We start from the raw sequence: 106,601 nt of genomic DNA on the forward strand, positions 1-106,601 counted from the left end.
ATTAATACTTTTTCTTCATCCATCAGATGCTTTGCTACCAGCATGCCTGGAAGACTGGAAATGTGTGAGTTCTGTGAGATCCATGAAATCTGTTTGTAGGGCAGGTAGAACCGAGGGGACAGCGGAAAAGTCAGAGGCTGTGATTGAAAGAGACATGCAATGAAGGTCTTTTGGTTTCAAAGCGATCACTGCAGTACCTGGAGGTTTTGCAGAGAGTAGCCTTCTGAAGGTGTCCCTCATGACTTCTGGCTTTTTGCATGAGAACAAGTTTCAGCTGGTTTTGTGATCATGGCTCTCCCAGCTCTCTCCTTCCATCCTGTGCTCTCACCAAGAGAAAAGAGAAAGAGTTTTTGTTCAAGAAAACAAGATCTTAAGTAGAAGACAATAGCCAGAACGCTACAGAAATCCTTTCCCTTTTACGTCAGCATCAAATGCACATACTCCAGAGTTTCTCGGACAGGAATTGAAGGCCCTATGTTGACAACGAAGGTCACAATGAGTGGATTTACAGGCCAGGTCATTAGGTAGGGCAAGACTGCAAAACATCTAGTGATCTGCCTCAGCTCGGCCCTTGTACCACCCCTCTGCATGGCAACTAGTAGTGAATAGCTGGGGAACACAGGCATTCTGCACCCTGTCTGAACGTCTGCATAGATATGGATTGTTAAACACACTTCATCACCAAAAATTTGAGGGATGATAAGGGTAATTCTGAAACATTTTCTATTTTTAAAAAATGGGAGCTTTTGGTGGTGGGGAGGTGATGGATATGTGTCTTGTCCACACCCTTATGATTTCCTTTGCATCATGTATCCATTTTCATCTTGAGCCAACTACTCTCCATTTAGCCTTGAACATATCCTGAATTGCAATAGCATTTTTTTTTCTGTCTCCAGTCCTAACTGGTGTAGTAATGCAGTCATGGGAATAGGCGGTTTCTGGATTCCAGATGCCTCAAGCTATCCTTTTTTTAACTCTTAGTGACTGGATGTTCATGATGTAAAGTCGTCGCTGATCACCAAGAGTCCTGCATTTGCCAGCTTGAAGTTTTTCCTTGATGTATTTGCTGTACAGCACTTTGCCGCATATCATCATAGGCCCAACTGAATGGGATATGCTACCAGGATTTGTGTTTGCTAGCATCCACAAATTACTTTGGTGTTAAAGACTGTGCTACACTTCATGTGCTTCCATCTTCTCTTCCTGAAAGCACACTGTAACAAGAATATAATGCCACTTTGGGGGCAGGGAGAATCAAGTGGCAAACAGCAAATGCTCGTTCTGGCAGCAGGTCGGTATATTTTCTAGGCTAGGGACTGTACTTGAAGACAGAAGACTGCTTCTGGAACCACACAGAAATGCCCTTGCACCATGATAGCTTTGGCAGCCCATTATACACTGGGAGAGATTAGTGGTGGGCAGGACCCAGTGGAAGCTGGAGATCAGTTTCTCCTCCCCAGCTGCATGGATTGGCAAAGATAATGTATACTCTGGCTATCTTTACAAATATAAAGACATGCAGTTGGATATATGTACACTTACCAGGAAATATTTGCAATGCTAGGTGTTCTGGTAATATGCCTGCCATCCAAAACATACAGCTATGTGTCAGGGATATGCGTATGCAGAGAGCAAAGCCCTTTTCCTATTTTGGTTTTTCTTCCCCAGGGGAATAGTAACATGATGAGCTAACTAGGTGAAAGTTTGAGCGATTGCACTCAAGATCTCAGGCAGCACCATGTTTTAATACTCCCATTTGAGCGGGGAAAAAAAGTGCAAACAGAAATTATCAAATTCAAAAGCTGTTTGCAGGTCTGTAGCTCAAAGTAAGATAGGCTCACATTTGTATGAGCCTTAGTCTACCTTTTACCCAGTAGGATTGCACCGCATGTCAGAGAGCTTTGAGCTTACAGCTTTTAAAGGCCTTATTGACCTATTGACTAAAGGCCTTATTGACTTATTGACCTATAGCGGAGCTGTTTATTCCTATAATTTTGAATATATCTATTTTTCTTTTATTCCACTGTGTTCTTTTTTTTTCTTATCCTTTGGAGACATTTAAAGGACATGCAGACTATTTGTCTCTCCTCCAGACAAAATCCTCTCTTGGTATAAAAAGTAGTCGTCTCTCCCCCTGGGAGTTCCTATTGCTGTCGTCTCTCTTATTTAATCCTTTTTCTTTTCTTTCTACTTAATTATGTTAAGCTTCAAAACAAATAAGGCTTGCTCTGACCTCAGAGTTGAGAGGTCACAGCACCGAAGTGTTAAAAGAATATCTTTTCTAGAGCCGGGCATTCAGGTCTTCAGTAAAGCACTAGAAAGGCATGTCTAGTGCAGCAGTGAGAGAAAAAACAAAGTAAGGTGATTTGTTACTGCCTACACAAAAGCCTTAGCATTTTGCGCTACTGCATCATCCTTTTTTTTAACGTCCCAAGTCCTTCCATTATCCCCCATGTGTCTTAGCACATACAAGAAAAGGTTGTTGAAAGAGCTGTTGGCCATACAGCGCCCATTGCAGGCATGGCATATGGCATACCAATGGCTCTTTTGTAAGCAGGCCCAGGACCACAGAGGAATGAAACATTGCTGACTTTAACTGAATAGTGGTCTTGGCTAATGAGAAGAAATCCAGTGTAATTTATGCCCTCTTCCCTGCGGGGAGGTGAACAAACCCCCAAACCAAAGAACTATTACATATGCTTTTTTAACCACTTGTAAAACGAGACAGAAAAATTACTTGTCTGATGCTAATAATATAACATAAAGAGGAATAATTCTCTAGAGTTTTTAGGCATACTGGTAGAACTAATTTAAATTCTGGTTCTTTTTCATACAGTAAGAAAGACTAAGTGTCAGCTGAATTAGCATTTAAACTAACAGATATAGTCAACGTGGCAGGATTAACTAAAAATTACAATCTTCAGTTCACTTCTTCATTGTGATTGACCCATTGTGATATTTTGCCCAATTCAGTAGATGTTTTAATACAAACAAGATCCTTTTAATCTAGAGCAGAGCTAAATTCCACTGTAAGAGACGTGGCTAGCTGATGTAGAGTTGTTATAGCAAAATCCATGCTTGAACGTACATAACAGAGTCTTAAACACATAGGAATGTAATTTTCATTTGGAATAACTAGACTTGATTCTAACAAAGTCATTTTCACACACATCGTTAGTACTGCTTTAGTCTTTTAAAGCATTGTGTTTCATTTTGTGATGTATTTGGAAGACATCAGCAACAGTGTCCCATGAAATATTCTTGGATGCACATATGTGCCCTCCTAAATACAATTAAGAACAACAAGAGAGGAAGAATGACAGTTATTGAATACTGCATGTGGATAATTTTTTCAAAGAAAGTAAAATAGTCTTTGGTAAAGGACTGAGAAACTATTCTAAAACGTATGAATGCCGCTGCTCTTTCCCATCACTAGGTAGAGCTATTGCCTCAAAATGAGAAATCGTCTCACTTGGCGTTTGCAGCTATCAAATATGGGTGGAGAACAAATACAACAAAGAGCTGCAATGAAATAATTAGACTGGCAAATGTAACACTTTGCAGTGTGGAAAATAAACAACTGCAACAGCACATACACTGAGCCAATTATTTTCTTAAAGAAAAAAAAAGTTCCAGTTTTCTCACCAAAGTACATACTAAAATATAGCTTGCTGCACAGCCAGTGTATAGCGCCTTTTTACTAACCCGTTAAATCAAACAGTATTGAACCCTTCAGATGATTGCCTTGCTTCTTTATTATAGCTATTTAGTCTGCTTTTTTTCCTAGGAATTAATTCTGAATTCTGTAGAGGAGTAAACTTTTATTGCTGCTATTTCTATTATATAAACAGTAAAATGGAATGGCTCTCCTCCTTATTCTTCCCTAGCTAGAAACTCTAACAACAGACTTTGTAAAAATAGCTTTGTCTCCCTACATATAAAAAGAAGGTAAAAGAGAAGAAAAATAATTTTCTAACTAGAAAAAGAGAAGAAAACCAAAAAGAGATGAAAACCTAAAGAGATGAAAACCAATTCTAATGAAACTCAAAATGCAGTAACAGTTCAAAAGGGTTAAAAGAACTGAACAATTGAAGGATTGGAAAGTAGGAGAAAACTTTGTTCTGTGTGCTGATTTGTACTGAACAATACCTCATTTCTCGTCATAGATGTCAGATAACAATGTGGATATTTCTACTAATTTAAAAGGTTAATTTCCAATATTAATTCCAACATTTTTATTAAGCTTTTTGTGTTCTTTTTTTTTTTCAAAGTAAAATAAGAGCCAACTAAAATTTTCTATTGACTTTCACAGAAATACAAATATACAATATTGATGCTCGAATTTCATTTTAGCTCACAACGATCCATTAAACCATTTTGCTTTTGCCAGAAACAAGTCCAAGATAGGCAAACAAAAGAACGTATCCACAAGTGTTGGCTACTCTTCAAGCCATTCTGAAATGTACTTCTTTTGGTTGGGACCTTTGATGTGTCATTTTCGTAGGCTTTGACAGAGAAAGTATTTGCTCTTGCCCTGGCTACCTCCTAAATTGCTTGTAGCTGTAGAATAAATGGAAATTTAGTTATCTGTATAGAAATATATCAGTAAGAATAAAAAGAGGTACATTTTTCTTAGGTGCTTAGATCATTTTTTCAATGCTATTTCTATAAATAAAGCAGGGCCAGCAAGTACATTTTAGTACAGTAGGCTGAGTAATTATTACCACACTTGTCAGTGTGATTTATGCCCATGCCAAGCAGCATTCCTTGAGAAAATCCCTGGGCATGGTTTACAGAATAACACCCACCAAGAGCTAGTTCTAACGAGTGCTATGGGCAGGACCGAGGTTTCCCCCCGTCCACAGTGCAGTCTGCCAGGGAAATCCAGCAGACTTCATGACCCTTCAGTACCCCTGCATGCCTTCCCTCCACATTCCCCAGTATGGAAACTGTGCACTGCTTTCTCAGTTTTGTGATACAAAAATATCATTCTGGTGGGCTGCACAACAGCCCTCAACTTAGTTTGAACTGAAAAATCATAACATAATTATGCCAAATAATGGTCCCTAGCTCTGTCTTACTTAGAAATATGTGTGTAGCCAAAGCATTTTTAAGTGCTCTTTGGGGCAGGTGTGTAAGCTGGACAGAAACACTGTGGGATGTGCTCTTCTTGCAGAATTTCCAGGACAATCTCATATTGCATTTTGTCCAATATTTCTAATAAAAATACAAAGACATTTCACATTCTTTAATTTTGGTAATGAACAAAATTCCTTCACTTCACACTCTCTTAAAGTGCTCTTTAAATAACGCATGTTCAGCGAGATCCAGTGATTAATTTTTTATTCTGCCACTCGAGGTGTACCATTTAAGTTTTTGGCACGCACCGAACACTAATCTATAAATTCACAGTGGATTGTTTTAAGTCAATTATTTGTTGCAAGCAGATCTAATTCACATGAATAGCAATGCAGAGTTTGTACGTAGTTTAAATGCAGACAGTACTTCTAACTTTACAGATCAGTGGTGTGTATTATCGCATGGCAGTTCCATTGTTGTTTGTGCAAGCAATGCAGGGAGTGAAGTTCCCTACCATAATAGGTGGTCAGACTGTGAGGCGGCTGGTGTTCCTATGAGTAAAGGGAAAGTGGGGTGACACACGTCAGCACAGAGAACCCTCTTCTTTGTTATATTAAAATCCCCTTTTCTCAAATAGATGACAGTAAATAAATTAGTTTTACAGCTTTGTATATGTTTCTAATTGTCCCAAGACACCCAAAGGAAAGACCTTGCACCAAACTAGTGTGTCCGTTCCCAAGAGGGCAAAGGAGTGGTGGTAAGTTGAAACTCTGCTTGCTTTCCTAAAGGCCTTTGTTTTGCTCTAGCAGTTAGTGTAGGCATGAATTGTACTTGTACTTCATCTAGGCCAGTGTGCTTTCAGCTACAGTTTGTGGGTTCACAAGCTGACACAGAATAGGCTCTTTAGAGAACAGTCTCCCTCAGTCTGAAAGGCCAAGATAATGGGATTTTTTTTAATAAATACTATACAGCAAATAAAATATAACATTTAATCTTGTCATCAATTTGACCAAAAATGAGTGAGAATGGAGAACACAGAAGCAGCTTTCAGTTAAAACCAATGGAAATTACTCATTAATATATTTTTTCATGGTATTTGATGATTATTCATAAAAGTAATGTTGTAAATGAAGTCAAGATAAAGTCAAGATAAGACCATTCATAATTGAATAAATTGTTGAGAAAGCAAACCAGCTATCCATAGGAGTATGTAGAATTTGACCTAGTAAAGCTGGTTTCTTGCCGGCCATCAGCATGTAGAAAGCAACTTGCAGAAGGAAATCAGTTTCACCTTGGATATCTAATTAAATATTTAAATGTATTATGACTTGCCAGATGTCATTATGACACCAATGACTTGCCAAATGACAACAGCACTTCCTCTTCCACCTTAGCTTTATGTCCTTTCTCTTATTTAGAAACCTGCATTCTCAGCCTCCTGTACATGGCAATGAGCAGGGTTAAGTAGCCGCCTGTAGCTGTTAGGGTAGATGTGTACTCTGGAGTGCTCCCCAGAGGGCCTAGGGGTGAAGATGCCCAGCCAGGCAGCTCATGAAGGCGTGTAAAGTGGCTGAGGGCCTCTTACCCTGCCTTTGCCCTGTCGCCTTTTGAAAGCTTGCATTAAACAGTCCGTATGTTGACTATGGCTAGCCTGTCTACGAAGGGAAAGATCTGTCTTTCCTTCCTTTCTTATATACTTCCATGAAGACCAAAGTGACTAATTTCCTTGTAAATGAAATGACTTCCCTCTCAGTATAAATAATTAATATTACAAATAAATATATTTCTAAATATATATCTCATTATAAATAAATAATTTCCCTCTCATTCATTCCCAGCCACACATACCCAAGAAGGTAAGTGACATGAGCAGAGGACAAAGTCTCCCACAGAAGTAGCACATTTCTGAGAACGACTGTGGTCAAGCAGATCTGCAGGCCCTGCAAGCAAGAGAGAGCACCAGGCTGCTCCTCTTTCCTACCCAGAACAAGGGGACAGCTTTTCCTTCTGCAGAGCCACCCAGCGGCATGCTCTGTGGTGCAGAGCACACCAGCACTACAGGTTTGCAGAAGTGTTTGCTACCGCAGCTCATGCAGGGCAGCCTCTTAGAGGAAGTCCAGCTCTGCATGCTCCTTCGCTCTGAATCCGCAGACTGCTCATCCATCCCCGAGTGGAAAAAAAAAAAAACCCAAAAAAAAAACCAGCTTGTATGTTTGCTATGCAAGTTTCTCCATAAAATGTGAAACAGCCATTACACTGTGGCCAAACCAGTCACATTTGTTAAAGCAAACACTGTGTGTACACCAATATTGGCAGACCATAATTGACCTTCGTTAAATTACGGTACATTCCACCTTCTCTTTGAAATTTTCCTTTCAAATTAAGCTAACAAAGAATAAGATGGCTCAGTAAACATGTCAATATGAAAACGTGTAGCATATGTATATACGTGGGCCATGATCCTTGACAGTACCACTCCCATAACACAGGTGCCAAGTAAAATGAAGTTTTACATTCAACTAAATCCTATTACATCATCCATAAGATGAGACATTTTGAAAACTTCACTTACTCTATTTCAGAATTTTAAGGCATGCCCTGGGCGTGGGTGGACAGAACTCCAATCAGAATTAGCCGGGGAAAAAAAGGAGGAAATGAGTAAAGACAACTCTCTCTCTTTTGCAGCCTTTGCAATTTCCATTGCCTTTTAATAGTTTATAGTCAGATTTATTAATGCCAAACACACAAACTTTTCCTCTACAACAACGACTGTATTCACCTCACTTTTGACAGAACTAGCTCATGGAGATACCATTTCCTAAGTTGCTTTTAGTTATTATTTTGAGAGTGCAGCAAACCATGAGATGGGACAGGAATGGAAACAGTGACCTGAAGCCACATGAGAGTTTATTTGACCCATACAAAAGCCAGAATCTTGTGTACCTATCCGGAATGCCTCATCTTCCAGAGAAAAAGAACTGAAAACAGAGGAAGGGACACACGCCACAGTGGACCAGTTGTTTCGGAAGGAGGGGAGACAAAGAACAAGGAGGCATCTCTTGCCATGAGGGGTAAAGCTATAGTGTGAACTGAACCTGGAGGGAGAACCAAGAGCCATGGGGAGGGAGATATGGCAAGACACCAAGAGCAGTGCGCACAGTGGACTCCGCTGACAGGAACTGGCGGCCCTCCCCAAGGACCAGCTGTTGTCCGCACTTCTTTGCACCCCAGTCCTCTTACAAAGACACGTCCCAGTGGTGGAGTCACTGTTCCTGGGGGTGTTTAAGGTTGGACGTGGTGCTTAGGGACACGGTTTAGTGGGTGATCGTGGTGGTAGGGGGATGGTTGGACCAGATGGTCTTGGAGGGCTTTTCCAACTTCAATGATTCTGTGTTCTCTATCTGGGAACTGCAAAACCTCATTAACTTCCTGCTGCTTGCAGGATGCTACAGTAACAGATTTACAGTAAAGCAAACCGCCTTTTAAATCTACAATCCCTCTGCGTGCTTAATGTATTTCCCTAAGGAAATACACCCCAGGGCACGCTGCCCACCGGCGCTCCGAGGCAGGCCGCGCTCGCCCAGGGCGATCGGGCGCCATTTCCGCGGCCGTTCCCCAGCAACCGCCCCGAGCACGGCACGGCGGGGGCTGCGGGCCGCCAAGGGCCCGGCCTGAGGGCCGCTGCCGGGGGCAAGCGGGCTGCAGAGGGGCCGGTAGGGCGGCCGGGCCCGCAGCCGGCGGGCGGCGGGGCGGAGCGGAGCGGAGCGGGGCCTCCCTCGGCGGGCAGGGCCGGGGCGGGCCGGGTGACGCGCGGGGCAGTGCCATGGGGGCGGCGGCGGAGCGCGGCGGCTTGCGGGGGCCAGCGGCGGAGGGCGAGCCGGGCCCCCGCCGGTGAGGTGAGGGGACGGGAGCGGGGCCGGGGGGCGGCGGGGGGGGGGGGGGGGGAATGAAGCGGGGCTGGCGGCCCCACGGCCGGCCCTCGGCCCCGCTGCCGGGCACTTCCTGGAGCGGTGCGGCTTGGGCCGGCGGCGCCCCCGGTGCGGTGGCTCCTAGCGGGGTCCTCCCGCCGCGGTGCCGCTGGGCTGTGCCCGGACGGGGCAGCCGAGGGGTTTGCGCCGGGGAAAGTGGCTCTCGGGGGAAGGCTGGAGCCCTTAGGTGTCTTAAAAATGTACAGCTTCGGGAGGGAAAAATGCTGGGTTGGCAGGAAGCTGCTGCTGTTCGCAGCGAGCCTCGGTGCGGGCGGGCAGGGAGCGTACAGCTGCTTTGAGTAGAGCTTCATCTGACAAACCCGGGTATTTACACGTAAAGCTTCTAGAAAGAGCTTTCTTGGGCACTGTGCAGCTAGCTGTGCCTTCGGGGGTTTGACTCGGGTTGTTCTGGTGCCTGGCGTGGCTGCTGAGGGCACGGTGGCAGGGATCGAGCTCGCTGCTGACTGCAGCCCTCAGGACACAGCTGCTGTGTGCTGGGCCCCAGCACTCGCTCCCAAGTCAAGGATACAAGGAAGAGCCAGCCGTGTGTGTCTGCTAGTCGTATTTTTCATGGTTAATATAGGAATCTTAGTCTAAAGTGATAGTGGAATGGTACTGGGATTAAGCAGGTGCAGAAGTATCTGCATTTTGTGCTGCATGCTGTGAATTGCAAAACCCCAGATTCATTTTCTCTGTTGAATGTGTTTCCTCTGAAACGACTCCAGAAGGTTTTATGGTCTGAGTTTGCTTAAAAATATTAAAGGTGGTTTTGGGGAGCAAGCTCTGGTATCATATATTCCTATTGCTTGCGGATCCTCCTAAGGAAGGACCCTAACTCTTCTCAGCACAGCCAGCAGAGTGAGAACAGTATTTTAGATGATGGGATAAAAGCCTCATCTCCAGGAACACAAAGGAGCAGAGGCACAATGGCAAAGGGGGGAAGAACCAGTAACGCCATATGGGGAGGAGGCCCCCTGCCCTGTCACAGGAGAACCAGCACCCCGTTGTCCAGGTGTGAGACGTCAAGAGAAGTCAGCAGAAAGGGTCTTTAGATCATCTTACAGGGTTTAGAGGGGTTACTGCGTACAAGGTATAGGGTCATGTTATGGGAGCCAGGAGAAGAGCATCTTGTGATTGTATAGAGCTTATGGGATGCGTAGGGGGGGACCAAAGGAAGGTGACCAGGTGGCTTGGAGGGGAGCAAGTATGGGAAAATAGATGGCTAAGGGGATAAAAGGGCCCAGCCACCGGCTGGTCAGCGTGCTTGTCTGGCTGTGGTCTGTGCCATATTACCACAGGCCTTTGCGTTCTCTCATTAAGCTCCATTTCTGACCGCTTTCCTGGATGAGAGGACTTTTTATTCTGTGTTCACCTGTGCACAGTGAGGTTGAAGCTCCAGCAACGGGGGCGGTTCCGTAAGCTATAGGGACTTCTGTGGCTGGAGACAGAGGGTCTAAATGCCCGTGGTGGACTGGGAGCACAAGTCTGCAGTGGTGGTAGCAGAGGGCCGGGAGTGCGCGCACATGGTGTGGGTGAGCATGTTGCGGCCGTGGCTGGAGAACATCAGGCTGGGCTGGTGCACGGCGAGCGGGGTGAGAGGCTGGGGAGCCAGGGACCGAGCTGTGAGTGTGGGCACGGCACTGGTGAGATCAGAGGGTCCTTGAGCGGGCAATGGGAGAGATCAGGGCGTCCAGGCCAGCTTCTGGAGAGACCGTGAGATCTGGCAGCCGCTTCGGAGACTGTACTTGGTTGGGTGGCACGAGGCCAGACCGCTGGTGCCGTCTGTGTTTGCACGAGCTCTCACTTCAGCTGGGGCGGTCTCTGTGTGCAGGTGTGTGTGTGGCTAGGGAGTAGCTGGTGGCAGCATGAGGCAGGTGTAGCCCCTGGCTGCACCTCGGGCCGTGCCACTCGGCTGCCAGGTCCACCAGCACCTAACGTGTAAGCAGTACCTCTTCTGTAAGTTGAGGATGCCGAAGTCTTTGACTCTCAAAACTGGAGATTGGAGCCAAATCTAAAACGACCGTTAAGCTGTGATAGAGTTGTAAAACGTTTGTCATTCTGGCTAATGCAAATAAAGCTACTTACACGAATATGTAAATAGAGAGATTTGTTTAAGCTGCCGTGGTGTAGTAATGGAGCACAGATTAAACGCAAATTTAGGCTTTTGTTGTAGGTGGTTTTTTTTTTTCTTTTTAAATACGATCTGGTTTTGAAGTCAATAGAAGTAAAGATAGAAATAGGAATAAAAATGTGGAACTTTTAGTGCCGTGGTACGTTTTGCACTTTCCTTTTCCCTCCCCATATTTCTCAATCTCGAGTAAATCTGGTTGTGGAGAAGAATGGTAACGCAGGGCCTGAATGGGGGTGCTTATCATCGTAAGAACTGACCTTCCTTTTAGACACTTCCTGGTTTTAGTCTAATGCTATAACTTTCAGTTATCGTTGCTGGCAAATTAAAGGACTCTGCTTGTATCAAATATCAACATACTATTAAAAAAGCAAAACCAAAAGTTACTGTCCTGCTTGCTGTTGGAGTTTGTGAAGATGTGGATATGCACGCGTGGGTGTAATGGTCCAGTCTGGTGACATGAAATCGATAGACTGAGGAGCAGATTGTTTTAGATTGGAAACTGTAACTGGAGGCATTTCCTAAGAAATGTGAAGGGCTGCTTCAGCACCTGTCCCTTCTTGCCCCAGAAGTCCTGCTTGCTTGTGGAATACCACAAGTAAGCTTCAGGTTGCCGGATGGGCTGCACGTACTTTTTTCTGCTTTAACATTTTCCATACACTTAGGGTTTTTTTTTTTTAATTGTTGATGTTTAAGAATATAATGCAGTTTTAATTTAACATAATGCCATCATTTAATAAGCGGCAGTTATTTCCAGTGACTTTATTTTGCTTTCTCCAAGCAAGAGCAATTTTAACAGCTGTTAGGGCAGATAACCGAAAGTGCATGGCAGAGAGACACAGCATTGCAAAGTGGAACAACGGGGACGTCCAGAAAGTGCTGTAGGTACGCTGTGTGCGTGCATGGGTGTTTTTTTTTCCCTTTAAAATATGCTGAAGAAGGCATTGTTTTATCCTGATGCTCTCCCTTTCTGTATTGCTAATTTTAAGGGGATCTTTGTGATGATAGGTGGGACAAATAACAACAACAAAATGTATTTTTAGTACAGTGGATGCTTTTTGGCGTCATAGGCTGCTTCTGCATACAGGCTTTTCCTTAAATTGTGGCTGGGGCAGGGTTGGAGTGTACATGATGTAAGTAGTCCTTGTGTTTTCTTTCCAAGTTAGTGACATGTAAGAGCAGAAATAAAGCTAGACATGTGATATATGACAATATATGATTAAAAATTGTATACTGTGCAATTTCATATTAAAGAACTGGAGTTCCTTAACACCTATAGTTGTAATTATGTGAATTTGGTACAGCCTTTAAGTTTCCTAATTTTTCTTTTGTGCTTCAAGTTGTGTTTCCAGTTTTGTTTCATTTTTGTGGCAGCGTGGTAGGGAAGCCCTGTCATGTGTTACAGCTTCTCCCCTCTCAGATGAGCTAGGTGCATACGTGTGCAGTCAACCCGATGATCTCCGAAAGTGCCAGCCTAGCGGTAGGCACACCTGCTCTCTGCCCGCTCTGCTTTCTGATCAGGAGAGAGGTGGGAGGGATGAGAGCGGGTGTTTGGAGCAGGTTCTTGCTGCGGAGCTGGCTCGGGGGCAGTCTTTTTGCCAGGTGCTCTTCGTAGCCAGCAGGAGAAGTGGGTGCGGGCTACGTGAGTTGTGCTGGTGGCTGCAGCTCGTCTCTGACCAGGGGTTTTCAGAAGGAGAGCGGCGTTTGGCAAAGGCTGATACCTTGCTTGGAGTCGGCTGCCTGCGTGGGGCCTTTGCTTCTGCTCAGATGTAAGACTTGGCAGCACCAGGACCGTGTAAGGTTTAGAGTTTGGGGTCATCCCAGTGCTTGGCTCTGCTCGTTTGTCTTCAGCGGTAGTAATGAGATGCACTTCTGCAGATCGAATGTATTGCAGACAGCAGGATATCAACTTCAAATACAATCGCTGCTCTAGAATTAACAAGTAGGCGGTGCAACAACTTTTTTAGCAGGGTGTCCCACCTTTAACATGTACAGTACTTTAATATGTGCTCATTTTGGGTCTGAGCTACTGTATTAGGAAACTTGGAGATGAGTTCAGAACAACCTAAATTGCACAGGTTAAGAGATGTTAGGAGATGACGCTCTTTTAGCCAGGTTCGCTACATGTGTCACGGAGCACTGTAACATTCCTGTTCCCTAAATAGTTTCTCCCTTTTATGTCTGTGTGTCTCAGACATACCTTTGCAGTCTGGACCCTGTTCCGAGATCCCCTTCCCTCGTTCTTGTGTAGGAGGGCCCCATTCTTCTCCCACACTAGGAATTCTCATTCCTTGCAGTTGTTTTTCCTGCAGCGCTGTCAGTGTCACCGCAGAGCTGAAGGATATTGTCGCGGAATGTCTGAACACTTGCTCCTGCCTGCCCTGCTGATCTGCAGAGAGCAGCAGATTGTGCAGACAGCACAAGTTCTTTTTAAAGCTAATCCGGATGGTCTGTGTAATCCCGAACTTTTTTTGGCCCGCTACCTAATGCAGTTGAGTTCAACACCGGTGATGCTAAGGGTGATGCTAGCGGAGGGAACGCCATCAACTCGTTTGTAAGGTTCTGGCTTGGCTCCAGCGTGGATTTCACTGGCTGTGGTTTTGTAGCTTAGTCATGGACTATTACAAAATATCTCAGCCCTTTCCAAAGATGAAAAGGCCTTAGGCCTTAATGGCCTGAAATTGGCCTGCAAGTGCTTAATATGTTATAAATTCAGGATTGATTTGAATGTGTAAAGCTCACTTTACATAGGCATAGATGTTGGCTGCAATTAATTTTATAAAAATGCTAAGCCAGGTCCTTTTGGTTTTGAGAAACAAGGGTGTGGCTGAAGTGGAGGTTTTACATGACTGGAATACACATTTTTTTTTGATGTGTAGAAGAGGCTTTAAGGCTGATATGTCTTACTCGCCTTTTCTGCCAAGTGCCTTTCAAAAGAGAGTGTTTCCTTATGAAAATTCAGATGTTGTCCTACTCTTTCTTCTGAACATCTATCCTTAGCACTTTTAAAAGTGGAAGGAAAGGTTCCCTGCTTTGAGATTAGAGTAGATTTGCTTTATAAGTCTTCAATGTCTGCTCGTATTTGACATCTGTGAAAGAATTCCTGTCATAAACTGACTCCTCGGGTTTAAGTCCATCTCGTGACTACATGGGATCTTGACCTGTAGATGGCCTTTGATTGTCATCTTTCAGTTTTGTAAGATTTAGCTATTACTTTTTTTAAGCACAATTTTCTGAAGACCAAGAGAATAAAGAAGTGAACATAAATCACCTCTTTATAATTAAGATCTAGCACTTTAAACATATACATTCCTGTATTAATTTTGTATCAGTATAATTAAGTAAATGAATGTTTTCCGTTTTGTATTCTGACTGTCCTTTATAGTTTTAAGCTAAATAGTACACAGCTGGCCTTTTGCACTAGATATATGTCTGTACAGTTTTATGTAAATATTTGCATTGCTCTTGTACTTAAACTTTCGTGCAAGTCCCGGGGAGCTGGATCTGAGGTAGCATTAAGATTTCTGCTTTTAAAGATTTGGTCTTGATTTCTTCCTGTATTTTTTGATTCAAGTTCTGTGTTGAACTGTTTCAGGCTTAATATATTTTTCATTTGTTTTGGACAGTGCATTATCTTCAGGAAATGGCCTCTTCTAAGTCCTTGATGAACGTTCTAACCTTCAGTTTTGGGTCTGCAATAGGATTTTTCCTATGCTATCTTCTGTTTAGCATGATACTGGAAGAAAAGGTTGAAATCCAACCTCATATTCTTCACAATGATCCACACGGCCAACACTCAGCAGATACGGATAACGATCAGTTGCAAGGACAAATGAATTTCAATGCAGATTCTGGACAGCACAAAGGTATCTTGTTACACCTAACTGATTATATTGGGTGTTCCCTTTTCATGTATTGCAAAATGTTGTTTTCTTCACTGCCAAAATTTTGTATGAGTCATTTTCTTTCACTTTGCCAGCGTTCAGGTTACATCTAAATAACTTTGATCTCCCAAGGTCTGCTGAATGGTGGTTTTCTTCAATTACATCACAGCAGTGATTCTTCCCTTTCCCCTTGGAGCCTAACTGTTTGTCCAAGTACTGGATCCAGACTTGGCAGTTTCTTTAGGAAGTTTGGAATTTCTCTGTAGGAACTTCTCAGACGAACCATTGACATCAAATGTGATCTGTTAAGCAGATATATTTGTTAGTGTTGTAGATGTGTTCAAATAGCTTTTTAGCTTTTAGAAGGTAATTTTGGACCATTTCTAACATCTCATCTAACCTCTCAGATGAAGCTAAAAAGAGGAAAAAAAAAAAAAAGGAAGAAAAGCAGCAGTGTGTCACTGGGCCCTGTTTACTAGGCTGATTATGTGGTAATCCAAAGACAAATTGCTGTTCTCAGTCAAAAACAGAGAAATTGGGTTACACTTTTTTCTTTCTTTATCCTTTTTTTTTTTTTTGTTTAAAGAAGGTATACTTTTATATTTGACACATCTCATTATGAGTTCATTCTAAATCCTACGTGCAGGTAGTATCTGAACTGGGGCAGTTTAGATTAGAAAAAACGCATGCACTACAATGCATTTGCTGAACAAGACATTAATAGGTAATTTGTTATTTCAAGTTATTTAAATTGCAAACTCTGTAAGACAAATTTGTGAGTGCCTTGCATATAATCACAGAAAACTGTTGCAAAGAAAGCCTTGAAAAGGTTATACAGGAATATTTTAGGACCAGTGGTGCAGATCTCACTCTCCATGGAACGTTCTTTTATATGAGTTAACATCACTCTGTATGTGTCAAGTGAAAGGTTTCTTTGAGGAAAATGAACACTTTGGCACCTTGGATAACATTATATTACATACGTCTTGTTCAGCACAGCAACAGTAGGTGCATACTATGCTATTTTACTTCTTCTGACATTTTATAAATAAGATTTAACTTGATATTATGATAAGTTCTTTTGTTCTGGCTTACCATCTGCTTTTCCCTTCAAAACCACATTGCTTTTTTAGAAATATTTATTAGATTCTGTTGGTTAGCATAAAATTACATAACAAAACTGAGAAGCTTTTTGACCTTTTTGTTGCAGTCGTGTTCACTGGGAATGGTAAAAATACTCAGTTTTTAAATTGTCATTCATTTTCCAGTGCCATAAAAAGGATGGCTTCTGATAGTTTGTATGTACAAATCAAGACGTTCTAAAGTCACACTTTCCCAAACAGATTCCCATTTTGATGTGGCTCTTATGCTTTCCCTTATCTTTTGAAGTTAAAGTAGCCTGAAGAATTTTAATTTCTTGGTTTGGGGAGTTTTGTTTTTCTTCCTAAATGTAATGTTAATTTCATTTGGAATAAAAGACCTCCTCTCTGTCTCTTCTGATTTAGAAATGGAACGTTTGGGGAGAGGTTGTTCTTGGATTTATTTTACTGCTCAGTCAAGTCTAATGCTTTCAAATTTTCCTCTTTTTTTTTAGATGAGAATAAAAATGTTGCAGACGGACTGTATCAGAAGGTGAAAATACTTTGTTGGGTCATGACTGGACCTCAAAATCTAGAAAAGAAAGCCAGGCACGTTAAGGCCACTTGGGCCCAACGTTGTAATAAAATACTTTTTATGAGCTCTGAGGAAAATAAAGACTTCCCAGCTGTGGGCCTAGAAACCAAAGAAGGCAGGGACCAACTGTACTGGAAGACTATTAAAGCTTTTCAATACGTGTATGACCATTATTTTGATGCTGCTGATTGGTTCATGAAAGCAGATGATGATACATATGTTATATTGGACAACCTGAGATGGCTTCTTTCAAAATACAGTCCTGAGCAACCGATATACTTTGGAAGAAGGTTTAAGCCTTACGTGAAACAGGGCTACATGAGTGGAGGAGCAGGGTATGTTCTAAGCAAAGAAGCTCTGAAGAGATTTGTTACTGCATTTAAAACAAACAAATGCTCTCACAGTTCCTCTATTGAAGACCTAGCACTAGGAAAGTGCATGGAGATCATTAATGTACAAGCAGGAGATTCTAGGGATACAAATGGCAGGGAAACCTTTCATCCCTTCGTTCCAGAACATCTCCTAATCAGAGGATACCTACCAAAAACATTCTGGTACTGGAATTACAATTATTACCCTGCTGTAGAGGTAAGTCTTTAGGAACCTGACAACCGTTTTATGAAATACATCTTATGATGGTACGATGTATGTATTGGCATATTAATGGCAGCTAAATGTATTTTAGAAAAGAAGATTTTCTTGTGACTTCCTGAGAAATACCTCTGTGCAGACTTGTTAAACACAGTAGTCATCAACTTAAACTTGATGCTAAGAACTTATTGTCCTGGAAGAGCTAGTGAATCTGGAATTATTATTGCTGTCTTCCTATGTTCTGTGGACAGCAAGAAATGATGAAATCTTTCTAATAGGTTTGTCTGGTGTCTTCACTACTACCTTCCTTGCAAAGTTATTCCTCTGTTTTGTACCTCCATATCCCATGGACAGCGTCCCTAGCTTCTCTTCCAGCCACCCACCTACCAGAGAGCAATGAGAAGGGAGGCTAGTGTGGTTTATTACAAGCTGTGTGTTAAAACTAATATTTGTTTCTTATGTTTTTATATGCTTCCTCATCCTTCAAGGTGTTTTTCTTCATTTTATCTTACAGCTTTAATTTCGGCTGGCTTTGCTTAAATTAAGTTTCCAACTTGAGTATTTGTTCAGCTCAGCCTTTTGAACTTTCACTTTCAACTGTTTTCCTGGAAAAAAATAGTCGTTTTTCATTTAGGTTTTTGCATATCTTTGTATGCCATATGCTCAGTTACAGGATTTTTTGCCCTAAGATTAACGTTGATAAGAAATTTCCAAGTGTAAAAAATACCTGAATCAAAGACATTGCCACTCGAAGCTGAATCAGAGCTAGTCAAAAACAATTTGTAAACAATGTGTTAACAGCTATCTTTTAGCTCTTCAAAATGCTTAGTAATGTCAACGAAATTAATAAATTTAAATAAATAAATAAAAATAATACTTCCAAACTGATTCATTACAGCAGCTTTCTCTATGTAGAAAGTTAGATACTGGCAAACCATGCCATGCTTGAGCACACACACAGGTGCACGTGAGCACGTTTGGCCTTTGTATTCTGGGTGATTGAGAGCATGATAACAAGCACGTATTGTGTCACATATAAATGCAAATGTATTGCTTCTTATATAAATACAATATACTTTTGCCTGCTTGATGCTGCTTCGTTTTGTTTAAACCTGGACATAAAAAGTGAAATATGGAAAAGAAAGAACACGCTCTGGCATTAAGGAGGGCAGCTGGTTTCTCCATTGGCTTGGCTACAGAGGCAAAAGATTTTGTCCAGCTGTGCTTTTGGAAAGGTGCTTTGGCAAATGTGTGTGATTAATCCATTTTGCTTGCCTAATATTAAGCTTTCAAATGCACGAATGATGATAGTGAATTTCTTCCCATGAAGTCAAGTGTGTATTTGAATTCTTCCTACAGTATCTGTAATGCAGGGCATGCTCTGGAATTCTTCCTGATTATTTTGACTTGTTTTGTATTTTAGGGTCCCGGATGCTGCTCCGACCTAGCCGTTTCATTCCACTATGTTGACTCCATGACTATGTATCATTTGGAATATTTGATTTATCATCTCCGTCCATATGGGTATTTGTATCGGTACAATCCTGATTCGGCAAAGAATCTAGAAGAGCAGAACAAAAATGAAGCACTAGAGGATAATCAAAAGCTAAAGCAAACAATTTCTGAGAATTAAATGGACTTTGAAGGAAACTGAAGGAAGCCAGTACAGAGAAAAAGGGCCTTCCCCATCTCCTGCATGAAGCTTGTGGACTAGAATTATTCGTGGTGATTCTTATTTCAAAAATCACGTTGGCAGTACTTCCAGCCAGTGTCTGTGCACAACAGAGTCCAGTGAGGGCTCTGACTGTTTGGGATAGTCTGATCTTGCAGCCCTACTCATGAAGTTTTGGGGCCCTAAAGCTGTGAAATAGGAGGTTGTTCTGGTACATTAATCTCTGGAAGAACTTGTATTAAAAACATAGTGAACAAGTTCAAAGATAATCATACAGTATTTCTTTTCTTTGTTTGTTTCTTTGTTTCCTTCCAAATGTTCTGTTAGGTGAGGTCTAATACTAGAAATCTGATATCGCACAGTCAAATATTTCATGATGGAAATATTTCTCTTGTGTTCTCAATATTTAGAAATTACTTCGTGTATTTTGCCCTACAAGGAAGGGAGAGGGGTAAAAGTACAGCCTCAAATCTGCTTTGCCTTAACAACAGACCGGTTGATATGAATAGACAGAGATACACCTCAGTGACTCACTTCTGAATTATTTCAGAAATGAAATTCCCTGCTGTGAATTATTTATTTTTTTTTTTGCTGTAAGTCTCTATTCTATAAAACAATATGAAGTTGGATTACTGCTAGTAGCTAGGAATAGTTACTATTCAGATTGCTGAGGTGATGTGAGGAGCTTGCATACTTGGCCGTAGCTTTTCTTTTTTTTTTTTTTTTTTTTTAAGTCAAGTTACCACTTGGTAGAATGGATGACTCATCTGAGAACTTCATAAGATAAGGTAGATGCTTTGCCTTACAAAAGTCTCTCTTCCTTCACACCTTCGCTATAAATCAGAAAAGTTAGTATCTTAACAAAGCTACAATGGCATATAATAATTTGGTTTCAGCCTGTGTTAGAATTACTTCATCTCTCTCTGATTCTCACATTACTCTACTTTGTGAAGTTACCTTATTCATTAAAATTTTGCAGATACAAACAAGTCCTGTTCTAAAACTGCAGCAAAGCTGATTTGACTGCTTGGCTGAAGTACTTAATTTCACTTTTCCGAACTTTTTTCATCCATTCTTAACGTTTCTTCTGTATTTGTTTCTTGTATTTTTCAAAACGCAGTGTTACATGATCCCTGCTTCACTCTTGTGAAGCTGAAGTATGTAGTTGTTCGGGTGCACCAGCCTGAATGCAGGAATCTTTCAAAGTGCATTAACTCTCTCCACTAGTTTATGAGTATCTCTGCCTCTTAACTGCCTCTTAACTGGAAACACTTTCTTGGTGTGGGACAAAATTGTGTTAATAACTGAAGAATTTTCAAAGGCCAAGCCTGTGTTTTACGTACCTAACATAGAACTTTCTGGTTTTCTCTTCATCAGATTCAACTGATAGCAAAGTTCAGGGGACAGGGTTAAGCTTGACATGCCTTTATTCCACACATCGGCAAAATTTCTTTATCTTTTTTATCATTTTTCACCTTCATCATATTGATGAATTTGGACATAACCTGATTACCTCCAGTCATTGCTTTGGAGAGGGCACATACTGGTAGCAGACAGCCGTACGGACTGCTGCTGTCCTTCAGGGTGTTCCTTGAAGAGGACGTTACCATAAAGTACTGGAATTTTTTTTTCCAAAGATGGTTCTCGCACACGGATTGGGGTTCTATCTGTGGTCCAGCAGTAAAGTTCATGACTTCCTTTCTGGTCATTACTCTGCAGTAAAATGGCAATTACTGAAATATTTTAAGGAATCGAAATGCTAATGTACAGCTTCTCTGCCTGAATACAGGTTGGGTTTATATATAAAGTATTAGTTAAATGAATAGTTCCTGTTGCGTTAAATCTGTTGATCCTGAGAAAGGTTCTCTCTGAAATACTGAAAGAGACAAGAGCTTTAATTTAAGTTAACTGACTTAAGTAGAAAATTATAAATATATTTGTTTAGAAAAAGGAAAAAGTCTCCAGTTAGCTGTAGTCAGAGGGACACTTGTCCAGAGGAGAATGTATGATACTTTATTTCAGATAGATGCTTCCGTCTGTGAGTTAAATGTTTATCCCATGTGCAACACAAAACAACAATATTGTGAAATCCATATGCTATTGATAAATCCAGTGGCATTGTTCAAAGCTGCAATTAAAAGATTCTGGAATACATAAGGAAACTATAAAACGAAATCAATATCCCAACTTTAATCTCTTTGCCTTTCCTCAGCAGCAGTTGTAATACTTGTCTGCTACCCAACTGTCTCGTGGGTTTAGAGGGCAGGGCAGCAATGTCCCTCCAGGAAACATGCAGGACGCTAGAGGGAACGGAGAAATAAAGGAACAAGCAAGCAGCATGTAGGTGCAAGTTGCATTTCTTTAGGAACGAGGCAAAGAACATCCTACCTTGTGATAAACCAGCACCCTATCTGGAGAAGTGAGAGTCGCCTGCTCTTCAAATGTTTGTTCTTGCTTTGTTTTAAAGTGTCCTCGCTCTTGGGCCTCTGAAATGATTTCCTTTGCCTTTTTGACAGCACTGCACAGTAATTTTTCCTTTCAATATCCAGGCAGGCTGGAAAAAAGTATTGATTTTTCATTCTGTGATTCTCATAGAGGGCTCTTTGTTTAATTGTATGGTTGTAATCATGAGCTGATACCTCCCAGAACAATTGGTTTGCATCTCACTCTTCAAAAGCTTAGGGAGGGAAGATTGGAATGTGAGCAGTTTAATTTTCACATATAATATTACACAACTATTAGTAGTTTATTATTTCACTCTCAGGGCTTCATGCTTTGACAAAATATTTATTGAGTTTGAGTATTTCAGCAGCCTAAGGAGGCTACATTACAGGTGGGGTCCCCATTCTGAAGCACAGAAGCAGACTTTCAGGCTATTCAGATCGTTGCGCTCGCTTTCTCTGAGATTGCTTCACTTTATAAAACAAAAAAGCTTCCATTGCCATAGTAGTGCTTTAAAATGGCACATCTCAAAATTTTGAATGAGTTGTCTTGAAGTTACAAAGCAGCAGCGTTTTCTTAAGCAGCTGCTTGCGCTTGGATGTGGGATGTCACTTAGTGTAACAGAGCACCATTTTAACCTTGTGTTAAGTGGGTTTTAGTTCAGAAGGAACGAGAACGCCAAGTGGCTGCCTTCCGATAAAAGTCCCTAGCTGAAGGACAGAAGTAATCGTGGCTTGCAGAAGACTAATTTTAATCTTCACTCCTAGTTCATTTTTGCAATCTTTATCGTTCTTAAGAGGTTAGACACTGGTGATGTTAGCACAGTCTCTTGTTTTGTGGAAGCTCTTTGCCAATGCCTTTTGCCTTTTAGAACACTTTGGTTTGCTCTGGTGGGGGTAGATACTAAAATCACTTTTTGTTCACATGTTGCCATTTGCTCTGTTACCTTTCCAGAAGTGTGCCTTTCAGTAAGTAGCTGATAGACCCGTTACACGCAGTTTGCTGTCTGAGAAGGGTTTTTTATCTTTGTACAACAGAGAAAAGTGGGTTATTTCTATGATGTACCTGCTGCTGATGCAAACAGTGCACACATGGATGAAAACAGACCCCTCAATATGGGTCTGCTTGGGAAGGCTGTTTTGTCCTTTTTCTGTCAAGAAAAACGTCTGTGGAACTCCAAAGGTGTAATTTGCTTTGTTTTACCATACTGTATTTAAAATACTCCAGAAATGTTGTTAATCCTCTAAAAAAAAAAAAAGAATATTGCTGCTGGACAGTATGTTCCACTTAAAACCTGTGAATGTTTCCTTTTGCAGTTCTAGGTAGTTGTGTCCCTAATGACAGGTATAGGTGACTTGTTTGGACTGATCACCATAAGATTGGTTTCTTAAATACCTTCTTTAAAGTGCCTTTGACCAAATTTTAGCATCAAAGTTAAGTTGAGAATTGAATAAATAAAATAAGTTATCTGATACACAGTGCATGTCTGTCTTCATTTACCCATCCTATACACTAGTAGTGTAGCAGCACAGTTTCGATGAATAAAAATGTTCTTTTTTTGGTGGGTACAGGAAAGTTGAAAAGCTTCTTGCACTTACTAAGTTTTCTGTTATCATATTTACATTACTAACAGGTAGCGAGCTGTGTAGAAAACAGTTTTGCTTTAAATATTAAATTAATTGTTAGTGGTAGAGTCACATAAATGGACTGTTGTTACTGTGTTTTGCTCATTTTCAGTGTCTCCATGTTGTTACAGCATCCTGAGTGAGCTTGACTGTAGCCGATACCTCAAAGACAAAGCAACGCTGTTCAAAATTGACCACATTTGACAGGGAACGCAGCCTTTTTTAAAGGATTTATTCTTTCAGTGAACCTCTTCCGCAAGAAAGCTGTTAAGATGTAAATGTGCTTTCTAACCTAACTTTCTGCTATCTATGCCAAGTAAGGTTCAGCAGTAAGGAAAGTTCCTTGTATGCAGATAGGAAGCATCTTTATGTGCGTGCTTGCTAAGTACAGGAAGTGAAACAACCAATTTGACTGTGCTCAATAGCTGGCACGTTTTAGCTCAGAAACAGCAGCCAGTTGAAGAGAGGATAAAAACTCCCCTCTGGAGTTCCAGGTACCTGTTAAGCTCTTATTGCTGCTACCATAACTTTCACCTGTCAGGATGAAACTAGATCCAGCAAATTGCAAGATGCTATTGCTGGGGCAGAACAAAAACTGCTCTAGTGAAAAACTGTTTCGTAACTGGGTTTGCTTTGCCTGCTTTTTTTTTTCCCTTTTGTTGTTGTTGTTTTTCTATATATAACAGACACTGCAGATTTGATTACCAGAAGTTACCAGAAGTTGCAAAGATACAAGTGAGAGAACATTAAACGAAGGTAAGTTCTCAAAACCTGTCCACGTACAGAAAGCTTCACTGGCTCAAGGGAGTTTTCTGGCATTCTTTTCTCTGTGCTAGTGTGAGTTAAAAAGAAATTTAAGTAAATATCCAAGGACTGTGAAGGTTGCTGTAAGCTGCATGGAAAATAGGCCTGCACATTCCAGCACTCACTGCAAAATGGTCTTCCTCCTTTTTGCTAGTTTTTCACCTTAATGAGGCTCACCTTAATGAAGACCTCCTATAGGTTCTAGAGATTTTGTAGTGAGTGACTTATTTTGACAGCTATGTAAGAAAATCAGAGCTCTCCAGTGAACATTTTCATTGATCCACGTATGAAGTAATTTGGCATAGATTTGGGATCATGGGATCTTACTTCTAGGCATTAGGGTGGTATTTGGCATTTATAAAGGAAAAGTGATTATTTAATTCAGAAATGCAGTGTCAGCACTGCGTTTTTCCAGATTTCTAATACATATATGTCTGTTCCTGGAAGACTGCCTCGAATGCCAACAGAAACAAATTGTATAGAGGTACTCAACACTGGTTAGTCAACAGTATGTGGCAGGGAGTACTTCTAATTATGCTGTTGTTAACACTGGAATTCAGATGTGGTTTTGCACTATGACCCATGCACTTTCATTTTAACTCTTCTTCCCAGTTGACCTCAGCCCTGTCCCATTTGTTTGTAACACTTCACTCTTGTGGTGAAACTACAAGCCACGAGGTATGTGCCCTTCCTTCCTTTCCGCCAGATGCCTTTCTATAAGCTTTATTTTCTTCAGGTTGCAGCCTCGGGTGCTGGAGCACGCAGTGGTACTGGCCCAAACTTCATATTCCAGCCTCCCACTTCTACTTAGATGTGTGAGGCAGCTTTTGGGATGAGAAAGCGACAGTTCTTTTACATGCTCAAGGTGTTACCTTCGTTGGAGTTGTGATTTGTCTCTTAAAAAGATTCACCTCTTTTTTTTTTTTTTCTCTTTCCCCATGAACAGCTTCAGCTCCTGCTCTGCGAAGTGCCGTTTGAGGAGCACATGCTGGCGGATGGGTTGTTGTCATTTTCACACTTCAGGTGTCTGCAGTTCACTTCAGGTCTGTATGTAAAATGTTACGCTGTCATCAGTGAAGTTAGTAATTTACCAAATGTTTTGAAATCGCCCTGTCTAAATGAGTCACTACTGCAGCAAGAGTCAAATTAAGAGTTACAGATTAAGAAGATCTGAAGAGATGGAGTTTTGAGTTTCTCAGGAATGTTTGTTAAATAACAAGTTGTGAACAGCTTGCATATTTTCTGTCATTTAAACTAAGGTTTTGCTTGAGTAGGTAGATAAGTTTGCAGGATATAGCTCTTCAGTTTTACAAAACCAAACTGCAGCCTGTGTGAACCCATCACTTTGACATCTCGAAGTCAAAAAGACTGGTTTGTTTTTCTGAATTTCTATTCTGGCTGCCAGCAACACCTTGCCCTCTTTTGATTTCTTTCCACTTCTAGGATAAAATCCTCATGCGCTGAAAGGGGAGAAGCTTTGTCAGTAACTTCACTCACCTGAAGAACCGGATCAGTCTGCTGCTTTTGTCCTGTTCCACCCTGCGTTTTCAGTGCTCCTCAACAGCTTTGGGTCCTGCATGCTCCTAGGTAGTCAAGGTCTCGACTCTTCCTCCTCTCTGAATTGATCAGAAGGACTTAGAAATTGATGTGTGTTAGTACCCTGCACCTTTAAGAATTTAGACAATTATTATTTTTTTCCTTTCATTGTCACACTTGAATTCTTATCTAGCAATCACGGCAACGTTAGGCTGTTAAGGGCTGTAATGTAAGATTAAAGATAAAAATTAACTTGGGGTCAAATGCTGAGTACTTGGTAGAAATCAAAACAAATAGATGTCTGTTTTTTTTTTATTTTTATGTATTTTTTTTTCTCCAAACTCCCAGTTCTACTAAATTTGGGAGTACAACACCATTTGTTGAACTTCTGTTCTCTGGCTCATCTGTCCAAAGTGGTGGAGGTGCCTGTAAACTCGAGTCCATATCCTTCCTAGATTTGTAGCCCAGGTGAACAGCCTGCAGGGATTAAGCATACATCATAGGAAGATCACACCCGAGGCTCTGAAATCTTCCCAGCACAGAACAGTACTTAACCAGCAGCTCAAGCGTTTGCCATTGAAAACAGCAAGTTTCACAAACTCCGCTGTAGACTGTTGGAACTGAATCTACTGGTGTTTCAAGGACAGGAAGGGTAATCATATTTGAAATCAAGTTTCAAATATTTAGAAAGGTACACCTCTCCTGTTTAGCAGCTGGCAGAGGTTCAATGTGAACAATGAAGTCATTGTTCCTATTGGTCAGTGTTACCTCATTTTTAGCAGAGAATAAGTAGAGTCTGTTTACACAGATTAGAACATCGGTTGTCGAACTAATTGAGAGCGTCCTGCTTTTAAAGCAATTCCCTACCAGCTAGCTTGGGTTTTATGCGCTTTATCAGCTTCCAAAACTGCATTTCAAGCATTGTGTTCAGATTACTTCAAGTAACTATTATTAAAATGCACTGGCCGTATTTCGTTCCAGGTAAGTTTCACAGTCTTTAAATGTAGAAGTTGCCGTACCATACTTAGATATGAATGTTCACAAATTCAAGCCAATTCCAGTGGGAGAAAGGCTCATGAATCAGCTGTACCTTCGTGTTTTAAAGCCATCATTACCAAGATAGCATTTCAGTCTTATTAGTGCATTGTACAATTAGGAGTACTTTCTCCAGGAGATTGTGCTGAAAAACTGGCAGAGCTTTTCTTATTTCATCTTCAGAAAAACCCTGTTGTAAACGCAGTTACGCCAGTCCACAGTTTGGCCAGTGCTTGTTCGAAGAGCTTTCAGCAATGACGACTGAAAAACTGGTGGCTTTCTGGTTTGTGCTGGTCTTTGCCGTACTGATCAGTCCTCTGGTAAAGATTTTCACTATGGTTATTGCTGAATGTTTTTCCAGGGAGTCTGGGTCTGGATTTCATGTGTATTTTCAGCAATGCTTTTTAGAAGATCCATGTGTACTGGTGGCAAGCAGCTGTGCTGGATGCTCAGTGTGAGTCCATAAGACACTCATCAGTCTTAAAAAAATCGGAGAGGGCATGAGCTACTCTCATAGCACCTAGGAATTTTACTCCTGACATCATTGTAAAATAAGGAAACTGTTACAAATGTTTAGCAGCATGGGGAAAAAAAGAAGGTGTGGTCCTTTTAGCTAAATATGTTCGTGTGCTAAGTCTGGTCCCAAGAGAGTGAGAAAGATCTTGCAACACATAAATGAACCAAAAACGTTGGCTACTCCTGTGGGATTTTGCAGTTAAGCAAAAGTTAATTACATGCTTTCAGCTGGACCACCTAGCATCTTTATTTCTAAATGCGTAATTGTGTACTGTAAAGGTATCATCTCCAAGATGGGCATGAGGAAAGAAAACACTAGTACAAGTAAAGTGGATGTCCCGTGCTAATATATCAGTCAGTAGTAGCAGCAGAGAGATTCTACCAGGACTGAAGAGAGGACAGAAACTTTTGATTTTGCACTTTTCGTATTATGCCTGACTGCCTGGGTCTCTGAATTCCCACATCTGTTTCAGTTGGAGCATTTCCTCAGGGGAACGCCTTAATGATGGGGTTTCCATGTATGGCTGGAAAGCCTTGTACTCCCTGCTGTCTGGCAGCACATTCTCTATTTAATAACAGCCCAGGCTTTTCCACCCAAAATGCCCTGACTCTCCTGAAGAGCTTTGAGCTGTTCAAGATGGTCAGGTTTTGGGGGATGAGGCTCACTTTTATGGGGTATTTGCCTGTCTGCTGGAGTGTAGAGGCTTGAATAACCTGGTTCATGCGTGCAGCTGACTCGTTTGAGTGGGACTTCTGGACGGACCAGATGACTTCTGTGGTCTCTTCCTACCTGAGTTATCTCCTACAACCCTAAAATGTTTTGTCAGCTTTGCGGGGACATGTTTTGGCAGCTGCATGTTTTCCCCTGAACTCCTCTGGGTCCTGCTGGTCCCAGCTTTGTAGTCAGCTCCTTCCACAGCCTGCAGAAACCCTGCTGGACCTCAGGTGGGCTGCGTCCTGGCCACCTCATCATTCCTGTGTTCCCATCCTGCTTTTCACTTACCCCCTTTCCTTCCAGAGGAAAGGAGGTACCAAGGCAGGAGTTCTGTACATCCTTTTGACTAACACTACATGAAATCTGGCTTTTATGACCCATTTCACAGAAGGGTAGTTAGATGGCTGTTTTGTCTCAAAGTTCATGTGTATTATTTCCATCAGGTGGGGAGGGGACTGTTCCCTTCCCTTCCGTGTCGTTTGTGACATTTAAAGTGTAATGTAAGTGACTAACTGTAGGTTGTTTGCCTTCCTCCTTTCGGTGTTGTATCCTGGTTAACACACAGTTACTTTTACGGGTTTAAGATCCTTTCTCTGTGTTCCTGTTCAGTAATTGTGCATATTGACTGTTGAACTGAGATCACATTTCCTTGGTATACAGAGCTAACAGGTTAACCCTGGTAATGACACAGGTCCTTTGTGTAACAAAGGCTGCTAATACCTGATAATCAGCAGGCAGCTGCTATTAAAATCCCCATAAAAACAATTATGGGCAAGGTGAGAACATAATCCAAGCCATTTTTTTCATGCATGGACGCAATGAAGTGTCTTTACACAGGCTTGCTCCCTGCAGCACCTGTGCCAAACTTTAAGAATTACTTTTTGTAATTCTTAAAAAGTGAGTACATAAAGAGCAGGAAACAAATGCAACAAGGTAGAAAATGCATTCCCTTGATGTTCAGCTCAGCCATCATGCTGATATTTAGCATGTCATTACTGTTTCAGAAATACATCTGTTCCTTGTTAGAGGGACGAAGCAAACTGGTTAAAGAAAGCACAGTTCAAGAAACACAGGCAGTATCCAAACACTTTACTCAAAGACCCACGGAGGAAAATGTCCAAACTAGGGCTTGCCACACCATGGGGTAACCTGTTGTGAGAGGAGCACCTGAGAACACGTGGGGATGGAGACCACGGTATGCTGCTGCCATGTAAGGGGACAGCGAAAGCTCCATGTGCACCTACGGGCAAGAATGACCCTGATACGATGGTTGGGCTGATTTTTATACCACAAATAACTTCTAGATCTGATGTTAACGCTGCCCCCTCCCATTGCTGCTGCTTGATTAATAGCCAGTGCTCCACTGAAAGCAGAAAAGGGATCTCATTACAGAAAAAGAAGGTACAAAAAAAACAGTGTAAGATGCATAAAAGTAAAAAAGGATGGGGGAGGACTTTAATGAAAGGACGTTCCTGGTGTGAAGATTCTGTCCCAGGTTGTATCCAGGAAGGGGTCATGCTTGGCACACTGACGTGCAATCCAAAAGCAGAGATCAAAATCTTTAATCCTGCTGTTGTCCTCCATCACCTCTCTGCACACTTCCTCCTGAGCTCCTTAAGCTCCTGAGCTCCTTAAGGGCTCCTGAGCCCTTAGCCTTGGACCACCCCGGTGAGTAACCCAGCACAGCGAAAAGCTGCTCCTGTACAATGGCTTCATTTCCTGCACGGCAGGTTCTCCACCCAGCTTTGTGCCGGAGGTAGCCTGGGACCGGGGACTCTCATTCACTGCTGCTGCTGTTTTGCTGAGCCCAGGTTTCCCTGGTGCTTGGGTTTCCAGAAGGTGCTCCTCGGCTTGACCTTAATTGCCAGAAATGTGCTAGATGCAGCACTACTGGTCATGGCATGGTCACAGACAAAGCCGGGTGCTGCAAGGAGAAATTAATATCTGCAGTTAATCATTTCTCTCTCTTTCATTGTGTGATTATGGGAAGTGTTGCTCCTTGGCTTTATAACCACGGTACGGTGCTTAAACACCCTTTTTATAGCTGCTTCCTGCTTCAGCATAAATACCAATACCAAAAGAGAACATTTGTCCCTGCAGTGTTCAGTAGCTGGCTTCGCCTCCTACCTACACGATATCCAGTTTAAACATCAGTCATAAGACAATTTATAAATTTGTAAAGCTATAAATTAGACTGAGGAGTATGAAGTAGCCACAGTGGTGAGAAGTGACTGTAATTTTGTGGGATGAATTAGGAGGCGAATTAGAAATCCTCAACCAGCTACTGCTGCTGAGCCAGTTGTTCTGGGAGTTGTTACTCCAATCTGATTTGCAAAAACCTCTTGAGATGTTGCTGTGATCGCTTTATGGAGGCATTTTGTTGTTTTCCTCCTGGTGGCACTGTAGGATAAAGCTGTGGTTGTTGGGGCCCCGGGCTGCATCACTTAAGATGCTGGGACTTCTTTTCCTTGATGCGACAGATTCTGTAATGCTCAGGTTGGGAACCAGTACAGCCTCCTACTTCGTGTCACCCTGAGTTACCAAAGTGAGCTTTAACTTACTTAAGGGAACTTTTGCTGGATAATTTAAAAGTTGTTCTTGTGTGCAAATGGTTTTCATTCTGCCTGTGAGCCAGAGCCCAGGGGCAATAAAGTTAATGGAAAAGCAGCTTTTCCTCCCCTTCGCTGAGATTTGGATGAGAGATTATTAGCTGTGTTTGCAGCAATTTTAAAGCTATTCCAAAACTCTTCCTGCGGGTTTACTCACCTATTTATTCTTGTCAAAACTCGCATCTCCTGTTATTTTTACACTAACAGATGGTTTCGTTTGTGTCCCAGGGTCAAATATGCCAGATGCTGGAGAAATCCCTTTGGCCATGCCAATAAAACGTAAACGTGGCCCTTCTCCCTCTCCCTGTCCGCACATAGGAAGGTTACAGTTGCTGAAAGCAGAGACTGTGAGACAATGGGTCAGTGTTCTTCCTTTATTCTTAGAAATTGCTCTAAAATAGGCATTGCATGCTGTTAGGAAGCCAAAAAGAAAGTCTTTATGGATCACATTTTAATGCCTTACCCATTTGGCTGAATTTCTACATATTCCTTGTTAGGAAGAAAAAACAACAACGACAATAACAACAACACAAACAAACAAAAACCACAAACCAGGTTTAAACAGAACTTGGCTCAAAATTTCAGTTTCATGTATCCATGAAGCTTAGACCTGATTCCCTCCCTCCTAAAAGAATGATAAAACTCCTGGAAGTTTATTATTTATAAATAATAAATTTATATTTAAGGCATTTATATTTAAGGGTACCTCAAGTAATAACCTAGTATCATTAATATAATTTATATTTCTTCAGGGTTTTTGCCGTTTAATCTCAGAGTCACCTCTTGATCATTTGGGGACAAATTTTATTCCTCTATTTAAACCTTATGAAAAAATGCTATGATCTATAAATGATAACAGCTACACATGATTATGGAACTCAATGAAATGATTCTTGCTCAAGAATACAGATTGGGTCTTTGACAAATTTTGGGGTTATTCTGAGTGATTTGACTTGTTGGGTTTATGTTTATTATCTAAGCATTTTTTTTTTCAAACTGAAACTATTTCCCAGCACTCATTACTTCTCTGCGAACACACATTTTTTAAAGGTAGTTTTTTCTGAGAATTCATTGTGTAGCTATAGGCTAATGGCCTTTTCAGGAGCTTAAAGCAAGCAAGTATTATATCTTCCTATTGTAGATGCCATTTTTTATTCCTTTGCTGTTCTCTATAAGAATTAAAAGACAAATTTTCTGTTTAGCTTTTTTTTGGCCAGATCACCTGTCTGCTTTATCCATGTTGCTTTAGAGATGTTAATAAATAATTAAATAGAAAGCCTTCTTTTAAGACTGACGTGCGTCTCGTCATGTCACTTCTCTATGCTTTGTATTAAAAAAGGAAATCAGAGATTGATCATTGCAAATCATTGCGTGCTGCTGCTCGTGCAACGCTCGCTTCTCCCAATGCTCCTTCCTCCTTTGATTTGCACATGAAAAGCATATCTGAACATAAACTGAACCAGATAATCTAATTTTTTGTTGTTTCTATGGTTTCAAGACTTTTGACTGTTCTAGGTGGTTCCATGTTAGTGATGGAAATGCTTAGCAAATAATTGTATCAAGTGATGGACCAAGTTTTCCAGCACTTTGCTGGTAGCTCTGTTTATAATTTGCCATCCAAATATATCAAGTAAAGGAAAATCTAGGTCTGATCATTTTACCTTTATATATATATATAATTGCCTATTCTTCTGCAAATGGCTACACACAGTGTCCAAGGAATCATCCTATGAAAGCAAACAGCAGCAGGTAATGCAAGAAACAACAAACTAAATTTAGTCCATAGCTCTTACTATTTTTACTTTTTTGGGGCAGAAGTTTCTGAGAAGATAGTGAGGTCCTCGTGATCTTTATTTTAGCATGTGCTTTGTTGAAAAGAACCATGTTCGTGTGTTCATTTTTAGTCCGTGTGCCTGTCAGTGCTAAACCTAATTACAGCTCCCTGTGCAGACAGGTTAGTCGAGGGACAGAAGGGAAAATTATAATTCTGCCACAACCGCGATGGTTTGGGGCAGTCTATAAAAAAGGAGCTGGTTATATTTTGTATGCAGAACTGAAAAAACAGTCAATGCAGTTTTAGGATGTGTTTACTAAATGGAGCCATGAGCGACTTTTCTGAGCGTGGTTGTGCTTGTTAACTGAGGGAACTTGCTATGAACTGTATGCCGCGAGCTGCACGCCTTTGTAAGCTTTGAGGAGGGTGTGCTGCTTGTACAGCTGGCACCAAGACAGCTAAGAAAGATGAAGGAAAGGAGGAAAAGTGCAGGAATGCTGCCCTAAATCTATACTGTCCATAAAAGCTTCCTGCCAGAAACAAAGGAAAAAACACCAAAAAGTGGGTGCTTGGGGCTTCTTTTACAGCCACTTCCAAACGAGGAAACGTGGTAATCATTTTCCTGGGGATGTTCGAAACTGCAGTCCAGGGAACGCTGCATATCTTCGGTCAATTTAGAGTAACACAGAGGAAATTTGAAGATGTAGGAGAAACTAAGGAGTGCAGCAGGACACTCGTTGAACAGACAAGGTTATTAACCACTTTGAATGGGCCCTGGGGACAGGCAGCAACTAAACTGGACTAAGGCGCAGAGACGAATTCAATTTGATGGTGGTTAGCAAGAGAATTGCAGAGTTGCTCAGAGTAAAAAGCTGCTGCTGGTCTACTATGAGTAGATAGGGTGCTATTTTCTTTTTAATGAATTTTCTTTTCTGAGCCTTTTTCCATGGTTACAAGCTCAGATGTCTGAAATAGAATTCAGATTATAATGATCAGTTATACAGGGGGGGAAAAAAAAGTGTTATTCTCAACCATTTTTAGCTGTTAGGGCTTATAGCATTGGGCATGGTCTTTAACAAGATATAAGGATTTCATGATTAAACTCTTCTTGCTTTAAAATTTACCTGTAATGTTAATAAACTTTTTGTTTGTTTCCCAGTGAAAAAAGTAATGCTTTCAATTAGTAATGATGTTCTAGAGTTTTCTACAACTCGGGAATAATCAGTGGGCATTTGGCAAAGAGTGCCCTCTCCTGGTTTATTAACCGCAAACAACCTGGAGGATGTGCAGCTGGGTGAAGAGGCGGGTAAAGGACATTTATTTCAGGATAATCTGATTTAAGCAGCATACTTTTTTTTTTTTTTTTTTTTAAATTTATAACCTTTGTTTCTGCTTTTTTACCTCAGAAGTCGAGGCTTGCAGAGGAAGAAACAATCCTTCTTTCAGATCATCGCTCCTCAGTGTGCATAGTTCTGGGGTGTGACATGGAGAAAAAGTCTGCTGGGTGAAGTTCAGTGGAGCCATGGGGACTCTCTTTAGTGGCTTGAAGGAATTAATGGTTGGGGAGGGGCTTCATCTGAAAAATTATGTGGTGTTTTTTTATTTTTTATTTTTATTTTTTTCCTAGTAAGCAGTGACAGCTTACTGCATTTAAACAAACAAACAAAAACCACCCTAAAAATATCCTCCTGTTAAAAGAGGACAAATATGGTCTTTGTCCAAATAATGATGAGACAGCTTCTTGCTCATTTTTGGATAGTCTTGGACCACACAACAGGAGGTCCAGTTATCACTATCAGTATTTAAGCACGGAGTTTTTCAGCTGAGCTGAGGCTAATGGGATGAAGTTCAACAAAACTTCATTGTGTTCAACAATAGCCTCATTGTGGCTTTTCAGTACTTAAGGGGGGCTTATAAGAAAGACGGAGAGTGACTCTTTGCTCAATCAGATAATGACTAGACAAGGGGGAATGGTTTTAAACCAAAAGAGGAGAGATTTAGGTTAGAGGTTAGGAGGAATTCCTTCACTCAGGGTGGTGAGGCACTGGCACAGGCTGCCCAGAGAGGTTGTGGATGCCCCATCCCTGGAGGTGCTCAAGGCCGAGTTGGATGAGGCCCTGGGCAACTTGATCTAGTGAGCGGTATCCCTGCACATGGCAAGGGGTTGGAAAAAATGATCTTTGAGGTCCCTTCCAACCCGAGCCATTCTATGATTCTATGAAAACCAAGTGCCTTGTCCTGCACTTTGGTCACAACAACCCCATGCAGTGCTACAGGCTTGGGGAAGAGTGGCTGGAAAGCTGTGCAGAGGAAAAGGATCTGGGGGTGCTGGTTGATGTTCACCTGAACATGAGCCGGCAGTGTGCCCAGGTGGCCAAGAAGGCCAACAGCATCCTGGTTTGTACCAGGAAGCAGTGCAGCCAGCAGGACCAGGGAGGTGTTCGTGCCCCTGTACTCAGCTCTGGTGAGGCTGCATCTCGAGTACTGTGTTCGGCTTTGGGCCCCTCACTACAAGAAGGACATCGAGGCCCTGGAACGTGTCCAGAGAAGGGCTATGAAGCTGGTGAAGGGCCTGGAGCACAAGTCCTGTGAGGGGCGGCTGAGGGAACTGGGGTTGTTTAGTCTGGAGAAGAGGAGGCTCAGGGGAGACCTCATTGATCTCTACAGCTACCTCAAAAGGAAGGTGTGGGGAGCTGGGGGTTGGCCTCTTCTCACAGGTAACTACTGATAGGACTAGAGGGAATGGCCTCCAGTTGCACCAGGGGAGGTTTAGGTTGGAAATAAGAAGACATTTCTTCTCAGCAGAAGAATGCCAGAGCAGTCGGGCATTGGGACGGGTTGCCCAGGGAGGTGGTGGAGTCACCGTCCCTGGGGGTGTTCAAGGAAAGGTTGGACGTGGTGCTTAGGGACATGGTTTAGTGGGTGACAATGGTGGTAGGGGGATGGTTGGACCAGACAATGTTGAAGGTCTTTTCCTACCTTAATCACAGTGTGATTCTATAAATTCCAGTGGACTCTGCCACTGTGGGTTTCCAGGAGCAGCTAATCCTAAAATATTTCTGGGAGGTGTGAAATGAAATGGGTCTTGACACCTGTTGCACTCAGATTTTACTGCCATCCACATGGTAAGCTACAGAAGAATTTAACTACACAAAATTTTCATCTTTTCTGGATGGGAAGTTCTTTTCTCTGTATACTCATCTGGTAACATATCTCAATCCCTATATATACATATATAGAGACCAATCTATCTCTCTGGTTATCTAAATCTATCTCCGTCTCCAACTTCAATAACTTGCTTGCCTATATCAATACAACAAGTTATTCCTGATGAAGTGTAGGATATTACACTGACTTCCTGATTCCAGGCTACTTTGGGGTGAGGGTCCTTTTGTGATGGGGAGATGTTTTTTTTTTTTTTTCCCTTCAGATGACTTTTTTTTTTCTCATGAGGGTCATATTCTGTGCTAATCTTGTTCTTAAAAAGATTGTCAGTGCCTTTGTTTTAGGATTTCTTACATTGTCTTCGTGATCTAACTGAAATGAATGCCAAATACTGGATTTGAGACATAGCCTAGAAAAAAAGTCTCTCAATACATCTTCAAAGTTCAACAGTATATTAATATTACGTTTTAGTATTTTTTAAGTTTTGAATCTACCATTTCCAGCAAATCTGAAAACAATACTGTGATCTGTTCCTCTTGCTCTTCTGTTCCACTAGACTTTGTGTTTATTCCTCTCTTGCTGACTATATTTGCACATCTGTTCACTATTAAAGGTCTCCAGTGCATAGATATTTCTGTATGATAGCATGGGCTTTTTTACTGAGCGGTAGCTTGATTCTTCCCAGGATCTTTTTGCACCACGAGTAGGCAGTTTATTTGCTTGAAACCTTTTATTTGACCCACTGGTTATTTCCAGCTCTATATGTAGCTGATATTATTTATCACAAGAGAAGATCCATATCATTTATAACATACTTTGAAGTTATTTATTCTTCTGATGTTAAAAAAAAAAAAAAGGAAAAAAAAAAAGCAACTCAAAACAGGTTTATTTAAAGTTGTGTCAAATTTTAGTTCAGATTTCTTTCTGTGAAAGGAAAATAATTCTTGATTTCAACAGTTTTTTGTTCAGCTTTTGTTCTACGCCACTGAATCCCTTCATTTTCAAGGTCCTGTCCTTGTGTTGTGTCGTTCCTTGGCAAACCAAAATTAATTGTGCCCTCAGGGCTGTTTGTTGTTGTTGTTGTTTGCTTGTTTTGTTTTGTTTTATTTTTGGAGTGATCATTATATTAGTTCTGAGTATAAAAATAGCATGATTTCTTGTTTTGGGCTGCTGTCACTTTTTTATTTTCTAATTTGAAACTAACAAAGCCAGATTTTTGGGAAAAAAAAGCTGTAAAATTTTAAACTGTACTTCATGCACTTCCTTCTCTGGAATAATGTTTGTATCCTACCTGCTGTAAACAAGTTCATTTTGCATGGCATATGCCATCTTTTGGTTACCTGGGGAGGGGTAGCAGTTGTACAAGCATTGTTTAAACATATCAAGAACTGTCCAGAATGCCTATGTAGATACTAAGGTTTGTTGGTGTTTTTTTTTTTTTTCTGTCTGCAAAAAGAGTATGAATGTCAGACTTTATCAGATGTTGCTTTCTATTTTAATCACATGATGATATTTTTCAGTTTTAATAATAGGGTTATTAGGGTTATGGTTAAAAGTAGAAAGGATATTAGCAAATATTTATATACATCTTTCAGTGCTTTTCTTAATAGCATATATTAAAAACTTAACAGCATATATTAAAGTGTAAAATCACTTTTTTTTTTTTTTTTTTTTAGTTTAACACAGAGGCCCTGAGAAATGAATTGTGCAGACTTGATACAAAGGACATGAAGAATCCTGGGTTTTATGTAATTCCCAATGAAAGTCCTACCCTGACAAGTGAAAAGATTGTACTGGTGTTAATCCAAATGTGCTTTAATGGGGTAAACAACAACAACAAAAATTCGAATTACTTATAGCTGTGGAATTTACATTCAAATGAGGTACTGTAATTTATCTTAATTTATGGCACTAAATGCTGTAATAAGAGCACTAATTTCAGGAGCCACTTACTCTTGTTTAAAATGAGAGCACATTTTATTCTTCCAAGAGAACAAGAGACCTCTGTCATTAAATGCTGAGTGTAAACATTTTTGATATTTTAATCCTAAAATAAATTTTAATCCTTGCCACATGTAGTATTACCAAATTAATATAAATGTGGAGGGAAAAGTTGTGTTCTTCTGTGTGTGTGTGTGTGTAATAAAGTTATTCCTATGGTATTGTAGATAACATGCTATACAGGAATCTAGTTAATGTGAATACCATAATGGGAAGAGCAGTGGAGAGTGGCAGTAATATATTCATGTTCACGCAGGTTTTGGATTCTTCTCAGCCATTTCATCCTCAATACACGTGAACTCCCAGCTTTAAAAACTCCAAATGGCAGTCATTTCTAGAAGAAATAAGGAATTGATTAATTTTCTTGAAACATTCAGAAAAAAATATGCTGTAGTTCAATAGAATTTTCCTGCACTGAAAGAGGAGATATAGAATTCAATAAAATTTACTAGGGAGGAGCTATATGGCTTTCGTAAAGGAAGTTATGCACTACTGATAACGAAACTCTCTGAAGGCCATGCCTCACTCACTGAGCACATGCACCTAAGGCAGTTAATACAGTCTGCTCAGATTTCCAAAAATAAGGTCCCTCACCAAAGGAAAGTTTTATTGGATTAAGAGGTAAAGTCTTCTAAATTATAAATCAGTGATGAGAAGAAGAAAACAAAGGAAAGGGAATAAATTGCCAGAGGAAAGAAGTCACTGGAGGACGAATGCTGTGGCCTGTCCTACTCAATATGGTCATAAGTGATCTAGAGAAGGCAGTAAAAAGTGAGGTGACAAATTTTGTGAAAATGCTGTCAATGCTGATGAATGTGAAGTAATACACATGAGAAAAATGTTCTTAAATTCACATACAATGTGATGGGTTTTCAACTTATCCTATAAATGAGATGTTGGAATTACGATCTATAAAAACATCACCTCCATTCTCCGTAATGGTCAAAAATCAAATACAACGTTAGAAACTGTACGATAAGGAATAAAGAGCAAAGTAGAAAACCTCACTGTGTCACTGTATTAATCCATGACTGCAATGTGCACTTTTGCTCCCACCATCTCAAAAAATCATCAGGATTGATTAAAGGTATAAAATATGATATGTATGTATCACATAGTATGGGAGACTATATCTTTTTAGCCTGGAAAAGAGGTGCTTGTAGGAGGACCTAGTGAAGACAACTTACTTATTCATCAATGCAGGTTTCTCGGCATTCTTCATCTGTTTCAAATCTATTGTTGTTACCATTACAACCTCCGTACCAGAACCGGCCACAAGAATTGCCATTTTTGTCATAATACCATTTTACCACGTAGTCTCGACAATCCCCTGGTTTCATAGGTTCCAAGCACCTTGGATCTGAAAGTATATCATTAAAAGTTAGCTTGGATTCTGGGGATAAGTTACATTATCCTAAGAGTTCATTTTGTAGTTAGAGTATCCTTTACTTTTTTTTTTTTTTTCTTGTAGTGCCCAGAATATATTTGCATCTCAAATTTGTAGCCAAATTCTGTTTCAATTAACAAAGTACATGAACAGGTCTAAAAAAAACACAGGATCAGTTTGGAATGAGACTGCTTAAATTCAGATACAGGACTCAAATGGGTATTTAAATAGGTAAGCACAATGATACACAAGGTTGTCATCTAGGTTTGAAACTCTGGCTCTCAGTGTGTGTGGTATCTGCAGCCAGAGCACCCAGAAAAACAAAATTATGATTCCAGGAACTGCATTGGGTAGGGTTTGTTGGTTGGTTGGTTTTGTTACGGACTTGCTACCCAACAGTCAGGTTAAGTATTACTTACCTTTTTGAGTTGATGCTACCTGTGGTTGCAACACTGTTAGGCGGCGATCTTCAGCAAAGGTTACATTGAGCATAGGATTGGCAACTGGACTGTGGGGTCCGGATTCAACTACGTCATAAAGTGGGGGGAATTTTGATTCTCTATGAACAGAAGTGGTCACAGTGTGATCCTGAGCAGATGGCAGTGCCTCAGTATATCTGGTCTGTGGTGGACTAAGCTGCAAAAGGAATCAAACATCTGGTAACTTAAAATTCTATCTTAAGAAGAAAAAAAATAAGAGAATTAAGTAGGAAAGTAATAGTCTTTCTCACACATGTTATTTAGCGATAATGGCAGGTGGATTCAGACCTTGTTTTAGTGATTACTCAGTATGGGGCCATAATTTTAGGATCCTAGAATTACAGTCCAATGTGAAAAGCGAAACAATACTGAAGGGCTGAAAATGTGTGACCATGATGAGAAACATTGCACCAACAATCAACTTTCACATAAATAAATGCCTTACACACTATCTTCCTAAACAGGGAATATATCTGCAGGATTTCCAAATCACTTTTAAGATGAATCAGAACTACACAAAAGTGAGGACTGCTGGCATTTTTTGCAACTAAGGAACAGTATTACCCTCTTCTGCAAACTGTTCTAAACAAATAATTTCAATCTAACTTTAAAATTTTTCTTCAAATCTTTTGGTACAGCCAAATGACGCATTCTTCACATATTAGAAGACTTGTAAATGGTGCATTAAATAGTGTATGAGTTTAAATAAATATTTGATAACTTACTGGGTAACCAGTTCCTTCTGTAGGGGGCATATAAGTCTCTGAAGTTGTCATTCTAGGTAACTGACTAACTTCAGTGGGTATTTCAGATTCTGGGCTTGGAGATGGAGATAGAACATCTTCTTTTCTGGTGTAGACTTCAGATATATTATCACAAATTTTTGTGAAGAGTTTATTTTCAAGAGCTGAAAAGATTAACAAAATAATGAAATGTATTAAGGCTAATAAAGAAAAAACAGTGATTCTCCACAAGCTTTTAATGCAGTATTAACCATAAATCTTCAATGACAATGATTTGTGAAACACTGTCTTCTGAAGTTATGTCAAAACTCAAATGAGAAGTAATAAAGTAATGCACTCTAAGAGTTATTTCATTTTAAGAACCTCTAGTTCTTTTAAGAAACAACAGATAAAAGTACCAAAATCCCCTTTTAAGCCTAAGTCATAACTCCTTGGTCTACAGAAAAAAACAGCATGAAAAAAAAAAAAAAGAGTATTTGTAAGAAGGAAAAACTGGATTACACTTTCTACTTATGCACACACACAAAACAAACAAACAAACAAATAAATAAACAAACTGACTGGGATGTCTTTTATGTCGAATTCTGGAGCCAGAACCAGAGCCCTAATTTTAATCCTAGCTGGGACCAGAACTGTAGCTTGGATTCTGTTCTCACTTTTTAAGGCATCAGCCTTAAATACAGGCCTAAGTCCATCCACAGGCTCAGCATAGCAAAACGAGTTTATGCTCAGGATAAATACAGTTTATAGGGTTAGTCTGTGGTTAGTCTAGACCAAAGTACATTTTTTTCCATTGGTCATTACAGGTTTCATGTGTGTTCTGATCTGATTCCAGCTGTGGCCAGATAATTTTTCAAGCCTTGGTTTGAAATGAATAATGGAGAATAAAGCAGATTCCTTGTTGGTATTACTCCACCATCTCTTCCCTAGAATCAGGATGAAAGCATAGCTTTTCCTATGGCTTTCAGAAGAAAACAAGAGATGGTAAAGGGACTGCAAGACTGACAAATCACCAACAGAGTACAACAGCCATAGGAAAGACAGAGAGAAAGAGAGCTATTGCACCAAGGTGGAAAGAAATCTGCACCTCTCTCAGGGAGGAATCTGTGTCCCAGCACAAAAGCACAGTGAGAGAAAGCTGGTGCTGGCTCTCAGTAAAAAGTGCCCCAAAGAAGGCCTCTGCTGTGAAAATTGCTGTACATTGTGCTTTATTGTTTCTGCAAGAGGTAAGAGCTTGGCAAAGGTTTCATTTGGCCAAAGAACAAGGGGCACTGAAAAACGAGCTGCATCCAAACGACATACATAAGCTGCCATTCAGTGAGCCTGTACTGGCTGTCTTGCCTTGCTATGGGAAAGGACAAACTCTGTTAATTGCTTATTTCAGATTTTCTCTTACAAACATAGTTTCTTTTACCTGAAAGTGTCATGAAGTCATCTATCTCGTAAACATGTTCTTCATTAGGGTCTGTTGCAATGAGTTGCATTTCTTTCAGAAAATCCTTGTAGTGGAGATCAGTTTTTTGAACAATCCCAATGACAAATATCTCAATATTTGTAGCGTGGGCCTCCCTTACCACCACATCCAGTTGTACTTTGTCACGACTGTCTGCTTGTCCATCCGTTATTACCACAGCAACTTTTCTCACTGCTGGGCGTGCTGCCTGAAATAACTTAATAGCTTCTTCGATGGCAGAAGCTGTGTATGTGCCTTCTCCTAAGTAGGGCATTTTATCAACAGCAGATTTCAGGTGTTCTTTGGTTGTGTATTGCTTCAGAGAAGACACTAACTCCACTCTATGGCTGAAATTGATAATCCCAATGCGGGTTGTAGCATGGTTGGCTGAAACCTTGTCAATGACTGTTTTCATAAAAGCTTTGATAATATTGAAATTATCTGGTCCAACACTTTCTGAACTGTCAATGACAAATACTAGTTCCAGCGGTGTTACTCTGCATCTGATACCACAACCTAGAAGAATAACAATTTCAGGTATTTCATGAGAAAACATCTTCTGATTATAAAAACGAATTTAAGTCAAATATCAGATTTACAGTCAGTTAAAACTCAACTAATAAATTTATATAATACTTAGAAACAGATTTTATAGCCACTGGTACTGAGAAATAGAAACAGAGTTGGACTAAACTACTTCCATTATTGCTCTGGAAACATAGTGAGCATTTTTCACATAAATAGTATTCTTACACACAAGCACGCAGAAGATTAATCAATTCAGGCAATATAAATTCAGTGTGTTTTATTAGATTTTTTTTCGATTTTTTTTCGAACTCGAATGCTTACCACATATTTCACTGATAAGTCTGATAACTTCTTCTCTCTGAAAAAGAGTATTAATTAATTTGTTTTTGTTTGTTGTTTGTTGTTGTAGTTTTAAGAATGCTTAAATTTATTAATTTATTTACTTATGAAAGTGTGGACAATGCAACACCCCCGATCACCTTATTTAATATCACATAAACTATGAGTATTTTTCAAAAAAAAAAAAATCTAACTTTTAAATTACTTCATGTGTATACTTACCGAAAGACCAGGTTCACCTTTTCTTCCCCAAATTCCCTGAAAATGTGTAGAGTGAGATAGTTAACACAATCCAAGTTTGTCTAATATCTATTGTGTAAAATTAAGTAATGTGAAATATATTTTACTTTTGGTCCTGGAGGTCCTGGATCTCCCATCTCTCCTTTGGCACCTTTGCTTCCTGGATCACCTTTATCTCCATAGTCTCCCTGATTGAAAACAGTCATATTAAACACATCCACAGTTCCAGCATTGGTGGTAGTAAGAGTTGGAGCTATGGTTCAACTGGTCTTCAAGATTAAATTTCTGAGTTTTGTCCTGTGTCTGGTTTATTGTGTAGGCATGAAGCAGAGCATCTTAGAGAAAGCAACACTGGTGATATAAGCATTTCAAGAAATTTCTATGAAAAATTACCTTAATTTAGAAGTGAGAAGTAAAGACATCTTTACGCTGATGCTGAGATTATATAATTTTTTACTTTTCTTTGATTTTCTTGAATTCTAATGCAAACCTATGGAGAGACTTAACTGCTTCCAATCTGCCAATGTATTGAAATTCAGACCAGCTTTGTGCAGAACCCCCATGAAATACTGGAAACTTGCAAAGATGAGAGCAAGAGATATGCCTGGACTGTTACATACAATGGAAAACACAGTTTCACATTTAGAAGCAAATTCTGCACTTTTTTTCTACAAGTGACTAGACCTTTTGATTTCCAAGTTCAACTTTACTTCATTTTGAGAAACAGTTTTCAGATAATGCAGGAATTAAATATACCATCAAAACATTCAGGATCTAAATGAGATATTTCTTCAAGAAGGTGATTGTGCAGGACAGTTCTTTACTTCTCTCTGAAAGTTACTGACCACCTTACATTTCACTTGAAATTTTTAATTTTAGGGACTTTTAACTAGAGTACTGTCCATTTTGATATTATGCCTCATTACTACCAGAGAACGGCATCACATAGATATTTCCTCTGTTACAGCATTTGCCATGGTGATTGCCATCAATTGTGTGGAACTCTTTTGGCTCTCTGAGTCTGATTCGGATCTTATTCGAACTTGTATAAACCTGAAAATTGTGTATAGCTCCTCCATAGTGTAAAGGAAATCAGACTACACTAGGTAAACTCTTGGAGGACACTTTCTGTTCTATTTTCACAAAATCATAATATCCAGAAAACAATATTTCTTTCCATTATTTGTCTGTGAGCAGTATTTAACCTCATCAAAGTTAATGTCAGCATAAGGGACAGCAAATGCGATCTACTGGCTGTGGTGATGCTGGTATTCTCTTACATATAAATTGATTTGGTAATTGGCACATCCAGTGGAAAATACGTAGATGAAATTCCTACAGAACTAAACTATTCCTTTTCATCCGTGACAACTCTGCTTTATTAATAGCAAACAGCAAAACTGAGCATTTTGAGAGACTGACACTGGGGTGCTGTTTTATATATATATATATATTATATATATAAATATATTATTGTCAAATCCTGGCAAATAAAAGAACATTTTGTAATACCTGAAAAATATCTGAAGATAATTGAATACATAATTTTACTAATATTCTTCTCCTGGTAACAGGTACGATCTTATTCCAGGTATTACTTCAGAGCCTGGTCCTTCATGACATTTGGGATTTTCAGACTCCAAAGCTGACAATAAGTACTAAGAACTTACCTTGCCAGCTATACAAAGCAATGTCTTTGCCCACTATCTTCAAAGACTTATCACACCAAATAACCAATAAAGGGAGAAAAAAAAAAAAAAAAAAGAACCACTTTTTTTTTTTTCCTACTGCAAGCTTAAAATTTACCTTTGGTCCAGGAATACCAATTCCTATTGAACCCTTTGGTCCAGGAAAACCTTGATTTCCTTTTTCTCCCTAAATAAAGTATGGAAAGAAATTTTAATGGAAAACAGAACTAAGTTCCATGCATTATCTATTCACTTTGTAACATTCTGCATCATAGAGAAAGCCAGATACTTGTGTTATGAAATGAAACATAATTTTCAAGACAGGAGCGGTGTGCAGCTGGAGGGATAGGCAGTTGAGTATGTTTCATAATGTACATGAAGCCTTCATGAAGTATACAACAATTTATTCCAATTTAATTAAAACAAAATGTTGTCATTTCACTGACACAGGTGAAAGACAAAAGTAACTGCAATGAGGTTCAGACCTCACTCATCCTGTCTACAAGTAGTAAAACCAGGTCCAACACAAAAGTTCTTTAGTCGTAGCCCCCAGAATCTCTTCAGGGTTGACTTAGTTTTTCTGATCTTAAGTAAATGAAAAGAGATTTTTGTTTGAGAACTCCGATCTCAATGTGGAGAGAAGAACAGCTTTCTGATGACACTTCCAAACACACTATCAATCTGGCTACAAAGTTCAAATTTGTTTATAAGGATTGTTCTGTATGTCCTGCTGTGTGCACACAGACCTGAAAAGCACGCTCATGCCAGGAAGGTGGGCATACAGCATGTTATAAAACACAGCTGTTAGGAAATATGTACAGAAAATCTTTCACATCATATGGGTTCCAGAAACTGTCCTGTTTTCTTTAACAAGTACCTTTTTCAGATCAAATACTGTCTACATTTTACCAGAGCTAGAGGGGAATATATTCCCTGATATATAAAAGCTTCACCAAAATTCACGTTTGCAGCATAACAGCAGTGCCCTGTGCAGGTACCAAAGTATCAATGACGTCAGCTATCACCTGTACCAAACCTAGCACATGAGATATTAGCTCAAGCTTCTGCACAGCCCAGTACAAGGCTAGCTAGTTTTTCTGTCAACAGCTCTCTGAGTGTCTCTCTAAAGCATCTTGTACTAGTATTATCTTAGAGCGGCTATACTGCCCAGGCAGAGAAATATAAAAATATATTTCCAAATTTATCAAGACTCCAGCCTTTACCATAGGTACACTAGTGCCTTTGATGGGCGGATGGACTGATCACCGAGCATTTCTGCTGGGCTGGACAGGGGCTAGACAGGGGCTTAGGGTCTTCTGCAGGTGGAGAAGCAGCTACACGATGCACCACCAAGGCAGACACTTTTTCTTCCCATGGCTCAAGGGTCCTGGCTCTCATGAGCTGGGAGTTTATCTGGAGTCAGATATGAGACACAGAAGAGGCAGCATACTAGGGGTCACGGGCAATGAGTGGTTTTCCCTGGTCAAATCCTGAATTCCACGGAGATCCTGCTGAAATAAGAGCTTCTGATTGAACACAGGTGAGTTGTGGCCTTGCCCTGTGCTAGGTGAAGGCACCTACCGCACTCTTCCTTTCACATCTCCACTGGGATGTGCTTCTCCACAGAGCCCATAGAGCTCTGCCCTATGGGAGCCTCTTTGGTTGACTAGCCCCAGCTCTGGGAGCTAAAATCCTCAGCTCCTCATCAGCCCTGTATATCACTGACCTGCTAATCATCAGCCTCTTGCTTCTGGAAGCACAACTCTCCCATTTCCCCACTCCACAATTTCTTACAAAAGCAAAAATTCAGACACTGCTATGTAGACCCTGGATACTGGACAGGAAACTGCACTGCAGCAAAATGCTCAGCTGATTCACTAGGGAAGAAGAAAGGAATTTCCTGCAAAGAGGAAATGTTACCAAGGCAGTGGGTTGCCTAAGACAGTTTAGCTGGCATTGTTGTAGGAACATACAGTGGCTATTTAATCTAATTTACTTTAAGGCACGTTTTAGCAAGATTGTGCTTCCTAGGTTGTTAATGTAAATGACTTTTAAACACAGTGAAAAAGCGTAGCAGCCTTTTTCAATGCTAGCTGTCCAGCACTGGGACTGACTGCCTTTCCTAACTACTCATCACAGAACTGCCTGATTAACCTTTTTGCAGATCTACACAGCACACACCTATGAACCAGAATTAGGATCTGCTTTGTATTCCAGTGGTCCTTCAGTAACAATAAACGTCAGATCTAAGAAAACTATAGATTTATTAAAGTCACTTGACACTGTTAGGATGGTGTTTGGACAATGAAAATTGAATGAAACCCACAGTTCTAAAAAAAATCATACCTTTCTCACAGACACGTAATTGGGTTTTATCCTTTAAAATGCCAGCTGCAGAACCAAATCCTGCTTCCCCTACTTGTGTAATCAATCATCAATATAGAAAGGATTTATCATAGATGCCACAATTAAATGTTTAGAGACAAAACAAGAAGTATACAGTGTTAATTCTAAAATATTTAATACTTTGCCAGTTCAATCTATGTAAATAATTAAATTCAAATTCGACCATCAGTCTTAAACTAAATTTGACCATCAGTCTTAAACTAAAAACTAAAGCAGTATGCATGTAAAAATGTACCCTTGGATGCCTGGCCCTAGTATCCTGCTAGATCGCTGATCAATAAGTAGACTTTTATGTTAAAATGTCATTCTCTGAACTAAGTGCAGATCTCAGAATGTCTAGACTGTGGTTTTAAAAGGAAACCAAACATAAAAAAGAAGACCTGTGGATGCTGATATCAACATAAAGTTACTTGAAATCCATCTCGTTTCTAACATTCCATTCTTACCATATTCAGACAGGGCTCTATGTATATGTAAAAAAATACTTGCAATGCTATTGATAGTTCAAATTCAGTAGTACAGCAGCTTTAAGGTGATGAAGAGTGGCCAAAAAAACAAGAAACTTGACATGGCTGTGAAGAGATAGAAGGGCTGATGATAGATGCTCAACAAGCATATGGAGGAAACAGGTACTGACAGATAATATTCATAGCAGCACCAGTGTTAACATCCAAAGCTGTATGTGTACCTATTTATCTATTTATAGACACTGAGCATATTTTGACTAACTTTTATGTTTCTTCAGGAACGGAAAAAATAGTATATGATCTATATATTTTTTCCTATGTCAGATGCATTTGACTGATGAAACATTTCTGCCCAGAATGGCAAATTGCTTTTATAAAAAACCTCACATACCCATGGAATTAAAAAAATATATCCCATTCTGGGAACACATTCTGATTCTGGGAACAGAACAGAAATTTCTGTTAAAGCCAGGCAGGAAATTGTTTTCCTATACCACTAAAACATATAGAAATAGCAGAAACTTTTCTATTTGCCACAAGAATAGTGTAAACAGGCTTCAGAGATTCAGGAAAGAAAGAAAGAAAAAAGAAAAAAGAAAAAAGAAAAAAGAAAAAAGAAAAAAGAAAAAAGAAAAAAGAAAAAAGAAAAAAAAAGAAAAAAGAAAAGAAAAGAAAAGAAAAGAAAAGAAAAGAAAAGAAAAGAAAAGAAAAGAAAAGAAAAGAAAAGAAAAGAAAAGAAAAGAAAAGAAAAGAAAAGAAAAGAAAAGAAAAGAAAAGAAAAGAAAAGAAAAGAAAAGAAAAGAAAAGAAAAGAAAAGAAAAGAAAAGAAAAGAAAAGAAAAGAAAAGAAAAGAAAAGAAAAGAAAAGAAAAGAAAAGAAAAGAAAAGAAAAGAAAAGAAAAGAAAAAAAAAAGAAAAAGAAAAAGAAGGGAAAAAAAATTTCTGTATATCATCACATTAGAATACCTAGTATCTTTGCAGCTACTGATAATGATTAAAATAGAAGAAAACTGCAAACAGATCAAACCCAAAGGTTTTGCCAGATGATTCTAACCATGTACAGATCTCTGTCTAGAAAAGTCTTGAGACATGATAAATCAGAATCTGTTGAAGAGACTTATATAATAATGAGAAAAGAAAGAACATGGTAAAGTAAGTGTTTATGCTATAAAACACAGTGAAAAAGGAAAGAGCTCTCTGCTGTATAAAAAGGGAAATGATTTAACATTATTATAAAAATGGGTAGACAGCTGGAGGACATTGAAGCTGGAATCAGAGTGAGTACTGAGCAAAACAAAGAAGCAGTAGGTGCTTTCCTGGTAAAGCTTGTATGGAATAATTCCACCTTGAACCAAAGAAAGGTTCTCCTATGAAATACTTTGCCAACAATGTATGTTTTTATGATTTTTTATTTACTTATTATAGCATGCCAGTATTTTCCAATTAAAACCTATTTTGTCATCAAATTCTACAGTGGCTTCAGTTTCTACAACCTGCTGAAGTACTGTGAGGCATCTTTCTCAGCCCAGCTAAAATAGTGCTCCTTTTACTGAATCATGGGTGGTTTAATAACCTGGAATTGAAGAGTGGAGCTCAACTCTCCTGATCCAGGGAAATATTCAATCATATGATCAAATTTAAGCATTCATTTATGAGAAATAGGAGGTACTTGGGTTTTTCTGCACTAGAGCATCCAGTTTCAGTTTTAATTTTTCCACGTTTATGAAAAGACATTTTATTAACACTGAATGCTGACAATATGCTACCATGTTTGTGATTCTTCTTGAAAGGAGAGATGTTATAGTTAGCTAAAACTAGGTGAGTAAAAACCTGTTTAAAGAGGATGTGGGAGGCTAGCTAATTTCTTTTATATTTCTATATTTATGTGTTGTTTGACTTCTCTTGGCAAAACATGGTAGCTCTCTGTTACTGTCTTTATATAATGGCATCCAGAGCAAGCTCTAGATGTTTTCTTTGGGCACTGCTTTAAATCCAAGTAAATCAATAAGATGTGACAGAGATGAGATTTTTTTTTTCCAGATTAAATATATTTGTAGCGACAAGTAAAATAGGAGAGCAATCAATCAGGTACCCAAAATACTGAAAGTCAACAACTAAATTTTGCACAGCTTATGAACAAGAAACTTAAATTCACATTGAATATTTGCAGGAGTTCACTGACTCAGTGGCAAACAGAATTTATGCAGGAAGAAAAACAGACTCCTTGAAACTCCTTGAAGAGACAGTTTTGAGAAGAAATTGGACACATTATCATATTGAACTGGATTACCTTGTCTCCTTGTATGCTCTCACCAGGCAGGCCAGGTGGACCAGGCAAGCCTACCCGTCCCATAATACCCTATGACAGTCAGTGGGAAAAAAAAAAAAAAAAAAGAATTAGGAGATAAACACTATTCCTGGGAACACTAAATAAATAATCTCAAATTTGCTGCAAGCAAAAGTAAAACCTTTTTAAGGACTCTAGTTCTGATCCTTCTTTGGTTTACATTTTCACACTGTAGGCTTTAGTAATTATCCCTGGCAAATTCCCAGGAAAGTAAAGGAACAATTAAGCTCAAAATAATTAAAGACTAAGATATTCCCATGAAACAGTGTGATACTTTTCACAGGTTTCCGGGGCAGAAACTGACTTTATGCAACAGCTTTGTGCAATTACTCCAAATCACAAAGGCAACCCAACAGTAGATGCACAAAGGGCCAGAGCAGTAAAACCCAGTGCAAGTTAACCTGCCAGGCACATTAGCTCTTGTGCGCCACGTACACATATATTCCAAACCACCATGGTGCCACAGTCTCTGGGAGCACCAGGTCAGAAAATCATAAGTGGGAGAGGAGGAAACAAAAGCCAGAGGAGCACCTGCTGCTTTGTGTAGCTACAGTAAAAGACAGGTGAAGCCTTTGTGCTCGTCTGTGTGACAAAAGATTTTGCCACAAACCTTGAGAGAATGTCTTGTGAAAAATACTGTTAATCTGTGTAAATATAAGCAGGGGTTCACCCAAAACATTGTTGTTCTAAAAATCTTATCACAAGAACTAGATGCTGCAAGCAGGCCCTCACCCCTGAAAACAAGGTATTGTTTCCCCACAAATAACTTATTTTTCATTCTTGAAGGCTCTGGGGAAGCAGTATATAGGGTCACACATTTTGTGGGATTTTGACACTCAGTCCAAACTTACTCTTACCAAACTTTTTAAACTGACTGTGTCTGTATGATTTACCAAGGAAGTGAAATTGCTTTATCTTTCAGAAAGCAAAGCAAAGTCAGACATATATCCTGCAAAAATATTCACGCTCTACTCCTCACTACATTTCTGTATCAGGTTGGTAATAGCAATGTTTCTCCATTCAGATATCAGTTTGTTTAAACTAGAGACTTCTGCTAGCTTCTGCTACGGAAGTTAAAGTTACAAAGATGTATCTATTATTAACTTAAATTAATGTGGAGAAAAACACACAAATCCCATGTATCTCCCCACTGACTTTGTAAAAATAACTGATGGACACATCCATTGTAAAGTAATACAGGCACACTCTGAATTACCTTTTTACCAGGATTTTTTTTTCTTTTTGAATTATCAGTCATTATAGTTGAGGGAGGAAAGAATTGTCCAGATGTTGCATGCTGGCTCCTTACAGAATTAACTTCTTGTTTTTATGTTTCTTTCCTAATGGTTTTACTAATGAGATTAATTGGATTCAATTTCATTGAACAAAACATAGAATTCATATTTGACATATTTTCATCCACAAAAGAATCTTTTGGAAACATAATCGATACAAGCAGAAGAATGTGTCATTTAACTCATTTGTTAGCCTGACAGTTCTGTGTAATTTCCAACTGTAATCTCATAAAATCTGGCTGCGAATGCAATTTTCATCCAGTCAGTATTCCTTCCTAACCCAGGCAGTAGAAGTGCATGCCTGGTGCCCATGTTTTTAAGCCTGATGTCTCCTGCAGTTGCACCAATATAAATCAATAACTGAAGAAGCTATTCGGGTGTCAGAGAGATCAGAGTCTGGCAGTATAAAAGTGCAGAAAGCTTCAAGGCAGTGCCACACCAACCTTGGGACCAACCGTTCCGCTCCCCCGCAGCCCGGGAGGCCCAGGATAGCCTGTCATTCCGCGGTCTCCCTGTAAAGAGTCACGGTATCATCAGTAGTTTTACATTTATTAACTGTTACACCTTTCATCCACTTACAAAGCAGTTTGTCAAACTTCTGAGTTTCAAAAGCAAAATACAAAAATGTTATAAACAGTTGCATTATAGATCAAACAACAAGCAAAAAAGCCCAAAATGTAGCACCCACTTCATTTAAGTTCTAAGAACACTCTATTCCCCAAGCAAAGATCCACATGATCTAAACCACCAGCAGAGTAACACTCTATCTTATCAGCTACAGAAAGAAAAAGAAAAAAAAAAAAAGAAAAAAAATCATTTGAAAATGACAACATTTTTTTCTATCATGTTCTGTAAGTGCTTGCCAGGATGGACAGGATGCCCACTGGGAAGAGGTAGGGGCCAGGGCACCTTATCGGCAGGAGAAGGCACAGAGACATAGAGGAAGTTTTGTTTTTCATAGTCTGTAACTGTACAAGTCAACAGGCACACATGCAGCATATTTTCACTAGAAAATGCTCATCAGTTCAAAAAGAAATGAAAAAAAAGTAAGTTATAGATGCAGAAAATTCTGAACCAGGTTCAGTAAATGTCCTTAAATCTGTGTATGTGCTGGCAAGTGAAAAAAAAATAAAAAATGTTCTGATAAGCTATTGATCATCCAATATATTAACATCAGAGCCAAGAAGAAGAGATGGTATTTCTTGACAAAGTAGACATTTTCATTGATAAAACCCTTCATTCTACCAGTTTTTGCAGTAGGAAAAGCTCTAGAAATGGATGTGCCTGCAGAGGGAGCATTCTAACCAGAAGAGAGGTGCAAGCATGAATCACGCAGATCTCAGATGAGACTTTGTGGTAGGTGAAAAGAAAGAATATATTGTGCTGATTAAAATGGAAGGAAAGAAAAGTACAGAATCTTTTAATGACTTCTTTTACTTTCAGTGAAGAATTGTGCAGCTTTCACATTATAATGAGTGCTTTTTAGGTGAAATGCCCAAGATTCAGCCTCTAGTGACAGATCACTCCAATCTGTGGTTTTTGTACATGGTTATGAAGCTCCCATGCGAAGTCCTGACTTGTACTGTTTATGTAAATATATCAGAGCCTAAACTGTGCTCAGGTTTGATGGATTTGGAGAGGTGGGAACCCGGAATCCAAAGGCTGGGGCTTAAGTTAAGCTTATAATGCTTTCCTTCTTGATGTAACATTTGGCTTCCAAATTTATTTTCAAATCGTTTTTCTCCCAAAGCAATGGACCCTGGCCAACTTGAGTCAGGACACAGGCATGGTCCAGGGATGCTCTTAGCTTTAAATTGGTGTGTCAAGCTCACAGTCTGTGGGTTAAGGCAACTGTCGAATTCAGTCAGGGGGAATTTCTCCTTCAGATGTGATCAGAGAGGGGAGTTTGTTGGTTGGTTTGGTTTGGTCTGGACTGGTTTGGAAAAGGGACCAAAAGAGACAGCTACTTTTTTCCTCAAGTATGAAAGGTGTTCTTACTGTAATGATCTGAGACCTTTATATCACACCTTCCCTACTAATGCAAACAGCAAGGACATTGGAAATGCCTTGAACTTTTTCTTTTGTTTTGTTTTGAGTTTGTGGCAGATTCTAGCTGTAAACATTTAATTACAATCTTAAGCACTTCAAGATCATAGCACTAAAGCCTGACACATGGTGCTGGGAAATGTCCCTCTGCAGTGAGATGAAGGGTAGATATTCCTCATCTATTAAAACCTCTCTGGTTTATCAGTTCCTCCTGCAAAGTATTTTCCTTAGCTTCAGATTGTCATATTACTAGCAAACACTCAGAGTCTAGGTAAATATAGCCGTCTTCTTATTTAGTTCCATCTGTTATTAAGGGAAAAATTATCAGTCTTCAGTGTCCTCATAAACCATGAAACAAACCTAAGCAGATGTTGCACAGAGCAGCCAGAGGTTTCCTTGCCTAAGCCTCTGAAACATGCTAGAGGTACCAAAGCTAAAAGGTGGTTATTTAGATAAGGCTTTACAGTATGCATTGCTTTTTCGAGATTCTGGGCTGCTGTGGATTGTGAAGCAGCCTGTAATCCACTGTGAAGGGAAGTTCCTCAGCAGGGAAACAATTCCATGTGTTCCAGTATTGAATATACCTGCTACCTGCTCTTGGATCAGCCCTGACCAAAAAGAGCACGTGAGGGACTTGAAGTTGTGTCTCTCTTCCTCCCATGGGTAACACATTCTTACACAGGGTCATTGCAGGTGAAGGATTGAATTTTAGCTTCACATGCTTAGTTAATACCAGATGTCTCACTGAAAAGCTCTTTTGTACAGCTTTATAGTAATTCTCAAAGTTTCTGTATTTCTTGGCTTAGGAAAAAGACTTCTATTTTACTTTATGAGTTGTGAAGTGGAGCAGTTCTTTTTTCTAAGATGTGACACTAAGCTGTCCTCCAGGGAATTCATTTCAAGAAGGATTAGTACTGCTCTTTGATGAGCTCTAATTTATTTTCTGCACTGTGCTTGTAGACAAGCTTGTCACCATCTGCAGTGAACTAGAAAAACACCACTGAAACAAGAGAGAAAGAGCTGAATCAAGACAATGAAAGTATGGTACTCCAATGCCTATTCCTTATCACTGGATCAAGAAAACTCATTAAACGAGCTAATGTTCACCTGGAAAATAAATTTTGGCCTCTCAGCATATACATCTCATTCACTGTGAGGCATGTATATTTGATATTGAAACACACAGGAGACACTGCAATGCTCTCTTTAGTGAGAACTAGTTGATAGAAGGGTATTTATAAGAAGAACATCTAAGAAAAGAGTAACTGCATCTCCACCTTCCTCATTTTATTTCAAATAGACAGGCCCCAAGCTGCAGAAGTTATTTATATTGCAAATGCATCCAGCCCAAATGTTCATACGCTAGGGGCTATGCTGGTGAGTTTAACAATCTTTCTGTTGTGCAATTATTGAGAATGAACCTTTATTTCTAGTGATGTGCTCTTGCTCTTGAATGTCTGCAACCCACCTCCTAGTTGGCAATAGTGCTTTTAAGTCTTTTTTTAATCCTCTGACATTATGTGCCTCTGTTTTAATGCTAGAGAAAATAAGGGTGCTGCCAGGATTGAATGCATCCCACATGTTCCAATTGTGTTTTCATGTGAATTTGACCTCTGATACACAAAATTCCTATCTTGCAGTGTGCACATATGTGAGCCATTTCTGAAAGGGGGGAGAACAGAACTCTGATTCAGCTGAATGGAACATTCTTATGTAATGACAGTCAAAGGAATTTTACATTAACTATCGTGTAAATTTATGAGTCACTTTCATCAAATAAATGTTCTTTTTATATGCTGAGATTGCTGGATTTTTTGTTTGCCTGTTTGTTTATTTAAATGTGGAAAGGATAAGGATAATAAGGAAAGGATAATAGGAGATAGCCAGTGTACTTATATTTTATTAAAATTCAGACAAAAAAAAAAACAAAAAACAAAAAATGGAAGATTATGCATTTTATGAACTAAGTTCTAGGGGAATTTTTGCAATTCAAGCAAATTGTTCTCCCTTGCAGCACCTTTGCTACCAGGAAGCTCTGTAGAGACTAAAGTTTCCAAACTTTGTATAAGCAAACAGGAGTACAAAATTGAAAGGAGGGAGAAAAGCTGTTTGTATTCTTTGTTTCTTTTTTTTTTTTTCCAGTGTACACTCCACCACGTTTAGCATGGATGCACAGAACTGCATCACAGGTGTGACTATTTACCTAGATAATGAATGCTTTGGAACACAGTCCCACATTGCAAAAGCGACAGCTGCTCACCACTTAGAGAATCAGTACACATTCTCACCCTACAGCATTAACACGCCAATCTAGTTCAATCACAAAAAAAAAAAAACTTGCCTATTTTAAAGTTAAAAATACAAATTAATTTTTTGTATCAGGTGTTTTTAACTCTGATTTTAAAAAAAAAAAAAATCTGACAGAGATTGCTAGATAAGCCAGATTTTTTGGCAATATCACACTGCAACGCAACAAACCTGTAGATCTATGCTGGATTTTTCAAACAAAATTTGATATTAGCATGGTTTGCCCTAATTATGTTCTTTGTGTTATTTGCAAAGACAGTTATTACTACAGTTTTTTTTTTTTTTTTTTTTTTTTGTAATGCAACTCTTCCTAGAATGAAATGCCACCTCTCCATATCCCACAGATATGGTGCATTCTCAATCTACCCCACGACTGGTTATGAGGAGTAGAGCTCTCTGCTCTATAGGAAGCTTCTAATGGCATGTGTCTTGTCTGTGTGTGTCTTGCCTAAACCAGGCTGACTGTAGGTTCTGAAGCCTTGCCCGTTAGGCTGTATAATACCCAACTCCTATCATAAATATCCCATTATCCTATTTCTGGAATAATCAAATACTATTAAACTATAACAGCCTCACTTCTTGGTCACTTCTTTTGCACAAATTTATTATGAATCAATAATGTTCAATTAACAGAACATCGGTCATATTCCTCCACAACAAGAAGTTACCAATAAATCTCCTTTGCTAGTAACATTAATATACTTCAGCTCTCAGACCTGCAAGGATGGTAATACCTCTGAGGTTGTTCAAAGGTGGAGAAGAGACCGACAACTAAGGACATGACGTCTTTATAAGAGAATATACACAATTCACTTTGATTGACAATGATTTACATCACTTAGAGCTGAAGGTGAAAACCTAAGTATTGTAATAGCTAATGTATGAGTTATTTATATATATATATATCTTATTATGTCATGACAGTTACAGAGGTTTAAGAATGCCTGTGATAAAAAGACTAGATCACATATCCTCCAGTGCAAAAACTAGATATATTTCCTTTTACTTTACAGCTCTTACCTCCTCCCATCTAAGGCATTTTATGATAATATTTTGTTCTTCTGTCAGTCATGATCTGGTTTGGAACTTTCCTAATAATTATATAGCCAAATAACTGCTTGACCCAGCAATTACGTGGATTCATGACTATAAGAACAAAAGTGACCTGTGACCCGCTTTTTGATCTCTTATATTAGCCAACCACTATGGTTTTCTTAAGTTTATTTCTGTATACTTTGTATATTTCTGATACTTTTCAGAAACACAACCACAACTGTTGAGATAAAAAATTCCTGCTGTGAGAAATTTCACTGCAGTTATTCTAGTGGTTTCCTTTCACTTAAAAACAAACAAACAGAAAAATAAAACAAACAAAAAATAAACAAACAAACAAACCCCATTTATTTGCATTTTGTATTTGTTTAACTCAAGTTTCTTTAAATCAAACTCCTATATTCCCATTGAAATTTTGATGTATATTTCTAGGGTTTGTAATCGTTCAACCATGATATCATGGTGGGAGATATTATTATTCGATGACCTGATATGACCTTCCAATTCCTTTTTCTGGGGAAATGCTACTCTCCAGTAGGAGGCATGGGTTAATTCCAGATGGAAAAATGCCTCCAGACATTTTGTAGCCAGAGGTTACATTTTTACGTAATATCTGCCTTCATATTTTTATACAATATCCTAGGCTGTAATGGAATGTTATTCTGTGGTACCAAGAAAAATTTCTTGTAAGATGGCATTATATCAAGTGTAAAATCTTTATTTGAAAAAAAGAAAAAAAAAAAAGAAAAAAAAAAGAAAAAAAAAAGAAAAAAAAAAAAAAGAAAAAATCCCCTCACATAAAATATCTAGTTAGTTTAGCTGTATATATTTTCGGTAAGTCTATACTGAATGACATAACTGAAATTACTTTTAGTTCTTTAGTAGTTCTGTCACGTTCCAGACCACATTATTTCATGTGGAATATCTTGAATTAATAAGTGGCAGAACAGAAGCATAAAGCCAGGTTTTTCAGGTCCCTATTAGCAGGCTATTGGTCATTCTAAGGATGAATGGCATTCAGTTTTTCCTTTATTGTGGATATATTTTAAAGACATTATTGTTGTTTGCTTTTAATGGGAAATCTCATGTTCTGGGAACTAAAGTTTAAAGTCCTTTCTGTTTGGGAAAAATTTTGTTTGGGCAATATTTATTTTGCTTTCTGTTGCAGCATGTTCCCTGTTTCCTATTTCACACATGTAATAAGGAAATCGTTAATAAAACCACTCTGCGGGATATTTTAAAGCAATTTCTTATATGATCTTAGTCATAAGTCTGTTTTTTTTTCCAAGTTTTTTATAACATGGTAGTTACAATTTGACTTTTTAAATTCAATTATACCCTGCTTAGAACTTTTTAACATTTAGCTATTTTGTGTTTTATGGAAAAAGCAAAACAAGAACAACAAAAAAAAGGAAGTATTTCAGTGATGTATTTCTAATCTCTATATCTTTTTTTTTTTTTTTTTTGCCATCAAATTATTCATTTATAATGTGCCATCATGATATTCATTTTAGACTAAGATTCAGTCTTCTCTTGGGAGTCAATTTCTAGTAACTTTAAAAATATTTAATTGTTTCCAGTAACCACTATTTCCGCTTACTCCTTGGGGGCCTTTGCCCTTTTCCTTGCCATAGAAGAAAGGAGATGTGTTATTATTAGTCAATACTGTACTTGCATTGGATTCTAACTTCTACATGGAAATGCCAGTACCTAGAAACATCCTGGGTCTCTGGGTGTATGAAAGATCTGCAGAGATAAAGCAAGAACTGGTATGTATCTAACATGGCAGAGAAGCCTATTGCAAGCTTTTCTTCCGACTGAAATACAAAGTGGGAGATGAGATTGCAGCATTTTGTCATCCTAATTTGATGTACTTTTGGGAGACATATTTGCCTACCCTGTCTACTAGTCAGATGAACGTACTGCCATTGTACCTTTGGTCCAGGATCTCCCACACCTTTTGGGCCTGCTGGTCCTGGAGGGCCTGCTGGTCCCGGAGGTCCCTGGTATAGCAGAGGAATAAAGCATGTCAGTAGCAGTCCTAAAGAAGTGGTACTTACGTTCTTCCATATAGAAAAGAATTTCAGCAGTAGTTATTAACATCTCTGTATCTGCTGTATTTTGTCGAGTGCATAATATTTCCAATGTGTACTGAGCAACAGCCATAGTCAGTCCCAGGTGGAAACCTAAAAAGACTACCAGAGTGGAGGAAAAAAAGTCCTGCTCTTGACTTAAGAATATCAGAGCTGTTCTCAGCTCAGAGAAACCAGTCAGAAAGCAGATGTTGCTCCATGATTCATACACCGCAGACATTACACATCTGGTATACCAGAGCTGATCCATTAAACCTGAGGGTCGGGCAGAACTAACATATTTTGATTTATTTGTGTTGACAGCCTGTTGCTGAACTTCCCATTCAATCCCTCACAGCCCAGCCCCTTCAGCTGCCCTTCATACTGCTGGAGGCATCCCTACCCTCCCTTTCAGCATTCAGAGGGCAGATCTCTTTGCTCTATCAGAGCTACAGATCCTTAACTACATAAATCTTGTTCATGTCCACAAGTGATTTATAGAGTGGGATTTTCCAGACCATGGGGCATGCAAAGGTGGAAACCTATAATAAACATATTGTAATAAACATCAGGAATACTACTGCATACTGAATACTGCATACAATACTGAAGCTTTTTTTTTTTTTTTTTTTTTTTTAATTATTTGATCAGTAATAGCAGTGCAGCATGCACACATACACCTAAGTTTGCCATCCTGTGACTGGTGACTGGGCAAACTGCAAGCAGCCTTTGGGTAGCTTTATTAATCAATGGTTACCAAACCAGGCTGATCTTGAATTCTTCAATTATTTAGGAATGAAAAGTTTTCAGTCTCTCACTGATCTCTTTGATTCTGTATCTACTGACATTTTTTTTTCTCATCTAGCTTAGACAGAAATCTTGTGAGGCTTAAAACTTAGTTGCTATGATGCATTTTAAGGCCAAATACATTTTTTTTCAATCGTCTATTTGCATCACTGCCTTCTTTATGATCACCTTTGCATTTGATTTTTGGTTTTATTTGGGATAATGATAGGGTTTTTCATTAGTTTGTATGTACCCTGTTCAATGGATCAATGATCTGGGTCCATAACCGGCACTCTTTGACCTTCCAAGGAGCCTCGAGCTGGTCTGGTGTCACCAAGTGCTGTGAAATGTGTCAGGTACATAGCATTTATCCAGGAATTTTGAGTGAGTGCCCTTTGAACTAATTCTGAATCCCAAAAGGAAAGGAGGGCTGGGATCTCTTCCCAGGATCAGTTTGAATGACAGGAAATTGGAGCTGAGCCATGACCTATTTGGAAGCAATCAGGTCCCACCTCAGCATATTTGGGAGAGCTTTTGTGGTTGTAGTGTGGAAAAAGGCTGGATTACAGACCTGTGGTGATAGAAGGATGGTAACAGTATTCACACCTTCTAGTGAAAGGGTGGTCAAACATGTCTGTGTGGCTTTGGATGACTGAGATTTAGGATGATAGGCCCTTGTAATGGATGTGCCAAGTGGAACACTCAGGTGTTAACCCCTTCAGGAGGTAACTATCAGGAAAGCAAGGGGGGGGGGGGTGGTCTTCAGAAAAATATAACTTGACTCTCCTTGATATGAGAAGCAGCTGAAAAAACAAGGCAGTGAAGGCTCCAAGATTTGGCCAAGAAGATGTTACTAGAGATCCTGAACAAAAAAAGGAAGGCAGGAATGCAGGAAGGTAGGAAGGCAGGAAGGAGAAAAGGGAAGAATTCAAAGCAGTAATTGCATTAAACATGTATGAGCAGCCATGAAGATTTTGATGGAATTACATGGCATCCCTTTCATGTTGATTAAAAGTAGTTCAGTTTATGTCCAGTTCTGATTGTCTGTAGGACTGGTACTGTACCTAGGACAGGAGAGGGCTTCAAAATATATGTGAGATACTTAAATAAGCTAAAGAATGAAAGAAAAACTTAATTACACTTAGTTAGTTAGATACATAGAGAGCATACACAGTAGTAGTAGTAGAAGCAGAACACAAAGTACAGAATCTAATTACAAACAACAAAAAGTAGAGAATTAAAATTATACTTACAGCTTCACCTTTATGGCCATCACCTTTTGGTCCACGGGGTCCAGGTAGTCCAGGCAAGCCCTGGTTACCCTAAGTACAAAAGTAATAAATCAAGCATTGTGTCAGTATCTGGATCTTCATGACGTAACATTAACAAATATGTGAGGAAACTGTTTAATATCCTTTTGGAAATACAGAATAGCAGTTGCCAGCTTTTCCAATTCATTTGCAAAGCTCAGAAATTTTTGTGCTTTTTTTTTATTTATTGTGGTTTCAGTTGATCAAATTAAGATTTTAGAAGAATAGGAGGTCTCGTTATGAAATCATCAGCATTTAGATTTGTAGTTGCAAAGAGAAATCTTCAGAATGTTACCTTTATCTCCAGCCAATAATAAAAAAATAAACCAAAAAGTTAAACCTTTGTGACTTTGAGGGTAACAGTCCTGGGTTTTGAACAATGAAGTCAAGAATACTGAAACACAGTATGCTAGCCTTAAGTTATATTATGTAGCACATTCTGTGTTTCAGGGAAATCACATTGGTTCTCTTACGCAGTAAAGCAAAACTGCAGTCTACAAGGAAAATAATTTAAAGAAAGAAATATAATCGATAATATGAAATATATATTTTTTCATAGCTTAGCCTAAAATGCCGTGTATTAGGAGACAATTACTCCTTGTGTTCACTCTTCCACTGACTCCCACTAAAAATTTTATCCATTTGCAAAACTTCAGTGCTTCCTTTCACCACCAGAGGAGAAACAAATAGCAGTCTTCTCCTCTTCCGTCATTTCAGAGATCATTTTCCTGATATTTAATGAGTAAGTTAACCAAGCTTGCACTAGACTCTTCCTTGCAGAACCAAGAAAGAAAACTTATTACTTTAAGGTATCCCTCGAGGTATGTTGACAGTCTATAGTATTTATGTTCCTATGTGACAGCAGTGCCAGTTGGAAATCCTTACTGATACTCGTAAGATACACATCCAACCCATACCCAAGCACAGTATGCATATGTCCATACAGGGAGTCGTGCGCATCCTTCACCCAGTCCCAGAGAACCAAGAAAGGTAAATGGACTATGGGAAGGAAGGGAAGGGAAGGGAAGGGAAGGGAAGGGAAGGGAAGGGGGAAGGGAAGGGAAGGGAAGGGAAGGGGGAAGGGAAGGGGGAAGGGAAGGGAAGGGAAGGGAAGGGAAGGGAAGGGAAGGGAAGGGAAGGGAAGGGAAGGGAAGGGAAGGGAAGGGAAGGGAAGGGAAGGGAAGGGAAGGGAAGGGAAGGGAAGGGAAGGGAAGGGAAGGGAAGGGAAGGGAAGGGAAGGGAAGGGAAGGGAAGGGAAGGGAAGGGAAGGGAAGGGAAGGGAAGGGAAGGGAAGGGAATTACAAGTGACTGAACAATGCTATTTCATCAGTGTATTTCATCAGCATATTGTGCCTGGAAATTTCTGCAGCACATAATACTTCAAGAAATCACAAATGGATTCCTGACAAGCAGCTCGGATCTCAGGGACTTTTCTGTATGAGTCTCTCTTATTGTACAGTCCAAAGGGATAATTTCACTGAAAGATTTTAAAGGCAAACACTTGAATCTTACCACCAATTTAAAATTGCAAGAGCCCTGGGAGATGTTTCTTTATGCTTCCTAGTTTCCAAATCATAAAATTCTGACTCGGTTCTGAGAGAATTTAACCAATGAGTGTGCTTTTAGCCCATAAATAGCTTTATAATGGAAAAGCAATTTACCTCTTCCTCATTCTTAATATTCATAGTTCTTACATTATGGATAAAATAAAAAATGTTTTAAAAATGTTTCGTGACATTTTTAAACAAGAATGGAAATCATGGATCATGAGTTCATCTTTATTTTTACTTCCAATTCTAGTGCAGTAAAAAAATGCCAAACAGATGTTTTCATTTAATCTTACCAGACCACTGTAAATACCAAATACATGTTAACACATTATTTTCTTTCAGAACTGGGATTTTGTCAAGTAGCTGGTTTCGCCATTAGTAGCATAGCTATAAATCTACTTAAGTCTGTACTGGGTCGGGCTGGGATGTTAACTTTCCCTGCAGCAGCCCACACAGTGCTGTGCTCTGCACTCGTAGCTAAAACAGCACTGGTATCACACCAGTGTTGTGTCTGCTGCTGAGCAGTGCTGGCACAGCATCAGGACTCTCCCTAATTCCCCTAGGGGTGGGCAAAGATGCGAGAAAAGAAACATCACGAGGGCAGCTGACCTAAACCAACCAAAGGGATATTCCATACCATATGATGTCACACTCAGCAATAAAAGGTGGAAAAAGGAGGAAGAGGGGAGGGGTGGGCTCTCGTTGTGAAAACGTCTGTCCTCCTCCCGAACACCGGCTACGTGCGTTGAGGCCCTGCTTCAAGGACGCGGTCAAGCATCGCTCACTTGTGGGAAGTAGAGAGTAATTTCTTTCCTCTGCACTTCCACATAGCCTTTACTTGTTTTGTTTAGTTTTCCCTTTCCCCCTCCCTTTTCCCCTTTCCTTTTTTTTTCCCCTTTAGTTAAATTGTTAATTGTTTAGTTAAATTGTTTAGTTAAATTGTTTAATTAATAATAATCTTTCCTTAATAATTTTTTTTTTTCCTTTAATTAAATCATCCTTATCTCAACCCGTGAGCTGTTCTTTCCTTTACTTCTTCCCCTCCTCATCTAAGGAGGGGGAGTGAGAGAGCGGTTGTGGTGTTCAGCTGCCTAGCACGGTAAAACCACTACAAAGTCATAAATCTGCTGGAAGAGACAGTTCTCTAGTCCAGATTATTTAGTTGTTTTTGTGCTTTTTGTTTTTGTTTTAATAGCTGCATCCAAAATGCAGTAGAGATGGCCAGGGAGCACTTCCATGATTACTGCTTCCCACAGTTTTGTGGGATCTGGATAACATAATCCCAGTGACTCACTGCAAGTCAGTGCACTGACAACAAGGCAGGTGCCATTGTTGTCACTGATGACATACTACATTAATTCATCTAAATTGTTTTCCTTTCCAGGGCAGGTTTTAAAGCCATTTCCAGAAGCAGTAATGTAGAAGCAGTTGCTTCTTCACTCTTAAAAACAAACAAACAAACAAACAAAAACCAGAATATAAACATACATTTTGTGCCCATGGCTTTCACTTTCTGTAAACATTACCATGTGTAAAAAAGAGGAAAATGTTTCAAAAAGTTTGTAGATGAGATTCTGCCTATGCAGCAGGAAGAACAGGACAATGTCATTGTTCAGGAAAAAAAAAGTTATGGCATGATTAAAACCTAAATGATTAAGTACTTGACTGGAGAATTAAGTCATGTTTATCACTTCTTTCTACGGAAAAACAGAGTGAATTAGCATTCCAGATTACAGACAAAGTAAATCATTTTAGTGTTGTTGAAAATTCAAAAATACAGGCTACTGCATGCATTGCTGGATCAATACTGAATAGATAAATGTGCTATCCACCACCCTCCAGTAAGGGGGTGCCAGTTAACCATTAAAGGCTTGCACAGTGAGCATAGCAAACCTGCAATGGACTATTGTACCCCTTTGTCAGTGTTGAAGTTAAAAATGTAAAGGATTTAACCAAGTAAAACCCATTCCGTAACCTATACACAAGCAAGTGTAAAGAGATCTATTTTTAAAATCCATTATTTTGTGTTTTGCATATGTTTTTGAATGTGCAGGGTTGGTAATTCTGAAACACCACTGTTAAAACAGCTAATACCTGTCAACTCATACTCAAAAAAGTGTATATTGCTCATACAGAGGCATCAGAGAACATGAGATAATGAAAGGTGGAGATGAATTTCAAGAGCTATCTTCCTAATGAAGGCTTCATGAGGGAAATTTGCAGAATGAGATACACTGTACAATTTAATATATTTTGAGTTTAATTTATATATTTTGAGTTTTTTCTTTGAAAAGAGTATAAGCTTATTTTAAAGCATAGACTTAAGTTGATAGAAAAGTTGAAGAATTAGCTGGTTACTTTCCTGAGAAAGTTGTTCAGGCAGTTTCTACATTTTCACAAGAGCTTTGCATTATGTCTCACATTTCTTCACTTTCCAACTTTTGTCTCAAAATTCCTACCATTGGTCCCATTATTGAATTTCCAGGAAGCCCGTCATCTCCTGGTGGCCCCTTGGGTCCGGGATCTCCCTATCCAAAAAGAAACAAAACCAAAGACATTTTTGTTATTTTCAGTTTAATATCAGTTTAATATAATACTTTGTTATTTTCAGTTTAATATTCCATTCCTTCTGACAGTGACATGACCGTTGCTGAACTAGGTAATATGAAATCAGTATTTCTAGATGAAGTTTTTAATATCACAAGCCAGCACAGACTGGTGTAAGGCTGGTGTAACCTTGTTTCTGCCAGAGGACAGCAAAGAAATTCAAAGTGCTGGCAGACAGGGTATGTTCAGAAAGCTTACAGATGCAATGCAAGCTCCACAGACTTTTATGAAGAACCAGGAAGCAACTTGCATTTCTTCTTCAAATATTCCCGGAATAACTGTTGGCAATCTTAGCTCTGCCAGTGACTTTCCTAGAAAGCAATGAGGCTCAGATTTCACTTTTCTTATGTTAACCCTTGGGCTCCTGATGTTTAATCTAAGGTAACAGATATTTCACTTTAAGGATCATAAAAAAAAAATGCTGGTTTTCAGTGAAACCTTTTCTTTTTTTTTTTTTTTTTTTTAACAGTAGTGTGAAAGTCAGTATTTCAGGACTTTCACTAGGGAATGAAGATGAAAGGTTCTATCAAAACCACGGAGCAGCTGTAACCATGAGAGAGGAATATGAGAAAAAGCAGCTATCTAATGTTACTGTCTCTGTATTGGTAACAGCATAATGGTTGTCAAGGGAAATGAAACTCAAATCCCCAAACGTGGGTGTAGCTTAAAATAAACAAATTTCCAATAAACACAACCATGTCCAAGGGTTAGACATCTAGTGATCACCCACTACTACAGCAAACACTTAGAGATGTAATAAATAGACCTCAGACCATGACAACTCCCAGCATTGAAAAACATGCAGTTTTCCTGCACAATAAATTTATAATGCCTTGTGTTCTTTGAATATGCTGGTAGTGAAGGAAATACTACTAATCATTGTACTTTCCACAATGCAGAGAGAATATGCACCTGTGTAGCTTTTTATATTTTTGAGCAACTGGCATAAACATAGGTGATATTTATTGAAATAAAGGCATTACTATGGAACTAAATAGGCAATTTTTCTAAAAATGAACTTATAATTACCCAAACTACTTGTTTTGATGCATTAGTCACTGCATACAAAAGGTCTGACATAAAATTTAGTGAAGAGCCTGAAAACACTTTTACAGACTCCAGAGGACTTTGGATCATGGCTGGTCTGCTAAGAAAGTGGTATGAACTGTACTGAACTGAATAAAAGCAGAGTGAAAAAGACAATGAAGTCTACAAAGTTATTATTATTCAGCAAGAAAGTCATCAAAAGGCTGACTTACATGTCTTCCCAAAAATGCCACATTAACCAGGAAAATAGCACCATGTCAAGAAGGCAGACTGGTGTTCTGAAACCTGCCTTCATGCAAGTCATGTGTTACAGCATGACACTTTTATTTTCCTGACATAACGTTTGGCACACGATTATGATTTTAAACCTATATAAGAGATATGTGCAACTCGCACTCCTTTCTTTCTTCTCTGTGGTTGCAGGTGTAACCTGAGCTTCTTCCATTCTCTCTTTCCTTCATCCTCCATACACAAACAAGTCCAAAGCAAATCCTAGCCCCCTGGGCTGTCCTGGTGCCAGGCTGGTAAGTACATTGTGTATACAATACCTACATGTGCATATGTGTAGGTGCACATATATTTTTACAGAAGAAGAAAATTGGGGATGAAGTGACTCCAGAGTGGATGGATATCCAGTAGTGATTATTACACCAAAACTGAAGAGCATCAATTAATGCTGAAGTTAACTGGGATATTATAAAAACAGCATTGATTTTATCCATAAAATAAAAATGTGGGTGATAATGAATATTCAAATGGTTTCAATGCTAAATCTGCATATTTCACTCAGAAGGACAAGTCCCATCCATTTCAGGTACATTTCTGCCATAGATAAAATGAGATGAATGTAGCTTTAGCTATCTGTCATATGATATTTCATTTTAAATAGAAAATACAGGCCAGTTATTCACTTGGAAGTGACATACAAACAATCATCTCCAAAAAAATTTTCTACTTCAGCATATAAGTCCCTGGAAGTGTACATAGACACATTTCTGCAGGGGCTTACAGCTGCTTTCAGGAAATCTTTAGTCTTTACTTGAAAAAAGAAAAAGCAAGCAAGCATTAGTAAATGTAAAATAAGATGAATTCAAAGTGATTAATTTCAAAGGAGGACACCCACTAAGCCCAGCACCATGTTAAATGGCCTCCAAACACTCTTCTTTAATTTTTGGTATTTTTCAGTACTCCTTACCTCTAAAATTCACTCAGATTTGCTACTACCAAAATAAATTTTAACTCATTTAGTTTACTTTCTTTTAACTTTGACAGAAATGCACACTAAAAAATTTCTAATCTCTGGTCTCCAGTAAATACATACTAGATAATCACCTTAGGTCCAGGTGGCCCCTGAATAGATGATCCAGCAACTCCAGGTGGCCCTCTCTCTCCTGGTTCACCCTGTTACAAAACAGTATCACCTACATTTAAACAGTTTCATTTTCTGCACAAGTAGATAAAAGTTTTTTTAACACTTCACATTATAAAAATATCTGTAAAGTTTTAGGTAAAAAATGGACAATATTTGGGATAAAACACTCAATTTTGTGCTCTTGTGGTTCAAGTTTCAAGCTTTAAATAACTATTGGTTGAACTGTGTATCTATTTGTTTTAAACTGTAATTATTTGTGTGTGTGTGTGTCTGGCTTACAAAACCAATGGAATAACCAGAATGTTTGTATTTTTTACAATTTACTGTCCATTAAGAGTGATACTTATAACACACGAAATACTACAATAGAAAGTTAAAATTTCCAAGTCAAAATTTGCAAAATGTTTATCCTTAGAATCATTTGGACAATTTTAATTTACCTTCTCAGTGCTTGAGCATAACTATAAGGTCTATAATTATATGTTTACCTGTTATTTTTCTCCTTAGGACTCTTATTTCATTCAGGACAAACAGGACAAATGATGGAATTACTTCTGCTTTTCCTATTTTTATTTTTGTGTTGTCTCAAAGCATCAGACATTTGAGAAATCTGTACATTAAATATATCCCATAGATTCTTGTACAATGTACAAAGTGAAGGGTTACCCTGAAAGAACAAGCTTACTTTTGGTCCGGCTGGGCCTTGTACTCCTTTATAACCAATCAGTCCTTGGGATCCTTTTTCTCCTGGGTCACCCTGATGGAAACAAAGCTTTTGTTTAAATCACAGCAAAGGTTCATTCACAACTGCATGATGCCCACAATTAGAAAGGTATTTAGATGCTTAGCTCCAAGTGAAATCCCAGTCAGTTTTAGAATCTCCCCAAAAGTCCCAAATTTAACTAGGTACGAGATTAAAGCATTTGCTTGTCTATTAATACATCTTTCCAGGCTTTCAGTTTCATATTTAGAAATCTAATTAGTCACCCAATTCTCCTTAGTTCCTCCTCTTGCCCTATCAGCATACTGAAACAATTTGCTTCCACCTAACTGTAATGAAAATTCTGTGCCAAACTTTTAGAAAACCTCTACTGTCTCATTAACTTTAGTGTCTATGTTCAGAGTCTGATTTTCCTGCACTTGTTCAGGCTAGGAATCATATAGCTCTTTAAGTCCTTTTAAATCATCAGTTAAAAGGTAGTTGCTACTTAAGATATAATGAAAGAAAAAATATGTAAGAATCTGAACTATTACAAAAGAAGTCCTTCTAAACTTTATAGTACTTCTCAAGTGTGCGTGCTAAGCCATACCTTTTGGCCTACATCTCCTTTGCCAGGGGGTCCTTCCGGGCCTCTTGGACCTTGATCTCCCTTTTCCCCCTAACAGAGATTAGATGGTTAATTTTTACTTTATTCATTTTATTGATTCAATCAATGATTGGACTTACAAAGTCTGCATAAGTACTTTCCCCAAAAATGTCAGTTAAAAATCTGGTCAAAGAAGAAAATATTCTATATTCTTACCTCCCACCCCCAAACCTCCTGCAATCACATTCCCTTTGTAGGTAGAATTCCACGTGTATACTCATATGTGGGAGAAAAATGTATGCAAAGTTATTAGAAAAAGTCTTTGCTGACCAATTCTGAGACAACCAACTTTTAAGAAGCAGTAATTTTCTGCATCTCTATAGCCGAAGGCTAACCCAGGATTCAAATATTAGCCAGAAACACTCCTTCAAATAATTCACAAATAATCCACATATTACATCATGCTAAGGAAAAATATCTACCAAATATTTATGAATAATATTGGTAAGATTAGGGTTTCAGAAAACCTGCAGGTAATTCAGGAAATGAAAAGTAGATTAAAATGTTTAAACTTCCATCTCTGATACAAGCTGTTGATGGATGTGGTATTATAGAGCCTGCTGTTGCTCAGCATACCGGTGGCTCCCGTTTCTGTGAGACAGCTCCCACCCACAGAAAACTGCCATAACATCTCTGTGCCCACTATTCACTGCAGACATCCAACTGTTCTTTGCATTGTCCTGAATACACAAGGTAGCTGCTCAATGCTAACATTTTCACTTATAATTAATTATGACAGCAATAGTACCAAGATGATCATGAGAATGGCAATATGTTAAAGAAAAAAGAAACCACAGCATTCCCAAATAAAGAATCTAACTGTAACTTTAGCTCAACATCTACTCTGCATTCTGATGTATCTTCCTGATACAACGAGAGGTTCATTTCTAAGCACTTTAATAGTAGGTGATTTCGTTTTTTTAGTTAAATAAAAACAGAAATGTTATGTATTTATCCATAGTGGGAAGCTTACGGCCTCAGACTGTTGCTTGTCAAACTGCTATATGCACTGCCCTTGCAGCTGAAAAAAATGTGAAGTTGCATCCTTAATAGATGTTTATTAAAGATATTCAGATACTTCATGATTAAAGACAGTCAAAAAGTGTTGATTTGCATGCACTGAACTGTATTCAGTTCATCATTTCAACATGTTGGACAGGTGTCACCCTCATTTAAGAGCTGCACAGATCAGCCAAAGCACTGAGTTTTGCTCACTCAGCAGCTCATTTTCTATGGATAAAGTAGAATTAAAAGAGAAAACAACTTTTTACTCAGAAAGCAACTTTTTACTAGGGCAAATAATGACAGGACAAGGGGGAATGGTTTTAAACTAAAATAAATGAGCTTTAGATTGGTTGTTAGGGAGAAATTCTTCACTCAGAGTGTGGTGAGGCACTGGCACAGGTTTCCCAGAGAAGCTGTGGATGCCCCATCCATGGAGGTGTTCAAGACCAGGCTGGATGAGGCCCTGGGCAACCTGATCCAGTGGCTGGCATCCCTGCCCATGCCAGGGCAGTGAGAACTAGATGATCTTTAAAGTCCCTTCCAACCCAAGCCATTCTATGATTCTATGAAAAGTCTCCATTTAACTTGCTTGAAATTGGGCACTTAGCTTTCCTGCCCTCTAAACTTCTTTCTACCATTTTGAATTTATTATTCCTTTTTTTTTTTTTTTTTTCAGTAAGGCTGAGTTTCTCTTAAAATCTCAGAATTTCCCTTGGAAAAAAGGAGCCCTGGTTTCAGCTGTTTCGTATAGTTTCTGTATCGGGCTGGAAGACTTCAGCCACAGCTCACAACGCTGGTAGACTGAGGGTTACCCTAGGTTGCATCAACTGGAGCCAGACTTCTAGGTGTCAGGAAAAATCTAAGCAGGCTGTAAGACACAAGATATCTGTTCTCTAAGAAAATCATGAAAATTAATGAAAATCAGCAGCCCACAAAAGGCAGGACAGGTAAAACATCTGCAGATTCAGATGGCAGCCACTGTTAATAAAATTTGTTGGAAACTTCTCAGCTAGCACACTCACTTTTCCCTAGCAGAACTATTGCCCCATGCCCTCCCCCAGGATGAACTGCTTGACATTACATACCTGTAAACTGATAAAGATTGAATTTGGTCTTATTTCTTCTACAGCCTTTACATGCAGGAAAATATATTTCCTTACCTTTTTCCCTGCCTTTCCAGGGTCTCCCTGCATCCCTCTCTCTCCTGGGACTCCTGATGGACCTATATCTCCCTTGAAGAAGAATAAATAATTGTATCTGCACCATCAACATTTTTTTTAATCATTATTCTGTAAAATGTTTCTAACAGTGTGTTGGAATATTAATTCATTACATACAATATTTTTGTTCAAGTAAAGGTTGTTATCCCCAGTTAAATAGTCTATAGAGCCAGAAAAATGAGAACTTTAAATTTCTCTTAAAGCCTTCCACCTAATCCTTTAATCTTCATTTTGTATTAAATAAACTTGCATTTTTCAGCAAGTAAAAACTTGAATTTAAACTATTTGTTATTCTGTGCACAATGATAATATGATAAGAATGCAATTTACTTGCTAAGTCAGGCATTTGTGACTGAAGAACGGGTCAGCTGGACTGGCTTGTCCAACCTAATCATTTCTCTTGTGAACTACATTACAGTCTTTGGTTTATCTGACTTAATGATATTGCATTGCATGAAGTGGATGATACTCATAAATTGGCCTGTACCCGAAATGAAGGTGTTGGTTAGAAACTGCCTTGCTTGTTGTATAAACTGGTCTAGGCGTTACTTTTAAGAGAGACCTTGCCACAAATTGTTGAAAATATCCATATGAACTAGTCCTGCAACATGCTTCTTCCATGATCCTTGGAAAAATCACTGAAATCAAAATATCCATGTCATTTTAGCCAATTTTTGGGGAAGCCCTACTTGAAATGGCAAGGATCTGTTATACATGTTTCAAACTGGCAACTGAAGTCAAAGCTGTAAATGTTTACCACCTCTTCTAACGCATAGGCAGTATGAGCACTGCTGTCACACAAACTTTTTTTTGTTGTCTTTTTTAATCACTGCAGAGGAACAGAGATAGTAGAAGCCTTTCTAGAAGGCTGTAGAGATATCTCATTAGCTTAGAAAAACTGGGGACAAATTCTTTCAGTTATGGATGCAGTAATGACTTTAGGAGAGAGCGTGGGAGCCTTAGCACAGCATTCTGAGTTTAAAGGGTTAAAGTGCAACATTAAGGGAACATCTATCATTGAAATTCCTTATTATTTTGATTGTAGTCAGTTTATACCAAAAAAATGTCTACTTCATTTATCATTTATCAGCAACACAGGAAAGAATCAGAAGACACTTTAAGAAGCAGTTAAAAACAGGCTCACTTTAAGTCCTCGTAATCCAGTTGCTGGGAGTCCTGGTTCTCCTTTTTGTCCACGTTCACCTTGTTGACCCTAGTAACAAAAAGACTTCTGTTTGACACAGGAATATAATTTAGCTGCATTCATTACTTGTATTATCTCACCAACTGTTTTACACATAGAGGTGGTCAAATTTTAAACCAAGTGATTTTTGACTGGAATATTCCATTCTGTCAAAATCCCAGTAACTTGTAGGAGTGCACCTATTTTATTTATTTATAGAAAGCCTAAGTGAATCATGCCATCTTTCTTCTTGTTGTTTTAATCCATTTAAGTACCTTTTATTTTCTATTTCCTACTGATATATCAAAGACTCTGCTGTCACTGTAAGAAAGATGAGTCCAAATAAAGAAAAATCAGAACCTCAGTTTAAAAGAAAGTTTTGCCCTTGCAATTCTTCCTTCCAGTAGTTCAAAAACTATTTCTAAAGAAATCGGAATTAAATTTTTCAGTTATGCTTTTTAAAATATTTTTTTCGCAGTAGAGAAAATGTCTTCAAACATAACATATTGCAGAACTACATCATTTTCCCCTGCATTAATATTAAACACTGTTGCTGTAACTGCTACTTACAAGCCAAAGTAACATCTAGATGAAAATGACTGTATTTCTCCCTGCTTTTGATGCAGTGACTACCGTGATTCTTCCGCCAATCAAGGTGATTACTAAGCACACAACTGCTTTATAGTTTATTGTTTTTTTCCACTTGTTCTCCTGAATATTTTGTCAAATTCCCTTTTTTCCTCTCATAGAGTTCTCACCTGACACCATATTGCTGGAGGCTTGGAGTTTGGCAGCAGTAATTTTTTACCTTACTTTCCCGTTCTCTTCCTCCTTTCCTTCTTGCTATGGTGCAGTGCCACCTACTAAATAAACTCTAAATAAGTTCTTTTTTCTCTCCTAGTGTTTCTGACTTTGGTTTCATCTCTCTCTCATGGTCACCATGGAAGGCTGATGGACAAACAAGCATAACAAGAAAGAATTGGCCTGATGAGATCAGACGTAAGTCTCCAGACCATCGCTGCTTTACAGCTAAGTTGCTTAGTAAAATGCTAAGCACAATGTGTATAAGACAGCAAATTGATTAGATACAAACATGTCTGAAAGTCACTTTGTTTAAAAAGTTGTGTTCATTTGGAAGCCAAAATCCATATTGAAAAAGGTGTGGATGTCAGCTGAAGTCTTATGCTCTGTTTGGGGAACACCTTAATAAATGGGTGTTTTTTCCTCGAAGCTTCAAAAGTAAATGTTATCTCCAATGAACAAGCTAGCTGGTGAACATTTTCATCTCATCAAAACACACTCTTGAAAAGCCTGGAAAAGGATACATTTCTTGTTGCTTCTTCCTAGTGATTTTTTTTTAAATATCTTAACCATTACCTTTGGACCTGGCAGACCAAAACCTTTGGATCCTTTTGCCCCAGGATTTCCTTGTGGACCCTGTACACCCTATAAATCAAAATAAATGAGTTAATGCATTATATTTTTCTATATTTGAAATTCATCATGAGTCTATCTTTCAGTTAATAGTTATTTTATCTCATCTTTGTCACATGATGTGGTGGATTTCACAGCCTTATCCAAGTGTAGCGACTACAATTACTATTCAGGGAGAAAGCCAATGGGAAGTTTCTCAGTATCTAAACCCCGATTTACTGGGATGCTGTAAGCATGAACTTTAATATTCTTTCCTAAAAACAAACAAACAAACAATCGAAAAATGCAGAACAAAGCAAAACACACAAAAAAAGATCTTTTTGGATGTTTCTGTTGTTCTGCATCCACCTAATCGAGACTGTTGACAAACTTCAATGGGGATTGAAATCCGGATGTGGTGGACTCTTACCTCATGAAGCCCCTACATGTCATTGTCCAAGCAGTGCACTTGATTTATCTCCTATGCAAATTATGCAGATTACACCATATTTCTATTTTCTTAATCCTAAAATCATTCATATCAGTTGGAACCATTAATGTCAAGGAGCTTTGCCTGAAGACTAACTTGATGCCTTTTAAAATGCAAAAACACTGAGATTTTTAACGTCTCCAAATCAAAATTAGAGCTCTGATGAAGTATAAAACAAAAACTACATACAAATGTTCATTACATTCCCAAAGTGTAGGACTGATCTGATAGGGTTTTTTAATAAAGTTGGTAGCAAAGCCATTTTCTCTTAGAAGAGTAACAGAGCTCTTCCATCTTTCTCATCCACTAGGGCCACAGGAGTAGACAAACAGGATTAGAATTAACACCAGTCTTCATAAATAGCAGATGTAGTATGCAGTATATTTGATGAAATTCATTATGTGTTGCTGCCATTTAATTCTTTATGAAAAGACTAGAATAAATGCAGGACAGATTTCACACTACAGCTAGGCAGTTTATGGGTGTCTTCTAACTTAACAATGGAACAGACAAATACCTGACTCAGGTCATACTAGCTGCCTTCTTCATATCTGCAGCTCAGTGTCTGCCTGTTCCTGATTCAAACTTACCTGGCTTCCTGGATTGCCTATCCCTGGTGGTCCTGCCGGGCCCTGTGGTCCTACTTGGCCTTGTTCACCCTGTATTGTATAAAAAGTATTCCAGAGAGCTAAATTGCAATAAACCATGTTAGCTGATTAGTACATTTAATTTAAACACAGAGTGGTAGTCCCCAAACTGTATGATCTTGAAGTTTGCTGCTTCTGTTTGAGTTAAATGAGAATTTTGAATGCCTTAAAGTCTGCTTATGGCAATTCACCTAACACAGGTAACACCTCTTCCTTCCTGCAAACTCTATTTCATTTATAACAGTAGACAATCACATCTAGAGGGATCTGCATCTTATCTTTCCAGACTGAGATTAATTTTGCAGATTTTCTTGTATTGAAATATACAGTTGCTTGCACAGCACTCAGAAGAAAATCTTGCAAGTGTAAAAGAGCAGCTAGAGGGTATTGTTTTTAAAGAGCAGCTAGAGAGTATTGTTGAAAAATCTTTGTCAAGTGGTATTGTAGAGGTATTGCACAGCACTTGAGGATGGAATAGAGGAATTACGGGAGGTCATTTGGGTATTGGAAGTGGCACAGATCCATGTAGGTGTCCGGCAAGTGGGACACCAGTCCCTTCAAAGCAATAGTTAGTTTAACTTACACCAGAAACCCTTATGTACTGAAATGGTCCCAAACACTTACTGCCATGGCCATCACTGCATTTTTCCTACACAGACATGGGAATAAGACAGCTTGTTCCTTCACAGGTCATCAGTCTTCCTGTACCTAAAGCCTCGAGCGAGATGGTCTGGCAGGTGCTCATTGACCATGCTTCTCACAGATAGGCCACATCAGACCATCTACGTTGCTCTGAAGATCTTAGAGATCCATTTGACTGGACAGTAAGATGAGTAAGTTCAAATCAAACTCCCCACATCTGAGAAACATACCCTGTTGACTAAGCTGCACGTAACTCCATATGGGAATGTCATCTTCCCCTCTCACAGAAGCCAAGCGTGGGACAGTGAGGAGAGCAGGAGTCATGGGGACATGAGGGAAGGCATAAAACAGGGAGTAGGAGTAGGGCTACATCACTAAACCATGAGAAGGAAGATCTGGATCACTGTCTCTGCTCTACATGACATTTGGGCATTTTTCATCAGTCATCCTCGAGACCTATGCAAGTTACAGGCCAGAATCTCCTCTGGCCAAGGGAATTACAATTGTTCTGGATTCTTCTTTGAGAATCTGGGTGCCAAAAAGCTAACAAATTTCAGAAGCTAGCATGTTCATTGCCTGTCCCAGGTCCGTTAGACTAGATAACCCAAGGTTTATTTAATTTTTTTAAAATATTTAATTTAAAATATTTTAAATACAATATTTCCGAGATAATTTTAGGAGGAAAGTAAGTCAATTTCTTCCCCCAAACTCCAGCTGCATAGAATACCGTCCACAGTGCAGTTAACTTGTATAGATGAGTGCTATGAAGTTTGTGAAGCTGCATTGAAGTAGTACCTCAGATCCAAGCTAAAACATATTCTCATGTTGTTGTGTGAATAATTCATCATTAATTTACTATAAATATAACTATAAATATGATCAGGAAAATACTCTGTGTCTCACCTTGTCACCTTTGATTGATTGACCTGGCAGTCCAATTGGACCAGTTGCACCTTCAGAGCCTTTTTCACCCTAGAAATAAGTAACAGTTTTGTAACTGTATATGGGAATTTATGAAGGAAACGATCCAAGACGAACTGGTCAACACAATGTGGGTAATGAGGAAAAAAGTATTCCTTTGCAAACAAACAAGAAAAACAGCCAACGGAATTATTAGTTTTACAGAAAAGCAATTCAGTTGCAATTCATAACATGCTTCATCTGTATTCATTGCGTCGTTGAACACAGGACTTCAAAGGGAGAAAATGAAATACTATGAAGTAGAAAAGTACATTTTGAGAATGCAATAATGCGTTCATTTTGTAAGTAGATAGCAGGTCAGAACCTTCTGGTGCAAGGACATGGCTAACGTCTTTTCCTTAAAAGGAAGAAAAATCTGCTTTGCTTAGTAGCTCAAGGCTCTGGAGAATCTTGAAGCCACTCAAAGAGGGATACACTTTGATGAGAAACCCAGTTATGATTTTACCATAACTCTTTGCTTGTTTGTACTTATTTTTAAGAAAAGGAATGTTCACACATATTAAATTGGCACGTGCCCTTATGAGGTAACTGTCCACAGAGACTCATATAACCCAAGTTTTAGCTTCCAAAAATGGTAAGACAGAACAAAAATACTTCCTGAATGTTTGCTTCCAATAAAAAACATAAATAGCTAAATAGTCTTTCAGAAGACAACTTATCTCATTAAGCTAGCAAAAAAAGGTATCTTATTAAATACATAAATAAGAGAATCATTAACTTATTACATTCAGAGGGACACTACAACTCTTTTGTAATCATCTTAATAGAGCTTTTGAACTAGGAGGGGTATTCAGAGAGCACAGTGATTCAGAAGACCAAGATCCACCATATGATATTTTGTACAACTAAAATGATCAGTGCTCTTAAATAGCTTAGGCATTAAAGCAAATTTGTCCTATGATTAAATAATTTTAAAAAACATTTCCATAAAACTACCTTTTGTCCTTGAATGCCCTCTCCTGGTAGACCTTTCTCACCTGGCAGACCATCAGGGCCACGTGGTCCCTGTAAGAAAAGAAAAAAAAATCAGCTGATATTAGCAATTACATTTCTTACTGACATTTTGCCTAATTTGCTAATATAGTTCCATGCAACTCTTATGACACTGATAAGTAGCAACACTTACACAACAGCTGGCTGAGCCCAGGCAATTAAATGAAGTGTAGTAAACCTTAATTGGAGGATTTAGATAAGAAGAAGGTAATGCTGAAATGATCTGAGTGACATAATGTCTAAAGACTCTATCCTTAAAACCCAAATGAAATTGTGGGTTAATTTATAATAAATATATTTACTGCTTTGTAATTTATTCCTTATAATTTCATGTACCTGAAATGGTGAAAATCATTAATTTGAACTTTTTTTTTTGTTTTTTAATACAAAATGACTGGATAAACATACACAAAGAGAAAATGCCAATTTTTGTTTACAGAAACACTGAAATAATTCTTTTGTTTTGTAATATTTTTGGTTCTTCCAGAAAATTCAGCTCTTTTATTATTTAAAGCTACTGAAGAGTTTTTAAGGATGATCTTGATTAAATAAAAATGTTCCTACATTTTTTGTGAAAAATATATTTTATAGTCACAAGGAGACTTTCAAAAATAATACTAGAATGAATTCTAACAATCATCTACATTTGTGGCTTCTTAATTAACAATCTTGTGATTATTAATGAAGTAAGAAAACTACCATTTTATACTCTAACCAGCAGGAAAAAAGAGCCACCAGCAAGCACTAACTTAACAGTGGAAGAAAGAGTACAATCCTTTGCTAAAATTAAAAGCAGCTTCCAAGGAGGCTATTAGGAGAACTGTTTCTCAGAGCTACAAAGAGCTTGCTAAAGGTAACTTACTGTAATTCAGAAGAGAAAGATGTAATTAAAAGCATATAATTTGGATCTTTGTTTCTGATGCAATTCAAATTACAGACTGGAGTTGAGGAACATCTCAGATCTTGGATTTTCACCGTCTTAAAATTTGATTTTAAACGATTTTTAAATATCTCCTTAATTCAAACTAGGAAGGGTATGCCTATTAGTATACAACTCCATGTCCGTCTGAAAACTGTATGCTGTAATCTCGCTCACATGGACCATGCAATTTTTTATTTCACCAAAACTTTTTTGGACATGACTTAATTCTCCTACTCCGGCAATTCATGCACAATTACTGTTGCAATATTAGGCTGGCATAGCTGCTGCTCTAAGCTGTGTAGAACGGCTTATGGAATCAGTACCCTATATAGCTGCTGTCATTCAATTAAAGTTGCTTAGACTTATTTATTTTCACTTCCAATTCATCTATCAACGACTTACAGGTAATCCTGGCTCACCAGTTCCAGGAGGTCCTGGGAATCCAATTTTACCTTCTCGACCTGTAGCACCCTTGTGAGAAAGAATATTACTAAGTTCAGTCTTAATTCAACTTGACGCTTTTGAAAAGCTTAACATTTATATATAGATGACTTAATCGTTTCATTAGAAAAATCGGAAATCAAATACTTAACATCTCTTGAGGTAAAACAAACATAAATGATGATTTAGAAACATTTGAAAGTACATTTCAATTAACACTCAGAACCTTAGATTGTGTTTCAGTCCTCATGCCAACAGCAAAGGATTTAAGAATATCAGTTCCCTAGTGAAGAAATAGCAAAGCAAATCTGTCACTTGATTGTATATCACAGTGACTGAGATGTATTTCAATGCCTTGAAGAATGATTATTCATTAGTGCAATCATCTGCTAGTGCTTGACTCTGATCTCAGGTATTTAACCCTCATTTAAATGGCATTATTTCTGGCCTATTGTTTCAGTGGAATCATAATCAAAACTTGGGGTTGAAGGAAAAGCAGGTCTGTCATCTCCATTCTACACAAATACACAAACCAGTATTATACAGGTTTTATATTTAGATTATAAGAGTTTGATAAAACTGCAAATGAGAACTTTCATCCAAAAAATGACTGCCCACAGTTATCACTTTCACAGACATATAACTGAGACTTACCTTGGGTCCTGGCTGTCCAACACCAGGGAGTCCTGGCGGACCATAGGGACCTATAGGACCTTGTTCTCCCTAGAGGAAAAAACACAGAAACAGATTATTAAAGCAATAGTCTCTTTTCGTAATCAAATTCTCCCAGAGTATCTATCCATCACAACCATTCAGGGCTATAGAAATATGTATTTAAAGTAAAAAACAACCAGCCAACCAAACCAAAAACAAACACACAAACAAAAACAAACAAACAAAAAAAAAAAAAACACAAAAAAACCCACAACTGTTTAAAGCTAAATGTTTTGGTTAGTAGCAAGGCCAATATCCTGGCCATACAATTTTCTGGGATAGATAATAAAGTCATAAAGCCATTCAAAATGTGTTTCTTCCTCATTATATCTTTGGTCCTGATTTTACTCAATAATTTGGTATGTGCTTCCTTCACTCCTTTTCTTGCCAGGAAGACAGGCATTTGGAAATCCAGCTGTATTTATGCTTTATACATAGGACTAAATAATTTTCCAGTAGCAATGGCTACATATCACAACTGTTGCTCCTATTGCTGTCTTTGACTGAAGCTCCTCTTGTTAGCTGAGTACGTTTCTACAAAGCCAATGTAGGGTCAGGTGAAAATAAGCATCAGATCTCCCAAATTAACAGGCATTTGGAGGCATAAGCAGGAGTGAGGCAGATAAAACGCTTTGAAGATCTGAATTTCATTGTCTGGAGAACCTGTCACAGACTGATACTACAAATACTAGTTCTGACACATTGGAGGATACATTCTGAAACCATTGACTCAGAAAATAGTTAAGATCTAATTTAACCTAAGTAATTTTCTGATTAAAACGTTGTATACCTAATACAGTAACGATTTCCAATCAGTTACAAATTTAAGTGCTTGACAGTTCTCCAAATCAGAACAAATCCAGACAGCCATTCACAAATACATATTTAATCCATGCACTTCACATAATACAACCACTATGATGAATAGGGTCTGCACTTTGATCTATTTTGAAAGTTAGTACAACTGTATGATATCCCCTACGTGCATTTGCTCTAGGACCCTGATATAGAAAAGGTCTTTAAGCATGATCTCACTGGACCTACTTGTGTATTTAAATACATACTATTTCTTCTATGTAGGAACGCTAAAAACTAAATACTAACAATTTCTTCAAAGCTTGATGATTAGACGGAAACTGAAGTATTATAAGAACTGAAAACAGATGAAATCTGCAATATTGCTGGGACAAAATTCCAAAATACTTCAGCCTCCTCCTCTTAACAACAGTATGCCTCAAGTGCATTTTCACTGACTTGATGTTTATATATTATATTCACTTACAACGAAGACCTGCAAATTCAAAGATTATTTAGAATTCCTTATAAATATGATAGTTTGGGAAAATAATTGTTCTAAATAATGGAGAAATTAGAGGGAAAATATCTTCAGGACCTGCCTTTTGCAGGAGTAAGTGCACTAGCTTTAAGTCATAAATGACAAGATTGCAGAATAGCTTTGTGAGTTTAGCTATTCAACATGCACTAAGGGTTACTGTGAGGGACACGTTATCCATGGAAATCTCTAGGCAAACTCTAATGCTTGAGATCAGAGTCTTCACCTTCTTTGTAGCCCTCCTTTGGATGTTCTCTAATAGTTTTAGAGTGTGGCACCCAAACTGCACACGGTACTTACGGTGAGACCACACCAGTGCAGAGCAGGGAGGAAAATCCCTTCTCTCAACCTGCTAACAATGCCATGCCTGATGCTCCACAGGATACAGTTGGCCTGTTTTGTTCATAGCTGTTTTTTTTATCTCCTGTGTCTGTTTTGAAACTGACCAAAAAAAAAAAAAAAAAAAAATTCCTCAAATGGCCCATCATCTAGACTTCCAGTTCTTCCATGGAATTAATTTGGCATTGAACATGCTGTCCTCTAAATTCAGCTGATCAAAAACAATTTTTATTAACTGTTTCCCATCAGCAGGAAATTTAGGGAAGGCCAAGAATAATACAACTAAAGCTAGCATTTGCATCCTCTTTAATTCTCTTTTCAAGCTCTCTGTTTTAACATCGTCGTACTTTAGCTGAATTTCAGGGCTTTCTGGGATGATTCTGTTTAGACAAGAAGTAGGGAAAATATGTAAGGAAATGTTTATTTCTTTAGAAAATGATATACACTAAGAGCAACATTTTCAGGAGGGTTTTCATGACTTAGAAACGTCCATTTCTTTTCCAACCATAGCAATTTTGACTACTGAATTTCATTAATGCTGACAGATCACAATCAGCTAAGTATTGATGGAAGTTCAGCTTCTGCATCAGCATGTAGAAGTGCATTGGCCGAACGGTACCAGCAAAGTCCAGTGCCCGCTGGTGTGCTCTGCTTCCCAGGCAAAGGCATCCCTATGGGAGCTACACAGGTAAAACTGTTGTATTAAGGTTTCAGTAGAAAGTTTTGCAAACAAATTTCCATGCATAGAGACACTCTCCAGGACAGAGACACTTCTGCTGTGTTTACCTGCAGCTGTGCTTCTTGCAAAGGTGATCAAGATATACAAAACATGGCTTTTGGAAGAATGTTAAGCAAAGCACAACAGCCTAGTGCCCAAGAAAATCTGCTTTTCAGCTCGTAGCCTCCCATAACTCACTACCAGCTCTTATTTCAGTAGCTCTCTAATTCACTAGTGGAGCTAACAGATACAGCCTCTTGTGGTTTCAGGGTCTGGTTATAATAAAGTTAGGGATGGACTTCTCCACCTCAAGGCAGAGGTGCCTCAGACAGAAAGAATGAGACACAGACCACTGTAAATGCTGGCACTTTTAGAGTGGCAGATTGGAAAACTGACACAACATAAATAGTTGATAATTGCTACCTTCCAACTTCCTGAGTCTGATCAAAAGCCTACTGAAATCAATTCATTTTGATTCAAAAGGCTTTGGTCAACTTGGTTTCTTTGTAGGAATAGGGAAGTCCATAAGGTGACAAAGCAGTTGCTTTGGCTTTTCTCTCTCCTCCTTTATCCATTGCCACTAAGAATCTCTCCCAGTACTCTTTTTAGTATTTTGCAAGATTTACTTAAAACATGCTAGTGTGGTTACCATTCCTCCTACTAAACTCACATGCTGATAAGATGATCTGGCTTTGACAGCTGCTGGAGGTGGATCCCCACTCTGGCTTCCAGCCTGAGCAGCCATAGGCTCCAAGAGGAAACACACACACACAAGAGGTGCCCTCTCCCACTGCTACTGCAAGAAATGATGCACACACATGCACACACAAGCCAGCTGTAGCTGCTGCTGGACTCACTCTTTGTTTTCCCTACAGGCAGAGCTGTAGATTCATGTTTTGACGAGGTGCTTCCCTCCTGTGCCCTCTCACTCACTCATTCACGCAGGTATGGGGTGGCAGCCATGGCCAGGCAGTGAGCAAAGTGTTAGATTTTCAAATTCTCAGTCGTCATCTCTACCATGGAAAAGGCAGCCTGGGGTGTGTGTTGTGCCAGGATGAATTAGCATGCCACACAGAAAAAATGCAAAAGATATGTGCAAACTTGAAATATATTACATAAATATACCAGATTCCAAAACAACAACAACAACAACAAAGGAAAAAGAAAACCAAAAGCCAAAACCAAGACAGCAGCACGCTAGCCTACTAGGCATAAGTAGGCTACTTTCGATACAGCGAAAGCCACTAAGCACACTAGCTACATTTGTCAAAACTAAACCTAAGAAATCGTGTAGGAACTTGTTCCATTCTGAAAAACAATGTTTGGTAAATAACATCCTCCTAACTCAGCTGAAATAATAAACCATACCCCTTTGTTGTATTTGGAAAGTGTCTTCCAATTTTTTTTTGGCCTGTTGTCCAAACAGACATCGTGTTTCATATCTATTTCTGACAGCTTCTGACAGAACTTTCCAAGGACAATAACTCTGAGGAATGCTTCCTATTACAATTTATTTCTTCCTGCCCAAGTTTACCCACATGCTAGGGCTATGCTAATGCATGCACTGTCTTGATGGCAGTCCCAGAGAAGTTAACATTTTTCCAAAAGCTCTTCTTTAACCACGATGAAAACATTATCTAGTTTTTTTTTTTTCTCTCCAATAACTGATGTCCTTTAACCAGCTTCGGAGCAGCTTTTTAGTTTGTTTGTTTTTCAGTAGGTACTGGTGCAGACACTGTAAGTAGGCATTATAATAAAAAGAATGTAGAATAGCATGAAAATTTTGGTTTTGTTAAATGTTTTACTCCCTGATAGGGGAGGATGTCTGAAGATTAATGAGGGGGAAAAAAAAAAAAAAAAAAGAGAGCCTTTTTCCAGACAAGGTGCAAAATTGGAAACTTAAACTATTTCTACCTGTTTTAAAGACTATATATCAATCATATGTTCATATGGCTATTAGCAAGCCTCTCTTTTATCTTCTACATAGTGCTACAAGAAATGTGAAATTTATTAAAACAACAGAGCACTGCCAATAATAACATTACCTACATTCAGAAGGAAAATTCTACTTTTCAAAATAGCTTCTTTGTAATCATTCTCTTTGTTTAACATTCCACTCAAATCCTTTTTTCTCTTTCTATTGGGATTTTCCTTCAAGTTGCATTTAATATCAGCTAGAGCAATAGGAAGGAAAATTTCACTTCATCTGAGATCAACATTTTTACATATGAAAATCATACCATTTTAAGCTTGGAAAATACATAACAGTCTACCCCCCAGCAAACAGTTTGCTATGTTATGATGAATACCAGTTAGTGCCAGCATAAATGGCTTCTTTACTTTTAGGAAAGCACATACACACTGCAAGGAACAAAAAGTCTGCATGTCAGAGTCGATAAAGCTATTAATGACTAAGTTATAACAAATAAGCTATAATGAAAAATACACTTTCAAATATGATGATCTTTTTGAACATTTGAAACAACAATGGAAGCAGATACAGATATTTAATATATATTACTGATATTTCATATTTCTAAGGTAGTTGTGCTACATTGAAACTATACTTCTTTATAGATTTTTCAGTCTCCTGGGAAACATATAACTTGCCAGATAAGTAAGGAAAGAATTTGTAAGTCATGAGAGAAGCAGGAACCCTTAGCAGTTCATTCTGGGACACATTTTCAGGGAAATATGCAACAAGGGATTTTTCATAGAAGCATTATCCCAAGATGTTTTCATGGAAATAAGTGCTTTGAATACCCACATTCAAACTTAACTATCTCCTTAAAAGTCTGAATACACATCTGTTCTTACAACTTTAGCTGGTAATTCTTTGAGAGTTTTTGTTAAAAGCACTCACTTTAACAGTGGCTTTTAAAGAATGTGTTGTTCTCAATCTTTCCATGAATATATCAGGGTTTATAGAAATGTGTTATTTATTGCCAGTAGCTGGTCTAAGAGTTTAAGCAAACAAACCCAGTGTTATTTTTGAAATGATAACCATACAAATTCCCTGTTCATTACTTCCTTATGAGTGGCTACCTTAGCCACACAGGTCATGTCCACTTCCTGATTTTATGCCCCAACTTTATAATGTGTAACCAAATCATTCTGTTTGTAAATTGTCCACTGAACTTTTGAAAATTCAGTCCCTCACTAATAGATTTTCAAAATTGCCTTGAATACAAACACTCTTACAGAACCTCACTTGTGCAATTGTACAGAATGTGCTTTTTTAGATATTAAAAAAATAAGCAAGTATCTAAATCAATTAATGAAAAGCTCAGTAATGGGCATATGCATGTTGCAAATTCATTTATCTAACTCCAAGAATACTAGGAAAATGTGGATCCGCACATTTTACATTTTCAACCCCAATGAGATACGTTAGCTTTGCAAAAATGTAAGCAGCAAAAACTTAGGACTGAGAAGTTTTCTTGATCAAAATAAATGGCATTACATTCACTCTTAGAATTCCTCTGTTTTCTAGAAAAATCATGGTGATTCTATTTCCTTTTAGAGAGGAAACTAAGATGCACAAATGTTTTCTGTGTTAGAATATTTACATTTTTTTCTATAACCCTTTGTTATTACTATTGAACGGCATAGGTGTCTTCTAATAAGAATATAAGAACATAACATAAGAGGTAACAAATAATTCCGATGCAAGTAAATGTCGTAGCCAGTTACAATGCTATTTTCCTGTATTAGCCAATGCAGATAAGAGATATGTAGAACAGCAGCACTTAAATCACACAAAGCAGGCTACTAGAAATGTTGGAAGTGAGATGGGATTCTCTTTGGATAATGCTTCTGGACATTGGTGCTTAGGGCAGAATATATTACATTTACAGAGCAAGTAAATGTTTTGTTTTCATCTATAGAGAATACTAACTTTACCTCCTGTGTCCCCTTACGAAAGCCTATGCCTTCCTGTAATAACTTCAATGTGATCTTTGAGAAGCTAGCCTAGCAAAAGCAAACACTACTGATTTAATCAACATACCATCTGTTAACAAGCCATCTAGCCGACTCCTGGCAATCCAGGCAGCAATATAGGATATTACTGGAGCAGAACCAAGCACAGCATGGCTTTTCTCTTTGCTGACTTTATATTTCTAGTACTTTTAATCCTTCTGTAAGTGAGATCCTGTCTTTTCTTTGTTTCTTTGTCTTTGGGAAACCGTTGTTTGCATCAGCCAGCAAAATCGTACTGTAGGCCAACCATGCTTTCATAGTGAGACAAAACACAATCAGTTCTTTACTCGTACAAGCTGCAGTTTGACAAGAGTCAAAAATGTCTTTACCACAGGTAAAAGTTATAAATCAAAGTTCTGCAATTTAATTAATTGGGTGTGGTAACTTCAAAAGAACTACAAAAGCTTTTTCTTTTTATTTTTCATTTTTTATTTTTCTGTATATGTTCTACAGCTGGATAGAGTATGTAGTACGCTTTGATGTAAGTTTTTGTTTCACGTTAGAATGCAGATAATATGTTGTGGTTGATGAAGCTGAAGTATGCCTTAAAGTGAATGACCTTCAGCAAAGTTGTAAGAAAATATAAAGCACAGCCGTGAATGGTATTCTTTCTTGGTATTTTAAGTTAGCGAGAGAGAGAGAAAAGATAATCTAGACGTTGGCATTAACAATATAATTGCTCTTTCGTAAATTTAACGTCTTCCTAGTGAAACATCACTGATAAACACCAGAAAGTCAGTACAAAAAAAAAAAAAAAAAAAAAAAAACAACAAACAAACAAAAAAACGGAACAGGGAACAGGCCCAAAATGACTGCTCTAGAAGACAAGAGATGCAGAGTGAAATTAGCCAGTTCCCAATTCCTAACTATTAATAAAATTTCCTGTTCCTCTCTAATGTTTTTCTTTTAAAATGATCATCTTTTATACTGAGTTGTAAGTTTCCTGTTATCATGTAAGTTCAACATTTGGTTAAATATAAATATATTTAGTCAGGGAAATAAATAATAATATGGCATAAGGAAAAGATGAGTTAACATGTATTATTATTTATATAGAAGCAGGGTTTAAATTTGTCATTTTAAATGTCTCAGCATCTTTATGGAAAAAGTTTATATAGTAATAAAACTATTTAGATTTATTTGAGATGCTATGACTTTGCAGAAACGCAAATAGAGAAAGCTTTTTAAAATTTTACTTAATAACAAAAGCTGGTTTTAGTTAATATCACTGAACTGTGTTCTATGCAGCATATAGGCTGTTCTACAAATTCATATATGACCTTGGAAAGAAGGCAAAAGTAAGGTGACACAGTTTAGTTTTGTAATAAAGAGGTTATTTCAGATAAGGGCTAATTGCAAAGTGCATCAGAAAGACTTTCAGAGATTAAAGATGTGGTTCAGCTTCATATGAACACCCCTAAACTTTGGTGTCTACATGGAAACAGGCTACAAGTGGAAAGCTGTTCAATGTAAGTTGTGGGACTTTGCAAACAATTCAACTGAGCACTGGCAATAAAATAAGGCAGCCTCATATTGTGCAAACAGCAAGAATTATACACTGACAGATTAGGCAGCATTTTAAGAGAGAATAAGAGAATGCAGATGGATAACAAAGGAAATAAGTAATGAAAAGTTCCTTCTAGTAATTTCTTGGATGATGTTTCTGGACTCTATGCTACATTGCTTCAGACATATCAAATTTAAGCAAATAAATTAAAGTTGCAAAACCAGCAACCTTCTCCTGCTGGTGTCTGCCAGAGCCAGCAGCACAGACGACACCATCCGCAACTGTGTCCGCCACCCAGCACTGCAAAGCAGAAGGGTTATGGCACAGCATTATGGTCAGGGGTGGACTGAACTGGCCAGATATTTGAGTGAACTGTAGACTTCACAAATGAGACCCAAAACATCTGTAGGCTGAGCTTGATCTGGAGTTTATATTTTTAGGAACTGAATCTCTCCTTTCAAACCTCAACATGGCCCACCAACAATGAATATAAATGTTCAGCAGTGGTGTTCTGCATTATGTCATATTGATACTAATGCCATGAAACTGCCTTCAGCTCTGCTAAACCAGGGTGAAGTCACTAGCTCGGCTCAATAAGCAGAAAGTATTAGCATGGAAAGGCCACGGGTACAAGGAAGTGCACTAAGAATAGCCTTACTTATTTTATACGAGATAGTTATAAATAACTGCTACTTTTCAGATATATTGTATTATGTGTCATGAAAACTAATTTTAAAAGAGCAATTGACTAATCTTTCTGTAAAGACAAAAGATATTGGAAAGATCGCTATGTGTCTGAACCAAAAAAGGCCTTGACCTTTACCAGCTGAATGGGTGTTTATTAAGCTATGAAGAACTACTGATTATCTGTAGTGATCATTGAAAAATTTTTCACTCATCTCAAATAAGCTCCAAAATGCCAAAGGTTGGCTTTGGCACTAGGTAGGGTCAAGAGATAACCTCTAAACATACCTATGTTTCCTCTATATTCTTTAGCTTTAAGTATAATTACATAAGTGCAATTAAACTCATCTGAGAGTGTTTTTATTATCATAGATGTCTGAGCCTGAAAAACCTCGGCTAGAGATCTTAGTCAGCAAGTTGCTGAGTTGGAAGCTGAAAAACAAGGAAACTTTCATACTGAAAGTCTGCAGCAAAAATGAAGAGGCCATAAATATTGCACCCAGGTAGAAGAATTATAGAAAGCCAGCTACAGGTATTTTACAGATAGGTAAGTGTATAAAAAGACTGACAGAACAACAAATAACATATTACAAATATGGTTTAGTGTACAACAAAAGTATCTACAGCACTATCTTGGACTCATCAGTGTGAAATGACAGATAAAAAAAATTACTGCCATTTGCCGCACTGAAATTAAAGAGAGGCATGACTTTTCCACCACATTCATGAATAGCTTCTTTCAGACCCTTTATACTCTTTCTTTCCTCACTTCTGAAATATTCTGTAGCAATTTTCCTAATCAAGCATTTTGTGAAAAGATGAAGACCCAAGAAGTATGAAAAAGCACTTGTCAGGAAGAGGAAAATCATGGTGGATGCCAGTATTTCAACCTTTTTACCATAAATATTTCCCACATCTAAGTTTATTTCTGTGAATCTTCAAATTAACTTGTTGCCTAAGAAACAAAACATGAATGTATAAATGTTGCATCCTTGGCAAATTGTTCTATGTGAATTCAGTTGCCTTGTAAAACTTATATATGGCATTCTACTATTCATGCAGTGGTAAAATGTCCTTGTCATTACACCCCATATTTTCAAACTGATACATAAAAGATCTTTCTGTACCGAACAATGATGTTAATAACTGTCCTGTGGGCAAGATAACTGTATTCACATAAAGCAGTTTGCCAAAGGTTTGAAAGTCAGAAGGCTGCCTAAATTAACCGGATACCTTACCCATTTTTTTTTGCCCGACAAGCTGTAGTCATTATCTCCACATGATCTATTTTCAATATAACTAAGGCATTAATCGTCACCAATTCTTACACCCTTATCAATTTTAAAGTTGTCCTGAGCTTTTACAGTATATAAGCAATATAAAAGATGACTTTAAAAACTCAATCTCAATATTTTATAACCTCCATCTAAAATCACTTACAGTGTTTAAGCACAAGGCGTTTTACTCAAAGATATTCTAGAGAAAACTTCCCAAGTGATGGCAGAAACAAAGACATATTCAGATGGTTTAAGTTCCAAATTCAGTTGCCGTGGCTCTAGGTCCCTAGTAGCACCCAACTGTGGCCCTACAAAATGCTCTCCCAAGCTCTGATGGCTGGGCTCAAGGACCCAGGTGGAGCTGTATGTCCCAATGAGACAAAGCCTACATACCACAATGACACTACTGTGCACCGTGCAGGTGATCTACGTAATTTTTGTGCAAGGGACACCACTAAAAAAACCTACTGAGGAAAAAAGTGCAGTATAAAGATTCCATGTGGATTTTCTGCATCCTCTCTCCTTATATAACACCTACACATACACAACTACATCTTACCTTGCTGCCTTGAATGCCCTTCAGGCCTGGCTCACCTGGAGGTCCACTGACACCCTACACAAAAGTCAAAGTAGAGAATGAGTTTTCTTTGAAGATGCACGTAATGTTTCTCTTGAATTTGGCCTGAACAGGATACAGTAAAATATAGCACAATGCTAAGCTCTGCTTCATATTCTGTAAAGTGTCCAGCATGCTGGAACTCTATTATTAATGTTCATTAACCAATGCTGGCAGAAAAGATACTCCATACGAATTGCATCATTTTTCTTACTCTTTTCCCAGTTTTTTAATTAATCATGTCAGATTTCAGTCTCTCCAACAAAATTCTGTCTCTCTGGCTGCCTTGTATTTCAGGAAGACCATGTTCAGGTTTCCAAGAAACATATAAGATGGATTTAACAAGTTAGGGTATGACTGGGCATGATTTTACACTAAGGGCAAGAGGAGAGCTCTACAGTTGGAAAGCCCAAATGCACCACTCACCTCTGAGAAGTTTTAAGTAGCAGGAGTCAAAAATTTTTCTTTGAAATTTATCTTTAAAAGACAAAATTTGCCAGACTCTGCCATCTTGGTGCCTCAGGCACCAAACATACTGCTCTCCACAGAATTGTCAGGTTGTATGTAGAACAAACTTACAGAAAATAATGTTTTTTCTTTCTATTTCTTACCTTTTAGTTCCCTTACCTGAGGTCCCCGAGGTCCCCTTGGGCCAAAAGGACCTTCCAATCCCTAAGAAAAAATAAGATTCAATTATCATATCAAAAACAAGTTGCAATTACCTGCTACAAAGTATTGAAAACTGCAGTGCACATGTAGTGACCCATCTTTCTCTCTCTGTTCAAGCATTTTCTAAGGAGTCTGTTTTCTCTCCACGATACTGCTGCTCTCCTTCTATATTCTGTATTGTTGGTTACATTCCATTTTCAATAATTGGCTAAAATACTTACAGAACAAATATTGTATGGATGGCTACTTAACGTCTTAGCTATTTGGTTAACTGGTTGTTCTTTGCCACAGGTCTTGAAATTATATTTCTACCTGTATATTAGATACAGAATTCTTATTAAAAAATAAATAAAAATTATAGTGCTTATACCAGAGGAACTTCAGCTAATTTTGTCTCAGTAACCTAAACTATAGCAAGGTAGAATCACACTAATAGTTTGCAAAAATCATTTAAAAATGCCATATTTAATTACTCCATCAGCTGTTATTTCTCCATTTAAAGAGCTGTTACCAGCTACTGCTACTGCAGATAGCTCACAAACCTTTTTGCTGCACTATTTTTCTTCAGTCACCAGAATGCTTTTTCTATGGGATTTCTCTTCCAGTTGACTCAATACTCAGATATAACTTTTCTAATGAAAGAATAGTTCTCAGCAGATGGGGTACCTGTCTTTTCTTTCGTTTAATTACTGATATCTCTGAGTACAGAGGCATCAGCAGGCTGTTGCATTTTTCATAGCACATGGCACATTTTGAACCTCTAATAGCCCTAGCAAATTTATCAGTGACATCTATGCAACCAAACTCCCTCTACTATCTTCATGTACAGATTCAGAAGTTCTAAAAATTCTGTACTCCCAGGCATTAGCTCCCAGGCTGAGTGCCAGCTGTCATAGAGCGGACAACCCCATGCAGTTCTAGCTCATTTTACAAAAACCACACAAGCAATAGATGGCACGAAAAACAATATTTTGGTGTCATGATACTTTTGGTAGAATAAAAACATATGATTGGAGGCAGTTTTTATTTCAAAGCTGAACACAAACTTTCTGAATTTCAAGCTTTATCAGCTTTTAAAGAAACTGAGACTGATGGCATCAAAGCCTCTGCCAGAGTCAGTTTGATTAGTGGGATGGGAAAGCTGGTGGTGGGGGAATGGAACATCTTCAAATCAGACAGTGCTGCCAATTGTGCTTTAATACCCATCTCTGCAGTTTAAAGATCCAGCTTAGGATATTGAAGCTATTCTTCATACATTTGGGCCCATCTGCTCTGTTTCTGATGATTTTGCCTGGCACAAATTTCTTTCATAAAAAGGAAAAAAAAAAAAAAAAAGAATCATTATGTTCTATCTTCTGCATTTTGTAATGTGAAGCTGGGAATTCTGGAAGTGACGATAATTCTCATTTGCTCGCTGAATTCTTGAAGTCCATAATCCATTTTAACATCTGATCCTCTACAGATGTCAAACTTTTTTTTTTTTTTTTTTAATCACTGTCCTCAACAGAAATGAAACAAGCAAATTTCCAGCAGCCCTGGCATATGGTTTCTACATCCAGATTTTTGGCTGATTAGATTATGTTCTTTGCCAGTTTCTGAACAGCTTCCTTTTATCTTAGTACGCATTTCACATAACCCCATGCTATTTCTCACATATTGCCTGGATAAAGAAGTTAAGAAATTATGGTATTTTTTATTCTTGTAAGAAGGCAATTCTTTCACATTCTTAATAGATGTTTCAGCCTTTTCTGACTCACTTGCTGACATTTTGTACCCCAGTATCTCACAACATACACAAGATCTTTCAATTTTTATTAGTACAATTTATTATTTTCTTTGCAACAAATACTGCTGCTTTAGATATTTCCTAAAGCCTATCTGAAATTCGTCATCAAATAGCAGGTGCCAGAAATAGTGAGCTTTTCAAGTTGGTCTTTGATAATGGCAATCATAACGTGGATGCTAAAACTGAATAAATGTTTTGACAGAACAATCAATTCTTAGCTAGTTGGTAGTACCTAACGCTAAACATAAATCAGTGATTTGTAGAACTTGCACAAGCCTCTTTACATGAACTCAACATACGTGATTATCCCTATCAGGACTTCACTATCCTTCCATCTTTTCATTGTAAAATCCATGTAAAATCCACATTCACCTGAATGAATTTTGCACTTCAAGTTAAAAGAAGAGAAACAGATAAAAGTGTAAATACATATCTGCACAGAAGGTCTGACAGACTTCTCCTTAAAGTTGTTCAGGTTGTATAAGAATCTGTTTCCACTGTAATGTAACTACACGCTTGAATTAAAATTTACATTTTAAGGAAAAAAATCTGGTTAACTCTGTAACACCCTCACAGTCCTTTGTAAACAGAGCTTGGTGTTAGTTAGGACAGCCTTCGTTTTAGGTATATGACTACATTTCTTTTGCAAAATGGAAAAAAAATATGGTAAACTGGAGGTTCAGTTTCTATGAACAGGATTTTTAGCGTGAATATACCTCTACTACCAGGGAATGTTCAATTTTTACAGTAATCTTTATGAGCTATGTTTATGAGTATGTCACATGATTTTCTAATATCTCCATCAGCATGCAATAGTTTAAATAAAAATTGTACTTACTCTTTCGCCTTTTATTCCTGGGGATCCACATTCCCCTCTTTCACCCTTAATAAGAAATTAATAGGTTAGCAACTAAACAAGACTTCTTGATTACATCAGGGGAATTAAAGACTGTGCAAGCAGTTCAGTAGCAAAAGAGGTTTAGTAGATTTTGAGGACCTGAGAGTTGCATCCTTAGATGCCACTGTGGAAGATATGGTGTGCTGTACTTATGATGCATGCTTTTGCTCCCTGAAAATACCTACAAAATTTCCAACCTACATAGCAAAAGGGTAATGTATTAAAATCTAATACGCTTTTCTGTATTTTTCCACCTTGCTGTGCTGTCTCCAGAGAGCCTGTCTCTCTATATATTTTAATTTCATTACTGTGATGTTCAAGATTTTCCTGAGTAACAATTACGAGATTGTATGAATGGAATGAAGAAATAGAATTACTTGTCAAAATGGTATTATCTCCATTTCTCTAATGGCCATGATGGTTAAGACTGCTATGATAATTTTGGCTTTGGCATTAGACAAGTCACTGAACTATATAATTTTTTAGCTCCTTGGAGAGCCTATCTTGATATTTGGTTTGGCCAAGCATTAGCTCTTTAGAGAGACAGTTAGCTTCCTTGTGGTAAGTTTTTTAAAATCTCCCAAGTGACACATCTTTTTTATTTGTAATGTACAATTTCACATTCTTTCTATTTAATTTGTTCTTTGATCCTCATCTTTCTTATTCTTCTGAGCAGCTTTATTTCTGGTCTTTTGACATTTTTCATTTTATATTTAGATTGTATTTTTAACCTTTTACTTTTTATTTATTCATTTATGTATTTATTTTAATTCCAACAAGCCACTATGCAAATTTAGGTAAATTACGTAAATTATGACTTTACTTCCAGGAATTGCACTGGGAGCTCTCATGACAAAAAGACGAGACTAGCTCTTGTTTCCATTTTTTCACATACACTGTCAACAAGTGACAATCCATTCTTACACTACTTCCATTCTGTAAAAATCTTACCTTTTCACCCTTATAGCCAGGAGCTCCCTGTTTGAAAAAATGAAAAAAAGGGGTGGGGGGGGGGAATCATAAAAGAGAATGCACAGGCGTAACACACTGTTAATTTACATAGGAAAAAACAGTAAAGAATTATGTTTAAGAAGTTTAACTATTCATGAAAATAAAATATCTCTCTGGAATACCTCATTTAACTTGTAATTATCTGAAAATTCAGAAATGTGTACTTTTTCCTCATAACACTGGACATAAATGTGCCAGATTAGCAGTCTTATTAGATATACACTACCATTTTAAAAGGATTTTTAAACTGAACTGATCTTTTTTATGGAGCAGTGTTAATCTTTCTACTGTGAATCAACAAGAATTCAAGCTTAGAAATATTAGATATCAGAAGCCAGAACTACCTAGATGCTGTTAGTGATGACATCTTCAGTTTCTTCAGGAAAATTATAATGCAAGTCAGTGCAAAATCACCTAGCACCAGAAGTTCCTTTTGTCTGTAGCATCGTAACTCTACAATTAAGCACGTGGTTAGACTAAAGCAATTTTTAATGTGTTTTCCTCAGTATAGATGCTTCTCTAAACTAGAACTTAGTTTAGGTGTTCTAAATAATTCTGTAAAGTGGATGTGTGAAAAATTGAAAGAAAAAAAAAGTTTGTTTTCAATTCAGTGGAGTTAAACTGTTGTATCCTGTGATGTCACTGTGATAACTGTGATGTCACATACCTCTTCACCTTTTTCTCCATGATCTCCTTTTTGAGCATCACCCTATTGGAAGCAAAGGAATATAATTGAAATATATAGGGCTTTTTTATTTATTACTATCACACTAAAACCTAGAACACTGTTTAAGGATCAGAAAATGCTTTTCCTACTTAGGAACATACCACTTCCTCCCACAGTCAAGAACACACAGTTCCCAAACATTAACACAGTCAACTACTGTCAGTAGATGACAGAAATCTCAGTCACCAGAGCAAGCTGCTCCATACAAGGGATTTGTGTACTGTCAGAAAGCTCTGTGGAGCTTAATGAGCCTTCAGACAGATGCAGAGATCTCTGCTAATAGAGAAATACTTGAATGATAGGCATTGTTAACTTGGTAGTAGTTTAGTTTCAAATTTTTCTTTCTGCCTCCTGAAGCAGCTAACTAAAAATCTCTCACAGCAAAAGTCAATCTTTTAAATCACATTTTACCGTACCTCTTCTTTGCTATTTTCACCTGTATGGTTTGTACAAAACTGGATAGAAATTTGCTTTGTTGCTTTTTGTTTAATTCTGTGTTTGTTTGTTTAAACTCTCTTTACCTTGTTTCCTTTTGGTCCAGGCTCACCTTTTTCCCCCCTGTTTCCAGCACTGCCCTGAAACAAAGCAGGAAAATGTTATTATGATTGTATGGAAAGAATTCCCAGTTCCTCTAAGACTGCAGCTTTGGGGCAGGCCAAAATTATTCTTGAATAAGTTAAGGTATAAATCCACACTGACTGAGGTATGGCACATGTAGCGCTATTTTCACTTAGCTAAAAAATTATAAGGTAACTGTGATTTATTTATTTATTTATTTGTCAATGTTCAATGATAAATACATTTTCTACCTTCAACTTTAGCAAAACAGAACATTTCAAAGTCTAAACAGCAAGGTGTCACAGAAAACATGATACAGTTTCTCCTCCCTATTTTTACAGGTGTACCCATCACTATCTGTTCCCCTCTACTTCAAAAAAGCTGTGCATAGAATATCTTAGTGTCGATATTCAGCAGCTCTAAAATAAAAAATTACTAGACACCCTTAGATCTGTTTGGAGGATCATGAAGTTGTGGAATAGAAGGCTCAGTGTATACATATACATATATATAAACTAATTTATATGTACATATGTATATATATGTATAAAAATTGTATATTAAATTAGGTTACATCTAATCACTTTGCATAAAATACCTAAAAATTTCTGGATCTTAAATTATCAACTGGAAGAAGGGGTTTTAGTTCCAGGTGGACATTATCCAGAGGCAAGAGACTGGATGATAGGCCCTGCTGTCATAACCTGCTACGGATGTTTGGTCAGTTGCTTGGGGTCCAGGGAGAAAGGTAAAACCATTTATATGTACCTTGGCTGTCTCTGGGGAAGCTATTAAAGATACAAAAGGGATCAGAGAGGTCATACGCTCTGAACTCTCATTTCTCTGTTCTTTACCAGAGTCAAGAAACAGTTATGTGCTAACGTGGTACAAGAGACAAGCGAGTGTCAGAGGCAGAGTTTTAGACTTTTCTTCACATATGCCATCACTCTCAATCTTTTGAACCTCTATACCTACACAAATAGAAACTGCTGGTGGAAACAACCCTTTGTCTAACAGACCTTTTCTTCCTTGTATCAAGTTTCAAAAATAACTTCTTGATTCGGGATTCAAAATCACGCATAGAATGTTTACCCAGTAATATAAATGTGTTTCCAAGGCAGTATGTGATTATAGATAGATAGATATATCTATTTATTTATTTATTTTAGCTCTTAAAATGTCAGTGGTCTTTCAGGAGATTTCAGTGATATGCTATGATACATTACTTTTGCTTACCCTATATGCACAGCTAATGTCCTGCTTTTATAGACATAGTAACCCATTATAGTATTTTGAATCATTGATCTCAATGATTAAAACATAAATTTCCAAGGTTTTTCAAGTGAATGCATACTTACAGGATCACCTTTGTCTCCTTTTATTCCCTTTTCACACACACAGTTCTTCTGCATACACTAAAAGGTTGATAGAAACATTAAGTAGAACATTTCCAAATGTATTATTTCAAATTTTGTAAGCAAAAAATCTGCTTTTGCCTAGCGACATGGTACAGAACATAAAAATAAATAATATGCTAATAACTATCTCCTTTATAATCAACATTACACTTCTGTATAGCTCCACCAAAATCAGCTGTTTCAATCCCAAACTTTATTTATTACACAAACAAATAAATCAATTACTATTGTAACTACAAATATTTAAGGTTGCGTATACCTAGTTTATAATGGTGTGAAATCTTATGCAATTTCTGGACAATTTTGACATTGCTATTTTTTTCTAATGTGACAACTAATGAACTTTCATGTGTTATACCAGTCTTACTCCACTTCGTTAGGAAGGGTTCTTTATGCCTTTAGGCCTTACTACTGACATTACCCAATAACAAACAGAAGCTGTAGATTTATCAGGAACAGGGGGGCAGAAATGGATAAAAATGTGAACAAAAGCAACCATGGTAGGAAACTCTACTCAGGAAAGGAAGGGTGGTTAATCTTACAGCACTGATGCATCACAGGAGAAGCAGAGATCAAGAGAAAAAGATATGCTCTGGTATTAATAAGAGTAATCAAGAGTAATAAGAGTAAAACTCAAAAAAACTACCTGCTTCTGAAGTAAGGCTTCCTGGAAAGAAAGAAAAAAAATATATATATATTATTTCCATATAGATTTCATTTAGCAGTGTAGTAATTTAACCATTTTTCCTCTCTAGTTTACAGAATTTGCAAGGTGAATGGTAAAGAAGGTGAACACCTTCAAGCATCATCCCTTTCTTACATGGTTAATTACCAGTCTATGCAACCGGTCATACAAGAAAGGATTCTCTGGTATGAGGAGGGAGTTGCTCCATCTGACCCACAATGACCAGAAAGCAAATGGACAGCTAAATAGACAATATTAAGAATCAAAGCTAAGAATGGGAATATGAAAAGACTAATGAGCAATGGAAGCTCTTACAAGGATAATAAGTATGGGAAGGACTCAATGTTTTTATCAGTGTTATGCATGACATCAATAAGCTTTTAAAGTCTTAACGTGCTCACAGACACGCTCCATGTGCTGGGAAATACCCTACCCTTCAATGGTTATGACAGCAGCTGTGCTATTATTGTCCAAGCACACAACTCCTTGGAGAACATCTGGAAGGAGGAAGCTCCCTCAGTCCTGACTATTAATGTGACAGAGACATACACCACAAAAACATTCCTCCCCAGAGCACCATTCCCTGAGATCTCTGGAAAGAGTTTTCATTCTCTAAATGTATAACTTCACAGGTATACACACTTCACAGGTATACACGTGTAACAACATGAAATATTTTAGAAATGCCTTTTGCTGCCTATATCTGTGAGATCTCTAGCCATGTGCACAACCTAGTCATTTGTTTTCAAACATACCAGCTAGCAAGTTTCCATTTCTGATTTTAAATTTTCCAAATCAGTTTTACCACCCTCAAGAGAATAATAAAAAAATGACATAAATTCTGTATTGACTATTCCCTTAATTGAATTCCCTAGTGAATTTTCTAAAAATTATTTTCCTCCAATTTATCTTAATTTATTATGTGCAAAGTCTTCTCTTACTCGAAAGTACTTTCTAGCATTTTAAAAAACAAGGGGTTCCTAGGCCACCCTAACACTTTGCACATTAGTGCTTAAAAGCCAGAAAGATCATGTCCAGCTGATATCTATCTTACTGCAACACTTTTGTTTCTCCTAAACTAAGAAATTAATTAAGCAGTATTTCTTACATTTTCTTATGTGTGTCTTATGTTGCGATAGAAGGGCAGAGAGCTAGGTGCCCTTAAATAAATAGAGTGGTAGATTTAGAGTATTTTGGAAACCTGATCCCACTGAAGTCAATAACAAAAAATTCCTGTTGCTTCAGCAGACTTTCCTGAACTGCAGTGGTGAAGGCACCAGCTTTTGACATATTCCAGTGACTTCAGTAGACATACTTCAATATAATCTGTAAAGAGAAGTCGGCTCACATCTCTTCAGGATCAGGATCATACTGCTTTTGTTTGTTACCTCTTATATCTGCCATGAAATTTGAAAGTTGATCACTCTGAGTCCAGAATGAATAGTTCTATCACTACTCTGAGTAGTAGAGTTACAAGCCTTGACTATGGTCAAACTAAATTGTCAATCTTAAGTTGGTTCTCAAGCCAATAGTTACTGACCTTCTCTGCTACCAACCATGGAGCCCATCTCATGCAGACATCCCGCACAATGTTTAAAATCTTCCTGAAATCCCAAGCCTGAGGTCAGCTCCAGACCCCGTTTGACCTGCAAGTCTCTGCACTGAGTTCAGGACTTATCTATCAAAGTTAAATGAAATCTGCCATGGATAGATGGGGAACAAGATTACAATCAGCATTACTTACCAGCTCTGATGCTACATCATCTATCAAGTTATTATCATCCAGGCATAAGACTTGTTTAGAAGATGAATCACCAGATATCATACGCAATTTTTCTTCTTGAACGTTTTTCTTAGAAAGGCCAATGGTGAAAAAATATATTCCAAGACTCCTAGCTGCTGCAGCTATACCCTGGATATTAGGGCTGTTTGGATGATCCACACCATCAGTCATCAAAAAAGCCACTTTTGCACTTCTTTTACGACCTTCAGTTTTAAGCAGCTGAGTGGCATTGGAAATTGCATAATAGGAGTAGGTTCCATGGCCAATGAAGCCCAGAGCCTTGATTTTCTCTTTAAAATTCTGCACATTTTTCCATGCTGTAAAGGGAAGATCAATGCTGACTGTGCTGCTGAACTGCATACCTGCTAGTCTGATATTGTACTTCTGAGATTTAACTGGTTTCATCTGGAAAATGTTGTCAGTTAAGTTTTGAATAAAATTCTTCTGTAAATTAAACAACTGATTTTTGGCACTTTCTGAACTGTCCAAGATAAAGACTATATCAATTAGACACATATCACCTGTAATGAAACAAGAAAGTTTTATGAGTGATGGGCACACCTGCATGACAGATTTCAGATAATTCTCTGCAACAAACCCAGTCCTAAAGCCATTTCCCAAATAATTCCTGTCTTTCCAGTAAAAATTCCAAGAAGAAATTTCATTGTAAATGCCAAGAAAGTCTACTGAAGTCAAGTAATTTGATTTAATCTAATTTAATTCATACGAGTATTATTAAAGATGTCTATAGACTAAGACTTTCATAGCAGTATTATTAAAGGTCTATAGACAAAGACTTTCAGATTAGGGTCTTAATGGGGTTGTGTCAGCATTTTAATTGAATTTGTATAATTTTTCCACATGCAATTTCAAATAGGCTACTTATTACTTATCTTAAAAGAGGTATGAGGGTCAATGAAAATCATAGGTCCAAGTGGAGTGCCTGAACAAGTAAATGTGGGATACACCACTGTTTTGAAGCCCAATAATCAGAATAAATCATATTTTATAAATGCATGCATAAGTTTTCAGTTACTAGTTAATTATCCTGAAATATGAGGAGGCATGCAACATGGTCAGTCAGAAAATTTAAGAAAACTGTTTTACCCTCATCGTTTTGCACAAGAGAATTAGATTTTTTTCCTTTCTTTCTGTTTTGCCCATATACTATCTGGTATGTTGTCATAGCCAGAAGTAAAAAGCAAAAGAAAGAATGTTTGTTCCACATAGTGACTTTCATCCCAAATTAGATGACTTTTCCTTCCTGTTATAAGAAAAAAAATAAATATCTATGAATAATTCATTAATAGATAAAAATAAGTAAATACACATACTTTACAGACAGAATACAGATTTGTGGGAAGCACAATTCTAGAGGCAACATCTAAAAAACTATTATAAAACGTCACGAGGAATGTGATTTAAGCCAAGCAGCCAGTGCAATCCCAGCTGTAGCTCACATGTATATTATAGCCTGTTTTACTGGAGAATAAATACAGGTACAACACAGTGCTCCCTTTTCTTTCTAAAAAATGTCAGTGCTACCTTTACACCTCAGAAAGAAACATCTCAGAAAGAAAGGTAAAAGAAATTTTTATTAACTTATACTGCTTTTAACATATTTTGCTATTAAACTAATTATATGAAAATAGCAGAAATATTATAGAAAACATTGAATATAGTTTGTCTCTAGAAATCCTTAACTGTTAGGAATAAACAGATCTGGGTGTTTTGGAATGAGATAAATTACCCAGGGCTGGAACATCAGTATGAACAATTTCTTATAAAAAACAATAGCTTAGTAGTGAAATTCAGTACATGAATGTATCCTTAATATACAAGGCTGTAGTAGAATGTGTGCAGTATTGCCTGTAAAGACAGTATGCTATTATAATGACAATATACACTAATAAAATCAATACTAGAATCTTTAAGTCAGTGATTCAACATATTTCTAGAGAAAATTGATATCTATTGAAATAAAAAATGCCTTTAATTCACAGTAATTAATTCTAGAAATCATTAATAACAAATACGTTACATTTAAAAGTCTTTCCTAAATACTATCTCCAACTCCATCAAGCAGTTACATATACAGAATCCATCCGTGTAATGCTCTAAAAATATGAAAAGAATAACTTTATAAGTCTCTTACCTTCAAAGTCATTCAAAGAGCAAACTGTGGACTGAATAAGCTGTCAGTGTAGAAAATATGTCCAGCAGGTCATACTGGAAAGTATATATTTTTTAAGAAAATACAGGAATCTGTACATAGTCTATCCACTTGTAAATGGCTCTACCTTGCATCTAGATCCTTTATGGTCCATTATTCCTGTTTAGTTGGCCAATGTTTAAATGAGAACAGTCAGGCACTTAGCCAGTGCTGAGTATTTTGTTAAAGGCACAGTGTCAGTCTAGGAGCACAAGTGTTCTCCCACGTTACAAAACCGAACTTTTACATTAAAATACTTGCTTCTAAACAATTTGCATCATTATCTATCACTTTGTCAGCAACATCTCTTCAGCTTCTCTACATTAATGTCACAGTACTGGCTAGATCAGAGATGTGACATTAGTATATTATCGCTTACAGAATTTGGTTTGCAAACTTGCCAGGAGCATGAGCACGTCTCAAAGGTGGTAATTGCATTAGCAATTACAATAATAAAAGACAATAAAAAAAAAATCTTCCTGAGCTGTTTTCCTCAGAATTTTCTAAACCCTCTTAAAGGATCAGATGCAGGCAGGACATCCAAAAATAAGCTGTCATTTCGGTAATATGGGAAGGGAGCAGAAGTACTGCAAGAGAGGACTCAAAGAATAGCCAGGTTCATTGCAATAAAGAGAAATACTGAGAAATCCTCATTTTTGATTTTTTGGTACAGTTACAGACCCTAATATCAGTGTATTTGAATGTCTTATAGGCTAGTGTTTCTCCTAAATCTTCAACAGTTATTGCAATGTTTGATCTCTCTGACCGCAGACACTGAACCAGGTTGTGTTTGACAAGCTATTGCTTTTTTAAAATGGTGTAGATGAACACATTTTCCTATTTCTTTTCAGTTCTCTTGTAGAAAACTGTATGAAAGCATGTTTGTTTTGCTTAAAAAACAGTAATGCAATATGCTAACCAGGATCTTCTAAGTAACCATAGTCCATTTCCTGCTGATCTTATTAAAATTTCAATGAAGGATCTATTGGGAAAGAACAGAGGGGTGGGGATCACTGACCAGTGAGCACAAAAAGGTCTCTGCCTTCATTCAGGCTAGTAGAAGCACTCTTTAGGAAGGGCCTGAAGATGATCAAGGGGCCGGAACACCTCTCCTGCAAAGAAAGGCTGAGAGAGCTGGGGGTGCTCAGCCTAAAGAGAAGGCTCTGGGGTGACCTCATTGCGGATTTTAAGTACTTAAAGGGGACTCATAAAAAAGATGGAGAGCAACTCTTTGCTCAGTCAGATAACGACAGGATGGGGTGGAATGGTTTTAAACTAAAAGAGGAGAGATTTAGATTAGAGGTTAGGAGGAAATTCTTCACTCAGAGGGTGGTGAGGCACTGGCACAGGGTGCCCAGAAAGCTGTGGATGCCCCATCCCTGGAGGTGTTCAAGGCTGGATGGGGCCTTGGCCAACCTGATCTAGTGGGTGGCCACCCCTATGGCAAGGGGGTTGGAAGTAGATGATCTTTAAGTTCCCTTCCAACTCAAGCCATTCTATGATTTTGTGATTCATTTAGCACGGGAGCAAGGTCTCCTCTGTTGTTACAGCCAACATTTTCTGTATCACCTACTTTCTGCTCCTCCATGGGTAGGTCCCTTCTTTTGAAAGATACTCAGCAGGAATTCACAATTTGGCAATAATTGCCGGCACCTCTCAGCTGTGTTGCTACAGAGTGATGCCAGCTCCGCTGTCTCACAAGCCAGTATCTTTCACTGCTGAGCCAAATTAATGACTGTTTGTTGTGCAATGTGTAACTTTTTCCAAACTTGCAAATCATTTATGAATGTTCTTCACATTCTGTTCCTGAGGAAAAACAGGAATAGGGCTAGGGGGTTTCCTTTTCCTTCTGAGTGTATATTGTAAATCTTAATTAACAATAAGGTAGAAGAAATTGTTATCATTGAGTGCTGTTTTTGTCTCCATTTTATTCATTTCTGAAAAAGAAAAAGCTATGCAACCAGTTTGGGGAAAGCGGTCTAAAGACATCTATGCAGGAAATTTACTACATAGTAAACAGGTAAATGAATTTACAGATCACTATTTCTGAATCCCTTTGGGTATAACTTTTACGCTAAACAGCTTTAACTTCTTTGAAACTGTAGGCGCTTTATCCCTCCTATGCACAGTTGTGAGTCCACTGTAGCTAGCAAGCCTTATGTTCACACTCCAGCTCTTCTCTGCTTAGTTTGCTTTGGATGTACAATCAGGATCTTTATATTTCTGTAACAGGATTGTAGAATTAGAATTAAGTATTTTATTTTTTCTCTATTCTTGCCAGTGTATAGCTTTATATTCACTTAGAGACCAACTCTAATGGAAGCAATGTCTTCATATAGATACAGCATCATTTTTAACTCAACTACTACTTCTTGCTAAGCTGTTCAGCACTGTTTCAATGGCTGCACTGAACCAAGTACAATTTCAGCTCAGTGCATCTAGATCCCCATTGTACTGAATCTGCCTAAATGCACTCATTCCATGATCACACTAAAGCTCTCGGCTGCAATAAAGGTTTTATCTGTGAAACTCGTCTTGTATTGCTATTGAATTTTGAGTCCTGCAAAAAAAAAATTCCTCAGTTTCTGCATTCATGTTAAATGACTTCTTCTATTGGAAAAAAAAAAATAAATAAAAATCATATATCAGCTTTATTTCCTTGTAAAATACCTGTCCTCTTTAAATACTTCCTGTTATTCTACTTACTGCAACTCAGAAATGATAAAGAAGAAATAAAAAGAAACAGAGAGAGGTGAAAAAGATGAGAGAGCTTCTGAATGAAAAGAGACAAATTGCGTTACAAATCTTTCACTTGGACAGCCACAAATCAATGTGAATATGATGCAGATATATAAAACCATGAAAGAAGGTTACTTATTACAAGAATGTCATATGTCAAAAGACTTGCATTTTAGTTCTGTTTGGTCAATGATGTTAACCAAATCTGACTGCCCTAAATTTACTTTTTTTTTTCTTTTTTTTTTTTTTTTGCCACTAAGTTCTTCACTCAATAAGAATGAGTGAAAGAATTGTAAACTATAAAGAATTTGTAAATTAAATTGTAGACTATAAAGAATTGTAGATTTTTTCCAGCTAGGAAATAGCTAATTAATGTAATTTAAAGTACACATTTTAAATAGTTTTTAAAAACAAACCAAACCAAACAAACAAACACTGTTCCTAATGCTTCAGTTATCTTAACTCAGTGCCATTGTTATTCACACACTGTGTAAGGTAAGGCCTTTTTAAAACCAGACTGCAATAAACATAGCAAAAGGATCATTTATTTGCTCAATTCAACTTATGTAAACTATAAAAACCTGAGATATTATTCATGCTGTCTAAATTCTGCCCTCTGGTGTATCCTAATGATAATGCATTATGATTACTCATTGGGTGACACATTCAGCATTTGATCAGGACACATTTAGTAAATATGGCTACTGTCTGGGTAAAATATATGTCTCCTTGTAATAGAAGGTTAAAGCTGAAGACTAAGATACTAAAGGACTAAGATACAAGGATTCAAGGAGGGAGGATATCTCCTGGAACAACTGTTTTCACTCTTTAGTTCCTATCTGATTCTGATAAACTAAATACTCATTTCAGATACTTCTCTTTTAGATACACAGACTGGGAGTCCCAGGACCTGATATACGGATGTTAGATATGCAGCATTCTTACTGAACTCTTAATGGAAAATTCAGAAGCAGTTAAACGATCCATGACACCAATCCTACTAAGGATTTCTCAGGATCAACAAAACAAAGTCTTGTGCTCCTAAATCACATAGGTCATAACATCCTAACAGTTTTGTTTGCTTGTTTGTTTGTTTGTTTGTTTGCTATAAACCACCACCAGCTATAGTGTTGGAGTAAGTCTCACATGCATTAGAAACAGTGAGAGCAAGATTCACCAACAGCAGTGGTAACTGCATGCTATGAAAGAGAAGTTGCAAGCGGAAGTGATTTGTGAGTTATGTATCCTTTTTTGCCACAATTTGTGAACCTCTTACAACTCTTTTCAGGTTACTCAACTAACTCTTCTTCAAACTGTAGAGTTAAAGAAACACATTCTCTTGTTCCCCCTGTGCACACCAAAACAGCAACATTTGCAGTGACTGTGTTTTCTACCTCCTCTCCCTACTCACTATGTAATGATGCCTATAACATTATTGCCATTGGGCAAAAAGCAACATATGCTCTTACTAGTTACACTATATGTTAATAGCATGCTTGCACTATCATTAGGACTCAAGAAATGAGTAAGGTGTCAGGTATTTAAGTTGCTGATTCCCTCATACCTAAAGAACTTCCTCTCAAAATCAAAGTTAGCTAACATGATTATTGAAAGTATTAACTAAACTAATTTCCTATACTTTCCTGTGAAAAGTGTTAGGAACATACAAACTGATCCAATCTTTGTTATAAAAAGAAACAGCAGGTGATTATTGGAAACAGATGTGAAAAAGTCAGTATGTCTGACTCCAACAGTAGCAGAGGAAGTGATATGATGAAAAATGAATAAGCAATGAAATTATAACCATTAAAATACAGACTGTCAAATTTTATCTTCGATATATGATATAGTACTCTATTTGAATTGCTTTTAATTTTTCCACAAATTTTGGCCTACCTCATTTATCAAAATCATTGCTGAGATCCTACAGATGATCATAATTAAGGAAAAAGTGCTGTGTTTTCATGACGAAAATGCTTTTAAAATGGAAGGAACATAACGATTAAATCTAAGTAAACTAACTGTTGTACTATTAGACCATGTTTGTGGCTCAAATTAATAAACCCTCTGATATATAACTCATGAAAAATAACTTCTTAGGTAATACAAATTCTCCAATATGTTTAGTGGTAAGAAGAAGCAGCCAACAAACAGTAACACAAATGATGGGAAAAGCTACTCCATTCACATGTTTTCAAACTAGAGGTACTGAGTACAGGCAGATTATTAGAAAGATGGAAAAACAATGGTCTATCGTATGTTTTCCTTTAGAAGTTTTGCAAAGCTGTAAAAACGTTTTCTTCAGGAAGCCAAAAAAAAAAAAAAAAAAAAAAAAAAAAAAAGGAAATATGAAAGGCAGCTAAAAGAAAGAATTAAGATCCTGACTCAAACAGAGCCAAAAAAAGAGTAAAAAATGTGGCAGTTAAATATTTCCAGGCCAACTATCAGCGTGTGCATCTGAAGGAGTAAGGTATTCAGAGAGAATCTGAAGTGGTCTAATTAGTATTTCAGCTTGTAATTTCTATTTCAGACAATTTTAAAGAGAGTAACAAGCAAAGGAGAAGAGGTAGAAAGTGTACTGCCTCATGACCTACAGAAAAGCAGGTTCTGAAATGCTGAGCACCGAGGAACAAGGAAATCCTTGTTTTGTGTTTTTCCAGTTAATTTGGAAAAAGCAGTCTTCCCTTTCAGCCACATGACATATGGTTATTAATGCACTGTAAGCAGCACATACAGGCACATCTTCACGGGCCTAGTGCCTGCTGCAGAGACAGGCAGTCAGTGCAGCTGGTCAGGTCACCCCAAACATTGTGCATTGCTTTCACTCCTCCACGTCTGCACAGACAGACTTCGTGATAGACTTGGAGGTGCTGCTGCTTCATCAATTCCAGTGGGTCCCGGGA

At 38.1% G+C, this 106,601-nt stretch overlaps 2 protein-coding genes across 4 annotated transcripts; one reads left to right on the forward strand and one right to left on the reverse strand.

Annotated features, from left to right (window-relative positions):
* Positions 1-8,826: 8,826 nt before the first annotated feature.
* On the forward strand, positions 8,827-22,912 carry C1GALT1 (core 1 synthase, glycoprotein-N-acetylgalactosamine 3-beta-galactosyltransferase 1). 2 transcript variants are annotated; one of them, XM_066991753.1, is made up of 4 exons: positions 8,827-8,975; positions 14,802-15,041; positions 16,654-17,321; positions 18,748-22,912. In XM_066991753.1, exons 2-4 carry the CDS (start codon positions 14,819-14,821, stop codon positions 18,955-18,957), a joined length of 1,101 nt encoding a protein of 366 aa, XP_066847854.1. In that variant the 5' UTR covers positions 8,827-8,975; positions 14,802-14,818; the 3' UTR covers positions 18,958-22,912. The 2 variants fall into 2 exon arrangements, with proteins under 2 accessions (XP_066847854.1, XP_013038914.2); XM_013183460.3 differs by lacking the exon at positions 8,827-8,975 and adding an exon at positions 11,951-12,060.
* Positions 22,913-36,062: 13,150 nt separating this feature from the next.
* On the reverse strand, positions 36,063-101,062 carry COL28A1 (collagen type XXVIII alpha 1 chain). 2 transcript variants are annotated; one of them, XM_048075422.2, is made up of 36 exons: positions 100,903-101,061; positions 99,855-100,011; positions 98,709-99,268; positions 96,926-96,946; positions 96,220-96,276; positions 94,825-94,878; positions 94,244-94,285; positions 93,517-93,543; positions 92,506-92,550; positions 89,840-89,884; positions 89,156-89,209; positions 78,698-78,766; positions 78,005-78,073; positions 76,624-76,692; positions 75,610-75,678; positions 74,008-74,076; positions 72,892-72,960; positions 71,476-71,544; positions 70,272-70,343; positions 68,050-68,118; positions 67,425-67,496; positions 66,700-66,768; positions 64,173-64,241; positions 60,107-60,175; positions 57,930-57,998; positions 51,033-51,101; positions 49,238-49,306; positions 44,194-44,262; positions 42,495-42,575; positions 42,370-42,405; positions 42,130-42,166; positions 41,242-41,796; positions 39,810-39,991; positions 39,025-39,241; positions 38,406-38,578; positions 36,063-37,552 (listed from the first exon to the last, which is right to left on the reverse strand). In XM_048075422.2, exons 2-35 carry the CDS (start codon positions 99,985-99,987, stop codon positions 38,406-38,408), a joined length of 3,498 nt encoding a protein of 1,165 aa, XP_047931379.2. In that variant the 5' UTR covers positions 99,988-100,011; positions 100,903-101,061; the 3' UTR covers positions 36,063-37,552. The 2 variants fall into 2 exon arrangements, with proteins under 2 accessions (XP_047931379.2, XP_047931380.2); XM_048075423.2 differs by lacking the exon at positions 99,855-100,011 and having other exon boundaries at positions 100,903-101,062.
* Between the last annotated feature and the right edge of the window lie 5,539 nt (positions 101,063-106,601).

Source organism: Anser cygnoides, chromosome 2, assembly GCF_040182565.1.
Source record: "Anser cygnoides isolate HZ-2024a breed goose chromosome 2, Taihu_goose_T2T_genome, whole genome shotgun sequence".
Lineage (NCBI taxonomy): Eukaryota > Metazoa > Chordata > Aves > Anseriformes > Anatidae > Anser > Anser cygnoides.

Bases quoted from the DNA above. Each gene is read 5' to 3' on its own strand.
- COL28A1 (XM_048075422.2), bottom strand. From the start codon at position 99,987: ATGAAAGTCACTATGTGGAACAAACATTCTTTCTTTTGCTTTTTACTT. The intron at 78,074-78,697 runs GTAAGTCTCAGT...CTTTCTCACAAG, and splicing joins TTGGACAGCCAGGACCCAAG to GGTGCTACAGGTCGAGAAGG. The intron at 51,102-57,929 runs GTACAATGGCAG...GACTCTTTACAG, and splicing joins TGGGAGATCCTGGACCAAAG to GGAGACCGCGGAATGACAGG.
- C1GALT1 (XM_066991753.1), top strand. From the start codon at position 14,819: ATGGCCTCTTCTAAGTCCTTGATGAACGTTCTAACCTTCAGTTTTGGG. The intron at 15,042-16,653 runs GTATCTTGTTAC...CTTTTTTTTTAG, and splicing joins AGATTCTGGACAGCACAAAG to ATGAGAATAAAAATGTTGCA. The intron at 17,322-18,747 runs GTAAGTCTTTAG...TTTGTATTTTAG, and splicing joins ATTATTACCCTGCTGTAGAG to GGTCCCGGATGCTGCTCCGA.